General features: G+C 39.2%; 4 protein-coding genes across 12 annotated transcripts in view; 3 read left to right on the forward strand and 1 right to left on the reverse strand.

Annotated features, from left to right (window-relative positions):
* MPZL1 (myelin protein zero like 1) overlaps positions 1-7,076 on the forward strand; it is a 33,177-nt gene extending 26,101 nt beyond the window's left edge. Inside the window, exons 7-8 of the mRNA XM_042867340.1 lie at positions 1,247-1,352; positions 5,974-7,076. Coding sequence (XP_042723274.1) covers positions 1,247-1,352; positions 5,974-6,075 — 208 coding nt within the window. The 3' untranslated portion in view covers positions 6,076-7,076. The remainder of the gene's footprint in view (positions 1-1,246; positions 1,353-5,973) is intronic.
* A 5,071-nt stretch (positions 7,077-12,147) lies between these two features.
* MPC2 (mitochondrial pyruvate carrier 2) lies at positions 12,148-19,281 on the reverse strand. The gene is made up of 5 exons (XM_042867219.1): positions 19,081-19,281; positions 15,867-15,907; positions 14,167-14,251; positions 13,031-13,142; positions 12,148-12,390 (listed from the first exon to the last, which is right to left on the reverse strand). The coding sequence occupies exons 1-5, from the start codon at positions 19,184-19,186 to the stop codon at positions 12,333-12,335; spliced, it is 402 nt and encodes a 133-aa protein (XP_042723153.1). The 5' UTR covers positions 19,187-19,281; the 3' UTR covers positions 12,148-12,332.
* Positions 19,282-19,935: 654 nt separating this feature from the next.
* On the forward strand, positions 19,936-101,746 carry DCAF6 (DDB1 and CUL4 associated factor 6). Of its 7 annotated transcripts, none has more exons than XM_042868398.1 (22): positions 19,936-20,044; positions 35,717-35,778; positions 40,979-41,071; positions 47,103-47,288; positions 52,190-52,303; positions 53,349-53,484; positions 55,249-55,463; positions 58,737-58,830; positions 60,901-61,020; positions 61,248-61,493; positions 65,928-66,092; positions 71,737-71,796; positions 76,220-76,325; positions 76,863-77,005; positions 77,847-77,930; positions 78,085-78,409; positions 83,139-83,180; positions 89,788-89,926; positions 95,261-95,417; positions 96,394-96,482; positions 98,331-98,436; positions 101,304-101,746. In XM_042868398.1, the coding sequence occupies exons 1-22, from the start codon at positions 19,951-19,953 to the stop codon at positions 101,366-101,368; spliced, it is 2,841 nt and encodes a 946-aa protein (XP_042724332.1). In that variant the 5' UTR covers positions 19,936-19,950; the 3' UTR covers positions 101,369-101,746. The 7 variants fall into 7 exon arrangements, with proteins under 7 accessions (XP_042724332.1, XP_042724333.1, XP_042724334.1 ...); XM_042868399.1 differs by having other exon boundaries at positions 76,863-76,978; XM_042868400.1 differs by lacking the exon at positions 83,139-83,180.
* A 7,696-nt stretch (positions 101,747-109,442) lies between these two features.
* Positions 109,443-121,113, forward strand: part of GABRR3 (gamma-aminobutyric acid type A receptor subunit rho3) — a 51,434-nt gene continuing 39,763 nt past the window's right edge. Inside the window, exons 1-2 of one of the 3 annotated variants that reach the window (XM_042866529.1) lie at positions 109,443-109,542; positions 109,691-110,228. The gene's annotated coding sequence lies outside the window, so the exon portion shown is untranslated. The remainder of the gene's footprint in view (positions 109,543-109,690; positions 110,229-121,113) is intronic. The other 2 variants (XM_042866527.1, XM_042866530.1) reach the window with 2 other exon arrangements.

Here is a 121,113-nt window from a genome sequence, read left to right on the forward strand (position 1 = left end):
CTCCTTCTCCTTCTCCTTCTCCTTCTCCTTCTCCTTCTCCTTCTCCTTCTCCTTCTCCTTCTCCTTCTCCTTCCCCTTCCTTTCTTTTTTTTTTTTAACTGCTGCATGTTTGCAGAGCTAAATCTTCTATAATTAGACTTACCAAAGGATAAAGCACAATTGCCCTGTGAAGAGGTGGTCTGCTTAATGTCACAGTCCTCATTTGTTTGTTTCTATACTTGCTTTGTACACTGTCTTCCTACAAAGATTGTGAGGAAAGGATGCCAAGAGGGTTGTGGTAGCAAAGGGAGCTTATGTGTTTGCAATCAAGGAGGCAGACAGTTTTCTTTCTTGGGTGGATGGGTAACAGAAGGTAGACATAGCATTAGAAAAACAGTACTGCACTACCCAGAAGCTACTGAGCTTAACTTTGAAGGCTCATATACTTATTTCTGTGGTATTTGTTTCTCTGTCTATTGTTGGCTTGATTTCTTTTCAATCCTGCTGTAAGTGAGTGAGAAGAAGCAAGCATCAAGTGAAAACTAGCAACCTTGTTTTAGAGGTGTTAGTTCTTACCAAAAGACAGTTTTCTGAGTTTTTAAACAAGATTTGCCAATTTAGATATTCAAGTAGCTGTATCTGGGCACATAGGATACATTAGACTTGTAACTCTTAAAGTAATCACTCCAGGGATTACTGTCTTTTATGAGTGGGCAGAATTATTTTGGAACCATTGCCCAAAGAAAAGCAAGGGAACTAATGTGGTGTTCAGTAGCAAGTACCTTGGGTGGTATGGAGAGCTGGTGGCTCTTGCAAGTTTTTGCTTTTACTGTGGCAATGGTATCATGCTTGCTTCAGTAACTGGGGCTACTTAGCTAGTAGTTAGAAGATAGCTGTTGTTTATCACTGCTGAGTCTGAAACCTATGTGAAGAAAACATATAGGTATGTGGGCTGTAAAGCTTTAGACTGGCTGGCTTGAATGAGAATATCTAGGAAGCAAGAGTTTTGGAGGAGCTGTTGTTCAGTGTTAGCAGTTGTCGCTTCATGTCGCTCAGCAGTCAGACTAGGAGAAGGGACAGAGAAATGACTAGGGAGAGATGGAGAATTGTATGTGTTTATTACAGAATTCATTACGTTCACTTTTACTTTGGCGTAGTCTGCCATTTTCATCTTGCCATCACTCGTTTTTTTGTTTTTTGTTCTTTCTTTTGTTTGTTTGTGCCTCTTGAACATTGTCGTGCAAACACTGCTCTGCCACCTCGTCAGCTGTGGTACATCTGAAAGCTTGATGTCACCAGTTAAGCAGGCTCCGCAGAAGTCGCCCTCCGACACAGAGGGTCTGGTAAACAGCGTACCCGCCAGATCACACCAGGTAAACTGCTTCCTGCTGCTTTCTGAAGCAGGATCCTCCTGGAGTGTGGGGGAGATGGTATGGAAAAGCTGGAGGCAGGGTGGGACGTGTGACTTAGGCGCTGTCTGTTAAGGTGAGGAGGGAGGGGGGTATCTGAGCTGGGTGAGAGATGGGCAGTACGCTGGGACCAGTGAACTCTTCTCTTGAAGATGTGCATTTGAAAGGGTAACGTTCTGATATTAGTTGAGGTAGTTTTTTTGCCCTTTGTGTACTAATGTATGAAAAAGATGGCTCTTATCTTCTGTGTTAGCATACACAGCCAGTAATGAAGAGCAACTATGAGATCCTGAAGAAGATAGGAGTTGATAACAGGTAGCTGTTTAGTGTAGAGATAACCTTGTCTACTAGGTATGTAATATTCATCAGAACTGCCTAATCTGCTCTAGGATTGTGCTGGGAAGGAGTTTTACTTAATCTCTCATTGCTCTGAAATGCTCTAAATGGCATGTACTTCCTTTACATGAAAATGAACCAAACGCTTACCAGAAATGATCAGTCTGAAGTTGACTCTTGCTGCTGAGATTTCTTTTCTGCAGAACCACCTGGCTTTTGTGGGCTTGAAATTATGAAATTTGTCTTGTTCTTGCTGGTGCTGGTAAAGGCTGATTTTTCTGTGTTCCCACTGATTTTGAAGGAAAGGAGGTGGCTCTTACTCAGGCTAAACATCCTGTCAGAAAGCAGTCAGAAGGGGGAGGGCACGCATCAAACAGGGCTTCAATGCAATATATGATTATCTCTTTACAGGATTTTCCTATTTGCAAGCCATTTCTTACCTCTTGTGTATGTTCAGCAATTTTCCCATGCGATACAGATCCTGCATGATTTTAAGTCAAAAAGGGGCTTTTTCTTAATGTCATCTTGCAGCACGTGTCTACAGGGTAGTGTGTGGACTTTGAGAAATTTTAAAATCAGTGGTGACACCAAATTTCTTGACAAAGTAACAGAGATGTGTGTTAATACTACAGGGGGAAAAATACAGTGCTAAGTGAGCTGGATAAGGGGAAGATCTCCACTCTGTTGGCCTTACAGTCTGTTTGTGAAGTGCATTTTGTATTCTTGACAGGTGCAGTACTTCCAGAACACAGAGTTTTTTTATGCAAACATAATGACTTTAGAGAACAGTGAATCTCTGAACCTGAAGGCAATATAATCAAGTAATCAAGGTTTAAAAATGGTTCAGATTTTGACTGGAATGGACTGGAGTGGTTAATAAGAGCCTGCCTTTAAAATCTAGATAAAACTTGTCTTGTTTTGTTAATGTTCATTTGATTGACTCAATTCCACTTGTTTTCACCGTTTCTTCCTTCTCAGTAGGTATGTTCTGTCCTGTCAAATTTGTGTACAGTGTTTCTTTGCCATGCCATCTTCTGCAGTGACTCATACTCTATCATGACTGTTATTTGGATGAAGTAGGAAAGCATTTCTGGTGAGGACAGGAACTAAATGAATTTTTTGGATGGATGTCCTTGTTGAGCTAGTAATCTGGGTTGCAGCAAGTAAACTGAAAAGCAGATGTGTATGGTGTGAAAATATGCTAACTCCGACGTGGTTCCCATAGATTTTCCTGCATACTTAGTGTCCTTTAAAAGTTTGCTAGTGATCATCAGCCCTTGCATTTTCCTACCAAGGACTGCCCATATTTTGTGACTGATCTTTTTTTTTCTCTTCTCTCTCCTTATGTTAGGGAGGCATTTTCTGGTGCAATGAAAGGTGAAAGCACCATGTTAGCTTTTCCCTGATGGAGCTCCAGAAGCTTGTTGCAATAGTTTCTGAAGTATGCTAGTGAAACTGGTTACTTTTCAGCTGCTACTTTTCAGTGAGGCGGTACTGAGCAGACACGCGAGAGACATGTGGAGCACATTGAATTAGACTAGAAAATCAGCTGGCAACAAATCAAATAGGTGGAGCATTGTAATAAATCCTTGCTCCTTCTTTTCTGTTTTAGTTAATATTCCATTTATTTAGGTGATGGTGAATATATCTAGACAACAGTTTGATTTGGATCAGGTGACCACACCAGTCAGCTTCATCATCATCATCATCTGACATTCTGGTTGGAGCAGGGTAATTATATTTAACCTGGCATAAAATAATAGTGGTGGTAAGATAACTGATCCAAAGTGAACTCCTGCGGTAGAAAACTGACCCATCAGGATTTTTTGAGCAAACTTGAGATGTCACACTGAGTACTTTATGCAGTTGTAGTTTTTTTTTAACTCATACAAGGTGCCATAGAGTGTAATTTACCATTTCCTTAAACTATGACTTCAGGCAGGTGAGAATTCCTAAATTGCTTACAAATACACCTTAGGCTCACTTTTCCTTAACATTTTTATAGGCAACAAGCTTTAATTGGAGTTAATAACATAATCCAAATATAGTTTCAGAGACCAGAACAATGTGAGAGCCAATAGTGCTGAAAAAAAACCCCATGTTGTTCTAACCAAACTCTAAAATTCATCTTTCTTAAGACATCCATATCTTTTTTATATCATTTATTTAATCTTTTATTTATATTCAGCATTTTATATCTACTTACAAATATTCTTCCTTCTTTCTCCCCCTTTCTCTAATATTTTCTTTGTAACTTGGGAATTGCTTTACCTAGAAGGAAGACATTTTGTTTGTATTCTTCTGAAAGAGAACAAGGCATTTAGCAGGTGCATGCTTTGTCATTGTGTTGGAAGGAAAACAGCTGTGCAGAAGTGATCCTTCAAGGATTTTGTTTTCTGAATAGAAGGTATCTTCTCATCTTTGGCCCCTACTTACTTTGGAAGATAAATGGAATTGGAGAGTGGCGACTGGGAGAAATATCTGTGAAAGCTTATTCTCTCTTGAAACTAAGGAAAACAGAAATGGAGTTAAATGAATGAAATCATTTTGAGGCAAAAATAGCTAGAAGACCCTGAATCAAACAGAAAGATCCATCCTTGTAATTTTTGCCCTCTTCCGTCTGCCCAACAAAACAGTCCTTTTCTGTCCTGTGCGGGTAATGTTTGTATGTGGTCTCTCCTCTTAGATCACCTGGCAGGCAGTCACAGCCTTCTGCTCTGTGTTTATTTCAGTTGTGGTATGCAGAATGGGAGCTGCAGGTCAGAGCTTTCATAGAGCTCCCATCTTTACCTTGTCAGGCATTCCAGGTCACGGTCCTGTCCTTGGCTCATCTGGAATAGCTACAGCTTGCTTTCCTGTGGCTGTGTTTTGGATGATGCCCTTTAGGAAAGGGCTGTGTGTTTGCATGCTCTCCTGAAAGACGATACTTTAATGTCCTCCACTCCAGCAAATAGAACAAAGGTGTGTGGCTGTGTTTCAGTCTTTTGTAGGGAAAGCCTGGCAATAACTGTCAGTGCTGGGTCATGCTGAGCAGACTGGCACAAGAAGGTACCAAGCATACCAGATGTGTGTAGGATCACTCAGTATCCCAAGCTGGAGAGGACCTACAAGGATCATCAACTCCAGCTCCGGGCTCCACACAGCACCACTCAAAATTCAAACCCTGTGTCCAAGAATGTTATCCAGATGCTTCTTGAACTCCAGCACTTTTGGCCGTGCCCACAGCCCAGGGCAGCCCGTTCAGTGCCCACCGCCCTCTGGTAGCAGCACCCATCCCTAACCCCAAGCTGCCCTCCCCTGGCACAGCTCCGTGCTGTTCCCTTGTGCCATGTCTCTGTCACACAGAGCAGAGCTCAGTGCCGCCCTTCTGCTGCCTATGAGGGGTTGCAGCCGCCATCAGGCCTCCCCTCAGCTTCTCTGCTCTGTGCTGAACCAACCAGGGGACTTCAGCTGTTCCTCACACACCTTGCCCTCCAGACCCTGCCCAATCTTCAGAGCCCTCCTTTGGATGCTTCCTATTATTTTATGCCCTTCTGGAATTATGGTCTTAAGTAGTTCTCTTGTTTGTGGGTCTGCACCACGCCTTGGGTTGGTTTGTAGCAAAGGGAACCTTGGTGGCCTAACTGACCAAGGATTCAATTCCTTTTTTAAAACTCTGAGCTAGGTTGGTTTGAAAGCGAGGTAAGAATTTTGCATTACTGAACCATTTTAGTATTTCCTGGCTCGCTGCTGTGTAAACCTTGATCCCATCGTTTGCTTGGCCAGTGACTGTGATGTCCTGAGGAGGCTGCAGGTTTGTTCTCTCCTTAGTTATCTGACTGGTACAGCTGTGCTGAGATTTACAGGACATGTCAGTGCATTTAGTACACTGGGTTATCTACTGGTAACTCTGTAGCATAGTTTCTCCTGTAAAATATTGCATTGGCGTACATCTGACTAAGCCAAGTATGTTTCTTCTCTCTACAACATCTAAAAATTGCTGCTTTTCAGAACAGATGATTCTAGATTTAGCTTTTCTTTGAGAAAGCAAGCAGCCTTAACAGTATTAAAGAGAGGAAATTTTTTACATACTCCTGGTATGATAAAGGTGGCAGACTAGAGGCTCATTTATAGATGAGGGCTCATTCCACTTGCTTCAAAGTGTCGCAAACAGTCATAAAAGCTGTGTGGTCTTGCTGTAGCCCCTGCTGAAGGGAGGGACAATATGACCTATTCTGAATACTGACTGTGTTTTTTATTCTCTTTGCAGGGCCCAGTCATTTACGCGCAGCTAGATCACTCCGGAGGACAGCACAGCAACAAGATTAACAAGTCAGAGTCTGTGGTCTATGCTGACATTCGGAAGAACTGAGATGTGATCCTAACCTGTCTATAGCAAAACACTCTTTCAGACTGGAATTGCTTAAACAAAATTTGACCCAGAGAACTCACATGTGGCCTTTGATGCCTAGGCTAGGACCAATGCATGTGCATACAGAGGGAAAGATATATATGTATTGTGTGTAAATAGTCTATTTAATCGTAGAGAAGTGAGACCAATGTTGCATGTTGAAATGCGCTAAGAATTCTGCTTATAAATTGCCAATATTCTTTTTGTATCTTGTATGATGAGAGAGAAAGTGCAAACTCACATCGCAATTTAATAATATTTTTTATTGTATCAATGGAGAAACTGGAAGATGCCTGAGGATTCTAGATTGACTTGGAGATTTTTTTTTTGTTTATAGGGCCTAATTTCTTTTGTTGTTGTTGAGGTGAATACAAAAAAGGTAACTTTCACAGGGTATTCATGTTTTCTCGGTCAGGTTGTCAGTACAAAAGCTGCCTTCTCCTATGAGGTAGACATTCTCATTTGGTCTTGTAAGCAGAATTGTGACTCCTAGCTATCAGAAATAGATGTCTTACCTCTGCAAGTGAAGAAAATGTTCAGATCTGCCTGACTTGTCTAACACACTTCACCGAATTGTTTACTTCTATATTAAGCCTGTATATGCAAGCTTAGTCCTTTAAGGTACAGGGATAGTATTGACCTAATGAATTCTGTGAAATTTTAGTTTATCTGTGAAAATTGAAGAGCTAGTGAGTTAAAGAGATAGGAAGCTGTAGCTCTAGGTGGCTGAAAAGTTCACTGAAAGTCTGAGGCAATGAAGTGTTTCTTTCTCAAAAATGACACTTCATATAAGCACAAAAAAAGGCTCCAAGGGATTTGGAAGTTCTGATATTCCCTTGCCTCTCCCTCATGGCTCCACTATACCTCTGCCATTTCTGAAGAGATGCTTTCTCTGTTCTCAAAAGCCTTTAATGAAGGCTGAATAACCTCTGGAAGAAATCTAGAGCTTCACTTTTTTTTTTTTTTTTTTTTTTCCCCCCTTTGGGTTTTTAATTACGGGGGGGTTTTTTTTTTTTTTTTTTTTTTTTTTTTTTTTTTTTTTTTTTTTTTTTTTTTTTAATTTTATAATCTTTATTTGCACAGACAGATGTGGAGGGCAGTTTATTTCCTTCTTTTCTACAAGTCTACTACTTGATTAATCTAATTTCCCAGCTTCTTGTTTGTAGATGATACTCCTCATAACTTGTTAGGGATCCCTGATTGTTCTTTTCTGCTGAAGAGGATCTTTCTTTAGCAGTCCCATCTGCACCCAGAAATCTGGTGTTCTGAACTAGAGGTGGCACTCCAGCTGAGGTCTTTTCACAGTAGCATATAGTAAGTAGGATTTCTGTTCTGTACATCCTTATGTGGTGTTAACTTTTCTCTAACAGCAGTTCATTTTCAGTTTGATCTACCATAACTTCTTAGATTCTTACCTATTTCCTAATTTGGTTTATTTCACAGAATCATTTACAGAATGGTTGAGGTTGGAGAGGATCTCCAGAAATTATCTGTTTAAACCCAGGTTGGGTTTAGCTAGAGTAGGTTGGCCAGGACTGTGTCCAATTGCATTTTTAGTATCTTCACAGATGGAAACTATCTCTTTGGGCAACTTATCCCACTGTTTGGACACTCAGAGTAAAAGAAATGTTTCCATGCGTTCAGGTAGAACTCCCTGATTTTTAACTTTTGACCATTGCCTCTTGTTCTGTCCATGAGTACTACTGAGAAGAGTCTGGCTTTTTCTTCATTCTTTTTTCTCAACAAAGTTGGGTTTGCAAACTTTATATTCTTTCATCAGGATCATGCTTGACTGGTTGCCTAACAACTCTTGCTTCTGTTAGAAGTGCTGCTAAAGTTGCAGTGAATCCTTCTGCTGCTTTCCCTATCTGGGCTGTTTCTTCCAAATATTTGTTTTACACTTAGCAAGAAACAGGAGCTCGATGGAAAACCTTTGTTTTAATCTGCCTATGCTCATCGCTGTGCATTACCACCTTTCTCCCTAGACATTTTAGAGTAAAAGGGAGAAATGTGATGAATTTAACTATCAAACACTTGGTGCTACAAGAAAATAGGACTGTCTGTCTTTTGCTCTGAAGTCACTGTTTTTGTGGGGCTTTTTGTTGTTGTTTGATTGTTTTTCTGCTGGGCTCTACTGAAGAATCTGAGTATAATCCTGCTACTTCTGGTGCTAACTATAGGAAATGTGTAATTTCATTGGTTTTCTTTAGGTACAGGTATGTACCTAAAGAGAGAATTCTCGTTGCAAGGCTGCTTGGGTTCAGACAGCCTTGTGTGTGAAGGCATATTAAAGTGTTTTTTTTGTTTGTTTGTTTTTTTGTTTTGTTTTGTTTTGTTTTGTTTTTAGGAAAGAAACAAGCTCTCTTCCCCATAGGAATAGTAGAAATCAGTCTCAAGTGTGATAGACAGTTCTCTGGGCTGCCTATTCCAGTGCTTTACCATCCTCAGAGTAAAGATTTTTCTCTTAATATCTAATCTATATCTCCCCTCTTTTAGTTTAAAACCATTCCTTCTTGTCCTATCACCATCAGACCATCAGCCTGTGTAAAAAGTCAGTCTATCTCCTGGTTATAAGCTCCTTCTGAGTACTGTAAGCTCCTTTTGAGTACTGTGAGTTCTGGAGACTTTCCATAATGGGGAAATTTAAGTTAGATGGTAGGAGAAAATTCTTCACTCAGAGGATAGTGAGGCAGAGGCACAGCTGCCCAGAGAAGCTGTGGATGCCCCATCCCTGGAGGTGCTCAAGGCTGGGTTGGATGGGCCCTGGGCAGTCTGAGGTGTGGTTGGCAGCCCTGCCCATGGCAGACAGGTGGAACTGGGTGGTTTTTAAACTGCCTTCTAACTCAAGCCATTCTATGACATTATGAACTTGAGGCAGCATGGAACAGAACTACTGTGAACTTTTGGGCACTCAGTGTGTTAGCTTATTTATTTGGATATAATAGTCTGTGCTGATGAAAGGGACTGATGTTAGTTGGTTTATTTAGTGACATCATCTCAAGTGACAGATGACTTCTAATTTCCTTGATGGCTAGCAAGCAGAGATTGAAGTCAGACAGAGTCATCAGATTGTGATGTTATGGTGACAGAAATTCAGTCAGGTGTCCTCTACTGCTCTTTTCTTAATTCTTTGATGCTCTTTTGCAGGTGGAAAAGAACAGCATGTGCTTTTAGGAAAATGAAGTGTATTGTCCTTAACCAGTGTCAGTACCACTGCTAGCTCTTTTTTTGGTCTTGCTGCAGCCCAGCTGAAGAACTGACAAGAATCTTGAGGCAGTAGCAAATGACTGTTAGGTGAGCTAGCACTCATGGGTGATGGAGCTGAGGAAGGTCTGCATGATGTAAAAGATTTACAATGAATTCTCTGCTGTGAGGAGGAAAAAAATAGGCTTTTACATGTAAAAGTGACCTTGTATGCATTATAGGAATACAGTTTGGGAGTGCCAGCTTGGGCTCTGGCTGCTGAGCCAGCTTGCACCCCCTAGAGACAAGAATATGAATGGTATCACACATCTTTGTCATCCCCTCTTCTGAACAGAGCTGCAAATTGAAGAGTTTTGTCTCTACTAACAGTGGATATATTCTTCTTTATTACTGATCAGTAGAAATAGATTTTGAAGGGTATTAGGCGTAACTATATTGACGTTAGTAAATCAGTAGCTATACTCAGTACAACAAATTTCCATTGCCTTTTTTGTCTTCAGCAGTTGTTCTGTGAGGGAGATCATCAGTGTGTTCATTAGATGGCACTAAATCACACATTACACGTGTTCATTAAAGAGCCACTATAGGTTGGCAAATATATCCTTATACTTAACTACATGATAATAACTGGACACCTGCATTGGTTTTTGTTTTTGGATTTTTTTATTTTTATTTTTATTTTTTTTTTTAAGCTTTGGCACTATTTCAGTTCGTGAGAAAATGAGCTGGAAATAAGTTTTCAGCTTTTTTAAACCTGTGAGAACTGCTCAGGTAACCATCTGGTAACTGAAGTAAATGTATACATGCAGCTTGTAAGCTGCGTTGCTGTAGAGTGGATTCTTTGAGGTAAAATGCAGGCCATTTGAATTATGACCAAAATACTTTCAGTCTGTTTTAAAATTTTGTCTTGGATTTTACATTAATAATATATCTACCTAGGACTTCAAATGCAAATTGTTCTGACACTACAAAAGTGATGAGATTATTTTCTTTTTAAAACTATCAAAGCCGAAAAGGTGGGTAAGACTTCTGGGCAGTGGCCATTGGCCTGTGGTGCTAATATTTAGGTAACAAACTACAAAATCATGTAAAGATGCTCAGGACTTGTACTCTTCTGAGGCTTCTCTTTCCCTGTTCTTCACTGCCCTAAGGCTACTAAACCCTTCATTTAAAGGTGTTTTTGCACTCTAAAATCAAGTTCAATGCCTCTTGAGATCAGTGTGCTGTGCAATCTTTTCTGTCTCCCTACAATGGCAGCTCTTTTTATGCGGTAAATATAATTGGGAATATAGACTGGATACTTTTCATAACCCTCCATTTGGAGGTATGTGGGAGAACAAACACCTGTAAGACAGGTGTATAATCTGTGTGAGGGAGCTAGATATGCATTGCATGGCCTGACTACGTGAAGATCCTGTGTATCAACGGTTAGTGCTTTTGCTTTTACAGACTCATCTGGAAAGTTATCCTGGATATTTTTTCTTGAATGGACTTTCACATTTTCTGTTGTAATCTTGTGAATATTTTAATACACTTATTTCCCCCCCCAATTCTGGTTTGTTGGATGAGTCTCGTCATGAACTGGGAAGGGAGGGGGACTGAAATATACCACCTCTCTTCCTGGCAATATTTTTCAGTCATCCCACTCTCTGTCAGCTCAGCAAACACACAGCTGGAGAGTTCACTGTTTGAGGTGATACCCTACATGGATTGAGCGAGAAGAACTAAGATATGCAAGAGAAAATGCTTGAGGTTACAGCAATTACAGCACACATCTCCAGCAGAATCCAGCTGGGAGAGAGACAGCTTTCAGAGGCAGGACAGCCTCTGGAGAAGGGTATCTGATGCAGTATCAGGCACGTGTCTTGTAAGGAGAGAAAATGCTGTCCTGCACTAATACTCTTTGCTAGATAGTTTACACACGGGGTGAGAAACACAAGGATTTCAGTGCCACAGCAAGGTGCTGCAGCTGTTGTTAAATACAGACAGTTTCCTCCTGTCTCCACCCTTGCCATATGGGAGTGGTACCTCAACTTGGATTGGGCAAAGTACGGCAGAGGAGAGAATAAGAAGCCATTGTCAACTTCATCATTCAAGGCATTCATATTACTGAGAGCTGAATGCAGAAGGAGCTGCTCTGACTTAGTTCTCTTTTTTTCCCCTGGCTACAGGCTCATAGCTTTGGAGGAAAAGGTCTGTGACAGCATGCCAGGGGAAGCTGATGGATGCCATGCTCTGAGCACAATTGCCTGATACAGATGGACTTCTGCAATGTAATGTACAGCTTTTGCTCTGAAGCTGTTTCACAGTGTTACTTTTTTCTCTTTACAGGAAATTAAGTAGGGAGAGAGGTTGGCTTTCAAAGGTTTCATTCATAACATGCCACAGACAGCAGCAGAGCACCTCCTCCAAAGCTTTGGAGAGTTCCCTGAGTGCACAGCTTCACAGAAAATCTGCACATACTTAAGGAGGGTGTGAAAAGTGAGTAACAGATGTTTTGGCTGTTCATTTTTCACATTCCCAAGAACCAGGTACCTAAATGTGCCCATCTTCAGCCTGAGTTGTAGAGGATGGCAGAAACTTGGAAAAAATAAAAAATAAAAAAAAAAAAAGGAACTATTTTAAAGTAGGGTACAAACCCCACACAGATGTCACCGTGATATGGAAATATACTCCTGTCCGGGACTCTGGCTAACAGTCCATTTCATGCCAGGCTCTGTTCAGCAGTCAGGTAAGGTAAGGCCCAACAAGTAATTCAAGGCACAATCCACAGTCAGTTTCTTTTAAAGAGACAATGTAAGTTCTCTGACATAAGACATACAATTTTACTTAAATTTAAAAGGTCACATTTTATTTAAACGTATGGAGATATTTTGTTATTTGCACTTAGAAAATGCATGTTCTCTAGACTTTCAGATTTCCTTTTCAGTTTCTGAGAGAACAAAAATATTAAAATTAGTGAAGCTAGGTCCCGTGGGGAAGGGTTTGTGCGTTGCTGGATTTGACCTATGGAGTTAGGCATCTTTTTGCAGTAGCTGCTCTTGTTGTTTTGCTTTCAGCTCCTGATTGTACCTATTGGAAAGAAAAGCAGAGACTAAGGTTAGAGCTCCAGTTACAGTGTATTTGTAACAACCTCTTCAGTAAAGGAGGTTTAAAATTACAAAGAACTTGAGAGTAGAAACTCAGGATAGGGTAGTTTAGTTAATGTAAAAAGCTCCCAATTAGTTGCTAAGTTTGCATTATTTCTGTCCAGTACTTAAAAAGGGAGAAATTGCCAAATGATCCCCTCAAGAAATAACCCAATTAAAAAAAACAAAAACAAAAATCACATTGCTATGCTTAAGGACCCTTTGATCCAGCTGGAACTGATGGGATTCAACAATGAAAGCTGACAGAAGCAAGAACCTTATGAAGCGGTGTAGGCTTTTTGTCAGACAGACCTACAGCTTTTAAAGAATGCCTTAAATTCAGAAACTACAGCTTACACAAATCATTCCTTAAAAAGTGCTCTAGCTGTAAGGAAAATATGTAGAAGCTTCCCTGCTATTCATCTGAAAAACTAAAAATATAGCAAAATGTTATGTTTAACTGTTGACTTCCCCTTGCCTGTTGTACTGACACTGAAAACTGGTGGAATTTATAATTTCATGATTAAGACTACATGGTATGAGTGCTTAATTACAGTGTGCACATAGTCCTTCTTAATACATACCTCCATATTCGGAAGAGTTGGGAGCCACCAGCACAGCCAACAAAGAAGTTCACCGCAAACAGGCTCCAGTTTTTAGGAATAATAACTAGAGAGTACCTTGACCAAATAAGGCCTGTTGAGTGAAAATAGAAGTTAGGAGACATTATGTCTTTGTCATTAAAATATTCAGACATCCCCTCAGTTTGGAGATGGAATCCTGGGCTAGTTTAAGTACACCAGTCTTACAACTTCATGCTGGACAACTGGTTTTCTTACAATCATCTGTTTCTCAGAAGCACAGCAAATGCCAGTAAGAGAGATACAGGTATGTGCTTCATTTTTCCACAATAACATAACCAGACAATAACATTAATCATAGTTCTATATCAAATAAAGATTCTCTGTGTTCTACAGCAGTCTAACCCTTAATACCCCGGCACAGTTGCAGAGCAATGGCATTTTGCTGCAGTATATCCAGTTTGCTGCACCCATTTGGAGATCATAGAGCACATCACACAAAGCACGTAGCACAAAGCCAGATATCAAAATTAAATCCATAGAAGGAACAAGATGGCAGCTGTAGTTTTGGTTCTCAGCTTTACCTGCCACAAGTTCTTCTACCAGATTTTGTCAAGGGTGATGCTTGAGTATGGAATATTGGTTTTGTCAATGTGAAAACCCATGGCAGACAGCAGTGCAGTGGTCTGTATACCACTGCTTCCAAGTTCTTGTAGCACATGGAAATTCTTTCCATCTAGCATTGTTTAATCCCTTCAAATCCATTCTAAAAAAGCCACAATATTCTGGACTGATTTCAAAATTTCTTGACGTGAACAAATCAGAAGAGTTTTATTTCCTGGAGCGAAGAGTATCATTTGTAATCAAAGGAACCAAATTTATATCCTAACTCAAAACAACTTGCTCCGGACAATTCCAAATTAAGACACTTGTATAAACCTATTACATAATCACAGACCTCTCATAGATTGAATAGCAAGTATAAACGTGTCCTAGAATTATCATGTAACAGTGACAGTGAGAGCTAGCATACCAAGCCTTTTTTATGTAAGTGACTTAGTGCTGACAGAATACAAAAAGGAGTAGGTACAGTTGTAGAGAGGGTGTTGCATACAAGCACAGAGTACAGCTGGCTTTACCTGTGGCCATTAACACTGCAGACTGTGCTGTGCTGAGCTTTTCTGCTGGTCTGGTCATATCAGCCATTCCAGCGCACACCAAACCCTGTAAAAAGAAATTAATTAAGGCAATCCTGTACCAAAACCTATTAAGTTGTTCAGAAGGGGAAGACGCTGTATAGCTTAGAGCTTATTCTGTGTGCACTATGCAGCAAATGGGATGTATGAGCTGAGTAATTAGTTGTGGAGACCCTGTACACTTGCAGTCCTTTGTGGATGAAATACGTCATGGGGGCTGTGATTAGCTTGCAATGAAATCCCAGGCACCTTTTTGTTATTTACAAGGTTAATTCAAGCAGATTTGCTCTTAAAAACAAATTGGTTTTTATGCCGCAAGTAGAATCTTGTCTAAATAGGAAGACCCTTCTTCCAAAAGCTCAGTTAGTAAAGATGTACATGTGCAGTCTTCTCTCACCTTCATTCTAGGAGGTAAAAGTGTTTTTTTTTTTTTTTTTTTTTTGTAAATATAATTTCAGTAAAAGCGAAAAATTCCCCACTGCAGTGACAAATAGCTTGACTGACTTCTTGAGAATGTTACTAGCAAATATGGTGCTTGATTTTTTTGTTGTGTTATTGCCCTCTACTGGAAACAATTAGTTGTTCTACTACAGAAGTTAACCAAAATACGTGAACAAAAAAAGCCTTAATGCTTTTAACTCGATGACTGCCACTAAGGGCTACTTTGGGCTCCACTCAAGAGATCAGTTTTTAAGGGTAGAGACTTCTTCATGCTGCCTCATTTATGGGACCAGTTTTGCTGCAGTGGTGTCACAGAGGTACAGATTTTCAGTCCATTTGGGTACCTGCAAGTCAACATGCTCTTGCTTTGTAGTAGAAAGCCGTTTTAATTTATCAGTGAAGAACTTCACTGGGAGCACAAGTAGGCCTTCCTGCACCTTCACAAAACAAATAAACAAACAACTATCTGTGTATTAGCTCTTATGATAGAGCAGCAGACAGCAACCTGCTCAGAAGAGCACATTGCCTGGGAGACTCAGAAAATGGCAGGGGTGAACCACAGATAGTGCAGCACCCACCTAGACTGACAGAGAAAAAAACCTACTGTGTGCAGCATCATGTATTCCCTGTGGCCTGTAAGATCCGCTGTTCACAACAACAGATTTATGACCCACCTGGCCATAGGAAGAAGAGATTGTATTGATGCTTGCTATCAAACAGGTATATCAAGCTATTTTATTATTTACTTAATTTGTACAGATTATGACAAGGATGAGGCATACACTTCATGTGCACAGACACAGGCCAAACTTTCTGAGAAGCAGAACTGTACAAGGAACGCAGCTACTGACGTAAAAATACATGCCTTCAGAGTTCTGAATTATGACAGTTCATGCCAACCTCAAGCAACAGTGAGTGTTCAATAAAAGAAAGCTTTTATGAATCTTTCTAAGTGAAGCATACAGCTTTTCCAGAAAGCACTGCTTTTTTTTTTTTTTTTTTTTTAACCCCCCTGTATCCCTGGAGTGTTGCACTACCCATTTTTTCACCCCAATATTTTTCCTCCCCATCTACTAAAAATCAGAGCTTTGGCATCAAACCTTTCTGAAGGCTCATTTACCTGCTGGGAATTATTCCTTGCCCAATGAGTTCCTGCAGATTACCCTCTAATGAACGGACATGAGTTGGCATTTTATACTTACCCATTTCATAATAGGTGCCCAGAAGAAGACTGTCTTGGGACCTGAGGAAAGAATGGGAAGAAAAGTTAAATTACTCAGTGAGATGTAGTTGCTTTAATGCTCATAGTAAGTTTTGAGTTATTGATGATTTTGTTGTTGTTGTTGTTTGTAGTGTTTTTGTCGGGGTTTTTTTTGTGTGTGTAGATTGTTAGGGTTCTTCTTAGTATAGTGAATTGCACAGTGATATTGTGTAACTGTGCATATATATTGTGCTTTATCACCTAATGCTCATATTTCTTTAACTCTGTGCATCAACTTTTAGTTGCATAATCAGCCCACCCATTTTTGCAACAGATGAGGAAGAAAGATTGGTATTCCTACTTTCAGGCAACCAAGGGTACTGCAAAACATATTTATAATGAAAATATTGAGATCAGGCCAGGAAAAATGAAAATAGTTTTTATATGAAGATTAAAACTTAGACTATCACCAAACAAACAGAATTAGAGTTTGAAATCTTTGTAAACTGAATCTAAAACTGAAAACTATTTCCTTCCAGTACTTGAAGGGAGCTTATAATCAGGAGGGGGAATGGCTATTCACGAGGGTGGATAGTGACAGGACAAGGGGGAATGGTTATAAACTGAGACAGAGGAGGTTTAGCTTAGATGTTAGGAGGAAGTTTTTCACACAGAGGGTGGTGACACACTGGAACGGGTTGCCCAAGGAGGTTGTGGATGCCCCATCCCTGGAGGCATTCAAGGCCAGGCTGGATGTGGCTCTGGGCAGCCTGGTGACTCTGCACATAGCAGGGGGTTGAAAGTAGGTGATCATTGTGGTACTTTTCAACCCAGGCCATTCCATGATTCTGTGAATCTTGTAAACTGTAACCATGAAATATTTTTTATTAGTGCTGCAATAAATCAGACCCTGCTCCCTTTCCAAATCACAGCCCATTTCTTCATACTACAAAAGACATCCTACACAGCAGCATTATTAGACGGTTAGAGTACAAATTGAAAACAGGTAGCAGCATGTTCTCATGGACCTCTAATGCACATCTCTGAGTAGGTAGGTCTTTGACCTCCCATCTCAATATTTTGCCAATAGTCAAACAAGGATTATAAGGATACAGAAAGGAGAAAAATCAATGGAGCAGGATCTGGAAAAACATTTCTCTCATAACTACATATATCCTACAGTGGTGCAGAAATAGCAGTTGGTTGGTTAAAACAAAGTATTGTAACACTACACCAGCAGTATGCAGACTGTCAGCTGTGCCAGACATCGTTAATCTAGGCAGACTGCTCCAAGTCTTTAAAGAAAGACCAGGATCCAAAATGTCCACCCACCACCCTGGGGTACAGTCAGGGCACTGGGCCCGACTTTGTCAAAATACATGAAGTTTGAGGCATTGCTAGGCAGATAACATGTGAGATGAAACCAACTTCCCACTATAATATGTTACATATTATGAGTCAAAGTTTTAAAATATAAACAATAAATACTAGGACATGGGCTGTTTGCTTTTTATGTGAGCTAATATTTAACTAACAATGCAGCCTTACAGTAACTATTTATGCAGCTTGTTTTAAGCACCCTTGTGTTTAAAACCATGACTTTGAAAAATTAGCCACAAGGTTTCTGCAGCAAGTACGTGTGAAGCAACTTACAACATAGGGGATAAGACTTACTGTTACAAATATCAGTTGTTCAGTCACCTTAAAGCCAGCTAAACCCTATAAAAGGCATGACTGCAACACAGAATGCAGCAAAAACTAGCTTGGCAGCTTTGCATAAAGTAAGACTTTAAGACAGTAAGACCCATGCTGCTTGTGACAGTGATCAAGTTTCAGTCAGCAGCTAGTAACTTCTAGCAGATTACTTTTCACCTTAAGAACAGAACATTTCTCACTGTAACAATATGTTTTTTTCCTCCATTATGTAAATTTGGTAGTAATTTGATAACTTAAAACTACTGACTAAGAAAGTAAGAAACAGCTGAGGACAGCTGAGCCAAGCTGGTCCTAAGAGAGGGCAGTTAAATCCTGCTAGCAGAACACCCTCCCCAAGAGATGTTCCAGCAACAAGGACTCCCCAGACAGGGCAGGCTCTTCCTGGATCCTGACACCCATTTTTCAAGGACAAATTAGACAGCAGCCGCTCAGAACCAGGACATGCTAGTTTGAACACTGTATGTGCAAATAGAAGTTTACTTTATATTAAATGTAAGAAGCGTTTGTCCTGGGGAGCTGTTTAGTCAGGCCAAATGAACCCAGGAGGGCAAAGGAGCCGGAGTACAAGCCCAGTCCAGGCCTGCGTGGCTAAGAGCTGCACTCCCTGCACAACAGCAGTTGACATGCCATGTCCCAAGCCCTTTGCTGTCCTCCAGCAGCTGAGCTGTGTGGTGCCAGCCAAACAAACCTCTTCAGAGCTGGCATTTTCCTGGAAGCTTTCTTTGTGCCAGGAAAGAAACAAACACAGTTTGTTCTTCCCTTGCTGCAAGCGATGTATAACTTCACAATAACGGCACTTGATGTCATTCCCACATTAGATCAGCAACTCGGTTATCTCCAGGAGATACGACGTCAGCCTTTCATTTGTAACCTACTTGTTTGCAGTCAGTGACATCTTTCGCTCAGGTTTCTGAGCCCCCTCTGCTCAGGCATTCAGGGCTGAAGCTGAACATCAGAGGCTTGGGTTTGATACCTGGTTGTTTGGCGGTTTTTCTCACCACTGGGGTGCTGGTTATTTATGGGTTATGACTATGATGTATACATACGCTCGTGGTCCACCAACACGAATATGTTTATGTGGCCCTAACGAATCTGGTACACAGATTTGAACGGCGGCAGCTTTCCCTCTGTGGTCACAAGCCACAGTACGAATTCCAGGAGGGCACCGCTACGGGATGGAGCAACCACCCGAGCACCAAAGTCCGTTCTCACCGCACACATCCCAGCTAGGTGAAGAGTCAAGGATGCGGCACGCGGGAACCAAGCACCGGCCTATGGGATGCTGCGGCTTTATCGCGAGTTCCGCGGCTGTCCCGCGCAGCCTGTTTGCATGGCAAACAGCACTGCCGGAGGTCTCTCCCCGGTGACACGCTTCCCCCGAGCGAAACTCTGAGCCAGCTGAGGGCCCGCCGGGCAGCACGGACTCCTCGCCGAGTGGAACCCGCCCCAAGCAGCTTCTCCCCGCGCTCAGCCCCCCACCTCCCGCCCCCCGCCGTTACCGGCCGGGTGGTTGTAGAAAGGCCGGAACCGCGGCGGCAGCATCAGCTCGATGCGGTCGAGCAGGCGGTGGTAGGAGGCGCGCAGCCCCGTGACTGCGGCCGCCATGTCAGCACAACGAGAAGACCCTCGACGACTGGCGTGTCAGCGTGCCGCTCGGTTACCCCGCCGGCGTCTCCGTCCCCCCACGACCCGCCGTCCTTCCGCTATGCCCCGCCCTCACCACCCTCGAGCCGGATGGAGGAGTGTAGGAATCCCGCGCGCTCATTGGCGGATCGGCTAGGGGGCGGGGCAGGGCGGAAAGGTCCGGCAGCCGCGATTGGCTGGGGACGCCTCGCGAGGCGAGCGGAGCCGGCGCTTTGGGCAGAGCGCTGCCGGCCTTCTTTGGGAAGGGCACGAGAGTCGTCCCTGTGCCCAGCTCAAAGATGGCTACGGTACCGGCTTCACACTCCCTATCAAGATGGACGGCGCCGGAAACTCAGACCCGCGGCCGCGCGCCCAGACCTAAGATGGCCTCCTCGAGGCTTCACCGCTCAGCTCATCTGCGTCACCCGTCACATCCACGGCGCCCCAGCGCCGCAGAGAGGAGGCGGTGCTCCCAGCTCGCGTGAGAGGCGGGGCGTATCGGAGCGCCGCCCCTGCCCCGCCACCCTCCCTCCGCTCCCGGAGGCGGGGCTTCACGGGGGCGGGGCGCCCTGGGGGCGGGGCGCGGAGCCTTTGCCGGTCCGGCGCTCTCGCTGTTGCTCGCTCCCTCGCTTGTTCGCTCTCTCGGTTGCTGCCCGTCGGTGCCGCGGCGCGAGGCGGGCGCCGGTTTCCATGGTGATCGCGCGGCGCGGCCGGAGGCAGCGGAGCGCCCGGCCCGGCGCGGGGCCATGTCCCGGGGCCGCTGCCCCCACCTGCTGTGGGACGTGAGGAAGCGGAGCCTGGGGCTGGAGGAGCCCGGCCTGCTGCGGCGGCACTACCTGGGTAAGGGCGCGGCGGCGAGCGGGCCGGGAAGCGGTCACCCTCCCTCCCCCCTCCGCGGCGGCCGAACCCGGCCGCCAAGTTTCCCCGCCCGCTTGTGCCGCCCCTCCCGCCGCTGCCGGGGCCCCGCGAGGGGGGAGGGGGCAGAACTGTTGCTCGAGGCCGCCCCGAGCGTCCCTTACGGCCGTTGTTGGCCGGCGGGGCGGCCGCGTTCGCCGCCCACGTGAGGAAACGGAGCTGGTGGTGTTCTTTGGTAATGGCGGAGGGTGCGTGCGTGCCTCGAACCCCCCTGCCCGCAGCGCCGGGCGCAGGCTGGCCGTTGCACGTCGCCGTCGCGGAGCTCTCGCCTTCGGTGGGTTCGCTGGCAGCGAATCCTCGGCTTTGTGCCCCGGGGGTGGAGTGACGCCCGCTCTCGAGGCGAACCGTGGGGTGCTCCCTGCGCTGGCGGTGTCTTCCTGGCTGCTGCTGGAGCTCCCTCGATTCCCGGCGGAACGGGGTGATGTTCGGGGATCCCAAGCGCTCGGCAGGGTGGGAAGGGTAAAGGAGAAAGCAGAGCCCCTCCTGGCGCTTCCACCCTCTGCGTGCACGTAAACGCTGTGTGAAAAACTGTGAGGTTGAAAACTGTTGATCCTGCCGACTTTGGCTTGGTAGCTTCTATCTGAATGGCAGTGTGTGGCAGCCTTGGCTGCAGCTTGTCCCAGTTTAGAATCATAGAACAGCCCGGGTTGGACGGGACCCACAGGGATCGCCGAGTCCAACTCCTGGCCCCACACGTGACCACCTAAAATCCAAGCCCTGTGTCTGACAGCGATGTTCATACACGCCCTGAACTCCGGCTCTCAGGGCCGTGCCCACTGCCCTGGGCATCCCGTTCCATGCCTACTGCCCTCTGATGCAAAACCTGTCCCTAACCCCCAGCTGCCCCTTCCCTGACACCGTTTTATGCTGTTCCGTCTGGCCTTGTCGCTGTCACACAGAGCAGAGCTCAGCGCTGCCCATCCACTCCCTGTGAGGGGCTGCAGCTACCACCAGGCCTCCCCTGGAAATGCAAGCGTTCCTCTGCCTGGACACATGAGGAATGTTCCTTGTGTTTGCTCCTGTTAGAGCAGAAAAGCCTCTTGTTAAAGTTGGGGCTGTGGAGCATAGATTTTGAAGGGACACTATGAGAATTTTTGCTTGGACGTTACACTGGCTCTCGTAATTGACGTGTGAAATTTCATCAGTAGAAATCAGTCCTAATTTTATGATGACCTATGTGGAATAATGCTCCTGTGTAATATACATAACCAATTAAAAACATCACTCTGGTGACTGGAGTAAGATCTTATTGTTAGGGGTGTTCATTGAACCTGAATGTGTTCCATAGCATTATAGCATTTGAGGACATTTTCCCTAGGACAGATGGGACATTCAGCTGGACTCATGCTGAGATAGTTACTAGTGGTGGCAAGTATTATTCACTCCTTGAACTTTATGCCTTAAGCTGCAGCTAGGAGTTGGAATCACATTCTGGGCTTGGCATGTAGTGTGCTTCTCTTGTAGAACTATAACACTTGTAATCAAAATAGCATTTACTGCCCTAATACACCCACCAATGGGATTGCTTGTGTCTGGACTTAAGCCATGGGAGGCCTGTTGTGCTTTTCATGTGCTGTTCTGACATGTGTTATGGGTCGTCTTTTCACACAGCAGCAGCCCTGCATGGGACTGTTGCTATTTGGATGGAGGCTGTGTTGAAGTCAGGTGGGTGGTGCTGGTTGTTGGTCCTCCTGGAGCTCATCTGAACTGGTAGTGAAACTTGTACCTGTTGGGCTTCGTCAGCAGCCTGAGGGCCAGAACAAAGGCAGGACAGGTGTCTTGGGTTGACTTAGCAGGAGTGTTATGAAACAAATCCATCATCTGTGCTTTTTATTATTTTTTTCCTCACTTTTTTTGGTAAATTTGTCAAAACAGTTATACAGAATAAAATAGATTGTTTGTCTTTTTGCTTCTGGCCACCCTTTTCAGCCAGCAAAGCAGAAGGGAGGTCTCACAGCAGGAACCTGACAATGCAGTTAATAATGCATTGGAAGACACGTTGTGTTCACCAATGATAACTGTACAGAGAACCGTTGACTTGGATAGTATCATTATGCTACCGAATAAAATACAGGCAGTACTTAGGTGCCTGTATATCGGAGGGACACATCTAAGAAGGAACTGCTGTTTCTTATTTACTCTGCGTTTTGGTTTCATGTGAACTGGCAATCAAGTGGCACTCTATTTATAGCCCCTTTCAGCTTTCAAAAACAGCTGCTCCAAGAGGGATCTGCACATCATATTGTGCCTCCCCATGCAGATGGCTCGCTCTGGGAATTTATATCCTTGCAAAACTCTGCTTGATTTTGCAAGATCTTCTGATAACTGCCCTGAAATGTGGTCAGTTTAGGACAGAGTTGCAAAGGAAAGTCTAGTGGAGGTGAGCCAATGTGTACGTGCCTGGTATGTGCCCTCTGGATATCATCATCCATTAAGAATTCTCTCTGTGTGCTAGAGGGAAAATGGGGGTCTTATGTCTATCTGCGGTACATTTTCTTCAGCATTTGTAGGCTAATTAGTCTCCATTTCAAACAGTGCTTGCATCTGAAGTCTCCAGAGAAAGCCAAGCTGCTCTAGGAGGCTGGCAGAAGCACTGTGTGCTCTGGTGCACTTTGGCCGTCGTCTTAATCTGATGCTGGTAGGTAGAATCCTGCTGCTGGGTTGTGGTAGAAATTGAGATTTGCACTCCTTTCAGTTGTTTGAAGTGTCACAGGGCTTGTACATTGGGGGAAAAAAAAATTCAGTAAGCCGTAGTATCCTACCTAAGTTCTGCTTTGAAACTGTCAAATGAATTTAGGAGGACAAATTTAGAGACGTGCTACTTCCTTAAGAAGTCCTGAGTCAGTTCTGATAGCAGTTGAAGTGTTGGGTGTTGTCAACATGAGAGCTTGCGTGTAGGTGAACTATAGCATGCAATTATCTCTCTAGAGCAATAACAGCCTGGGATTCTTGTAAGAAGGAAGTGGATCCATAATTCCTCTGAAGTATTTAACGTGACAGCTTTATTTGCTTTCTGTGAGGGCCGTGCTGCTGAGGATGGCTCCAAGTGGCCATGAAGAGGGCTGAAGACTGTTTTTAATATGTATATTTTTTATTAACTGGCAGAGTGGGCAATCTGCAGAAACTTTATTAGTCTAAAATAATTTGCAGAGATGAATCGTTTGCGTGGTTTTGCTCACAGTGATTGTCAGGAGCTGTGCTTGAGACAGAGTGAATTTCAGAATAAGTACGTTCTCCTTGGCCTTTGATACTCTTGTTGGCATCTGGCTTTCTACCATCTTCCTTTGTAATAGGAATTTTTGGAGCTTTCAACGTTTGTTAGTGAGAGTGCTGTGGTGCTGTCTGTGGAGCTTCCCTCCACCTTTTCAAAGAAGGCTTTCATATGCTAGGGCATATGTTTGTCTAGGTGTGCAGTTTATAATACTGTTGTTTTCTGGTACTGTTTTGTAATGATTAGGAAAGGTCTGAGATCTACAAATTAACCGTAAGCAAACCAGTAGTGAGGTTAATTGTGGTCAAATTTTGTGAAGCTTCATCAGCCTTTGCTACAGGGAGAACTGGAAACATATCATTATGCAGATAGTTTAGCACATTCTCCCATTTCCTAATCAGACTTCGTTCGTTCCCCCTCTTCACCAGGGTGAACCACGGTAAAACCAAAACTACTGACAGATTGGAAGCACATCTGTTCATAGATAGGGCTGAAGAACAAGGCGGGTAAGGCCAGCAGTTTCAATATTGGCTGTGTCACACTTGGTGACGTTACTGGTTTATACAACCAGCAGTGGTTTACTGAAGGTGGGTAGGATTGGGTGTTACTTTAAAGTCAGACAGCTTTCAAGGTAAGAGCTTTGTAGCTGGTGCTGCTGCAGACTTGGAGATAGTCTCAGGGCATTTAATCAGCCTTTCTTTAATTCTGTGCATAACACTTTTGATGTTTCGGTATTTTTAGGTGCACTGCTGCATTTCACATCCTAAACCACTCACATTAATTTTCTTCTCCAGCATAAATTGAAGACACTGCATCTGTCACAGCTAAAAAAGCCATAATTGGGAGAGGTGTTTTATGCTGTTCTTCGTTTTATAAGTCTGGTGTATTAACTGCTGCTTGAAAAAAAGGAACTCTATAATTTCACCTGTTTGTTTGATTGCTACTTTAATATATATGGCTTAACTTTCTGGTGTACTGTATCTTCTGCTGTGCTTTGTTCTGTGCCCAGAAAACCAGCTCTGTAGTAGTTGGTGTGTGTTAGTGCACACCAAATGCTTTGTGAAATGAGATTGGCTGATGGACACAACTGAGCTCCCTAGATCTGCTTTGTTAGTGATGTTTTCTGAGTAATAGAAACTGTTGCAGCCAGAATTGAAATTTTCAGTGTCATGAATGAATGGGAGGAAAATACATCTTTGAAACAAACCCAAATACCTTCATTACTCTCCATCTATTAGACGTCTGGCAGGAAATTTGGTATGGTGTTGGATTATTCAGTGGTTGTACACAGGAAGACATACCAGAACATTGCAGGAAAGGAATACTACTTTTTTAATTATTAAAATGTTGCAGAGTGATTGGGTAGTGCCTTAAACATGCTGCCATGTTTTGTTACTTATTTTTTGTCTGTAAACACACCGTCCTTAGTGAGCCTCAAAAAAATACAGATAGGCAATTGAAAAAAGCAGTGTGTTACTGAGACGTGTTGATAACAAATTGGCTTTGGAGAATTTTAACGAAGGGAATATGTCTGAAGCAAATTCCCTGATATGATCTCCGTGAAGCTGTTAGCAGATAGCAGAAAGGCACAGTGCATGTGCATATCAAGTCGCTCTTTAAAAATGTTGGGAGTGATCCTAATACATAAAGATGTATTTTTTTTTCAAGTTCCAAATAAATCAACTGACGTATTCAAGACTGCCATTTAAAAGCTTTTAATGAGTGATTTGTAGAAAGTAGCACGCTGTCTATAAAGCAAAATGAAAATGCAGTGTAGCAGAATCATCTGGACAAGGTAATAAATGAAGAAAAGCTGGTTAGCTATAATTTAGTACATAAGAGGAGCTCACTACAGAAATAGCTATAAACCAGTGTAACCTAAATAAAGAGGGTTTCACATGATTGCTTTCTGCGCTGGTGAAGTTATTCTACATTATTCCACCTGTAGCTTAACTGAACTATGCAAGTGGAGACACAGAAGCCAGTTGCACTTGAAAACCAGAAAGCAGTCTACAACACAGTGCCACACAGCTGTATATTTGCTAGCTTTTTTTTCTGCTGTCTCAGTGATCTTTGCTCATAGTTGATGGTACCATTGGCTTGACCTTGGTTACCTTTTCCTTGTATATTCCTGTGGTTTAATTGTTTTGTGTTACTGTTTCTGTCTCCTTATTTTTGTCCCATCTGGCTCCTCAAAGCAGAAATTGCAGTGTTGGCAGTCACTTCAGTTTGTTTTCCATTAAACAGAAAATTGATACACACAATATAGGATTACTTGGTGCTTTGGTCGCTCTGTTCTGAAATAGGAGAGCGAGATTGATAGGAATGCAGCTTCTGTTCATGTGTATTAATTTGTGAAAAAACTGATCTTCAGTCCTTTGGAAATGAGAGAGTCCTTTTAAGTTATCTTCAGTTTTGTCACCCCTGCTCAACATGGGCTAACCTATGTCAGTGAACTTTCTTCATTTTGTTTTTTAAGGGGTTACCCTTTTCTGTAATATCTGTGCACTGAATGTTAATCATCCATGTTCTTGGCAACCGTGAACATACAATAATATATATATATTGTGCAATACATAAATGCATGTGATAGTGCGCTGTAGTCCCAAAGCTTTGCATATTTGATTAGACTATTCAAATTACAGTCAGTCTTAGGATGCAAATATCGTTTGCTTCATGTACTTTGGAGTCTTAATCTTTCCATGCAGACAGCTGGAGTCTATAGATCTGCACGTGCTTTATGTACCTTTCCATTTTTTCATTGCAGTACTTTCATTAAATTTATGCAGTATGCTTTTAAAGACGCTCAGTACAAAAGAAACACTTTTGCTTTGTAAACGACTGCCAATTTCTTGATGCAGACTATTTCAGACAGCTTCATCATTCTGTTGCACCTTGATCTTGTAATTAATGAGTCTGGGATACTGGGATGAAAGCTGTCTCTTTCTGCAAAAACAAATTTTGTAATGCATTTGTACATAGGTTGCTCTGAAAGTAGTGCCTCCTGCTGTTTTCCATGGAAACTATAGTAGATAAAAAGAGCACAATAATACTTTTTGATAGAGCATGTGCTTAGGTACGATATGCTATTTTTCAGTAGTCACCACCATTAGCCAATTTGCACAGATGAGCTGATCAAGACGCTCTTCCTTTTGTGGTGTAACAGCTGTGCACAGCTGTCCGGAACATGGTTTGTCTTTCACGTGGTAAAACACACTACCCACTGCCTCAGTGTGCTCACATCCACTGATTGGTCACCATCAGCATTCAGTAAGTGTCAGAGAATGTCAATGGATGATATCTTTCCTGCATGGAGGAATTCACTGACACTTCTCCACTCTGTACACCCTTCCATGTCAGATGCCATTCTGTCAGACTGCCCCTCTGCTGCTGTCTGTCACACGTCAGCAACAACATGTAACAGAATAATGGTGGGAAGGTTCAACCACTACTGCCATACCACCAGCATCCACCTCTGATGCCATGGCCAACATTATAACATAGGAGGCAATACTTTCAGAGCAGTCCTCACATGTTTCAGGATGGCGCAGTGATGTGACAGATCTCTTTAGTTATCCTTTTTTTTTTTTTTTTTTTCTTCCCTTTTTTTCCCTTCTCTGTAGTCTTCCTCCAGTTGGTTGTTTCTGTTATTTGCATGAGGGCAGACCTTTGAGCATGTATGTGTAGTCACTGTTAAAATGTTGCACTGCAATATGATGAGTTGTTATGACTTTGCTTGTGATTCCTGATCTTCTTTGATTTAAACGTCCCCGAAATAGCCCAGTGGGATGTAGCTGATCATGTATCAAGAGCTTGTTGATACTTGAAACTAGCCCTATCCTGGCAATGAGGAAGAAGATCAGTCTGTTATTAAGTATGCCAGCCTTCAAAGTAAGCTGGAACTTTCACTGATGTAGTGCAGGTCTCAGCTTTTTCTTGTCCATCTTTGAGATTCAGTGACTTACTGATTCAGATATGTCACAAATACTTTAGTGTAGTTTGATTCAATAAATACTGAATATAAACACAACAAAATGGAATCAGATGAACATCAGTGAATTTTAATGTATTTCTTGAATGGAATGTAGGCTTTCCTTGGGAAACTGAACACATGGATGCTGCTGCTCTCTATTTGACAGGTATCATGGGGAAAATGAGGTCCGTCTTTCCTTGCCCTGTGAGCTGAATGTGATACGAGGCAGTGATATTTGTCCAGTTGTGTTCAATTGCTGAAACTTCACCAACATACAAAGCTATCAGGCAAAACCTTCTGAAAGCTATCACACAAAACCTTCTTTGTTTTGGTTATATTTGTTTGTAGCTATTTCTGTAGCGAGTTCCCATTATTTACTCTTCCTAAGAAAGGAAGGAAAATGAGATTCTATTAGTTTTTATTCTGTGTGCCCTGAAAATTCTGTTGGCTGAAAAAGGATGAACACGTGCAATCTAATTCACCAAACAATTTTCAAAAGTAAGACTTATTTGATTCCCTCTGTTTTTAATGCCCACTTATAATTCAATTTGTGTCACCGGTGTTGCTCGATAGTCATCTCCTAGCAAGACTCAGATTTCTGCTTCAGCTTTTGACATCACCTATTTTTAAACTCTAATCCTGGGCAATTTCTGAGTGTTTACACATGTAATCTCACAGGGACACTTATCTGTATCTGTTACGCTGTGTGTCTCTACTTCGCTTCTTGCTCTAAAACAGATGGCTTGTAATTCCCATACTGTTTAGGATTAAACAGTATTGTAAATTAGGTGAGTGTGCAGAATGGTAAAAGCTTCGTTTCAGTTCTACTCTGTCCAAATTCCCAGTTTTACCAAGATGCCTTTGCAAGAAAAGCAGAAGGCTTTCTTTTTTTTTATGCCTGAAGGCGTGTCTCCTTAGATATGCTGGTAAGCTTCTGTCTAATCACTTCCTAATCTATTTAAAAATGTGGATTGAATTAGCTTAGGCAACTTTAAATAGTAGACTTTTTTTTTTCTTTTTTTCTTTTTTTACCCCAGTACCTTTATCCAAAAGTAGCCAGGAGATAATTGCACGGTGAGTTGCCCCAGCTGGTGGGGAGAAGCAGCAGCTGCTGCTTGGCACTGAGAGGCAAATGGTGGCCTCTTAAGCAGAATGCTTAAGAGCTGATCCCAATAGCTTTTTCTGTGCATTCATTTTCCATGCTATGGTAGATGTCTGTCCGAATGCGTGGAGGTGACAGGATATCATAGTTGTGCTGCCGGTAGTCATCACTTTTGCGCTGGGGCAGTTATATCACTGTTTCTGCTTCATAGACATCCTCTGCTCTTGCTGAAGCATGGAGCCTCTATTTAACCTCAGACATCATAAGAAGTGCTTTAAAGAACCAAATGAATAACCGACCTGCCGAAAACGGTGTGTTTTCCTTTCTCCTGTCACAAAACCACAGGGATTTATCTTCTGCTCAGCCGTAATGTGTGGCAACAACTACACAGAAGGCTTTTCTGTGGGCAGCCAGAGTGGGGACAGGGTATCTGTCAGAATGCGGTGTACTTGTCAATGAAATCCACTTAGTGCTTGCCACTGTGGCATGGTCGGTCTCTCACAAGTTGTTATTTAGAATATGCAGATAAAATGTTGTCTCTGGGATTTACACCCTGCTTATGCTATGTGAGCACTTTAAAAATTCATATTAATATAGCTGATTTTCATTTATTAAGTAGATTTCAAGCATAAAATGTGGTAGATGCTAAACAATTGAACAAGTTATATACGATTATTCACTTTAAAGCACCAATGCTTGTGGTCTTGTCAGTGATGGGGCCCTATGCAAGGCCCTGTGGGGCCTTATATTCAGGGGTGGGTGCATTTAGAATCTGAAATATATTTGAAAGTTAATTGCAGACGCTTCTGCTAGTGCAAACACATCTGTGTTATTACCTGCAGTAATTTACTCTTGCAGCTTTGGTAGAAGAAAACAGAAATTGAAGTCTTTTCAGGATGGTTACTAATTATCCTAATATGTATAACATCACAGGGCCAACTTTTTATTCTATTCTATTTTAATTTCAGCATATCTTGTTTTGTTTTTTCTTGTAAGACTGTACTGTCTATCAGTGTACTCATTGGGAGACTCCATCAGGAGACCTGCTGGGTTGGAGTTCTGGGCATAGTGTTGTACCTTCTGTAGTTTCAGTCTTAATATGTGAAAGTTCTGTGCTTCTAAATAGATGAAGCTTATTCTGAAGTGTCTTAGGATTTAAGTGCAAGCTTGATTAACACTCAGTCATCTGGTGCTGAGTGTTTAGTAACAAAGCTCTTGGAGATTAAAATGGCAAGTAGTTCTCTTCACAGAAATTAAAGTATTTTCTGTTTCGGTGCAGTGTTTAGACCTTTAATCTAGATGAATTATCACTTAAAGTAGGGAAGAATTTGGGTTATCTCCTCTGAACTTAAATCATAAGCAGTTGTCCACAGCAACTTGAAAGGTAGTCTTTTAAACACTGTTAAAAGCAAGTGTTACAGTTCTGGGGGGCATTTATACAGAACTATTAGGAAATCTAACAGAGGACGTTGAACAAAGGACTGGAGGGTCACACTAATGGATTTGGTTTGCAGCACTACTGCTGATTCACTCTCTCATTTGATAAATTGCTTTGGTTTTCTGTGTCACAAAATCAGTGTCTATAAAATGGGGCCGCTCTGAGTCTGTCTGCTAATACGTGTTCTTCAAGACTTCAGTTTGTGTTCAAGGGTTTTAGTATTTCTTGACAAAATGTAACGCGTTGCTTATTTTTTGTAGTCCTGCTAACTGTGTGATGCATGGAGACTTCTGTTTGCTGTACAGTACATTCAATTTAATTTGATAAGTAAAAACAGTGACATGGAACAGAAGATGGGAGGGCTGCTCCAAAAGTAATGCCTCTAGTGTTATTATGTTGGCTTGTGATAGCAGAGGCAGATTTTGGTGGTATGGCAGTAGAGACTGAACCTTTCTGCTGATATTTCATTGCATTTTGTTACTGTGTGACAGATGGCAGTAGAGGGACAGTCTGACAGAATGGTGTCTGACGTGGGAGTGCATGTGGATCAAAGTGGTGTCATTGAACTCCTCTGTGTGGAAGAAATGGCACCCAGTGACATTCAGCAAGCACTACTGAACTGGACACCAGTCAGTGGATGTGAGCACAATGAGGTGGTGGATGGTACATGGTGACAGTGACACTGGGTCGCTTCCCCTGGTACAGATTTTTTTGAGTGCAGCATGCAGGCTCCTGTTTATTGCTGGCGAAATGCACAGCCGATGGTGATGGCTGTGTTGAGAAACTGTGTTTTGTAGATGAGAATGTGCTCTGTCAAACAGTGTTATTGTGCTCTTTGTAGTAATTTCCGTGGAAATGAATAGGAGACATTACTTTTGGAGCTACCTATATCTATTTAGTCATTGTGCAGAGTTTGACACAGTCCAGCCAAATAAACCATTTACAGATTAACTGGACTGTCATCTTCTTATGAAACAGCTTCTCAAATGTATAAACTCAGTGCTGGAGGTCCAAGAGAAATTTTGAAATGCTCTTAGAGCAGGATACTGTGTGCTCTGCAGTGGGAGCAGGCTCTGGCTCTGTTTCAGTTTTAAACTGGGGCATTTCAAATGTCACAGCAAGCAAGCACCGAGGGACTTGGCCTCAGGAAGAGCCAGCTTGACTTAAATGAGCATTTGTTTGACAAACAGGATCTATTCGTGTTTTTCAGAATAAAGGTTACCTTTCAGTTTCACATACTGTGATGGTGCAGCTTTGCATCAAAATTTGGTTATATTTCTGTATAGCACAAACACACTTTCTGGTCTAGACCTTCATGAAATGCTATCTCTATTTTCAGTGAAAAGATCTGGAGTGAATATAAAGGTCTTACATACTTGAAGCATTGAGCTTTTCTGCTGTCATGTGTTCTGAAGTACCATTGTTAGGTGGTTCTCTGGAGAGGTGTGTTGGCAAGGCATCGTTGGTTTGACATTACGTGCAGGTAGCATATTGAAGAGATAACGTACAAGTAAGCATCTGTGCTTTCTTTTTTTGCCTGCTTTCCCATGTTTCAGCTTGTGTGATGAGTGCATGGGTAGAGTGCTGGCTTGATAGCTCTCCAGATTTCAAATACATAAATACTTAAAGGAGGTCAGCACAACCGTCTGAAATTTCACAGTGCTTGTTTTGTTTTTTGTTTTTTTTTTTTTTTGTAGATAGCTTGACCTCAAGAGTTTCAAAACGGACCTCACATATGTCTCCAGTGAGCTAATGTGTGTCATGACAGCTTGGTCACTTGACCATCTCATAAACAGACCTTACTTGAAGAGAAGTAATTATGTATTAAGGCCATCCTCTCATTAATTCTCTGATGGCATGTATTTAAATAAATTTTTTGCTTAAGCAAAAACAAACAAACAAACAAAAAAAAAAACCAACAGTTTTTGGCTTTTACACAGCCTGACACTGTTAGCAGAAAAAAAATCAGCAGAGGTCTTGAGTCCAGAAAGAATTATTCTGAGAGGTTGCATCTCCCCTACTGTCTTAGGTAAAGAGAGGATCCATGACGGCCACCTTTGCTGGAGGACAGAGGGAACAGGTAGCCACTGCAATAGGTGAATGAGAATTAAGGATTTGTCAGGATGCTTGTCACCCAGAAGAGCGGAGTCCTTGAAGAGGAGAATTTGACTTTTAGGAAGTCTAGTGATAAGAGTTGTGACAAGGAATCTTAAGAATGGAGTGGGAGGGTAGCCTACTAGTTAGCAAGATAAGGCATTGAAAACAATACCGTTTAATGTGATAAAAAATATGAACGTTGCAAAAAATATTCAGGTGGCTGAAATAACAGAAAACTATAATATTTATTTACTGCTGAGCTTAAAGTCATTGCTGCAATACGAGGAACAAAGATTTTGTGGACTGTTAAGTCAGCTTTTAAAAAACAGTGAATGCAGAATCAGTATTTTCTTTAGATCAGATTATTCAGGTAGTTCCATTTTTATTTTAGGAGGAAAAAACACATTCAGGATCTGCTGACTCAAGTTTTGCATTATAAAATAAGAAGAAAACTGAATGAATTGCTTCTAGCTTATCTTACTACTTTATCTATAAAGTGGATGTGGTGGGACAGTCCAGCCAAGATGAGTAATGAAGTTCACAGTCCACAGTCTCTCATGGAGCCTGCTGTTATGTTGCAAGAGAAAGGCTGTCCTGGCCTGACTTAGTTAGCATCATGATGTAGAGGTCAGAGTGGATGGTTTGTCTGGGTTCCAGGAAATCCAGAGGGATCACCCCTTTCCTATCCCAAACAACAGTGCACATCACTACCCACTGAAGGCTGCATCTTGAACTTTGGTGGGGAATTTGCATGTTGCCACTCCATGGGCTGCTGTTTTGACTCCAGCTCACAGTAGTGACAGCATGTATCAGTAAGGACGTGTTCTGGGAAACTGTCACCTTCAGCCTCTTATCTGTTCTGTAGGTCCTGACAAAATTTACATATGGTGTTCTTTCTATCCCTGTGTGAGCATTCATGAGGAGCACCTAGTGTAAACTTAGCAATATTTCAACATTGCCATTTTTTTTCAAAGTGTTGAAGCTGATATTCAGCTCTGCAGAGTTCCCTGGTCATGCTCTGACGATTCATGCAGATGTGCTGTTTGAGACACTTCTCATTTTGTGGTGTGACAGCTCTGCATGGCTGTCCAGAACGTGGCTTGTCATTGATGTCTCTGTTGCCACTGCTGAAATGCACCACCCACTGCATCACTGTGCCCACATCCACTGTTTGGGCTCCAGAAATGTTCAGCAAGTGTCAGAATCATAGAATGGCCTGGGTTGAAAAGGACCACAGTGATCATCTAGTTTCAACCCCCCTGCTATGTGCAGGGTCGCCAACCACCAGACCAGGCTGCCCAGAGCCACATCCAGCCTGGCCTTGAATGCCTCCAGGGATGGGGCATCCACAGCCTCCTTGGGCAACCCGTTCCAGTGTGTCACCAGCCTCTGGTGGAGGTTTTTCCACCAGTGGAAAAACTTCCTCACAATATCTAACCTAAATCTCCCCGTGTCAGTTTAAAACCATTGTCCTGTCACTATCCACCCATGTAAACAGCCGTTCCCCCTTCTGTTTATAAGCTCCCTTCAAATACTGGAAGGCCACAATGAGGTTTCCCTGGAGCCTTCTCTTCTCCAAGGTAAACAAGCTCTGTTCCCTCAACCTTTCTTCACTGGAGAAGATGGCTATAAATGTAGTGGATGCCATTTCTTCAGCATGGAGAAATTTGTCATGTTTGCTTCATATGCACTTCCATGTCAGACTCCATTCTGTCAGACTGCCCCTCTGCTGCCCTCTATCACACGGGCAACATGTATTGGGATATTGATGGGCAGGTTTAACCTCTACTGCCGTACAACCAACATCTGCCTCTGATACTGTGGGCTGACATAATAAAATTGAGGCTTGCTTTCGGAGCAGCCAGTGAAGAAAGAAAGGTTTTTGGAGGCAAAACATTTTTACATTTCTACAGTGTCTCTTTAGTGACTCATCTTTAGTCCCTGTGCTATCTCTAAATTTTCTGAAATCAGACTGATTTCGGGTAGAAAACAGCCCACCAGCAGTGTAGAGAGGGTATCGAAAAGAAGTTTAACTCTACACTGCAATTCTAAATGCTTTTGTTAGAATTCTTGCTCTGTCTACAGCTACGGCAGTCAAACAAGACTAGAAAGACTAATGCTGAATACTGCACCACTTAATTAGTAAGGTAGTATGTTTTTAATTTGTTTTTTAAGCTGCCTTAGATGTGCTTAGAAACAGTTGCTGTATAATCATCTCACCCCGTCATACATCCTCTTAAAACAAACAAAAAAATCCTCTGTAAAAGAACATTCTTCAGTCTGCTGTGGTACTTGAGCTGTATTAGTGGAAGTCTGGCTGCCAAAGCATGCCTTTGCATGGAGGGAAGGCTGGATGCACATTTACTGAGGTGCAGTTGTAGCTGCTGGAGCTTGTAATGCTCAAAGAGTCCCTGTGTCTTTGGGGGTGTGTAGCACTGATGTCCTGTGCCTGCTTCTCAGTCAAGTGTCTGGCCTGTGGCAGCCTGGTATGCGAGGGGTCAGCTGAGGATATCAGGTGGTCTCTTTTTTGTTCAGGGAACAGTAGAGAGGAGAAATTGTGGTTTCAGGTTTGTACTGGAATGCCAGAATCAGCAAGGCTGGATGCCTAAATAGGGCTTCCCATTTCATCTGAACCAAAACAAGCCATGAAGTGTAGAGCTTTCTGATATAGGGAGGGTTTTCTTCTGTTCTAGTTTTTCTCTCTGAGGCTACTTAGTTTCCTTAAAGGAAAGTTAATTTGGAGTGGATGCAGTAGTGTGGTATTCAGAAACAGTACAGCCTAGTACCTTACCTAGAGTATTGTTCTGAGAGTTCTAGAAATAGAGGATAGAAAAAATAATATTCTTGGAGTCTACAGGGTTTTAGAATTGAAGTGGAAAGATCAAGCTTGCCAATATTTGCCTTTTTTGAAAATACTTTCTAGGGATTATTACATTCATTTTAACCTGTTCTCCTGACACAAAGGCCCTCTAACCAAATACCTCCAACTTTCGTTTAGGAACTTCAGGAAGTAGTGATGTTGTTTTCAATATGCTTTTTTTTGCTTTTCAGTTGTGTTGTGTAGTAGTGTTATAAAGTGCAGTTGGATGGCAGTTAGCATGCAGATAAGAGCATAACATTCATGGAACCTTACTGTAGTCAATATACATTTATGAATTTCTTTTTTCTCCTTCATCTCTACATTTTGTATCACCTTTCCAAAACTTTCCTTTTATTTTTTTATCTTTCATGTACAAATCAAATGCAGCGGTACAGGACTTCACTTCTGCTTTTCAAAATGCAGCATTAATAACAGAATTGAAGTTGTGTTTTCTCTAGCTTAAGAGCAAATGTGGAATTGTAGATAATACTTTAAGGATCTTCCAATTTTTTGTTGAAATTGAGATCATATTTTAGTTGAGACCTAAACTTGTTGTTCTTTGTATACTTATATAAAATGTCTTAGTTATGAAGCTATATTGTACTTGCTATCTTCAGCAAAGTTGAACAAAAAAACCACAGGATATTACAGCGATTTGTTTCAGGGCAGCCTTCAACTTGTGAACTGTGCATGTTGCCATTTGTACCTTGTTGAAAGTGGTGGAAGAACTAGCAAATGTGATGCTTATCTTAGCATTTGTGAAATGAAAACCATATGAATTACTTTGAGACTGACAGTTATATTCTGATTCTTCATTGTTTACGTTTATACTTGCTAGTGTCCATTAGTAGGATCTAAATTAGTTCTTCATGTTACCATTTTAAAAGGGTATTGTAATTAGTATTTTTCTTCACAGGGAGAAGAGAGTTTATCCAAAGATTAAAACTTGAAGCAACCTTGAATGTGCACGATGGATGTGTAAGTGACTTGTTGCTTTTTTTTCTTTGTTAAATGTTGTTAAGTAGTGATTATGTTGCCACAGTAATAGTTCATTGGACTTAAAAATGCAAATACCATGTCTTTAATCTGAGTTGGAAACCTCTGCTTGTTGAGACCTACATCTGAATTCTCTAGGTATTTGTTTCCTCTTAAGCATTTAATGTTTTATCTTTGAAGGATACTTCACTTCTCTCCTTCAGTACCGTGTCCTGCACTTGAATGAGTTAAGCTCATGTGCCAGGAAAACACACGCTTGTCTTTTCAGTTAGAACCAATCTTTAAGTGGAATCATTTTGTGCCGTGCTGATATACTTTTTTGACTTAAAACAGTATTGATATTTTAAGTGATTTATTTTTCACATTTAAAAAACAAATGATTGAGTGCTGTATTCTTATTTAAAGTGACAGTAAAGACAAAAAAAAAAAGCTTTAAATATTGCTTATTTAAATGATTAATTTTTGAAAGTGCTCCAAATGTTACAAGGCATATTCTTTTAAATACTTAAACTAAGGATGGAACAAAAAAAATTGTTTTAACATTGTATGGCTTCATTGAATGGCTTTAACATAATAGTGATTCACCAGTGTCAGAAAACAAGTTAAAATACCAGTTGGGCTTACTTGCCTATGCACAGAATTATTGGAGTAGTGAATAAATACTCAGAATGAAATTACATCTGTTGGAATAAGATTTTTTTGCTGCATTGCTTTTGTAGATGGAGAAGTCAAGTGAGGATTGCGATGTCCTTCCTCTTTAAAATGCTTATGCCCTCTATAATAAATTATATTAGTCTCTAACCTGCCATCCCCTCCTACTGTAACTGCTCAGTCAGCATACATTTCAAATATAAGGAATGAATGTCATAGAAATCTTACTAAGAGTTTTTCTGGTTCTGTTATTTTGTTACAGGCATTTATATTCTTCTGGAGAGTTACTTTTGACTTGTATATTCTGTGTAAAGCAGACTATTGCTAAAAAAAAAAAGATGAACAACATACTTAAAGCACAAATTTGCTTTTCTAATGGAGGATAAAAGTCTAAATTCCTACTCACCATTTGATTTATGTATTACACAAGAGCAAGGTCTTGTCAGAAAATAGGCCTGTATGTGTAATCATACTCACACCCAACATTCTTGAGGCAGGATGATAGTTCTGTGAGATACTTGCAGTATTTATATTTTTGTAGCATTAATATTACCATAGCACCTGCATGTTTGGGATTTCTGTCTCCGAACTGAGCCCAGAAGTTGCTGTTTCCCATGTTGGCTCTCAAGGGAGCTTAAGAGGGTGAGAAGCTCAGTAGTAGACGTATAAAATTAGGTGAGGTGTTTTCCTTTGAAATTGGCTGCATTGGACTGGTAGCAACTAAGCATGAGGTAAGTAGAAGAAAGCAAATCTAAAACACATTGATTGAATTCTGTGAAAACTGATAAAGTAGAATTACAGAATATGTAGGTAGATGGATCATTTGCTATATGGAAAGAATACATTCTGAATCTGAGGGGAGAGGAGCACCTGAAGGAATAACTTCTTGTTTCTATGCATAGATATTCACTTCAGTATCAAGTGTTTGGTGTGACATACATCTCATTCAGCAGAGCATTTGTGAGCAAGTCTCTTTTTAGAAATAGTCCTCGAAGTTATGTTTGAATTAGTATAAGTAGTATGTTTAGCATGCTGTTAGAACATGTAGTTCTTACTTCTTCCTCCATATGTGACAAGTAGTGCTTTTTCACTCCCTTCTGTGTTTGGGAGATCTTTCTGATATGTTTCTGAAGACATTTTTATTTCATTTCTTCTGTTTTTTAAACACTGTTAACGTATCTTGTTTACAAAACAGCTCATTTCACTGGTATGTTACAAAGGAGTGAGTGAAAATTCAGAATTTTCAGCCTCAAGGCTTGGCTGCTTCCTGTATTCTCTTTGAGGGAATCACAGAGGTGATGTACGGACATGACACTGAGGAATGCAGCTTAGTGAAGGAACTCAGTAGGCCAGATTGGTGGTTGGACTTGATGATCTTTGAGGTCTTTTTCAACCTAGGTGATTCCATGTTTCTATGATTCTAATAGATGTTAATTTTTTTTTTTCCTATTTGAGTGACAAATTAAAAGAGCTCACTGCTTTACTTGAGGGAAGATTTAGGTTGGATGTGAGGGGAAAATTCTTTACAGAGAGAGTGGTGAGGTGCTGGCACAGGCTGCCCAGGGAGGTTGTGGATGCCCCATCCCTGGAGGTGTTCAAGGCCCTTGGATGGGGTCCTGGGCAGCCTGGTCTAGCATTAAACGGGGAGGTTGGTGGCCCTGCATGAGGCAGGAGGTTGGAGATTCACGATCCTTGAGGTCCCTTCAAATCCGGGCCATTCTGTGATTCTTCCTTAAAAGGCTAGTTGAGGAACAAACAAAATTTTATGCAGATGATAAAGTGTGGAATGCCTAATAGAAAAAAGCTAATTACATACTCCGTGTCTTTTTCATTCTAAATTTCTGTCACTTCAGTATGACATCTTTCTTATTTTGACCCTGAAATGAAGACTTTCAAACCCTTTGTGTAGTGACTGTTACACTGTGCTTTCAGCTAGGCAGTGAGTGGCTGTGAAGGTAATAGATGTATAGCTTTTCTAAACAGTTGTGCAATATCAAAGAGTTTTCTAGGTAGTCCTCAGTTGAGAATGTATTTTAAGAGTGTGTGTTCTACATTGGAACAGGGCAAGGATTTTTCTTAATCTGCTGACATTGGCCATCTGTTTTCAGTTGTGCATATGTGTATTTATTGGGGTAATTCAGTGTTGGTCAGCGGAGTCTACTGAGCACTGAGAAGTGTAATGTATTAATTGATCACTTGCGTAAAATAATTGCTTTCTGGGGAAATAAAAATAAAAGTCAATCACTGAAAGGATTTATTTATTTATTTATTTATTTTGTCAGTAATGTTGGGAAGGTGATCCAGTATAGAATTAAAAGCCTGTTTACTTGTAGACTTCCAGCATGGGCTGTCTTCTTGCTTCACAGTTTTTCTGAACCAAATTTGGCTTGGGTATGCTGAAGTTGCTCAAACATGAATGAAATCAGAATTTAAAAAGAAGATGTTTGATGTCTTGTGTAGGCTTGTGACACTGCAATTCATATAATTGTCTCTCTCCTTTGTTTCTTCCTATACATTTCTCCCTGTGCTATGTTTCCTTTTGTTTCAGGCTTTTTGGACATCCTTTCTACTGCTATCAGTTAAATTTTTGTGCAAGCTCTTTCTCACATCACTTTCCCAGCCTCTCCCCCCTGCTCTACTTTTTACAGCTTCTTGTGGTTTTCACTTTTTGTTCCTGTAACTTTGTGTTAGCATTTTGATTTCTTTAAGGGCAGTCACGGTATTTAGCTGCCTGAAAGGAAATGTAGATGAAAATTAACATTCTGGTGTTGGTACTAACTGTAATACTGCACTGTGCTTGACTATGTGTTTTGAGTACTGTAGTTATCAGAACAGTTTACTTCCGTGTTGAATGGATCCAGGGGCTAGTTAAATGTGTAGTTATTGGTGACTGACAGCCAGGGCTGTTGGAGTAGCCAAGCTGCATCACTCAGTCAAGCCTGCTGACTTGGCTGTGATGGTGGCCAGAACTGATTTTTGAAGAAAGCAGAGACATGGCCAGTGTATAGAAGGGAGAACACATCGGACTTTAATGGACAAATAGAAGTGAAGTTTGCATCTTTGTTTTTGGTCATTTTTCTTTGGCAAACATTCTTTTCCACTTTTGGTGTTTAGGGCATTCCGTGACAATGAACTACAGTTTTAATAAAATGCCATAGGAGAATCACCCTTTATTTTGGATGTGTTGCGAGATGCTTTCACTGAAGGTCCTCCATTTCCTGTATTATAAAGAACTATGGAAAATTATTTCTTACTTTTGCCATGCTGTGAATGATTTCATGAACTTTTGTCATATTCTCTTTCTCTCTCCCCTGTATTAGCACAAATTTGCAATAAAAAGCTTTAAGTACTCCCAGTCATCCTAGCCATTCTTTTTCGTAACTTTGCATTTCAAATGGGTATTAATAGAAATTGAGAATATGGGGGTGGAATATGAACCAAAGCTGCAGTATGGAAGGTGCAGATCTGCCATACGTGGATACACTGGCAGAATGACATTTGCATTTCTGTTCATTTTCTAGTGCCTGAAGTTAGTTTAAAGACTGTCAACAAATATATCACATTCTGGTAATTAATCCACTTGCCCATGTGATCCATCCATGCAAACAGCTAATACTCATTTTGCAACTTTGCCTGAACAAGGACTCCAACTGAGTTATGCTTTAAAATGAATATTCTTATTTTAAACAAAAAGATTTTTGCCTTTTAGGCCCACACAAATGAGACATTTGAATCAAAAGAAAGCATAAGAAAAGAATGTTAGAAAATAGAGTTTTGACTAATGACATAGTTCACTCATATCAAATCACAGCAGTTATCCTGCCCGCAGAAAATAGCCATTGAAAAATGTTGACAGCTGTAGTTTAACAGCTAAAGCTATTTTAGAGACAATTTGAAATAATAATGGTCATGCATACAGTCTTTGGAGCTTGTGCATAAGCTACCGCTGGAAGAAAAACCTTGCTTGCTTTAAGGATGCTTTCTGAGTTTCCTGGTTTTTGAATTTGCAGCTTTATATCATTAGCACAGTACTGAACACAATATTGTGGAAAGGAAAATTGGTAAAGAAACGTATTGTAAAATTCTCCCAATGTGACTTTGCACCTCTCTGTAGGACTTAGCTTTTCCAGCATGCATACATTCCTCAGAGGGGGATCTGGGATGGATTTTCACAGGATCCTCAGGAAGATGTCATGTCTGAGAAGCCTGTAAAGCAGTGTGCATTGGACATGTATAAAATGGAGGGATTTGAGATGGTTGTGGGAAGGCTTAATTTACCTAATGGACTCTTCAGGAGCAAAGGAAATAGCTGAGTTGCAAATAGAGAGGCCATAGGTGAAGCAGGTCATCCCCTTATCAGTTTATTTTGAAAGTAATTTTTTGTGTGTGTGTGCTAGCTGATGAAAAGTGGCATTATTTCAGTTTCATTTGTTAACTCCTTTTTTTGTACTGTTGGATAAATATAGTATGTTAATGATTTTAATAGTCTGAAAATTCTAATGCAAGTCTAATTGTTAATTAATTCGTGCAGGTGAATACAATTTGCTGGAATGATACGGGAGAATATATTTTATCTGGTTCTGATGACACCAATCTGGTTATTACCAATCCTTACAGCAGAAAGGTAGGTTTGTTTCTGAATACTTCATATTTTTCAAATGAGATTTAAGTTGTTATTTTTTAGGAGAAACTAATTATTATCTGACAAAGATAATATCAGGCACTTTGTAGTGTTCTGTAAATGAGAATAAAATTTCACAGTGCTTTAAAACCTTAGCATTCTAATCCCTTGTAACAGAGGCATTATCCCATTTTATGGTAAATGGTCTGGCACAAAAGGGACATAGTCTCACAACAGATTGGAGTCAGAATTAGCAAAAGCATTCAGTAATTGTGAAATTTCACAGTCAGATACATTGACTTCATTTTAGCTTTAAAATATTGTACTAGCTTCTGCTGTGTACAATAAACTGAGTTGTCTGTGTAACCTAATGTTGTTGAAATGAAGTGTCAATGAGTATTAAAAAAATCTGATTGCCATTTAAAGTGATGTTGTCTTGTGTGTGTGTGGGTGGAGAAAAATTTGTACTGAGATGGAGGAAGCAGGTTGTGAAGGTAAGTGTTGTAAAAAGCTTGGCTTTTCCACTTCTGCACTTATGCAGGTGAAGATCCAGTCAAGTGACTTCCAGTAATATCAGTTAGTGTTCATCGTGTTGTAGCACTGTTCCATAATTTACTTTTTGAGCATCTGTTGTCAGTTTTTCTATACAGATGCTCTGATCTGTGCCCTTCAGTGCTGGGGATCCTTTCCAGCAATGTTCAAAGTCTGCTCTTCCATACTTCCTCTAAGGTTGACGCCTAAAACTAGAAGAGGTACTGAAAAATTAAATGTAGAAGGAGAAACAAAATGTGTGGTCGGTATGGTGGAAAGGAGTTTAAATAGGAGGTTATTGAGGCAGAATGTATGTAACTCCAGTTTGGGTTGTGTGTCCTCAAATGGAAATATTGTTTCCTTCTGTGCCTCAGAAGGAAAAATTTTTGGAAAATGTTTGTTGAGTTTGATTAGTTTGAATGTTTGTGTTAGCGTATCTGAGGAGAAGTGTACTACTGTGATTTCTAATAGGAACTGTAAGCCTAAAATAAAGAATAGGCACTTGGTTATAGTTTGAGATGGCTGAGAATAATTCCTTTTGTGGATTATTCCTCTCTTATTCTGTCTCACTCAACCCATTGTTGACTAATAATCTCCATCAAAATAAATGCTTCAGGCATCTCAGTAACAAAACAAATTATTTAACTCTCTGGAGCTAAAACACTTTCTGGCTACAAGTACATCTGGTTGAGCACTCATTTTTTCAGAACCTTTAAATGTAACTCAGGATTTCTGTCAGCTAAAACCTGTGTGAGCACAGAGTTCTTGCCCGTAGTTATGCTTAAGATTTTTGAATCTGTAGCTTGGTTTGCCTTCAGAGAGGAAAAGGGTTCCACTTGTGAGAAAGTTTTGGAGAGGCTTTGGAGTGTGTTTAGTGCAGCTGAGAGATTACATCTTTTCCAGAGTTGAGATTACTATTTTTAACATTAGGAAGAGGTTCCATTAGGCTTGCTTCCTTTTTACTTCTAAAGGGGCTTTGGCTGCTTCAAAGAAACACTGTTCATCTGGCTGGATTGCAAATGATTCTGTGCTAGATATCTTAAATGGGATCTCTAACCATATCCTGAAAGGCTTAGTAACCCTCTGATGTTTGGCTTGCATTTGTTTAAACAGTCCTCTTTACAAAAAATAAGTGGAAAATAAATGAAACTGCTTCTTTGTTGGTTTTTTTTTTTTTTTTTTAACTTTTTAATGTGGCTTAAAAACTACTGTTTTATTCCTTATCTTAAATAATAATAATAATAATAATAATAATAATAAAATCACCATAAAACACTTCAAGTTTTGAGATGACAACCTAGTAGCTGCTGTAGGATCTAAAATAAAATGGACAGTTTCACAACATACAGCTTTTGTAAGCAGGATGTCAAACAGAGATGTGGCAAAAAAAAATATTAAAAAATCTGCAAATAATAATAGTTTTATACCTCTTTGTTTTCCTTTTCCACAGTGTGTGTGCTTATTTTGTGTACTGTTTCCTGGAGGAAAATATGTATCGTTCGAGATGGAGATAAATTCTTCAGGATTGCTGTGTGAATAAGTAATCCTGTTCCAAAGATATAATCTGAGCACTTAAGAACTGCAATTTGAAATCTTTAATTTTTTGCCTCTTTAATTGATTTTCTGTGTGATGTGTTACTTAAGGAAGTGCAGAAGTTGTGAAAATATCTGAGTCGTTATATCTAATCAACTATATCAACTTTTCCAACTATATCTAGTTGGAAAAATGTTTGAAATTGTCTCTTCCCTCTGTTTTTATTCAGTTACTGTCAGTATAGCCTATTGCATGACAGTAATAAAATGTTGAGTAGAGTAAGTGGAGTAAGGTGGTAGTGTTGTTTTACTCTGTGTAGCTAATGATAGGCTTTGAGAGATTGTCCATATGTGTTAAATTTCTGTTTCGGTTATGATGTGAGAAAGGATGTACAGAGCAAGTCTAGAAGGGCATAGAAAATCTTCTGCAGATAATAAATGCTGTAATACTTTAATGCTCTTTATTGCTACATTGTGTAATAAGGCCAGGGAACTGAGGGATGGAGGAGGGCACAAAATGAGCCATTTTATTCTCATCTGGTGCACCAGGGTGCAGCACTCTATTGAAACAAACATGGTGACCATCCACCACAATGGTTGGGCTGAGGCAGAAACTCTGATGGGGGGCTACAACATTTCTGGGCTAACATGTGCACCCAGACAGACTACCCAGTGAGTGTCAGAGCTGCCTAGATCTACAGCTGAAGGAAACTCCAGCATCTGGAAGTCCACTAAGGGCCTGAGGGAAGTGAAGTGGAGGGGAGGCAGGAGGAAGAGAGGGAGGTGTCATGGGCGCAATTGTACCCAGATTGATGAATGTTTTGGGTAGGTGACTAGGTTGTGAGAGAAAATCACCAGTCTGAGAAGTATCCGGCAATCAGTGGTATCATGCAATGACATGGGCAAACTGACAGTCCTGTCCTAAGTCCCTACAAGAGGAAGAAGCTAAGCAAGCTCCCAACCCTAAGGAGACAGACTGCAAAAATACGCAAGATGAGGGGGGCTGGATCCTCATCTCTAATCAGAGAAGAAGGAGGAACCTCCCTGTTCCTTCTGAAATCCCCCTAATCAATGGGAAGCTCTGGAGATGGAAAGAAGAGGATGTGGTTAATGGTTCAGAACTAGAAAAGATCAACCACATTGAGATGGTCCAGTCAGGTTCTCAAGTCGTAAGTAGTGCTGCTCAAAAAAGGCGAACAGTCTTAATATTTGGGGACTCCATACTGAGAGGCACAGTGGTACCCATTTGCTTTCCAAATAATCTCTCTGGAGAAATTTGCTGCCTGCTGGGGGCTGGCAGGCAGGAGCTGGAGGAGCAAAATCTCTCATTGTAATAGAGGAGCAAGTCAGAGACTGCCTCATGAGGCTGAATGTATACTAATCTGTGGGACCAGATGGCTTTGCATCCCGCGGTCCTCAGTGAACTGGCTGATGTGATTGCCAAGCCACTCTCCATCATATTTGAGAAGTTGTGGCTGTCAGGCAAAGTCCTCAGTGACTGGAAAAATGGAAGCATTACTCCCATTTACAAGAAAGGGAGACCCAAAGAACTACAGGCCATTGAGCCTCACATTTGTGCCTGAAAGCTTGTGGAGCGAATCCTCTTGGAAGAGATATTAAAAGCACTTGCAAGATGAGGAGGTGATCCAAGACTAGCCAGCACAGCTTCATCAAGGGTAGGTTGTGCCTGACACATTTGGTAGCCTTCTAGGATGGAGTGATGGCTTGGTGGACAAAGGAAGAGAAACTGATGTTTCTCTGCCTGGGCTTGTGCAAGGCTTTTGACATGATTCTGTACCATATCCTTGTGTCTAAATCGAAGAGAGATGGATTTGAAGAGTGGACTATTTGGTGGATAAAGAATTGCTTCAGTAGGGGATTAGGACTAAATGATCTCCAGAAGTCCCTTCCAACCACCATGATTCTGTGATTCATTGGATGATCACAACCAGAGGGTTGTGGTCAATGATTCTGTGGCCAGGTGGAGGCTGGTGATGGGTGGTGTTCCCCAGGGGTTTGTCTTGGTCCTGTCTTCAACACTGACATCAGCAGTATAGACGGTGGAATCAGCTTTGAGAGCAGCTCTCAGGAAAAGGACTTGAGAACCTTGATGGAAAAAAAGCTGGACATGAGCCAGCAGTGTGCTCTTGCAGCCCAGGCCAACAGTATCACAGGCTGCAGCAAAAGAGGAGTGGCCAGCAGAGCAAGGGAGGTAATTGTCGTCTGCTCTGCCCTTGTAAGGCTCCACCTAACCCACGCTAACCCTACTGCATCCAGACCTGGGGCCTCCAGCAAGAAAGACATGGAGCTGTTGGATCAAGTCCAGAGGAGGGCCACAAAGATGATCAGAGAGCTGTACCATTTCTTATGAAGAGTGCCTGAGGGAGTTGGGCTTGTTTAGCTTGGAGAAGAGAAGGCAGTGAGACCTCATTGTAGCCCTCCACTAATTGAAGGAAGCTTATAAGCAGGAAGGGGACCAACTTTTACAGTCTGATCATGATAGGACAATGGAGAATTTGTTTAAACTAGAAGGAGGGAGATTTAGATTAGTTGTTGGAAGGATACTTTTTACTCAGAGGGCGGTGAGGCACTGGCATAGGCTGCTCAGAGGAGCTGTGGGTGCCCCTGCTCTGGAGGTGTGCAAGTTTGGGTTGGATGGAACCCTGGGCAACCTGGGCTGGTGGGTGGCAGCGGAGAATTGAAGCTAGATGATCTTCCATTCCAAGCCGTTCAGTGACTTAATTCATAGTAACAACAGCTAAAATCGAAGATGTATTGTTAGATGATACATTTTTAACTATTAGCTGAACTAGAGTACCCTGTGGACTTCTTGTTCTGAGTTATTCCTTTGAAATGAGTTTTTCATTTAATTGAATATCTGGGTTTTGAAGATTTGAAAATGTGAACAAGTCTAAATTAATAGACAGATTTATTGAAATAAAGTGAATGTGTTCCCCTCTGGTTAATTGTTATTATTTTTCTTCCAGTATGAGGCTTTGAATACCCTTTAAATTTTTTTTGTAAACTGTTTGAAAGTGGAATGTTGTAAAATACTATGCATCGGTTACTACTGGCAGAGCAGCTCAATTTGCAAAATGTTTTATTTGATCAAGTTAATGGAGTAGAAATTTTGAAGGCATTTTAATACTGCAAACAGCTTTGTAGATCTCATTTTCCCGTAGGTGGTGGTGAAAATGAGTTTAATGTACAGGCAGGAAAATGGACTGAAGTGTAGAATTTTCACCAGTGCACAGGAAGGTATATTGAGGATTTTTATTTCAGTTTTAATAGACTAATCAAAAGTATGTTAGTAAATAAAAAAGAGTCATCACAAAGTGTTTAAAACCAGTTGTGAGGGCAAAATAAAGTATATGCTTCTCTACTGTATTGTAAGCGGAAGGCATTTGTTGAGACTGAATTCAACTCCTAAACTATTTTTCTGCCCAGTGGTTGTGTTCTTAAACTTTTATTTGACTGGCTTCAAAATATCCTTTTTTACAAACTTCAGTTCTTTTAAAGTGTGTTTATTGTACATGTAGCATCATTTTTCTTTAAGTGTATAAAGCTGACTTGGATTAGAATGCTGCTCTACCCACACTCTTCCATATCTTTTAAATCAGTCACTGGCATGCAGGCTGGCTGTATTATCCCAGACAAATGGTTTCCTTCGAGAAACCTGATATGATTATGTTTACCTAGCATTTTAAAAACAAAAGGTGTCAGTTGCATTTCATAACTTTCATTTTGCTAACTACTTTAGGTAAGTACAAAGGTCAGCGTGGAACCAATTAGTTCTTAGAAGAAATGTGGTGCAAAGGCAGCTTCTCTTTTTCTGTTGGGATTAAACTATGCATCGCCAGCAGCCTGTACTTGAGTGATCTTCTATAGTACCTAAATGTATTTTTTTCTTTGAAATGTATTATTTGCTTTGAAATTATTAACCTGATGCAGGTTTCTTTTTCTCTTGTAGGTTTTAACAACCATTCGCTCAGGACACCGGGCTAATATTTTTAGTGCAAAATTCCTACCATGCACCAATGACAAACAGATTGTATCTTGTTCCGGTGATGGGGTCATCTTTTATACTAATGTTGAACAGGATGCGGAGACCAACAGACAATGCCAGTACACGTGCCACTATGGAACCACCTATGAGGTAACACACAAAAGCATATGATGATTTTAAGATAGAGTACATATTTTCATGTGTTGTTGTGCAAGATATTAACTAGATGATGAAAGTGAGAATTAAAGAATCTTCCTTCTGCAATTTCTGATTATTTTTCTTACAGAGTAGGCTTTAGAAGAAAAATGGATTGCTTGAAAAATTTCCCAAAAGTGAATGTAGTTAAGACTGCTTTCTTTGAAAATAAAATAGCTAAATAAACGTTCATGAAAACTATAATCTGCAGCAAAAATGGTTTAAACTGTGCTGTGAATTTCCTTCTGAATTGACAGAGGAGGAGTTGGTGGCTCTGCTGTACCTCTTGATTTTATCTGGGGGGGAGATGGGTGGAGCAATAACAATATTTCCAGTGCTTTTTCACAATTTAAATCCTAAGAAATTCTTACTTAAGCATTTGTGAATAATTTTATCTGAAAAATGTACTTAAAGTTTTAGGTAATTTCTATGTTTTGTATTGTGGTTAACTGATGATATGTAAATTTAGACCCAGTGTTTCAATCCTCTCGTGAAAGTCTGTCTTGTTTATATAAGTAGGCAAGCGGAGAAGGGAAGTGCTGCTTAGTTTAGGAAGATGATCTGAATTTGCATATTTACTTTAGACTACAAAGTCTGTTACTTGTAAAGCTTAATTGTTTTAAAATGGGACAATTTATACCATTTTCTTCTTAGGTTAAAAGTATGACATACGAAAGAAAAAAACCTCAAATCCATCGCTTTTGTAATTATTTGGCTGAGATTTTGTAACAAATTTTCTTTGCATTTAAAATGAATGAACTATTTAAAAGTCTTAACATTTTAAAATCTGATTCACATCTGTTAAGACTGACTGAATTTGAGGTGTGTGGAAAGATTGTGTGAGAATTCATTTTCAATCACATAGTAGAAGTATCCTTACAGTTATGATATATTCAGTTAAAGGGTTTGACAAAAACATTTTGTCTGCTGGTAGCCTTGTAGGTCAGATGGTCGAGCAAACCTGGCATTATTGACTCTGTAGACATTTGTGGGATTGTGGTTTGTTTATCTGTTGTATTTTGTCATATGGTTGTTTTGCCTGCATTTAGCTCAAGGCTGTAGTCTAATTTTCAGTTTTGGGAAACGTTCTTCAGGCTCCCAGACCTGCATTTCCTCTTTTAGTTTTGAGTTTGCTTTTGCTGAGAAACTACTGTTCCCTTTGAAAAGCAGCAGTCCTGTGGCCTTCAGCCAGAAGCTTAAACTGCCTCAGTTGCCACCGGAGCTTACTATATATAGTAGTCTGTGTGTTAGTGTGAGGATTCTGCAACTTGATTGGATGTTCTCTGTACCTCAGATAAACCCTGCCTTTTGGTAAAGAACATCTGGAGGCAGTGATGCTGTTTCTTAGAGCTGAAATGTCCTTGCTTGAGGATGGGGTCTGTCAAGGTCAGCATTCTGACCTCTTGGCGAAGTAAGGAGCTGCTTGATGGCTGGCCGTGGATGTAAGGAGCAGCCAGTCTGTGGCTTGGATGGTTTCTGTTTCCTGGGTAGCTAGCTGTGAGGTGTTTTTTTTTTTTTAAATACAAAAAAGTTTGGAGTATGAGAATAGGGGAATGATTATGGACTCTGGGCTGAGGAGACCTGTCCGTCATTAGAGCAGTGAGTCTGTATGCCTGAAGTTTAGGTAGGGTCTTGGGGTCAGCTGCTATGAGTGTAGTAAATGAAAGTTTTGATGACAGTACAATTACTAGAAGTCACAGTTTTGACTTGCTTGAACTTGGGTAGGCCAACAATTTGGCTGATTACACTGAAATGACTGTCAACAGGTGTTGCTGCTAAAAAATGGCCAAACTGATAAAGTTCAGTGAAAGCAGTTGCCAGTTGACCTTGTGGGTCAGAAGGGTCAACAGAGGCTACAACATAGCACTTATAATTTTTACTGTAAGATGCTGATCAATTCTTGGAAGATGTTGTTTGTCAGCAGTAGCAATGGTGTGTGTTTTTTCCAACTATTAGACCTGATAGCAAAGGCAAATATTAATTTAATAAGAAAAAAAAAAATAAACTCCACAAAACAGACAAAAAAGAAAGATTTAAAAACAGTTTAGAAGAAATAAGGACTGCCCAACAGACCAGCAAATCAAAATGAAAGATTTGCTATTTACCACATAGTCGTCTTATGTTTAACTAATGTCTGTTTGTATGGAATACAGCTCAACTTTGTTAGTTGAAGAGAGTATGGCCATTTGACTGCTGTATTGCACACACAAAATGGTAGCATTGGAGATTAGTTTTATTCAGCAAATAATGTTTAAAAGAGGGTGTTGCTGTTGTTTTGAATGATGGCATCCAATAATATTTTTGTTATTTTAAAATATCATTAATGGAAGCTATTTCCCAGTCCCCATTACAACATTGACTGTTTTAAAAATGTCTTTTCTTAGTGTGTTTTGCACTGAGGTTTTACGTATCAAAAAGTTGATAATTATCTTCAAAAAGTCTTCGAAGCGTAGGTTTATAAAATATTTTTTTCAGGCTTTAAATTCTGTTACTTTCTTAAATCTGTTTGATATTTGAGCATTAAAAGCCTGTTTGGGCATAGCAGACCTTTTTTGTTTGGGCCTTGCTGTATAGAAGTATAATGCAGTCAATACCAGTTCTTTTGAAGCAAATGACTCAGAGGTAGCCTCAGCTTCTGGTGTAATACAACTTAATCACTGAGAGTTTTCTGGAGTGGGAAAGTCATGTAAAATTTTGTGATATTACTACCCAGCTGTATATTACCACATCATTGTATTAAATATAGAACTTTGACTCATCAGATTCTCTAGATAACAAAAGCTAACGTAATTTGGCCTGGAGGTACTAATTATAAATTTGAATGCGTTTTGGATTTATACTGCACTTAAAAGTTGAAAATTGTGACTGTTTCAGGCAGTACAAAAACAATGAAAAAGAATAATGTAGAAATTTGTTTAGATCATCATGAACTGCGAGATAATTGTCTACAACTGTTAAGTCTGGGAGAACTTAAAGAGTAAGAGTAAGAGAGTAAGTAGGAAAATTTGTTTATAAAATGCTATTGCAAGTTCATTTTTATTCAGCCAAATGCTTTATTACTGATCATGTTAATTGCATCATAGGAGAAGAATGTACAGCTCTTCCATAGAATTGCAGAATGATTCACAGAATGGCTCTAGTTGGAAGGGATTTTAAAGATCAAGTTCCAACTTTTCTTTTCTTACCTTGACATTCTCAAAATAGTAAAATTATCATATCACTATGTATTTTTTTTTGAATACACGGGATTGACAGGACAAAATGCTTTTATATAGTGTTTGAACTCAAATATGTTGTTTGAGCTTAAATCTATTATCAACAACTCTTTATTATTGGGGTATGTACCTCTGTGTTTCTTTATTTTAGTGTTTATGAATTTGCTATATGTTCATAAGCACCACACATAAAAATGGGCATATCCAAGTGTTGGTATGTACCTTGCTTTTACATTTGTACTGTGAAATGGTATAATCAGGAACAAACATAAAACATGACTAGAAGTCTGAATTTGATTTGCTGTACTATATTCAGTGTAATACTTGAGACAAAGTAGATGTTTTCATTGCAAGTTTTCCACCACAACGCAGGTAAATGCTGAAAAGATGTAGTGGGCTTAAATAACTACACTAATAAAGTTATTAATTTGAGTAAATGTGTAGTGAAAAAATGCTCTTTTCAACGCAGTACACTAACATATGCAAGAATCATAGTCATGGCTCAGAATTTTGTTATTCCATTGGTATTTAAACCTTGACTTTGTTCTCCTTGTTTAATTTCTTATTTGTTGTCAGTGAAAATTGGCAGAGCATACATATTTTTTTAGGTAATATACTGAGTGTTACGTGAAAAATTGGTGAATCCTGCAGAGATTACCTTTGTAATCTCACTTTAGGTAGTGAGATTTACAGATATCTACTGTCATTAAGAGTTTGACAAAAAACCATTGTATAAAAAGTGTTGAAGAATCAATCTTTTGCTTATGTTCAATTAGCGTATTACACAGTTACTGATTTTGTAGCTTTCTAAATTTCTGTTAAGTTACTGATAGCTGTATTGCACATAAATAAAGACGCCACCAATTTCTAAAATATCCTCTGTTTTGTGTTTAGGGGATGGCATATAGAATCATGTCACTTCTTGTGTGTTCATCCACCTGTGGAATTCAGCTTTAACGTGATGTTTTTATTTTGTCTTAAGGAGGGCTTCCTGAATGAAACCACACATAAGATGCCATCTGAGTCTTTCCTAGTTTGAGAGATCAATATGATGGTGCTTACAGTGCTCTCTTAGAAAGTAGTAAAGTTTAGTTTACACTTTAAAGTTTACACTTTAAAGTTTAGTTTAAACTTTAGTAAAGTTTAGTAGTTTAGAAATAAAGTGAGAGTAGGTTAGTAACAGCCTTTTACTCATAGTTTCTTCAGGGGACTGTTTAAAGTACAAATAAACAATGCAGTGGGAGTAAAAGCTATTAGCAGATTCATGTTATTCAGACTTGGAGGATTTTGGTTTTTATTGCCTTCTTATACTTCATAGAAAATAAACTGGGCTTCCATTGAGTTATTGTAGCAAATTGATATATGTTGCTTATTACAAAACAATAGGTCAGATCTTATAATTATTTCTACAGGTGTTTTCTGTTTGTCCCATACCACACAATTTGTTTCAATTTCTGTAGCTCAGACTTTTGATGTTTCTTCATTTTCAGTAAATATTAATGCAGTTTTCTTCATTGTCTTGGTAGAAGGCTTAATGTGAGTCATTACTGGATCAGGCTTTACTGTTGCTCAAAATGTCGATGCTGCTTTTATTTTCAAATTGTTAATACTTTTTTTATTTTTTTTTCCTCCACTGGGCAGATTATGACAGTACCAAATGATCCCTATACTTTCCTCTCTTGTGGTGAAGATGGCACTGTACGATGGTTTGATACTCGAATCAAAACAAGTTGCACAAAGGAAGATTGTAAAGATGTAAGAGTGAAATCTTTTAATAAAGATGACCTAAATGTAGAGCTGTACATCATACAAACATAGGATTTGAATTCTGGTAAGGCTTTTAGAAATAATAGATTTCAGGGTCGTTGGTGGAGATGACAACATTTTTCCCAAGAAACATTAAAAAAAAAGTTCAAGCATTCCTTTTTTTTTCCTTTTTTTTTTTTTCTTCTTTTTTTTTCCCCTTTTTTCTAAATTGTAATATCACTAGGAGCTTCCATGGTGTGATGATTCAGATGCTGTAGAAAAGGTTCTGCCTTGAAACTGAATCTATTTGCTTGGTTTACATTAGTTACTGTGGAGTGTGCAGTTGAAGGCAAATATTATTGATGAAAATCAGCTGCACTTTTGTGTTTTTGGCCATCTTTTGTCCCACCATAAGAAAAGATTTCATAATGACTTTATACTAGATCAAATTAGTCAATGGTACTACTCCCCAGAAGGTAAGATACTAGTTGTTTCCACTGTTTGGAATTCAGAAACATTATTGAATTGAAGAAAAAACTGACACCAGATTACAGCTCTTGATTAATTCTGTTGCACGTCTGAGTTTTAGGAATTTCATTGGTCCCTTGTCCTATTAAAATCTATCCAATTATCTGCCTGTAGATGAAATCCACTCTAATTATGTTTTGACGTATTTGGTACTTTTCCAACTAAATGCAGTTACCTATGTTTGCATAGGAAAGTACAATGTGCAAGCTAGTTTATAAATCTGTATTTGTTATGCTTATCTTTTCTCAAATGTTTGTTGCTGTGTTTTGTCCTGTGTTAGTTTGCTTTGTTTTGTTTGTTTTTCTCTTTCATTTAATCTCACGATGTATCTGTTTCTGTGATAGCTTTCCTTCTCTGCAGTGGGTTTTCTGTTTGGCGTATTTTCAGCCTGTCTTCACAGGGCCAGACCTGACTTTCTGAATTACTCTTTGATGAATGGGCCTGCATCCTAAAGTAAAAAATAAAATTATACTTCAGATGCTCAGAGCTCTTGTTTGAATGGGGGGTTTGTTTTCTTTTGTTCCAGGATATTTTAATAAACTGTCGTCGTGCTGCCACTTCTGTTGCTATCTGTCCACCAATCCCATACTATCTTGCTGTGGGTTGTTCTGATAGCTCAGTAAGAATATATGATCGACGAATGCTTGGTACAAGAGCAACAGGTGAGAACAGTGCTTTATAGTAAGCTTCTCTATGAGCAATTTTAATTTCAGGTTCTTTTTGTTTTTATTTTTTTCGCCAAAAATAAATGGTGAATGGCTGAAATGTAATATTGAATGAAGTGGAGCTTTCTTCTCTGAGAACTATGCTTTTCAGTAATGGAGTCATTTCACTTTAATATTTGCTAATTATAGAAATCTTAATAAGGAAGCTCCTTACTGGAAGGGATCTTATATAGCCTGTAATGTCACACAATCTTTTTAGCTTTGCAGAAGTCGTTGCTATATCTAACATAATTTTTCTGAAAAGCTACAAATTGTACAGTTAGGAGTTGGCAGTCTTTAGATGCTAACTAAGGATTTTATTAAAAAAAAAAATGAAGTGATAAGTTACAGTGAGTATGTAGTACTAACGTATCTCTTACTTGTAATGCATGATGACTGTACATTTAAGCTTATGTAGAAATTAATATACATACCTGTGTATACACATTCATAAAAGTAATCAGTGTCATAGTGTCATTTTTGCAGCATTTCCTGTTGATTGTTGTAATGGAGGAGAAAAAAACAGTAAAGATCACTTAATGAACGTTAATAATCTTTTCATCAGGCTAATGTTTTCATAAGATTTCTCCCTCGTATTATATCTCAATGTTCTTGAGAACTGCCTGAGGAACAGATTCTGGGGAGGCTGATTGAAATGTAGAATGTAAATGTTAGGTTCTGCTTTTCCCCTGAAGTTTTGTTTAAAAACAAAAAGATACCCAACAAAAACAATACAAAAACACCACTGCTTTTTCGTTTTTACACCTACCCCTATTACAGTACAACAGGAAGATGAATTCAGGTATGCAAGCCTATTTGAAGACTGTAGATTTTCTGGACTTATTGATATAGCATTTTGCTATTGTATTTTCTTAATTTGTTTTAAGAGTGAGGTATTTCATGATAGCTGCTAGTGAGCAAACTAGTTTTTTTCATTCTAAACTTTCAGTTTTATTCCTTATGCAGTGAGATGGCAAACTCTGAATTTGCACATGCTTTTCCATGTGCTAATCCAAAGCAGATGTGCCTTGCAGTTATGTGGCATATGATAGGTTTTTGGAACAATCTGTTTTTCTCTGTTAAGCTGTCCTATAGGTAATTTTCGTCTGCTCACAAGTTTGTAATACTGGAATTGAAGATTGTTTTAGCACGTAGAATGGAGGTTGGTTATCATGTAAACCCAATGTATTGTGTAGTTCTGCAGTCTCAAAGTGACAGTATCATGTCTCAAAGAAGGAAAAACTGGTATTTCTTTTAGATCATTTAGAAAGCAAAGAGAAGATGTCCTTAAATTTTCCAAGTTCTATAGGATGACTTCCTTGCAAATTTGTGTGGTGGTACATAATTGCATTATTATTGTTACATATATATATTGTTATAATGCATATAATTGCGTTATTATTATTATTATCATCTTCGGTTCCTAAATTTCTGTCTATACTAAACATTACAGATGGTATCCACATACCATCATGTGATTGATACGTGACATATGTTTGTCTGTATGCTTTCATCTTTTTCTATAATGTTCAAATCAGTTTGGGGTTTTTTTTTTTGCACACCAGAAGATCTGATTTGTCACTACTCAGAACCAATTTAATACAAAAACTGCAGGTTGCTTAGCTATTCTCTGATCATCTTTGGATGTTAACTAAGGAGGATATTGAAACTGCTTGTAGAAAATTTACAATGGTGAATGTATTCTTTCTCATTCTCACACAGGGAATTATGCTGGTAGGGGCACTATTGGGATGGTGGCACGTTTTGTTCCTCCTCATCTCAATAACAAATCTTGCCGAGTAACGTCTCTATGTTATAGTGAAGATGGTCAAGAGATCCTTGTTAGCTACTCTTCAGACTACATATACTTGTTTGATCCCAAGGATGATACAGCACGAGAGCTTAAAGTTCCTTCCTCTGAGGAGAGACGAGAAGAGGCAAGTGATTAAGATGACCTGTTTTCATGTCTTCTCTTCCCCATCCCCAGGTCAATCCTACCAGTTGTACGTGCCTTGAAATGAATTTTGAGCCATCATTTGATTCTCAAACACTGCTTTTAAAATAGTTTTAGAGTATCTACAGTATTGGTGTTGGGGGTATGGGATTTTGTGGTTTTAGTTTTTTGGGGTCTTCTATATTTTGGTAAGGAAACTTTGAGGAATAAGCAGGTCTTGGTTTTGCCCAAGAAAGGCAAATATTCTGCTTCCCTTATATGGGAAGTTCAGCATAGGCTGATATTAATGGAACTTGATACCCTGGCCATTCATAAAATAAGCTGTTTCTAGAAGGACACACGTAAAATCACCATCTTTCTGTTTTTCCCAGTTTGACATTAGAAATAAGCCAGTGCCACAGAGATTCATAGTTAGCTATAATTTTTCTGTAACTAAATCCAGACATACAAGATAGGAGATACGTTCAGAGAAATCCATCTTGTGGATTCCAATTATCTGGCAATGCTTTTTTGTACCTAAAACTTTGGAGTGTTTTGCTTTCATAAAAAAAAAAAATTGTTGCCTCTTCTCAGGGCTGATGAGAATTTGGAGTACCTGTGTTGAAATGAGAATCACAGATCATTTCTTATTTATTTTGATGATAATTTAGCATTTTGACCATGATCACTGTGTACCTGTGGGTACCAGTAATGTAGCAAATTGGAGAAATTTTGATGGAAACTTTGCTGTTCCTAGCTCATAGAGAAACTTAAGCTCTGACAAATACTGGAAGAGGAGTTATATTATAGGGCTTTTGACACAGGGCTCTTTAACTTAATACTCGTGGACAAGGATCTTGATCTTAGTTATTGTTGTACCCATATCATTCAGTCATATTAAACAGCAGAATTTTATAGAACTATATAAAATTCAAGATACATTCTGAGATTTGAAAAATTTAGCCAAAATGCTTTTTGAAATATCAATGAAATTACAAAGTGCAATTGTTTGAACAGATTTTTATGAAACCAGTTCAAGTATTTTTACAATAGGATGTAGAGTTGAGGACTAAAGTAGAGAGTAACTAATAGTTGAAAGCAGAATGTACCATTTGCCACGTGTGTGAAATGGAAATGAAACTTTTTCCTTCTGTTTTCTGTAGTAGACTGAAGTTGAAGATAGATGTTGCTCCTCGATTGAGATGTGACTGTCAAATTGTGTGACAAAATTTGCATACTCTGTAGACAGAGGCACAAATTTAGCCTTTTATTTCTCTCATCTGTCTTACTAAGCTGACTGTGTACTACGTGTTGACTTTTATTTTGAGAATGGTATTCTTAATATATTTTATCACTCTGATTTTCATTCTTTTTTTCCTCTTTTAACGATGAGAAGGCATCAGGATATAAAACTAGCAATGTTGGCAAGTAATTGAGGTGTATTCTCTGTTATTTTCCTCACCACCAAAAGCAAATTCCTTGACGTCAAGTATAAACACTTGGATAGAAGCTATCATTTAAGGACAGAAATAAGGGGATACAGAGCATGTAGACCAGAGAGATGATCCACCACAACAACAGAGCAAAACTAATAGACTCTGCAGCATAACCAAAACACAACTGTTTATTATCTGTTCAGTTACAGTGATGCTGACCCTCCTAGTGTAACTTTTCTGATCAATTTAAAACAAATCTCTTTAACTACCATTAATTATATTTCTCTCACCCTCCTCCTGCACCCAACCACAACCATCCACTCCATTTTTCTGGCTTTACATTCCCTCTTTCATAAAATCCTTGGGGTCCAGAAGTCTTTATCTTAAGCCTGAGACAGGGCTCTTAAGGGAATTTGCAATGAGTTCTCAGCCCCCTGATGTCTTCACTGACCGGAGAACTATTGGTCTGCCAATATGGCATGCCATTTGCTTCCATATGCTTGTTCTTAGTCCTTCTATTTACCCTTGTAGTTAAGGCCCAACCTTTGCAGGGCAGTGAAGTACCACTGGTGAGCTGCTGAGAAGGTGTTGTCCTCCCGTGTCCGTACCTACAACATCTCTGCCCTCACGCCATGCCTGTGCTTCTGAATTCTCCATCTAAGCCCATTCCCTCTGGATGATTGGTTCTTTTTTGCAAATATTGTTGTGGATAGAGAGTTGTAGGATTGAGGAAGAACGTCCAGCTGAGTTAAACTGTTACCTGATTGAGACAGAGGAATGCAAAGAGAAACTCAGAAAAATGATGCCGCGAATAAATGGTTTCTCATCTTTCTTTTTCCTGTGTAATTGCAATCTAATGTAAGGTGGAGAATTGATTGCCTGCTTTTCTACAGAGAGAGAAGATTGTGACTGCTTATTAATAGCAGATCCTAAATATTCTTCTGTATGCTCAGAATATGTTCAGCAATTTCATTTTGTTAGATAATTTAATTTAAATGGTATTTTTCTTTCAGTCTTGCATTAAGTTCTGCAGAGCAGAAAGAATATGAAGCTTTCTTCCCAAATCTGCTGGCTCCTGAACGTTAATGCTTTAATTTACTTTCAGAGGTTTTGCATTTAATCTCGAATTGACAGCACAACTGGTCACTATTGTTGTTACTTATTGTTTGGTTTTGTTTTTACAAACCATAAATAGCCAACCAACATGCTTAATTCCCAAGTCTGAACTGCCTTTTTGAATGTACAAATCTCTCTGGCTGTTTCTTTCCATGCTTGCAGAAGTAGCTCTAACTGCATAGTACTCTTCTTGTACTATTTGTCACAATTTATTTTTTTTTTAATTAAAAAGATTAAAAATAACAGGATAGCTTGAAGTTTGTTCATAACATTTCTTTGACAGTGACTGAATGATTTCTTTTTTTCCCCCTTGCTTGAATACAAATCTACATTGCATCAGGATAAGACTGCATGTAATTGTTAGCTGAAGGGCTGAATATTTCTGTGGAATTCAGGCTGAGTTTATTGTTCAGTATGGAATGCCTCAATTAATACAGTAAAGTTAATATCAAGTAAAATAGAAGCTGTAATAGTTCCAAGAGCCATTGATTTAAGCTGATAAAATTCTGTACAGCTAAAACTATTGCTGCCTTTTGATACAGTGTTGTGCTTATTCATAGCTGGACTGAGCATATGGCTGATACAAATTTATTTTGTGTGACAAGTTTTTTTGTATCTTAAGAAAATGGGAATACAGCATTTATTTTTAAACTTGAAATTTGGTACAGCTCAATATAAATGACTACATGATAGCTTTCTTCTTCTTCTTCTTTTTTTTTTTCTAGTTACGGCAACCTCCTGTTAAACGTTTGCGGCTAAGAGGGGATTGGTCAGACACTGGCCCAAGAGCAAGGCCTGAGAGTGAACGGGAGAGAGATGGTAATCTGTTTGCTCTTGTGGGGTAGGGATTGTCAGGATGGGAAAGGATTGTTGGTTTCTTTTGTTTTTCTCAGTTTTTCTTAAGCATTCCTGAAATGTGGAAATGCTCCAAATAACGTTTTTTGGTGTGCTTTAAGAAACAGTCAGGTCTTAAGTGTGTTTATTTTTAAATGAACAGGTAATGCTGTTCTATACTGGTTTCAGAAACTGTCTACGTTGTGAATACTCTCACCAGAAAAGTTTCTTCAGTCAGGCTGATGTTAATCGAGGGCAGCATTCTGCTCACTGAGTGCTTTCATAATTCTACAGACTTGTTTGTATATCTCCTCATATTAGGTGTTTCCAGTCAAAATTAGTTACTGCTTTGCTTTTGCTCAGAGATCTTTTCTGAGTTTTTTTTTTTTTTCATCAGTTAATGTTCTGCACTGTTCTTCTTGTTGTCATTTCCCTGTTGTATCAAGTAAATCTTCCAGGGAGAAAGAAAAACTTGAAAAAAACAGGACTCCTCCAGTATAGATACTGTTAGATTTTGCTTTTGTCACAGCAAACCTTCTGTATCTTTACTGTGTGCTATTTGATAGAGTAGTGACTGATGTGCTCAAGAGAGTAGTTGAATTGAATTGGTCAGGCGTCTAGTCACCTGTGACTTATTTTTCTGTTAACTGTTATTCCCCTCTTCACCTCACTATCCACCTCCTGAATGTTTTTATCAGCTGTTGCGTTCCATTCTGTGTTTCAAACATTTGAGGCCAGAACTGTTCTGCTAGAGGTGCAGAAAGGGAGCAGGGGAATCCCAGGGAAAGGTCAGAGACCCACAGTGTAGAGATGAGGATAGATGTGGACATTGGGGTAAGATTGAGGTGCATTGCTTTTTACATATAGGATGATTTTTTCCCATTCTCTATTCCCAACACTATCTCTTAAACTCAACTGTGAAGCAAATAATACAAAATGTCTAATGATGTTTTCAAGGTATATCTGAGCAGTGAAAATTATGTGCAACCCTCACAGCTCCAAATATCATTGCTCCAGATATTTGGTCAGTCTTTCAGCTTCCATAACATCTGTGCGGGTAGCAGAACTGATCTTTGAAAGAGGCATATTCTCAACATACATGTTTTTGCTGAATATATTCCAGGATCTTTCAATGTCAGCTTTTGTCTGCAGGCCATTGAAATATTTTTTGTGTATGCACCTTGATAAGTAATGGCATTTCTCAGTGATATCACTTCCTATGATCATTGATTACAAAACTTTTGCATATTGCCATAGAGGCTAAGGAGCAAACACGTAGCTTGGAACGGTCCATCCAGTGAAATGGTTTTTTGTTAGGAGATGTCAGTATATTCAAGAAAATAAATAGGTTAAAAACACTTAACAGAATGCAGTACACATAGATTCAAGCGTTCCATTTCAGCCGATCTTCTCCCTCGAAACAAATTTTGTTTCCTATGTAATAAAACAAGAAGTTAAATGAGAAGTTAAATGCTTTGGATTATGTTAAAGAGAACATGTGCAAAGATTTTGTTGCTTTAGTGTCTTTGCAATCCTGAAACTTGATCCAAAATGTAAAAATAAAAACCTTAAAAGAACTCTACTGTTTTACTTAACTGTCCTCATGAGGTAGATCTAAATCATGAAGGAACCTTCTGGGAATGTTTAAAAACGTGTCTTTTTTTTTTTTGTTATGTAATTGCTTATTTTATAATTAGCTGGTAAAACATAAAAATCTGGGCTTTCTTTTCTAACCAACATCTGAAACTGAATGACATATAGTTCACAATATCGTGTTTACAAAAGATAATTGTAAAGCAGAGAATAGTGGAGAGTTATGAGAGGAAAGAATTCGTGTATATATATATATATATATATATATATATATATATATATATAAATATTTTAATGCCACGTTCAGCTGGCAGTTTGTGCTGTGCTGTGGTGCTGAAAGTGGCATTGGTTCAGGGAATCACCAGTTACGTAATTTGCTGTGTTTTTTTTTTTTTTAAGTGAAGAAGTAATGGGGAGATAATGAATGCTTTTGTAAAATGTTAAGCATCGCTGTTTTTACAGGAGAACAGAGTCCTAATGTCTCTCTAATGCAGAGGATGTCAGACATGCTGTCAAGATGGTTTGAAGAAGCTAGTGAAGTTGCACAAAGTAATCGAGGACGAGGAAGATCGCGGTCCAGAGGTTATTTCCATTTTTCCAAGAGTAGTAATTACACTAGAGATTATGCTTATAATGGATATAAAGGCCTTGATTATCAGTCTTTCTGAGGTATAAGCTACAAATTTTTAGTGCACGTTGAAGAGCTAAGCATATGGATGCTATATGAGTAATAATGAAAAAGATTCTGTAAAAACAGAGTAAGTCTACCCTTGAGACTTTGTTTCTCTTGCCTTTTTTTTCCATCAAAGGTGGGACTAATCGGACAGATGCTTCTGCTAGTAATAATGTGCCAACTAGTACAGAATCAGAAACTGCGATGGAAGTAGATGGTTCTGAACAACTTCCATCATCTTCATCTTCTACGATGTCAGCCCAAGCTCCTTCAACATCATCTTCAGCAGGAAGTCCCCCTTCAACTTCATTATTGTCCTCTCCTGATAATGAACAAAGGCCTTCTCTGGGGGCCTCATCTCAACCTGTGCTCCATCAGTCTGGTGAGAAGAAATCCATCTTGTCACAATTCGATAAGCCATTTTATTTTAGGATATTTTGGGTAATTGATTTCTATTGATACTTAATAAGACTAACTATTTTATAGTTACCAAGTGACTGGTAAGCTTTCGGTTTAAATAAAGAGTGAAAACATCAACTGTATACATTTGCCTGAAGAGGGAAATGTAAAAAAGGGATAAACATTAGTGTCATTTAAAATGAAAAAAAGAAAATACTGCTTTTATTCTGCCCTCCCTCCTCCAAATTCACTGTTCTCTTCATGGAATGTGAGTAATGTCATGCCTCCTTCAACTGTGATTTGGCTGTAGCAGTGTCAGTGCAGTGAACAGCAGAACCTATGCCTGTTTTTATTTGGGAGAGGTAGACATGTCAGTCAGCAATGTTATTTTTTGCTTCTTAAGAGTATCTACATAGGGCTTATTTTCCATGGGATTCCATTATTGTTTAATAAATTGTGCTACATGTTGCTTTTTAAGATTGTGTATCTTGGAACTTGTGTGTTTTAAATAGTCTTATATCTTTATTGTGCTGAGGGAAGAAAATGTATTTCACAGTTGGCGTCAGAAGTTTCTTTGGGCAGAAGAGCACCTTTTGCTTTCACCTGCCTTTTTGCATGCAGGAAAAGGTGCCACAGCCCTTGGAGTTGCACAAGAATTTGATTATTATTTTTTTTTTTTAAAGTGGAATAAAGAAATGGGAATTTCCCAGAAAAAAAATTATCATTCAGTGTACTGTGGCTGCTGCTCCCAAAGTCTCTGGCACAGCTGAGAACTGATGAAGTATTTGCTATCTGAAAGATAGAGAAACTAAAGATATACATTGAAATTCATTAAATACATTATTCTGAGCAGTTGAACCTTGCAATTATTCTAATACATTACTTAAAAAAAATAAGCTGTGAGGAGAGGAACATACAGTATGTGTAATTTGGATACTATATCAATGAGTAAATGCTGGAAAATTTGATCAGTAGTGGAGGCTTTTAGTCCCCAGTGATAAATTTGTGGTTTGCATAATAAAATTCAGTAAAGAACATTTCTGGAATTACATGTTTTCTATCTTACCATTTTAAAGAAGGCACCTTTAACAAGTGTCTTCCTCTTTGTCTTTGAACCAGAGACATCTCTGAACCTCTGAATTTCTAAGTAAAAGTTTATGATGCTAGCATGAAGCTGAAATTGTTATTCAGTGCAGCTCTTTAAGAACATTTCCTCTTTCCCATTGTTAATTTGGACTCTGTATTCAGATTTGAAAGGGATAATGGTGGTAGTTGTAGTGGCTTTGTTTTGTTGACTGACAATGGATACTTTCTGGCTTACTCTGTAATGTTTTATAGGTGCTTTGACTACACCTAAACAGTGCCAGTGGGCTGCTGCTGCTGCTTCAAGAAAGTCCCACTTATCTGGTATTCTTTTCACCCTATGCGGATTTTAGTTAGGGCCAAGTGTCATCTTCAAATAGTTTGCAGGATTAGTTTTAACTAAGCACATCTAGTAAGTATCCTGGCTAATCTGTAACCATTTCTGAAAACAGTTAAGTTGTAAAAGAAGTTTTTGGATGGACAGATTCAGTACTCTGACTGGGCAGAGGTCATAGCAGAGCAGTAGCAGTGGAGTTCAGAATGGGTGGGCTTGAATATAAATTTTCTTTTTGCAACGTTGATCTTCTTACAATAACCCATGATGGTGCTCCATCACGGTGGTTTATTTACTCGCTGCCTCTAGTTTATGAATATGAAAGCACTGCACACTGTATCAAGAACAGAATTCCCTGGGTGTGGGCAGCTGCGTTTAGACATACCTGCTGCTTTTTTGGGGTGACAGAATAGGTTGAAGTGATGTTAGACAAAGTAGTTTAAATATAGTGAGAGGTGAGTTGGGAGGTCAGGTAGAGACATCTTGTAAAACTTGGATGACTGAGGAAGAAGTTTGAAAAATGCAAGAGCAAAAATGAGAGGCTTTCAGGCGTCGCTTTGCTTAAAATTGTGGCAGATTGGAAGCTTGAATGTTAATGCAAAAGTGTTAGCAGGGTAGTGACTTATTTAGAAAAAGAGGATACCATGAAAACAGGCTACTAAGCAGCTTTTCATAACTCATTTCTACAGATTTCTATCCTGAGTGCACATTATAGTAGTAAACTGACTCATGAAATTGCACCTTTATATATATATTTTTATATAAGTATGTATACGTGCATACACTGTAATTCAAATATGTTGTTGGTATGGTGTACCAGAAAATATACCATGTGTTGAGCATTTCAGCTTTGAGGTGTGCTCTTCTTCATCTCTTAATGTTTGGAGAGGAAAAAAATGTACTGATTTAAAAATGAGTTGATGCAAAAGTAGTTCAGTGCTGGGTTTTGTTGGGATAACTCTCTATGAGAGAATGCATATTCTAGAGGAATGCTACTGATATGTTTGAATAAGGTGTAAATAATGAGCAAGATCTGTGAGAAATGTCTCAGTAACCTGCTCTTTCAATTCATCTGAAAAATATTTTACTGTAACACGATAGGCTAATTGCTGGAAACTTTCACGCTTGTCATTAAGGAGAAAGAGATAACAGACTGATGATATAAGGTGACCTTGTCTTTAAATTTTGAATGTGAAAGGGACATTAACTTACCGTGGTTTTTTTTCTGTTCAGCTTTTCTTTCCTTACTCCGTTTGCTGGCAATATAAACATTTGCTTAGAGATTCTGAAATGTCTTAAAAGATGTTGTATATATTCCACATAGTAGTTATCTGCTTAACATGGTAGTTATCTCTTTACATTTTGAGTTTGAATTCACGTTATGTCTTAAATTGGAGCTATCTCTGAAGTGCATGGCAGTAAATCACAGCAAGTACTGAAAACTGCAATTGTAGACTCTCTTGATATTTGCTATTTCCTCAAAAACATTTTCTAGTATTTATGGATTTTTAATTTTCACAAATGTTCATTGCATATGAAAGCTATGCCTAGAAAATCTCCTTAATACCATATTCCTCTGAAGAACTGTATCTTGTTTCTTCTTGTTATACCTTATCAACCTAAACTGGCAAGATGCACTTTCAGAAGTGGTGCTAGGACATTCTACTGTAAGACCTGTGGTTATTAACTACTGCCTACCACTAATTGCTGAATGATTAGATTATAACTTTGGGTTTATTTCTTACTATGAAACAGAAGTTAAAATTTGCTTGCTTCATTGAGTGAATAGAGTTGCAAAATATTTTGTAGAGCTTTTGCTTTGTTGAAAGGTGAGGTACCAATGTAATTTTCATAATATTTTAAGATTTCATGGCGTTTGTTTTTTTTTCGTTGCAGATTTCCTCATGTCTTCAGAGTACTGCAGGGTGTCCTTGATAAAAATGCTTTCAGAATAGATCTAGGATAACAGTTTGTAGCAGAACTAGCCATAGATTTTGTTGTGATTATATGAGTCTCAATTAGCTTCTAGTCCTGTATTTACAGGTGAGAGCAGTAAGCAGATCAGTGTTGTGCTTTCAGCTATTGCTAGTGAAGACACAATCCGTATAGTATGAAAAGAAGTGCTTGTTATGCAGCACTTGTTTAAGTTGGAGGAAATCTGCAAAGAGTGTTTACAGAATGAAAAAGTACTCAGTACACTTGATTTTATAGTAGTTTTCAAAAAAAATACTATTAAGCAAGCCAGTGACCTGGTACACACCAAAATGCTATAGCTTACGAATGTGTGAAGACAAAATGATCAAAACAATAAAGTCTCTAAAGAGAGATCTGCAAGGGTAGATTGTTAAGAGAATGATGCTAAGAAACATTTATGATCCAATAAATTGTTTTCTCTGTAGGACCAATTAACAATGTTTACAAACTTTGAATCCTCACCAATTGGGAATGTGACATAAATATGGAGTTCATGATAAAATCTATTTTTTCATTAGATGCTGTTCTGTCAACTCTCTCAATGATCCACACTTTACTTTTTTTACAGGTTTGTTTTGCCTCAAACAGTATTAAAATGTGTTGTGTATTTCTGACACCAGAGAGCCATGACATTGATTTTGAAATTTTAGACCATAAATGTTCTGATTTGTTGAATGCTTCTGTAATTTCCCTTGTTTTGAATCAGTCAGGATCTGTTTGTTTTCTTCTTTAGTAATTCTTTGAGAAATGTTTTAAGATGGGGAGGGAAAATGTATGACACAAGCTCTGAACTTCTGAGTCCAATGATTTGAGCATTTAAGATGACAAAAGCAATTTAAATATATTATTTAGTAATTTCTGGATGTCGGTAGATTGATTTGTGAAGTTTTTATCCCTTTAATTGCACATAATATCCATTGCTTCTCTCTTCAGTCAGTTCTCTACTCCACCCTTATTTCTGTATACTGTATGTTTGATGCTTCTTTTTTACATACCTTTTTTTTTTTTTCTCCTTCCATTTGTCAGAGTTAATGGGACCTGAGTTAGCTATAATCCGTAGGGGTCTACAGCGCCTGAGGCTTAAGAAGGCAGAACAACAGAGACAGCGAGAGCTAGCTGAGGGTTCTGCACCACAGTCCTCCTCTGATCAGTCATCCTCTAAGGGCTCCTCACAGGACCCTCAGACATCAGGTTGTCATTTGTCAAGGTTTCTTAAGCAGCTAACGTAGTTATAGTTTGTGCTACTGTTGTTTGCTGAGACTGCTTCACTTCCAGAACAAGAGAGTTCCTGCATTTGCTGCTTTTCTTACCTTGCACGTGGTGGTGTTTATCATCACATGGTTAGGGAAAGAGTAATAATGACAGATTTCATTTGTCTAACGTGTTTGGATTCTATAGTGCAACACCACTATACGGAGAAAGTTTCCTAGGTGCAAAGTTTCCTAGTGTATAGCTTATTAGAGAAATTGCTTTGTCCTGAGTTAAGCGATCTGCTTCCACCCTTGTTATTGAACAGCACAACTTGCTGTTGGTTGTATCAGGTAGTAAGATGGCTTTGGTTTAGCATATGTTCTAAATCAAGGTAACTATATAGTAGAGCAGAAACAGCACTCCTAAATGCTGTGTTTTTACAGTAAACATAGTGCAAATACTTTTAGCAAGCCCAAGTCCCCAGATATGCACTTTTAAAAATAGAATGACACTTCCTTTCACCATCTTTTCCATCTTACTGAGATTAAAAGTAAATATAAGAAACCTCTGCTTATATTTATAATAAAAAGAGACATTTCCAAGAAAGTTGTAAGTTAGGGTAGAATCATGCATACAAATGTATGAATACAGAGTTAAACCCTACAGCATATACATTTGAAGCAGACTTTGTCATGGCATCGTGTAGAAATGAATGAGCTGCATGCTGCGTGAACAATGAGCTTACTTTGTGTTGAAGTAAATATGAAGGTGACGTCCAGCAGTGTTTCTTTTGTAGCAGTGTGCAATCTCTTACCTTTTTCTGCAAAGTTGCGCTCAATGCTGTGTTCTGTGGCACGTGTTCAGTCTTCAGGCGCGTACTAGTTTGTAAGCTTAAAAAAAAAAAAATTAAATCCCAAAATTTGTCTGCTACTGTTTGAAATGAAGTGATAGGCTTTGTTTGGCCCAGAGCTGCAAGTTCACAGTCCCTACATGGGTGCAATTTAAACATGCAGTTTTCTTCTGAAGTCAGTGTAATGCTAACATTTTCTTCTGCCCCACATCTCATCCTCAGTTCTTGTCTTTGCAATTACAGAAACTCAGTTACAACTGTAGAAACAGAGGAAGAAAAACAATTGAGTCACATAAAATTTCCAGTAGAAAATGTCATGAGCTGAAAGCTCTTACTGGTTTAATAGAAAATCTTGTCATGCTATTGGACTGAGTGGTAATTATCCTACCCTACGGTTTTGTAGTAGTTACATGAAGATTTGTAAGCTTTATCTGTAGCAATTAGCCCTTATATTTAGGGAAGTGTGGCCAGAAGTTTAGGATGCTGTTGGATGCAAAAGTGAGTTAACTAAGTCATGATTCACAGAGGCCCATCTAACCTTGGGTAGGTGCACCATCCTCAGATGGCAAAGAAACTTTGTTTAAGTGGATGCCTGGCATGAAGTATTGTGTAAACTTGGCAGAGCTGCAGAAGCAGAATGTGCTATGTGTATCAGGCATGTTTTGTCTTCCAAGTCCAAGTCTTTTCCAAGTCTTTTACATTGAACAGAAAAAGGTTTTTTTAGATAGCTGCTCTAAGAGGGAACTGTGATATACTCTTACATGCTTTATCCAGTTACTTAAATTTACCAGTTACTTAAAATTACTAGCCTTGGCTTACGTTATTGAGGTATTTCTTCACATTTAGGTCCTCCACAGTACTCAAACAAGTGTAACTAGGCTATGTGCAAACTACAAAGAAATTAAACCTCTATAACCTGTTTTGAGTGCCGCCCTGTCCAGTCCAGATATGCTGTGTAGACATCACCATAAATGGGTTATAAACTGTAGCAAGGCTTTGAAGAGATCTTTATTTCTCTTTTCTAGAACTTGTAAGCTAATAAAATGCAGTATGAGAAGTTAAAGAAATAAGAATCATCTGACTGTGAAAGAGGGAAAAAAAAAAGGTGCGATAGGTCAGTGTGCGTTAGAGATTCCTGTAGCTGTTAGTATGCACGTATCTTAGGTAGCTGAGTGATAAAAACTGCATTTTTATTATTTGATGATTTTTTTTAAATGTGCAGATATAGAAATGTCTGTTCGAAGTCCAAAATATTTAACAGAGAGCTTAATCATTGCACAGAGCAGTTATTCATAATCATTAATACAAGTGTTTATCTTCTTGAATTAATGTCCATTTTATCTACTATGTTTGGGACTCCAGAGACAGGTCTCACTGCTTCAGGTCTGGCTTTCTTACTGGTGCTGGTGTTCGTGGTATAAAGAGGAATTCTTTTATTTTTTTTTTTTTACCAAAGCAACAGAGGCAACATGCTGATATTTTGAAGAAGTCAGGTGCTGACTGTCCAAACTATAGGAAGATCCTTCAGCATGTAATTGACTTAAAAATTATCTTCTATTTTCTGTTTGAGGTTTCCCATATTTATGACTCTTCAGTTCCCTCTTTAAGTGGTGTTCCAGTTTAGAATGTACTGGTGACATTACAACCAGTGGTGAACTGCACTGGGATGTAGAGCCAGCCTGTGAAGGCTCAGGTAAGAGTTTGGATTTTTGTTTGTTTTTTTAACTATATGGCACAGTTTTTGTAATGCTTTCTTTTTTTTTTCAAAAGCTTTATGAGAAATGATGGAAGTACGTTTTCAGAATTTTTACAAAACCAAGCCATATATTAAAAAAAGAGGCATTTACCTGAACTTCTCCAGGCTGGTCGTGTTGATTTCCCTGCCTGAGCTGTAAGGTTCTAGGCTGCAGTGCCACTTCAAGGGGGGCTGGTGATCTGTGGCTTTGAGAGATTTGAGGGAGGAAGGAAAAAAGTGAATTAGGGAGTTAGGAATTGCTATGTATTGAGCTCTTAACCATATTAATTGGATTATTTAGGATGCTTCCTCTATTTCGCTTACATTTCTCAGTGGTCATATTCCAAGGAAAATGCATTCAGAGAGCTGTAAGAAGTTATCAAAATAGTAGTGAAATGTGGGAGATTTAAGTCTATATTAGCAGAGAGTATTGTCTAGAATTTTTTTTTTGTTTCTACTTACTGTGATTGAATGATATGTGTGGTAAAACGTGCTACTGTTTACTTACTTTTTAATAACTGGGGGTCTTATTAAAATTCAGAAGTGCTGGAAGGGGTAGCAAAGTGCTCTACAAACACTGCCTCCTATTTTATTGTGTTGACACACAGCATCAAAGACAGTTGTTGGTGCTGTGGCAGTAGAGATTGAACCTTCCTGATAGTATTCTGTTATGTGTTGTTGCCATGTGACAGATGGCAGGAAGGAGACAGTCTGACACCATGGTATCTGATGTGGAGGTGTGTATGAAGCAAAGGTGTGTCATTGGATTGCTCCGTGTAGTAAAAATGGAGCCCATTGACATTCATTGACAGTTGCTGAACAGTGATGGAGACCAGAGCACAGTGAGGCAGCAGGTGGTGTGTTTCAGCAGTGGTGACAGCAACGGTGGACCTCTTGTGGTGCAGGTTTTTACAGGTGCAGCATGCAGGCTCTTCATCACTGGTAAAAATACATACCTAATGGTGGTGACTGTTGAAAAATGGTGTTTGTAGCTGAAATTTTGTCCAGCGAACAGTGTTATTGTGCTCCTTGTATCTGTTCTAGTTTTCATGGAAATAAACAGGAGACGTTACTTCCTGAGCAACCTGTGTTATTTCTTACGCTAATAATTAAAGTATGTTTGTTTAGTGGCATTTCTTCTGTTCATCTAGGCCTGAATTAAAGAGCTGATGAGATTGGCTTTTTTAGCAAAGTATAATGTTTGGCAACATTAAGAAGATCATAGGACGTATAAGCATGTAGAAACAATCAGACTGCAAGGGCAGAGCTTGTCTGACGATCGCTGTCTTCTGTGATTTAGTCGTCTTGGCTTGCAAGACAAGAGATCCCTTGCCTTTAGCACTTTGGTAGAAGTTAATCCCAGCCATGGGCTCATAGCTATGAATATGCTCAAAGCCAGCCTGCCCTTGAGAGATGCATACCATTTCATGTGGTGAGTCAGCTGGTCACCTTATGACATGGTGTACCTTTACACCAGCTTTTTTCCTCACATTTGCATTTTAAAAATTGGGTTGTGATTCTGCTGGAAATACTCTGCTGTAAACACTTATCTTCTAAATTAGAAATTATATTTAAAGTACACATCAGTTTTGGAAAGTGAAATACCATTAATGATACGGGCCTTACACCTAAGAGCTAAGCCTACAAGACAAATTCTGTGATCTGGCTTTGGTGTTTTCAGTGCAAGGTATGAGCATGGTTGAACAAAGGTGAAAGAGTGAAGGCAAATTTAGAATTATATTCCATTCTCCAGTGAATGTGTCCAAGCCTGGTTACTGACACAAGCCAGCTTCCAAAGCACACTGAGATTGCATTAAATTTCCCCTGGTTGTCTTCATTCCTTCTCCCCTTCCACACAGTGCTAGATGTCAGTGTAACGAAGGAACTGGTGATTCTTGCACGGTAGTTGAGAATTAGGGATCATTTTGAGGATGGATCTTTAAATCAGCTCTGTCAGTTTAGCAGGTCTTATAGCTGTTCTACAAAGCTGGTCATGTGCGAATCTGGCACAAACCTCAGAGTGAGTCACCTGTAAGAGGAGATCTCCTATTTGTTTGCTTTCCCATATAGGGTTTAAATTCATGCTGAAGTTCTTTTAGCATGCTGTGAAGTTTGTGGACTAATTCAATTTGTAATACAGGATATTAAATCCATTTTGCTTAGCATGAATTTGTTTATAACGGAAGATTAACAAGTGGAACCAACATACGGTAGCCTAGCCACCAATATTATGTTTGAAATACTGCACTGATTTGTGTACATCCATGCATCTTGCAGTAATATGGAAGCAAGATCTGGTTTTCAGAGATTATAAGGGAAATGGTCTTCAAAGATGTGGAACTTAATGTCTACTGCTATTGTTTTTTTTTCTTTCTGTGATTAGATAAGAGTTTTTGTAAGACTGATTGGTGTGGTGCTGTGTCATAAACTCATGAAGATATTTTCAGTCATCAGATGTCTCAGATGTTTATAGCATCTAGGAATGCAAGACTATTGAACTATTTTCTGAGTGGCATCTGTTTGGGCGCCTTGATGTTATGCAAACAATCTGTATGCTGCTGTATTCATAAATCCTCTTATCTTTTACAATTTATGTCCATAGATACAAGTATTGAAGATACTGGTATGCCACGAGTATTCATGTTGATGTATAAATACTCTGAAATCTACGTGTACCACATGGTTTGAAGTACTAATGTCATTTGATAGTTTCAGCGAAGGCTTTAGAAGTCCATAACTCTTCAGTGTTCTTTGAAACATTTTAGAAATGAAGAACAAGGCAAAGTCCTTGGTTTTGGACAAGCGTTTTTAATATCAGTGTCAGGAAGCTTCAGGCTTTTTAGTGACTACCTAAAGAAACATGTAATGATTTGAAACAAGTGGCTTTGCTTCTTTCATGCCTAGAAAATGCAATATGGCTGGCTGCTCATAAAACAACCCCAAAGCTTCCTTGTGTTGCCGCTTTTCATTCTTTTATTTTAAACTAACGTATGATCGTGACATTGCTGTGCAGTTCTCTGCTGCTTATGTTTTAAGTTGAAATCTCATTTTTGTTTCAGATTCTCCTTCCTCTGTGGTTAACAAACAGCTTGGATCCATGTCACTTGATGAGCAACAGGGTGCGTGACAGGAAATGCGCTATACCCAGCCATAGCTGATTGCAATGCTTCCTTTTTAAAATTGCCTTTCGTGGTGATAAACAGTCTAAAATGCTGTTCATCTGCATAATGTAGAATTCTGTAAGCAGATCTGCTGGAAACTTGTTAATTATTTGATTCTCAATACCAGGATCAGAGTAAGGTTAATTGTTTTTGAAAGCCATCCTATGCTCAGTTCATAATGCATTGAATGTAGGTACAGTAAATGTCTTATGTACTCTACAGAAATTCAGTATGTTTTTTTTTAAATATGAAATTAATTCTTTAAATAGTTTTTCTGTTTTTCTGGATGGTTGTTCTTGAATCAGAACGCAGCTGTCAACTTGAAATAACTTGCAATCATGTAATGCTAAAGACTTTATTTTATGCAAAAGATACATGCAGCTTTGTTGTACTTGCACAGTTTGAGTAACTCGAGCACCTATTGCATTTAAGTGCATCTTACCTCTGTAATCTTTTGTCCTCTACTCCTTCTACTAAGCAAGTACTAGTGTTTCTTTGTAGATGCCTCAAGTTCTAGCGATAGAAAGAATGCTTCTGAGCTTTCTCTACACCCATTGTTCATCAGAGCCTTTGAATAGTGAGCAGTGAATTTGGGTGGAGGTGACCCTATTCTAGCTGAACCAATGTCATCTGCTGTGAATTTTTATGCCTGAATAATTAACGAATGATGGAGGGTAATTTAAAAATAGATTTCCATACGCTCTGCATTAAGCTTACTTCCATATCAAGGCCTCAATAGAGCTTAAGTAGCTCAAATGCCAAAAAAGAGCTGGCTGTTTCATGTTTCGCATTGAAAGCTAGAATGCTATTTTGATATTCCCTTTCTGAAAGACAGTATTTGGCAACCATTGAGACTTGATTTATGTTAGGATCCAAGAATGCTGGGGGAAAAAAATCAAGCTGTGTTTGATTTATTGATATAATAAATTCACGCTGCAGAACTACATTTTGTGATGAAATAGCCTTAAATCTTACTATGTATATTTACTAATTATTCATGGTTTAATGATCTACATCACTCTTCAGGTTGGGCTGGAAGACTTGCTTATTATTAGTGACTAAATTGTGCTCTCTTCTATGGACTCAAAATAAAGCATTATTTAATGGTAGTAGAGTAAGCTAGAATTAACAAGTCTGTATGCTTATTGAAATTCATACAGCAGAAAATTTTTGGGAAGTTGATAAAATGGTTTATTAAATAAAGCTGGTAAATTAAACCCACGTAACAAGAAAAACGAAAGCGGAAGTTTTCATCCTAGAAATCAGTTCCCAAATTTCTTGTCAATCAGGAGAGCTAGTTTGTATTACTGTTGTTAACTGCATAACTGTAGTAATCTGGAAAGTTTTAAGGTAACATTTTTCTTTTGTGGTGATAAGGATCACCAGGAAAGACACTGTTTGTTACCTTAAGTTTCATAACCTAAGAATTTGGAAAAGGAATCAATTTTTGTTAGGAAACCTACTTTATCCAAATGAAAACCAGAAGAAACAATTTGCTGAGATTCAGAGGAGAATTTTGGAGTTAAACTCTGTTAGTTTTACTTGATACTTGAATAGAAACCTCAGAAATGTATAAGTAGCTAATGGAAGAAGTTGTATCAGTAACAAATACTGATATTTGAAATACTTGGTTGTTCTTACTCTTTTTTTTTTTTTTTTCTCCTCCTTAATTTAGTACTGAATTAGCTGGTTTACTTTTGGACCAGTCTGTGTTATTGTCATTTATGTTTTTAGACATTTTCTGGGTTTAAAGATCTTTTGATACTTATGCCTATAGAAACACATATTTAAATGCCTTCTTTTTTTACATTCCAGCAGAACATGCACATCCATCCGTTCTTTACAAATTAGCTTCCAAATAGATGATAATAATTAATACAGAATGTTTTGTTTGACTGTGATTTTAATAATAAAGGATATCTGTAATATTTCTTCTAGTATGTAGGCAATATTTTGTCTTTAAGGTTCTGTTTGAATTGGTATGATGAGAGAACCTGAAGCCGGAGCACTAGCTTGGTAACTTTGGGGTGTAAATGGATGCATGCATCCCATGCCATCTTACTGCTGCTTCCTTCAAGTTGAATACTGATATTTCTAGATATTTGCAAGTTAGTGCGTGCACTTATGGAACATCACTGCTGTGGTGATGTCCATGCCTGACTGTTCAGTGCCACACTATAGATATGTGAGCTGGCTCGGAGCAAGTTGGTTTGTCAAACTGTGTCAGAGTTCTCAGTTAGTGCCCTCTTTGGATGTGCTTATGGCAGTTCTTCCTATCTTTTAGTATGAGTAAATACAAGCATTGCCTCCTCAGTAAGTGCAATCAGAAGGCTTTAGTTTCTTGATGCTGACGTTTTAGGACACTAAAGCACTCTTCATGATGATGATAGATCTGAGCTTTATAACACAATCCAAACATTCAATTACATTCATTATAGTTTCATGATGTTCAGTTACTTTGGTCAGAAATGTTAACTTGTTTTGTGCAGAAGTGAATATTGCATAGTAGCATCAGGTTATAGTATTGCAATAGTTTGATAGCTGCCTAGGACTATTCAAGGCACTAAACTGTCTTTCCGTCTCACTTCCTCTTTCAAAGATAGGTCTCATCTGTATCTGTGAGAAAGAAGATGAATTCTCTGTCATCTTTTACTCTTCCCCAGTGGCCAACTCATGATAACTTGATAACTATGCAGTATGCTGAAATGATCAGTATTTGTACATGCATAAGAAGGAATTCCCAAACATTGAACAGATTTTTACACCAGGAGATACTTGCTGACAGATTGCAAGAAAAAGATACAACAACAAATTTGATAATTAAAGATGCATCATTTTTTGTTCAGTTTCAGTCAGAATATTTATACATGCCACTTATAAGATACAGCTTGATCTTTGCTTCACTCTAATGAGAATGTGACTAGAAGCTTTTATTTTGATGCTCCTCATATATGATTAATTCGTGTTTATAATTTTTTACTCTATTTTCTCAGTTTGTCATCAGGAAATATAGAAGTCCATATTTCAAGTTCTTCAGAGCACTGATTTCTGCTCTGATACTGTAGTGGGTTTCTGTCTTGGCAACTGTTTACAGACAAGTACTGATGACTGCGTTAAATTCTTATGTTTTATAGTTCCTACAACTTAATTGCTTTTTTTTCCCATAAATATCCTGTGGCAATATTGTAGCCATTTTTATTCTGGCATGGGAAATTTGTATGTTTGTATTGAATGTTAGATTTTAATTGATGCTTGACCAAAGATTATCTGAAGTTTTTACTTCATTCTAGGTACTGGTCCGTTGCCAATACATCAAATATTCTTTTGATCAAATTTCTGTACTATATAAACCAAAGAAAATTTGTCATGCTTTTGTCCAAACAGCATTTGAGCAAAACAAGATATGTAGGCTACTTTACTGGTCATTTGAGCAGTGCCTAGTACTAAGCAAACTCTGCCATCTGAATTTTGAATGATTGCCACTTGTGTAGTGAGGTTTAGTTTGATGCTACTTTGCTTTAACTTTTTAGTATTGCCTGTAGCCAACTTAAGCATTAATGGCAGTTGGGCCATGCGTGTAGATAGAGAGTCACCATGAATTTCTCTCAAGGAGGTTGTGTGGGTGGATGGATGTTATTGAGCAGTTCCATTTTGAAGGTGACCACTGGACCGCCTTAAAACTACAAATTCAACAGGAGTTTGCCAGGATTACAGCAGTTTTCAATTTGACATCTGTTGCTTTTGGAAGACACAAATACTTTGTTTTGCGATGACTCCCCTTCTGCTTAAGGTTATTATAGTATGAAAGATTTTTTTTCAAGCCTGAAGCTATCAGAACGTGAACTTAGAGTGATTTCATGACAATTACTTGACTATTTATGACAGGTCAAAGGATATTGGTAGTTGAGTGGATTCTAGGTAGACGAAAAAGTAAAGGAGAAGGTGGATTTCTAGACAGCTGACTGTGGTCTCATCAGCTTTCTTCACATGTTTACTGAGACTAACAGGACTGAACACAACATCTAAACTACTTTGTTCTTATTACTAAGATAATTGATAGGAGAAAGATCTGCTCTTGAAGGATCATATTGCGTATACACGTACCTAGCTGACAGTTTTATTTATCTGCATGATGAAGGGCGGCATCTTTGTTTGTTCTTTGTAAATACAAATTATTTTAAGCCATTTTTAAAGCATTGCGAAGTGTGAATTTGGTGTGTTTCCTCTGGAAGTTCTTAACTGTTTGCTTGGGCTGTAACAAATCTTAAATGTTATGTCTTAACAATGTGACCTTTTTAAAGATAAATGAATCTTCAGAAATACAGCATCCTTATGTATATTGCTGATGCTCATCCAAACTTTATCAATTTCATATTTACAGAGAGTGATAAGCCACGAACAGGAACGAGTGAACCAGTTTTAAGTTTGCACTACAGTACAGAAGGAACAACTACTAGCACAATAAAATTGGACTTCACTGATGAGTGGTAAGAATTTAGTTTTGCTTCTGACTTCTTGTTGACACATTTCACTAGCACTGACCTGGCATAGATGCAAATATTTTTACATATGATAGATTTTCCAATTAGTATATATGCAATATGAAAATGGCTAGAGTTGCTAGCACGTTCAAAATGAAAGGCAGTCGTACTTCAACATGGAATTTATGTAACAGTGTGTGATATTTTACTGTAAATTTTTTTACTGCTAGTGTAGTTGGAAACCCAGCTATTGTCATCAAAACCAAGCATCATATTTGCACTCACTGCTTTTACTAAAGCAGTGTACACTGATGGAAAGGTAATCTGGGAGTTAGCACTCAAGTTTTAATTCTTGGTTCTACCAAACTTTTCTTACATTATTTAGCAAGTTAGTCTTTCGGTGGGCACAGTTCCTAAGTTGTAGAACAATGAATTCAGTATTTCTATGCCCGACTGCATTGCAGTGATTTTCTTATCAGTTTATATAGTTTCTAAGTTCTGTGGATTTTTTGCTCGTTTGCTTTTTACATGTTACGCTGCCAGGAGCAGCACAAATTCAAGCTCTAGAGGGAGTGGAAGTCATTGCAAAACTGAAGGCCAAGAAGATTCCTTAAAAACAAAAACGTCAGAAGAGTCAGGACCTGAAGATGAAGAAACAAGTAAGATTCAGCATTACTTCTGTAATGGTAAGGTAAAATTTCTGCTCTCATATGTCTATGACTACCATCGAATACAACGGGAGTCTCATACACACGCATATGAAGGCAGAATATAGCCATAATAGAACACGGTGCTTTTGTTCTGTGTTGCAGTTTGGTGGTTTGGTTTTTTTGTTTGTTTTTTGAAGGAGAAATCAAGTCTGACCTGAAAGAGATACAAATAAGTGCAAATAAAATGAGCTTTTCCTGGTTTTAGTTCTGATACCCTTGCTATTTTTTCTTAGGAATATGTTTTTGCCCTAATTTGTATTGAAAAGTAGTAGAGCTGCTGTTTATAGTTGTAATGAATACTAGGTATTTTGCAGCATTCCTTTCAACTTTCAGGTGTATTTTGTTATGTAAGGTTCTACTTATTTTTTCTTGAATGTGAGGTAGTCTCACACATTTCATTGCCAAAAGGGCAGTCAAGTCAAATAAAAAGTTTCCAGAAAAATCTGCTTTCAGTAGAGGGATTTTCTTTCTTCAGAAATAATATTTTTTAGTAAGCAGTCATCTGTTTGAAGAATAATATTGCTAGTTTTGCAGCTAAATTCTGATTGCGTGGGATACAAGCGTATTAAGGCACAATAAATACTTTCTTCTTTGTTTATGTATTGACCTGAGCAAGTAGATAAAGAGATCTTTTATTTTTTTTTTAATATACCGACTTCATGCAAGTACTATCTAAGATTGCAGTAAAGTGAGATACAGAACTTGCAGAGCATTGCTTTGATTGGCTTGATCTAGGACGGCTGGTACCATCTATAAGGACTGGTAGATGTGCATCTAAGTGAAATCATGCAATTTAATATAAAGTTGTTTAACTCAGGAGTTCCTGATGAATCTCACAAGGAAGACACCAGTGCTGAAGAACTGAAAACTACAGATGAAACTGTAGAGACAACAGAAGCAAGTACGTATACGTACTAATACTGTTATGTGAGGACATAGAAAATGGAAAAAAATAAATTTCCAATATAAATTCAATATGCATAATTTAATTTTTATGACCATTTATAATGACTTCTAAAATAGGCTGTAATCATTTCACCAATATTTTCCATTAGCTGTATCCAATAAACCTGCCACCGAGCATCCTGGAATCCAACCAGAAGAAAACGATCCCAGTGTTGAGACTGTCTGCAGAACTGCGGAGGAAGAAGCTTCAAGTGAAAAAAGTGCAAATCAAGAAATTTCAAGTCAGCAAAGTGCTGAATCCACTGCCAACTTGCTTAGTGCAAACGATGAACCTCAGCCACACCCAGAATCCTCAGGGCTTGCAACTCCAGAAGATTGTTCTACCAGAACCTCAGCTCTCCAAGAAACTGATGACAGTGATGATGATCCTGTTCTGATCCCAGGAGCAAGGTATCGAGGAGGACCAGGACACAGGTTAGAGGAATACTTGTTTCTGTTGCTGCTTGGCAAAATGCATTTTCCTTCTAATGGAAGTATTAGAAGCCAATGCTTCATAGCCTTAATTTTAAAAGTTGGTTTTGCCGGCTTGATCAGCCTTATGGCTGAGCCTAATTTGCCTATATGTAAGATTTGTATAGCTACATTTTTCCCCCTAGCCAGGCAAGCTTCCACACACCTAATATCTGCCTGTGCCTTGTTTTGTGCCTGCTGAATACCCCCGAGACTAAATGTTTGCTGTTCACTTTTGATAATTATGGCTCCAGTGAGAATAATCAGAAATTCATATAATTGCATTGAGGGCATAGGGGCCTAAACTTGCTTTTTCAGCTGTACTTTGGATGTTTTTTCTTTGACAAAACAGAAGCTATGTTGTCGTTCATTAATGTTATGTTTTACTGCAGTACATACATTAAGAGAGAGAAGCTCAATCATTCTTTTTATTCTCTGAAGGAGAAACTGTAATCCTTTTTCTCTTTTCAGTTATTGAACATCTATGTATAGGATTAAAAAAAATGGTTTACTGAAGGTTGCCGTTGCCAAGAAAAGGTGCATTTAATACGCTTTGTGTATTTATTTTATTTTAAAATAATTTATTGTTTGACCACTTGGTAAACTTAGTCCCTAATTTAGTATTGCTTTTTTAATACCTTTGTTAATGAATTTCAATTGTTGGACTTTTTAAAAGTTACATGAATTACTTAAGCTATATCCTTGGAGATAGTAAGAAAATCTTTCATTCATTTTAGATGTATAACTAGGTTAGATGCCTTAGCTTTACTCTTGTCCTCTTCAAAGTCAGTATTATCTTGCTATTAATTTCTTGTGCTCATAGTACAAATTCTTTACTTTAAACATCACAATGTATATTCATTAAATAATCTGAAGACATTTAATAATTGAGTACAGAAGAGGTTTTGAATAATTTGCAGTTTACAAGACAGTCCTAAGCTGCTTACATGGTCAGTGGTGACATGAAGGACAGTGGTTCCTTATTACATAGCACAGATAGTTCAATAAATTATATCTATTAAAAAGTCATCATGTACAGACTCTCTTAATCTGTTGATTTTTCACACAATACTAAGTGAACTTGAATTGCAGATGAATGTCTTGTGGGGCTGGAAGAGTTCCTACTGCAATGCCAAGGTTCATTATAATGTAGTCGATGAAGAGCAAGCTATCAAATGCTCTGCAATTTTAATCTCATTTCTGTTTTCATTAGGATTCTTAGCTTCTCTTCATGCACCTTATACTTTCTCTATTAGGTAACAGTTCTTATAGTAATGTAATTAGCACACTATGAAGCATCATTCTACAGCTGTTACAGTTTCCCACTAGCGTGAACATCTTAATTGAAGTTGCTCTCCATCTGACACTGGTTTTTCTCCTCTTGTCTGTGCACTGAAATTTCTTCTGTAGCAGTTGAGATCTGTCATATATGAAAAATCATTCAACTAAATGAATGATGCAGTTAAAATCCCTTATGCAGCCCCTTGCTCCCTTTTACTTTTCCCATATAAAACCTGACAAAAGCTACTGTTTAGTCAATACCGGTTTAGAATTGCCTCCAGGCTTTCATTACTCAGGCTTAAACCGACCACCTCATTTTATTTTACTTCTGTATACATATAAACAGAGAACTTTTCAAGTTTAATTTCTAACAATACATATTTACTTTGTTCCCCTCCTATTTTTCTGGTTTCAGGAGTTTCTAAATGCCCTCTGAGATACTGAAGAAAAGTGAGACAAGCTATGAGTAATGGAAAAGAATTTGGATATCCAGGGAGAGAGATTAGGCACCAGTGGTCTTAAAGTCCAGCTATAAGCCCTTAGTATTTATATCTCTCATGAAAAGGAGTGAAAGGGATTGAAAGTCCTCTCGACTATGCAACAGATGTTGTAGCATATTATCCCTTTCGTAAACTTACATATCCCTTACGTAAAATCCCCGTGATGCTTTAACAAGTGGGAAGTTGCTTCAAAGCATTCCTAATACAACGGGTATAAGTAGACCATAATCAGTCTTTTTGTTTTGTGCTAACATAGTGCTTCAAAATTATTATTTCAAAATAACAAAATAACTGTTTTTCCATGCTCAGTGCATGGATGAACAGGATGAACATCATTTAAATGATGCTCATCCTGCCTGTTGTTGGCTTTTGTTTTGCTAGACTAAAGAGCACTAAGATTTTCTGTATTCTTAGCAGTAAAGTCTTCTAGTAATCTTCCAGCATTGTACTGGTTCCCATCTGTAATCTTTCTTGAATCTGGTAGGCCAGAATTATGCACACTGTGCTGTGTGGACGTTGCTAAGAGTAATGGTATGAGTATTACTCATTTTCTAGGGAAGATTCTTTAGTGGTACCAATGGGATAATGGCATCTTTCCTCTCTCTTGCCTATGGCTGCCTCATAGTGGTGGCTTTTTGTCTTCAGGCTATTGAACTCTTTCCTTCATCATGTTCTCATGGATAATGTTCTCAGGATAATGTTCTCATCTTTTACCAGAAGCAAGCTTGGAAGTATATGACTGTTCTCAAGGTCCTACGGTCCTATAGTCTTAAAATTACCCAATTTCGCATTCTCAACGCATAGCATGAGTACATTCCTACATTTTGCTCAAAGGTCATTAGCAATACATTGAACAAATTGCCTTCAAGGCCAGTAAGTCCACCAGTATGCTTCCTATTGTCTTATATTCTCTCTTTTCTCACTTAGAAAATTGTGTTACCTAACAATTCCTTTACTAAAGCTCATCTTCTCAGATTTACTTAATTATTGAGTTTCCCATGTGTCATCCCTGTGACATAATTAATGTCATTAATACAGAAGTAGTATACTAGATTTTGTCTCTCTATAATATCTAGGAGGTACTGGGTTTTTGTTTTCTTTGTTTGCTTTTTCTTTCCAGAGAAGTTATAAGGTTGTCCTGCAATAATGTAACTTTTCTGAATCTAATTTATGCACACAGTGGCAAAAAAATAATTTAATGTTTTTTTCTGGGACAAAAGAATTTTGAAACAGTGCTAAAAAAAAAAAAAAGAAAAAAAAGAAAAAACAAAACAGTTCAACTATTAAGCCTTCTGCAGTATATAACATCAGTAGTTTTTGTCTGGAGGAAATTTTAGGATTTTTTACTTTTTTTTCTCCCATACCTGATTGTTTATGTATAGGAGCGTTAGAAGAAACTGTCTCAGCTTTCCACTGTGAAGTAAAGCTTCCTCCACTGAGAAAGGGAGAGGAGGCTTCTGAACCTGTACTCTGAAGTCATGAACTTAAACTTCCTCTTAAGGAAAAGAAGTGGCTGAAGTGGCCTCTTGATACCTCTTTTGACATTGTGACTTGAAGTTAAATAAATAGAGAACTTCCTGCTGCTTCAACTTTGCAGGATTCGGACAATTTTTAGTAGGATGGATGTGGATTTCAGATTTCTGAACAGGTTTTTTTTTAAACCAATTTTTCAAATCTAATTTTTCAGAACATTCATTATTTGATTCCAACTTTTAATGTGTTCAGACAAGGAACAGGGTCTTTTTTATCTCACTTATACAATGTAAGAATTGATGGAAGGAACATGAACTCTTGCTGTAGTTCCTTAAATGTCTCAAAACACAATGAGGGTAGTTTGTCTGCAGCTAACCTGCCTGGAAAGACTGTGTGACAGATAGAGAAACACAACCCCTGCACCTACATGAGTGTTTTGAAAAGGGCCTGAAATACTAGCAGCAAAATATGTAGAAATAGAACAGTCTTTTGTGGGTTGATAAATTGGTTAAGTCAACTGAATGTTGATTGGGAATCAGGTTGAAATAGTTTTGATGTTGAAGGATATTCATTGAAAGAATTGAGAATGTGACATCTCTTTTCCTGTAGCATTTCTGCAACCTCTGAACATCATTATAAGAGTGGTGAAGATCAGTGGCTAAAAGAAGCTTCTATTTTGGATTGACTACAGGCTAGTCAATACACATTCTTTTTAATGTATAAGGAATTGCCTACAATATTTTTCACTTTAAAAAAAAAAAAAAAAAAGCCACATGAAATGATTCTTTGTTTTACAAATATGAGAAGATAAACAGGTTTTGAAGTCTTAAATTAGGCCCATGGCTTATCTTCATTAAAACTTACTAAGTTCAGTAGTTGGAACAGAGAGAGATAATATGGCTTACCTGGACAGTGTACTTTGTAATCTGTGTGAGGAGGAGGGAGGAATCTAAGAAAGATATATAAACCTTATGAGCAGAGAATGCCATTTTTAACTGAATGAGCTTGATTTTCACAAAGTACAAAAAAATCCAACTCTTTCAGGGCTGTTTTCCTTCTTAAATGACTCCATTACTTTTCTGTAGACTTGGACAGAAGCTGATCTTTGAGCAGAGGTGAAGTTTGGAAGGTTTTAAACTAGTGAATCAAAATTTGAAACAAATGCAAACATAAAATTGAAATAATAATGCAGCTGCTTCCATTTCTGCTATAATCTATGAAAATTACTGCATTTTATAGGATCTACTTTGTGTACTAATATGTAATCTGAATATTATTTTTGCTGCAATTGAGATAGTCTCATATACTAACACGTTGAGCATAAATCTCCTCAACTGGAAGAAGTAGAACACATTTTGTAATGGATGCTAACCTTTTAAAAACCTTATCCATGATATCCAGCATTTTTGAATGACTTCAGTTGTTGTTCCCTTTGCTAGATATAATATCAGAGGAACAGCGATAGGTGATAGAATAATGAGGTAATTCATTCTTTTTTCTCCCCCCCGCCCCCCTTATTATTTCTGTATAATGGATTTATCAGGTTCTTGTTTTTTGTATCTAACTGGCATTTTAAGAATTGCTATACTTAAAGTGCTATGAATTATATTTAGCTGCATGTATTTGCATGGAAATGGAAAAAAAAAAATGGCAGCGTATACATTTAACAACATTAACATTTTTATTGTGTGCTGTAGAAATTAATGGAATTTGTAAAGTGTTAAGTTTGTGAAAAACAAATATCTTTTTTATTAGGCTGCTGATGAACGTTTAACTTTGCATCTGCTTTGTCTGGCACTAGAGAACACCCAGTTCTGAAAAAAATATAAGATTTTACATCTTTTTTTTTTTTCCTGTACAAGATGTAATTATCAAAGGTATTCTTGATAATGCATATTTATCAAAAAAGTGCTAACTATTTCTAAAAAAAAAAGTGCTAAATATAATCAGGTTAAATGGAAAAGTCACTTGATCTCAAGTTCTTCACTGAAATACTTCAGTGAATTAGTTATAAGAACATGGAAGGTTTGAGAAACGGTTTGGCCATGTGCCATAAGAGGGAGGAATGTTCTAGTGTGATTTAATGCTAAAGCCTCAGGAAATAGAGAAAATGCCAGGGAAAATAGTGCTAAAGATGAAAAATAACCCACTGTCCTTGTATGGCTACAAAGGAAAAGACATAGGATGTTGTTTCATACGAAACCTAACCTGAGTCCTGTATCTTAAATGCTCAGAGGAAAATACCATAGACACATATTCCATTGTCTTATATTTCAAACTCAGCTGTAATTGAAATACATAAATTTAACACAGTGATATCCGTAAGGGTTCAGGAGCCTGTGTTCTTTTTGCTATATTGTACCTAACTTTCACAATAGGTTTCCTTTCTGTATTAAACATTTACCATGGAGTTCTTTAGCTCTTCAGTAATGTCCAGAAGATAGATTTTGTTTGCTATAAATGTCAAATAAAAATGAGTGATTTATTCAGCATAGAATTTTTTTTTTCACTGTACTTTTCTCTGATTTTAGTTGAATTTAGAAAGGTTTGCATCTAAGGAGAATTGAAATACTGGTTGTGTGACTTATGGAAGGCGTTTGGGTAAACATTTTGTCTTATGTAATCAGCAGTAAAATAAATTTTTGCTCTTAGGATGTCAGTGGGCTGTTAGTATGACAGTTGTGCTGCTATTTATGAACCTCCTTAATGCTTGATATTTGACAGCGGTAGTAAACCTCTTTCTGAGTGTCAGAGGCTTCCATAGGACCATGGGCATTTGGTAATTAAAATCAGAAACTCAATCAAATATTGACATTCAAGAACAGGATCTGTTTTAATATAGTTTAAAAATTGGCCACCTTCCTGAGCTGGATTTGACTTTCCTGATGACAACTTATTTCTAAAGAGACATGGTGGGAATTCTTGGACAAGAACCTGGTAGCGGGCAGGTGGATTTGTCTACATGGTCAATGAAGAAGTGACCAAAAGAAACTGCTTCTAATGTAAAGGGAATAAGCCTTAGGTTCCCTGCATTGATTTGGATAGGAAAAAATAGTTCAGATGAGAAGATGGCAATAACAACAAAAACAGGCTTCAAACAGCAGCAGAGAAGGAAGCGGTGTTCCTGGTACTAAAAGCAGACAGTGTTTGCCTGCGTTTTAGTGAATTTGGAAACCCTAAAAGGCGAAGATCCTTAGCACTGGAGGACTCTATGCTGTTTCAGTTGAGTGATCAGAGCTGAGACAAGAAGAATGCAGGAAAGGAAGTGCGCCTGAGCTCCATAACCAGTTGCTGCAGCTGAACTTGGGAGATGATCACCTTGCAATAATGGTGTTGGAAAGAAGAAGGGTTATCTAGGATACCTGATAAATTTTGTGACAGCTGCACCTGGGCCTCTAAATAGAAAAATGTTTGTGGCTGAATTCCTGTAGATTGTTTGCAGATTCAGCTGATGGTTGATTGTGATGTTAGGTTTTCTTTCTTCTGAGAAACATAGAAGAGTGACTTTCAAAATAATTGTAACAAATAAGCACAGTTGTTTTAAAACATGCTGCAGACTTAGTAACGTAGGCTGGGAACTAGGGTCCCCTGTTCTCAAAAAATGTATTTTCAAGAGGAATGATGTTTTAATTTTAAGAGAAATAATGTGCTTTAATAATAGGCTACTTATTAGATTGCACATATATATTTCTGAACTCCTTATTAGATGGCAGAATTCCTAAACATAAAGAGAATGTCCTATGTGACAAAGACTTTTCTTTTGAAAACTTTCTAGCTTACGAGTTTGCATCTTTTCTGTTTTTCTGGCTATATAATTGAAAGAATAATGGTTACACTTGTGAATGCCTATTCAGTTAATATAGGTCCTAACTTAAATACGCTTTTGATCATTAATATATATAACAATCAACTTTGGAGACTTGAATCGGGCTGATTGTAAGGGGCTCATCTTTCAACATCAATTTTATAAGATATTACACAAACACAGCAAAAAATAAAGCTAAAGCTTTTTTAACCATATACCTTCAGATAAGATGGGAGTACTGAATTATTCTGAAATCAGAGCTTAAGGACATAACTATAAGGACTGCTCTGAAAGTAATGCCCCCTATTTTAGTATATTGGCACACATTGTCAGAGGCAGATATTATAACAGAAGAGACTGAACCTTTCCAATAGCATTCCAGTACATATGGTTGCTGTGTGACAGATGGCAGCAAAGGGCAATCTGACAAAATGGCATCTGGCATGGAGGTGTGTATGAAGCAAAGGTGTGTCATTGAATTCCTCCATGCATCAACTTTCATTGACACTTGCTGAACATTTCAGGAGACCATACAGTGGGTATGAGCACGGTGAGGTTCATTTCAGCAGTGGAAGATGGAGACATCAAAAACAAGTCACATTCTGGACAGCCATGCAGTCATTGTCAATGGCAGTGCTGGAATATCACAAAGTTTGTGCCAGATGTGTCACACGAATGCTCACACAGGAACAGAAGGAACTGTGTGGAAGTTTGTCAGGACCTATTGAACCAATCTGATGCTGAAGGTGACAGTTTCATGGATTGCGTCATAACCAGTAATGAGATGTGTTGTCATCACTACAAACCAGAGTTGAAACAACAGTCCATGGAGTGATGATATATGAAGAAAAAGCTCAGGACTTAGCCTTCAGGCGGTAAAGTGGTACACATTTTTGGGATAAGAAAGGGATGATCCTTCTGGATTTCCTGGAGCCTGGGTAAACCATCCACTCTGACCACTATGTTGTGCTGCTACCTAAGCTGAAAGCTTGTACTTCTGGAATCAGGCCAGAGAAAAGGACGACCTTTTTCTTGCAATACGATGATTCCAGGCCTCATATCAGTTTGGGGACTGTGGAGCACACTGTCAGTCTCAGCTGGACTGTCCTGCCGTAGCTGCTGCATAATCCAGATTAGGCATCTTCTGTCTTCCATCTGTTTGGGCAATGAAAGATGGACCATGTGGGCAAGATTTTCCTAACAACAGTATCTTCATAGCAGCTGTGAAACACTGGATCACCTCTGCAATGCAGATTTTTATGGGTATGGCATGCAGGCTCTTGTTCATTGCTGGTGAAAATGTACAGTTAATGGTGATGACTGTGTTGAGAAGTAGTATTTTGTAGCTGAGAATTGACTCTATCAAGTAGTGTTACTGTGCTCTTCATAGTTGTTGTAGTTACCATGGAAATAAATAGGAGGCATTACTTTCAGGGTGACTAACAGAAAACAATCAGCTTCATCAGCATTACAAGACATAACATTTTCTGTTCCATAAAAATAATAACAATAATTGTTTTTGTATCCAGCATTTTCAGCAAGTCTTTATTATTTGGTGAATATGGGAAAATAGCTTGGTTTTATCAATCGATGAAGCTGCCTGAAGAATACTGACACAATGTGTACAAATTTCAACATCTGTCAGTTTATGCTTGGAAGAGTTTGCAGTTTGAAAGAGAAGCAGCAGCTCACAGTCAGACTTAGGCAAACCCCAGAAGAGAGAAGAATTGCACAGCACCCTTCGCTACCTCCTGATGGTTCATATCATTAGGCTGCTGCCTAACTTTATGTTGCAATGGACAGGGATTGCTTATCACAAATAGAAATTAAAAACCCTAGACAGATATGTTTTGGTTTTCTTAGTGGTATTTGCTAGTGAGCCATAGAGAATCTAAGATTAGATTGTGCTCATATTTATCTTTTATGGAGAAGACTTGCCTCTGCCAAGCTCCTGCTTGTAGCAGCATGTTACTGGAGTGCATGATAACTGTCTCACAGTTACAGCCACGTGTGCCTGGCTGCAGTCTCCATGCTGAAGGTAGTCATTGAGTTTATAAGATAACTGAAGTGTGAGTCCGTTTTTGTCTTTTAAAATAAGGCCTTAAACTCAGAACTGAACTTAAAGGAAAGGCACTGTTTTTATTAAAAATGGCTTTTTGTTTCTGCTTTTATTTTAAAAATGCATGATTCTGAAGAGCCTTGTCATTTTTTTAACGGGCTGCGTTGGGGAATTTAGATGGGGACGTGAATTTTCATAGGAATGCTAAGACAAAAGAAAACATATCAAAGAGCTACTTTGGAACACCGGTTAGTTATTTAGCACTATCTTCTGATCTCAAAACTTCTTAGATGCAATCTAGCAAGCATCTCTTTTGAAAGAGATGGATAAATTTCCCGCTGTGTCAAACCTAACGATGTTTAACTTTTCAACCTCTCTGCTGCTCTCTGCTGTTAACTGATTAATAGGGATGAATGCACCACATCCAAAAATCCAAATGAGTATCACAGTGAGCAATAGCCATAAGGCTAGCAGGCATGTTCTTGAAATCAAAAAGGGTCTTACTGTGATGAGTAGCTGCGCTGTTTCTGAAGCCTTGTGGTCATTGATGTGGTTGATAACAATTGTTATTTCCTTTAATTTCTCTCAGAAACAACTTCATTTTAAACAGGTACAAAGCTAAATGTCTAAATAATTGTTTAAGATTTCTGCAAGTAATTTATCTAGTTTATCAGGTGCCGCTCATTTCCATCACATAGAATAATTAACAATCACAGCATACTTACTTAGTATTTCTGTATGAAGGTGGAACTAGAGGACTGCACAGATATGAAATTGGGGGAGGTAGAGAACTCTCACAAAGGAAACAGAAGTAGTCCGTTTTATGGAATTTGTCCAGACAATTTTCCAGTAGATGTGTTAGCTCACTGTTGAGTGGATCTGTTGACTAATACTTACAAACCTCCTCTAATTTCTATTAAAAAATATATATATATCCTGTGAAGGTTTTGCCACATTAGAAGACTTGTCTTAGTTTGACAGTTTTCTATAAATGCATGTATATTCTGTATTGATCATTTGGATTAATTTTCATCTTTGTCTAGCTGTAGGATAACAATTCATCTTAATTTTATTGTCCAACTTCCTCCTATGACAAAAATGAAACAAAAGCATGCAGACCATTGTTAGAGAGAATTATGAGATAGAGTTTTCTGGAGTTTTTTTTCTGGGAAAGACTCCAGTTGCAGGAATCCAGAATCAGCAGTTAAAACACCACCACATCACTTACAGCCTAATGCAGGCTACTAGCCTTTGCACAGCAGTGTACCAAGGTTTCACATCTGTTCAATTCTGGATCAGTTTAGTTTTCAGGATCCTATGTATTTCTATAGTTTGATTCCTTGCTTTCTGCTAAAATCTGTACCTACTTGTCCCAGAGGAATGATGTTCTCATTAGAATATGTTCAGGACCTCAAAGCTAATAGCAACCCTGATAAAGAATGAAAGAAGAGCTAGGTGCAGGTGGTTAGTTTGGTTATAACTGGAATTATAGGGATCTACAAACTTAGGGTTAAAGTGGAGAAACATTACACCAGGGTCTTTTCAGATCTTTATCAAGAAGTAGTTTCCTGGAACTAAATAGTTACAAAACAGAATATATCATTTGGCTTATTTGTCTTTGTTATTCCAGGAAGACTGCTAACATAGGGGTAGTTTCTACTGTAAATTATTTCAAATCATTTCCATCCTTAGTAGGACCATTTGTAAAAGATGTTTAAGCCCTGAACCGTATCATAAGGAAATAACAAAGAAAAGTATATTGTATGAAATTTGGGAGGAAAAAAACCACCATGAAAACCCACAAACAAATCACACTGGAAGGCACATTAGGTCCTTCATAGCTTTCTGTGTTTTTAAATGTCTGTATTAGCATAGACCTTTCACTTCAGAGTTTTGCTACCTCATTGTATTTGGAAGTTATCTCTAGCACTTCATAAAAAAAGCACGTGAATTTTGCCAGCACCTGATGTTTGTACTTCAGAGAGGCAATGAAATGTTGCATCACTTGACAGTCCACCGTCTTGCATGCTGTTCTTGCTCTAAGTCAGGATGGATATCTCTAAAAGTCTGCAGTTTTACATTCGAAATAGCGTTGGTGCTTGTACCAAACTTATGGAGAGTGTGTTTGAGTGCCTAATTATTATCTTATAGCCCTGTTTTGATAGCCCATTTCAGTGTTTGGAACTGGTCTTTCAGTACTGTTTTCTTTGTGTGCTATTTGTAGACGATCTGCTGTTGCCCGCATTCAGGAGCTCTTCAGAAGGAGGAAAGAAAGGAAAGAAATGGAAGAGTTGGAGACTTTGAACATTAGACGTCCTTTAATAAAGATGGTTTATAAAGGTCATCGGAATTCCCGAACAATGGTACAAATGCTTTGTTTGCTTCTGGAGCCATAGGTTTCTGTGTGGAGTGAAATAGTGTGGGTGCGGCATTGACTAGCTTTCCAAAAAGGATGTTGTAAACACTTGCACTTGTATATTCAGTCGGAAGTCATATGTATAATTTGCTCTAAATGAAAATGAAGATCAGCACGGCTTGTGTGGCACCATGTTAGACAATCCAGTTTTCAGCAGTTTGATTTTTCTCCTTGTATTTCGTTGAAATTTCGGTGTTTATCTGTCAACTTAAGTGATATAAAATGTGACTGCTTTCAAAATTATTGTTGGATTCTCACTCTCCCTTCCAAGCTCTTTAAAGGGAAATTAATGATTAAATTTTGAAGAGCTTGGAAGGGAGAGTGAGAATTCAATAATTTTGAAGAGCTTGGAAAGGAAAAGCAAGGATTCAATAATAATTTTAAAGAGATTTGACATATTTGAATTTAAAAAAGGAAATAACTGCTAGTTATTAATCTTACTATCAATACTAAATGCTCTGCCTTTTTCATACGAAGTGCGTCGTTTGAGGAAAAGTACAGCTAATGTTTTTAAAACAGTGGTGCATGAAAAACAAATGCTGTCTTCCTTACTGCTCCTTTTTTTTTTTTTTTTGGTCTTTTTACAGTACTTGGAAGGTATTAAGTTCTCAATGCTAGGTGATGCTTTGTAGAAATACTAAGTGTCTTGTTTTGAAGATGATCTGAGGAGTAGTCCCTCTTCCTCCAAGAGCAGTTTTCTACAGTTTAAATGAAAGGCCTTGATTACACTGTGGGGAAGTTGCTTCAATAAGTGCATATTTCAGTAAGCATAAAACAATAAAGCCTAGAATAAATTTGATTAATGGCAAGATCTTGCACTGTGTTTCACAAAATAAATTTAATTACTCAAAAATGCATTAGTTTAAAAGTCATATTATCGAGCACTTAGTTCAGAGACACTAAGACTAAGCTTTTCTAAGTGGTCTTAATTTAGTCTCCTTCTGTGTATGTGTTGTTGCACAGATTATTCCATGCACGTCGTTACTTAGCTTCTGAAGAATTTGGTTTGGTGTTTTAGCTTCAGTTTTACATGAGCACTTCTGACAAGGCATGCATACAGTAGAAGACTGGAATGTTTGTTTCTATGTTGGCAAACACCATTTTAAGTTTTCTTTTTTCTGATGGACTCCATCGTGCAGGAAGAAAGCTGGTTTCCATTTCAAATTTGTGATGGAGACAGTTTAAAGGACACGCTCTCTATACACTTTCTGTTTCCTATACACTTGAGCTACCCAGGGATAAAATTGTCAATGACATACATGTGTTATTTTGATCATGCCGATCGGTTAATTTGGGTGCTTTCTGACTTTTGAGAGTTTAATTTGGCAATCTCACAAAAAAATAGTAATGATCGTATTTTGTGTAATTCCTGTATTGTTAGAAAGCAAGATATTTGAAAAGAGCAATAGCAGCAGTGTGTGTGATGGTAGGGGGGCAGGGGGTGGGATTTCTTATTTCTTTCTGCCTGTTTGGGGAAAGAATGATCTTGTGAGCCCAGACTTCTTTCTCTTCAGAATTTGTCTTTTGCCATGTACCTCAATTTCTCTGTTTCTCTGCTCTCTTTCTTACTAATTTTCTCTCCTGTCCTAATCATTTCTTTTTGTACATTTGCCATTCTTCCTTTCATTATACTCACCCCAAGTCCCAGATTCCCATTTTAAAAAGTCAACTTGAAAGAAATTCTGTTCTTCAGTAGAGCATATTTATGTAATCAAGAAGCAGATGATAGATGAGGTATGCATGCACCAAAAGTTTGAAAACATAAAATATTTTAATTGTGAATTTGAAATCTGTTGCTTTACGTGATGCTAAAATTAAGTCATTTGAAAATTAGAAATATAAAATAAGCAGATGCTGAAGAGAATACAAAGAAAGCAGAAATGACTGAGAATAAAATAAGGTTATCTATGATTATGGATGGTTTGGATGCACTTCTATGTAACAAAACAATAAAAAGATGAGACCTATAAGACAAAAACTGTAGAAAGATGAAAATATTGGAAATGTGTCCTAGACTATAGATTCCAGAAATGCCATTTTCTTGGCTTATTTTTAGCTATGACTGTATCATAGGAACATACTCTTGTAGACAAAGACCTAGCAAGATCCCAAGGCTGAAATTTGATAGTAGATGTATTTAATGCTGGAAATACAGTGCATATTTTTAACAGTGGTAATGGTTCAGCTTACTTAGTATGGTTCTTTATCGTGGCTTTTTTTAAATCTACATAGCTGGGGCAAGGCACAGAACAAGGCTGTGTGTGTGTCCTTTCCTCCAGTGCATTTTTTGGAAAAAGCTGTGCAAAAGGAAGGGATGAAGGCGCTGCCTGCTGGAGAGCTTTTTTGTGATGTGTTACGCACAGCACAATTCCATAATAGGATTCTTTTTATATGGTCTTCTGCCCTCTTTCGTACTTTAGGTTTCTGTCTCTTTTGTGTGAGATTTCTTAATTATTACTATTTAAGAATGTGATTTTGTGCTGTACTTCAAGCATTGGACATCATCTGTGTGGACTCTAAAAGCTGCTCTATGGGAAATTTCTGTTCATGTATCTCCTCCCAGGGTATGTCAATTCAAAAAAATTAATGCACTCCAAGCTTCAGAACTATTTAAAGTGTAATCTTTTGTGTAGGTTTACATTTGAAAATTGCAGCCCGAAGATCAGATTGGTGTGAAGCTTTCAGCTCTTGCATTGTGACTGAGTTTGACTGCTCTTGAAGAAGCATCCCTCCTCCCTCTGCCATCCCATCTAACCTCTTATTCTGTGGATGACTTGGAAGATGGCAAGTGAGAAAGCTAATGCCATCTAACCTGTCCTTCAGATGGTTCAGATGGTTACTATGACATCCTAGTTAGTGTAAAATCAGAAGATTACAGATTGATTTCTGAAGATTACAACCATTAGTGAAGGAAGTGACCCATTCTTGTTTGCTCAGAGTAATTGACGTCATTTGGATTACAGATGTTCAGACAGTGAAGGCAAGAGAGAAAGGCCTTGGCACAGAAAGATTATTCTGCATTTAACAAGCATAGTTGTTTCTTGGAAATTATTCTAAGTTTCTATTTTGGGGGTTCAGATGTTAAATTAGCCATGTTCTTTTAGGCAATAGTCACAAGATTATTGTGAATGTTAGAGGTGTGTAGTAATAACAGCATTGCTTTTCAAGGAGATGCACATCTGATGCATCTAAGGAGGCCATTTGTTCCTGGCCTGCAATTTCTCTGTTGTTTACACAACTGTTTTCACTGCAACATCACTGTTTCATAGGGCTGCTTCAGCTACATTAGTTCCAGAACTCATAATTAATAAGTAATTTAATAATTACCATACAGGTAATTATTTACAAACAGTATTTTAAAAATAAAAATATTACTCTAATATAAATAGTCACGTGAATCAATATAAAATAAATATAACTGGTATGTATAAACAACTATTAGATGATACATTATTTTGTAATCTGATAACCATGCTCTGTTTTCAGGGAAGGGATGGGGACAAAGAAGAGAATAATAGAATCGTAGAATGGCCTGGGTTGCAAAGGACCACAATGATCATCTAGTTTCAACCCCCCTGCTATGTGCAGGGTCACCAACCACCAGACCAGGCTGCCCAGAGCCACATCCAGCCTGGCCTTGAAGGTGGTTCAGATTTATCTTCTCACTTGTCTCCCAGGGAATTTTGCAAGTCAAATATGAGCTAAGTTAGTTATCTTGTCACTGACTGTATTTGCTTTTAATTCTCAGAACCAAGGAGAGGAGAGCCTAGCCATTTCAAAGGGAAGGATGGTGACCTCAGTAGAAAAGTGTCACGGCATTGTTAGCAAATCATATCCAGAAGAACAACGTTGATGAGACTAAAAATACTTATGGAATTTGACATACAAATACCTCCTGAATTATAGCACTTCACATCAAGAAAAAAAGAAATGGAAGATATAGTACATCACTGCATAGTATTCTAGGTATAGCATACGTAGGCATGTTTAGCTGATTGTGAAGCTCTGCAACAAACTATATATAGTTACAGTGAGAAGTGTCTGGCTTCCTGGAAGTCTTCTCAGGGCCTTGACTCTTTCTACAGTATGCTTCAGGGAGTGGCACATTCAGCCCAATTGTGTTTATTTACAACACACTTTAAGTGTGCACACTTTAAGTCACAGTGCAGTATTTTTTAATTTCTTCCTAGTTTTTTTCTGATTTTTCAGGAATTCCTGAGTAAGTTTTGCATCTTTCAAGTAAAGTTATCAGTCTTATTGTCAGAGGTGTAGAATTTCCTCCTTCAAATGTATCGTTATCCAACAGGCACATAAAAAATCCTTCCTGACTGTTTTGACTACAGGCAATAATTACTGAGGCTTGAACTGACTTGTTATCAATAAAGCTGTAGAGGAGTTTTCTGCAGGTTGAAAACAAAAATGATCCAATTATTATTTTTTACAACTGAGTGACTTAAAAATGAATAAAGTTTGTGTGATATTAATCCAGCCACTGCAAAGTAAAATGCTCTAAAGTGGTCCAAAATGCTAGAATGACCTTCATTATAAACTGCAGGCCTTCACTGAATATGCCACCTATAAATTAGATATGTGTTACATATGAGCAAGATATTTGTTGGTTTTTTTTTTTAAATGAAATAAATTTGGATATTGTTACAAGCACTTTTCACTGATAGCGTGCAAGTACTCCTGTTATCTGACAAATGTTAGTCATACAACTTCAGGCATTTCACAAGGACATCTGCATACCCTAACAAAACAACTGTAGGTACAACCATATGGAACAGAATGCCTCATCCCCATGTTTAAAAAAAAATAGTAAAAAAATGAGACTATGATATTACAGGTTCCACTTGAAGGGAGAGCTGCTTCTACTTTCATCTGCTTAAGTAGACTGACTTCCCAAAAAGTGATTCGTGCACCCATCTCATCCCTCTGCAAAGTAACAAATCTGCTGTCGCACTCTGTAGACCTTCAGCTATAATGTAATATCTCTTATTTATTTCCAATCTGCTGAGTCTCGTTTCTTAGTTAGCAGCCCATTTGCTCTGGAGATCTGTAACCTTCTAAGTTTTCTTTTTTTGACTGTTTTTCTTTAAATGCTTCCTTTAAATTTCCATAGGTGCTCTTTCTCTATTAGCAGAGCTCTAAATTCAGATGCAGCGGTACTGTAGAAATGGGATTATGCTCTTTGATGTGTTTCTAAAGCTGGTAAAGTAATTGTAAAGTAAATTGTAAGTAAAAGTAAAGTAAACTAATTGTGCTTGCTTTTTTATTACAGATAAAAGAAGCCAATTTTTGGGGATCTAACTTTGTCATGAGTGGTTCAGACTGTGGCCATATTTTTATATGGGATCGCCATACTGCTGAACATCTCATGCTGCTGGAAGCTGATAATCATGTGGTAAATTGTCTTCAGCCTCATCCATTTGACCCAAGTAAGATAGTCACTTTCCACAGACTATATATTCAAGTTATCTGTATTGTTTCTCAAAACTCAGTCTTTAGTTATCTTTATAATAGACTTTCATTAAATTCTTGTTCATTTTTCCCAATGTAAGTTAGATAATGCTGCTTTTAATTTGTTTCTTGGGCTAATGACTTTGGCCTCATTCAGTAACTTACTGGAATGAAAACATTACTGACAGAGTATATATATATAGAAAGCTGAGGTGGAGTAAAAAGAATCTTCATCTCTTGTTCCCCCTCCTAATGCATTGTTTTCCATGATGCTATTGAGTGAAATATGGGGGTCACTGAAATGTTGCCAACACTCTAGGACATGATACTTGAGTCTGGTCTCTACTTTCTCTGTTTGATAATTGAGTGAAACGCATTTGAACTCTGTGGCATTGTGAGACTAGAACAAACAAAATTCATAGGAATCCTATCAGTTTGTATTTAGGGGGAAATATTTATAGAAAAGATGAACCAAAGTAGCAGAAGGAATCAGATGTCATCTGACACATGGATGAATAATCTGAGCCATTCTGCAACTTCTGACACAGCCAAAGAAAGCATTTGTGTTATTTTTCTTCATAGCCTACGTGGCTGTAGAAAAATAGTCACCTATAAATACATAAAGTTAAAATACTAGCAGAAGAGCTTGGATTTTTTTCTGATGAATCCCACTGGATCGTAGGATTGTTAATCTTATACAGATTTCCAGTTACTGAGATCTTTCTGTGGAAGTTTTATTCTCGTAGAGTTTTTGTACAATGATCTGGAAGATGTACTACCATGCTGTTTTGCATATTATAGAAATGTTCCTAAGAGCATCCATTGCTCTCGTATATTTGAATACCAAAGACATTTACATGAAGGACGCTGAAACTTTCAAATGTACTTTCATATTTGGTATTATCTTGCTTCTGTCTAATGACATATTTCATTGATGATTGTTATTACTTATAGTTCTGGCCTCTTCGGGAATTGACTATGATATAAAAATTTGGTCACCATTGGAAGAATCCAGGATTTTTAACAGGAAACTTGCAGATGAAGTAAGAACCTTCCCTCCATTTCTCATTTATGTTGTGTCTTCTCATTCTATAGAAGTCCTTGCTACAAATTACAGACACTGAATTAGCAGAATTATCTAATGTTAAAAAAAAAGTACAAATAAAAAATTGTTCTTTATGGCAGCTAACTTTTGTATCAGCACACAGATTCACTTTGTATTTCATTAACACTCCTAGAAATTATATGATAGAATATGAAAATATAATAAGTCATGTACAAGAAAAGCTGGAAAAAGCATGAAGAGTCAAATAGAGAAGGAAAACACAGAAATTAGAAATGAAGGCACTGATTGTATATAAACAAACTAACTGAAGGAAACAGTGATATACAGAAGAGCAAGGAACGGAAAAATCAATCCTATTTAATATTCTGTGACATTAAAAGGAGTTAAATTAAGAGTGCAAATCAGGAACTTTATGGAATAACATGACTTATTAAAACGTTGGGGTTTTTTTAGCACAATCTCTTGGACAGAAGGGTTATACTAGCCCGTATTTGTTTTTATTTCGCTCTATTAGTGCCACATCTATTTAAAAACAAAACAGTAAGAAACAACTGCACAGCAGCACAACAGTCCTTAGCTACGACCCCTTTAAAAACAGGCAACCATCCCTGTGTGAGTTTTGAACACTTTGCCATTATTTTAGAAAAGTAGCACGGGGTGATGAGATGCCTAAGTGTTGATTGTGTGATAGCTTAACTGATGAAATATTTGGGAGTCTGCAAAGTTCATAAGTATCTGTTGCTAAACATCAGTGTGTGCTAAAAGTAGTTACTGTATTGATACTTGTGAAAGAAGGAAAAAAAAATGGCAATGCTGTCTTCTGAGTTTGGTTTTTTGGGGAGTGGTCAGCTGTACAGAATTGCCTGGTAAGCAGATGGTGGCAGCAGAGAAGGGGGTCTCTGACTCCTCTGGGAGGACATCACTGCCAACAACTGCAAGAATATTTTCCTTAGAAGAGGGGCAGGCTTAAGAAGGAGTCTCGGGGGGGGAAAAAAAAAAAGGAGAGAGAAATGCGTTATTTACCTGCCTTACAGCAGCTGTTCTGCAAGGAAGGACTGAATAATGGTCTGAAGTTCTCCCCATAGAGAAATCTGCATGCTTTGTAATACCGGAAAATGTGATCTGAGAGATGGGTGAATTAGAATTTAGTGGCAAAGCAGTAGGGAACTACCTTGAGCAAGAGAGGAGGCAGAAGAAGCAAAGGTGCTTGTTAGTGGAGTTTTTTTTTCCTTGAAACCAAGAGGGTAGGGAATGGCTGTTTCAAGTTACTAGAAAGCTGTAGATCTGTTCAAAAAAAATCATGGAGCTGAAGAATGTTCCTGAACGGGAATAGAATAATTGCTTGCGTTCCTTGGATTTTTGCTAGAAATTTCAAGCAGCATGAAGGTAGGAGTTCGGGGTAACCTCATCTCTTTTCCTTCCCACATTCTTGGCTAGTGCTGGTGCTGGAACTTTGTTTTCTGCAATAGCTGCCATCTGTAACACTCTTTCTTCAGTCCTTCCTACTTCATGCAAGGTCTCATTTCTGAAAGTTTTTCTTAGCTGCCTGTCTGAATATCTGCTATGGGCGTCAGCAACAGAGTGATGATCTCACTCAAATACTCTTTAGGTAGACTAATAGATATCTGTAGGCGGAGTCCACTGTCTTACTTTTCTTACCACCATAGAATTGGTATAACAATATTTGTTAGTAATTATTAAAGTAATTCTCACTTAATGCAATTTTGGATGTGTAAATGTGTAGAAACTTTATATCATCAAACAAATATTGATACAATTTTGTTTATATTTATTTTTATGCTTTTTTCCCCTTCACTGCTTCTAGGTTATAACACGTAATGAGTTAATGCTGGAAGAAACCAGAAACACTATCACTGTTCCAGCATCTTTTATGTTACGAATGTTGGCATCTTTGAATCACATAAGAGCAGGTGAGAGACTTCTTTAGGACTTGACCACCACATTGATCTATGAAAAAGCAGATGGGTTGGGGAACCATAAAGATCTTCAGTTTTATCTGCCTACATCTGAGGTCCATGAAAAAGTTAAAGGATCTTCATTGTCTTAATAGAAGTGCTATGGAATTGCTTCTGTGGTGTGAGACTTGCAACATTTCGCAGCTGTTTTTTTTCCTTTTGTCTGTTTGTTTGTTTCTTTAACCTCAAAGAACAAGAAAATGGCACAATATATTTTAAATGTGACCATACTGCCCACCCTGGAATAGTGGGAAACAGCCATGGAGGGTAAGGAAAAAGCTGAGGTTCTTAATGCCTTCTTTACATCCATATTCAATAGTCAGACCAGTTATCCTCAGATTACTCAGCTTCCTGACTTGGAAGTCTGGGATGGGGAGCAGTTAGGGACCTTGTACTCCACCTGGACTGTCACAGGTCTGTGAAGTTGGATGGGATCCACCTGAGGGTGCTGAGGAAGCTGGCAGACGTGATTGTCAAGCAGCTTTCCACCATCTGTCAGCATTCCTGCTCAACTGGAGAGATCCCGGAGGGCTGGGGTCTTCCTAATGTGATGCACAGCTATAAGAAGGATCGTAAGGGGTATCCAGGGAACTACAGGCCTGTCAGCCTGACCTGGGTTATGGAACACATCATCCTGAGCATGATGACATTGCATGGGCATGTGTAGGACAACTGGGGAATCAGACCCAGCCAGCATGGGTTTATGAAAGGCAGGTCCTGTTTGACCAACCTCATCTCCTTCTGTAACAAGATGACCAGCCTGGTAGATGAGGGAAAAGCTGTTAATGTAGTCTACCTAGACTTCAGCAAAGCTTTTGACACTGCCTCTCACAGTATTTTTCCGGAGAAGCTGGGCAGCTGTCTCCTAGACATGCCTTGACTCATTGCTGAGTGAAGAGCTGGCTGGAGGGCTGAGCTCAGAGAGTGGTGGTGAATGGAGTTAAATCCAGATGGCGTACAGTCACCAGGGGTGTTCCCCAGGGTTTGGTACTGGGGCCGGTCCTGTTTGATATCTGTATTGATGAATTGAATGAGGAAATTGAGTGCACCTTCATTAGGGTTGCAGATGACACCAAGTTGTGGGGAAGTGATGATCTCTCTGCTAGAAGGCCCTTCAGAGAGATCTGGACAGGCTGGATTACTGGGCTGAGGCCAATGGGATGAAGTTCAAAAAGACCAAGTGCTGGGTGCTGCACTTTGGTCACAACTCCATGCAATGCTGCAGGCTTGGGGCGGAGTGGCTGTAAAGCTGCACAGAGGAAAAGGGTCTGAGGGTGTTGGTCAACGCTTAACTGAACATGAGGCAGCAGTGTGCCCTGGTGGCCAAGAATGCCAGTGGCATCCTGGCTTGTATCAGAAACAGTGTTGCCAGCAGGAGCAGGGAGATGATTATCCCTTTACTTGGCACCCTTGAGACCACACCTTGACAGCTTTGAGCTGCTCACTGCAAGACATGGAAGCTCTGGAGCATGTCCAGAGAAGGACAACAAAGCCGTGAAGGGTCTGGAGCACGGGTCTTATGAGGAGTGGTTGAAGGAGCTGGGATTGTTCAGTCTGGAGAAGAGGGGGCTCAGGGAAGACCTTATTACTCTGCAGCTGCCTGAAAATAAGTTGTGGTGAGGTGGGGGTTGGCTTCTTCTCTCAGGTAGCAGCAATAGGATGAGAGGAAATGCTCTCAATTTGCTCCAGGGAGGTTCAAGTTGGATGTTAGGAAGAATTTATTCTCAGGAGAGGTAAGTATTGAAGCAGACTGCCCAGGGAGGTGGTGAAGTCACCATCCCTGGAGGCATTTAAGGAAAGGGTAGATGTAATACGTAGGGACATGATTCAGTGGGCCATATTGGTGGTAGGTGAATAGTTAGACTAGATTGTCTTAAAGGTCTTTTCTAATGGTAGTGATTCTATGGTACCGAGAAGGAAGCAGAGACAGGAGGTTTTGGGAGGCTGGTATGACACGTGGGGTAGAAAACTAGCGGAACTGTAGATGAGTGTGGCAGATGCATTAGATATTGAAAATGAGGAGGAGGTCCAGCACTGGCTGAGCAGAGTAGTGGCCTTGTGTTGATGAAGCAGGAGGGAAGCTCTGCCTGGAAGCAGTTGCTGCTCCTCTTTCACCTCCTACTTATCTATGTGGAGAAGACAGCCAGGAAAAGAAGAGAAAAGCCACTGTATCCAGGCCAGTGGTGTGCTTTACCTCTGCTGTAAGTGTTTTTGCTTTTTGGGTTTTTGTTTTGTTTTGTTGTTGGTTTTTGTTTTTGTTGTCTATTTATTTATTACAATTTCATTTATTTTATTTGTGTTATTGTTGAGTGAGGTTTTTCTTAACCTGGCAGCGCACGTTCTTTGAGTGATTCATACTGAGCCAATATTGTTCCTTCACACATTTCTGTGTCTGCCAGTCATTAAACATCAAAAAGTAAGGTTTTTTTACACATACAGTGACAGATAGCAATTGTGCAGTTTCCTGGAGTATACAAATTTCTAATTGTAGCTTCTCAGAACAATATCCTCAATCCCTTGGACTCACTGTCTCTTTTTTAATATAATGCTTTCATTCATCCTTTCTGTGCTGACAGCCAGTCAGCACCTACTAGGTTTCTCATTTTGTACACAAAATTCACTTTTTGCTGTCACTGTTGTTTCTCATTACAGTGTTGTCTGTCCAATCCCTGCTGTCAGTCCATTTTCAGCTTCTTTCATGGTTCTATTACTGTGTAACGCACAGCCCCTCTGCATTGTATAATAGCCCAGAGAGATACTACATTGCCAATACCCCCCAAATTTGGAAGTTCTCTTCACTGAATCTTCTCTGTGCCTTACAGACCGATTGGAAGGCGACAGATCAGAAGGATCTGGTCAGGAGAATGAAAATGAAGATGAAGAATAACCGGCAGTTGTGTGCAAGCACCTAGATGTTAATGGAATTTGTACAAGACATTAATTATATTTTTCCTTACAGAGCTTTAGTGCAATTCTAAGATACTGCTTTTGGATAACCTAACCTTTTGTTTTTGAATGACTGTGTGCATGACTTTGAGAGAGTGTGCAAGTAAAATAAGCAAAAATGTTTTTAAAATGTTTTGCCATGTATGAGGGGTGCTAGGAGATGCAAAGTGCAATATTTTCCTTAACCTGCAAATGTGGGAGCTTGGATCAATGTTTTAAAGTAACTTTCATTATAGTAAAAACGTTGGTTCAAATAAATTTCTATACCTGCTGTTTGCATGTTCGTTGCTTTCTAATTAAAAAGATTTGGTTGTTTTAAGTAGTTTCTTGTTTTCTCTTTGTGCAGCCATTGATTTATCGCCTTGTCCCTCTATCTCTATTTCTGCTTTCATTTGCATTCTTTCCTACAATGTTTGTGAAGTGACAAATGCAGTTATCTCTTGTAATGAACAAAGCAGGTGACTTTGAGACACCGTGCTTTTTGGTTCTTGGATTTCCATGGATGTAACCCACACGTACTTACACAGCATTGTCTGTCAGTCATACTATAGTGCCACTTTCTATGCTTCACACTTGAATCTGCAGTGCTGGTGAAGTAGTTCTGTTTCACCAGCAGATCTGTGATGCCAGCTCTTCGCAGCAGCAGCAGATATAGCTTAGTTTCCATTAGATTTAGAACAGAGAAAATATACTGTAGGTGTACTAAGGGAGTGTGAATTAGAAAATTCGTGTGCATTGCTTCCTGGGAGTAGTTACTTAGGAAGAAAGGCTGTTCAGTCCGAGGGTAACAGGCTGTACCCGTTCTCCTTATGCTGTTGGATGGCAGTGGAAAAGAGGAAGTGAAGGAAGACAAAAGAACATGGAACAGAGCAGCTTTGCTCAGTGGCTGTTGTTGCCAAGGATGCAGATGCCAAAAAGCTCCATTGCGAACGAGAAAATGTCAGGAACTGTAAATCAGATGGATGAGGGTACCTGAGTGGGAGGCTCCACACCCCAAGCCTTGCAGGGACCTGATTCCAGTTTCAACACAGGCAAAAGGCTTGGAGAAGGGATATGAATCACAGAAATACAGGGAGATGAGAAACCTAAGACTTTGAGGAGATGGAAGCAGCAATTATATGGAACCCAAGTGCCAGTAAAAGGGCAAAGGAAGAATGGAGTGGAAGAAAAGAGTGAGGAGATGGATAGGGATTTTTATTTCAATTTTTTTTAAGGTTAGAAGAATGGTTGAGAAGAAAAACTGGGCAGGAGAACACAGGGGATTAGTAAGCAAGAGCTAAGTGCGAAGGCTTCAAAAGCAATCTAGCAAAATGAATTTAGGAAAGAGGAAATAATTGTGGAGGAGAAAAGGCTTTGGAGACAGAGGGTGCTGAGAGCATTGGATGTTTTGGGACACCGCACAGCTATGGAAAATGGGAAACTTCCTACCCAAAGGATGGAAGCCTGGTAAGATTTTGAGAATGTATCTGCCACAAGCAAGGCATGGTGTGAGAAATCAAGCTAAGTTCTTTAAGCTATGGGGTGAAAGTAACTCTAATATGGGTATTTCCCTTGAATTCTTAATACTCCTTCCATTAAGTTTGGAGAACTGTGTAGTTCTAATAACTACATATATTTATATGTGGTAGACCTGAGGTGCCTGTTATTAGAGTTTGCTGCTCTGGGTCTGGAGCATTTCTGTATTGGAAACACAAAGTAGCACACTATTTGATGTATCTGTTAGGTCTGGAGTAAATGAACCTCTGAAGAGGATATTTGAAACATATCTGCTAATCTGCCAATTATTTAACTAGTTCATTGTGTCTACAGCAGAAAACTATCTCTTGTGTTTGCATATTACCTATAATTCCATTGTTTGTTCACTCATTCTCAAGCATATGGACATGGTAGCCATTCACTAGGGAGGTCCATAAATCAATTTTAAATTCCATATGTTTAGATGTGGCTTTGCCAAATAAAGGGGTTGTTGAGTTTCAACATGGGCAAAAGACTGATATGTGAAAGACTTTTGTCAAACTTCAGTGATGCTCTTCAAGTTGCACTTCTAAAACTACCCTACCTATCGGGTTTGTCTTTGGTTGGAAGAGCTTTTGGTAATTGGTTCTGTCTCAACTCCCAGAACCGTGCAGTAATAGGAACTGTTGGCAGAACTGGTGGTAAATCTCTGGAGTTTATAGCAACAAAGGAAAAATAAATGAAAACCTTATTCAAAGATGCTCAGAATCAAAGAAAGCAAGCAAGCAGAAAACCAACTCCTGACCCACAATCCAAACCCTTACAGCTTTGGGCCGGGGTTCCCCCTAGCGGGGAAACCATGGGTAATACTGTTGGAACACGTCGAACGAGCAGTTGATCTGACTGCATGCTGAAAGGTAAATCTCCAAGATGTTTTGTTTCTCACTGCCTTGCCAGCAGCCCAAATGTGACAAACAGGAGAGCCAGTGAGACTCCGGGAATGTTTTATTCTCTTGCTGTGTGAACTGAAGACTGTTGGTGTGCTCAAGCTGCTATTCTCCCACTCTGCTGTCCTTCTGTCCTGCAGCAGCTTGCTGTCAGTGTTCACATCCTAGAAATTAATCCTTGCAATTAAAATGAAGAGTAACTATCTGATGCCAGGGTTCAGATGTCATCAAGCTCATGTAGAATTCCATAGATACTGGAATACCTTTCAGAAAGATATTAAGACTGTTGCAAAGATGAAAAAGCAATTTCTTTGGTGTATTGCTGTGATTCCTGGCAACTAATTGGGTGCTGGAGCTCAGGCAGATGGGTACTGTAGGCGCATTCTCTGGTTTAAATGTCAGAGGTGCTGGCTGAGCCTGTTTGCACAGCGATCTGCTGAAGCTCAGTGTCTTTGTGCCATTTTCTCCCACTGGAGGCAGGGTGGGGTTCACTGAAGACATCATCCTGTGTTACCCTTGCCATAAAATCTTCTTTTAAGCGGTAGATAAATGTAACTTCAAAAAAGCTTTAAGGTAGAATGATCTCTGTGTCTTATGCACTTTGAGAAAATTCTGGAGGTTGATTTTGAAGGAAAAACATCCAGAAATAAGTGCTTAAAATGGATGTTAGTGGAGGTACGTGTGCAAATGTGTAAGAGATGGTAGGGTACGCTCAGAGATGCAGGCCTGGAAAGCTGAGCAGTGATGTCTGCAGTCATTTTTCTGTGGAAAGATACCATCGAGCCAGGTTCCATCTGCGGGACTGAGGCCTGATGCAAATTATATGGATGGTCCTTGGGAACCCTGTGTCTGTGCATCATTGTTGTGGGGGACAGACCCGATGGCTCCAGCAGAAACTAAGCTGTCAGCACGGCTCAGATCATAGCCCTTATTCCTCCTGGTCTGGAGCCACGTCACTCCAAGAGACCTCTGCTGAAATAGAGGAAGTAGCACAGAGGGCAGCTGGGCGGTAACCCGGCTCACCTCAGTAAACATCAATTTTTGAAACCTGGGGCTAAATCAGTTTTTAACTATTTTTGTGGTTTATAGGCTGTCCCAATGCTTTCATCTGTGAAAGCATTTGGTTTCTCAGTGATGTCATCTGCTGTTAAATCTGAGCTCTTTTTTGAGGGTGGTGGAAGTTCATTCACCTTTGTTTTAAATGTTCCTTTTATTATTTATAATTGCTCTTTTCTTTTGTTGGAAAGGTGTAATTTCCCCTCTCTGGCTCTAAAGAACTTTCTATCAGTGCTCCCCATTTGATTCATTTCCATTTGCTGATAGAGCAAATTGAAGTCCAAAGAACTACTAATGAGATGTATCAGTTCAAACCACAAGCATGTATCACTCCTGAAGAAAGCTCTTCCAACTGTTGGTCAACACGTTAGCATGTTCCCTTCTTTTTGCAGAAGAGTGGTACAGAAGACCATGGAACTGGCAGATTAAATGCCCAAGTCAGAGCTGATGGCTCCTCCTCGAGGCACTTCTTAGTTCAGTGAAAATCTTCTAACTAGAGCTCATTAATGGGCTTGTTACTAATAGGAAAACAAAACCGAAGGACCTTCAGCTGCTGTCAAACAGTACTGCAGGTCAGTGGTCAGACTGTGTTTCAGTATCTCCTCCTGCCCAGCCTGCTCTTAACCTGTGCAGTCTGGCATATCGCTGCTATTTTTTTCCTGCTGGTGAGTGGTGAAAGAGGAGAGCAAGGAGGGAGGAAGGAGCAGGCTGTGGGAGAGCTGTAAGAGTTGCAGCTGTATGTTTTCAGCAGCACCACACAGCATTGTGCTCCACTCCTTTCCAGGACTCGGCTATTGTGCCAACAAATACAAGCCAGCCTCCCATGTAGGTTTCAGGTGTACTTATCTCCCTTCTGCATTGCTTTCCTCTCATGCAATACCTGGCATCCCCTCTGAGCCCAGTGTGAGTGCACTGTTCTCTCTGTGCATCAATGTTTTACTGACCTGGGGCAGATGGGTGATACCACAGCCGTGGCTGTGAGCTCCAGCCCCACTCTGCTTTCACAAACAGCCATTGTGAATCCATGTATTCTAGTAAGTACCTGTCTGTTTGCATCTAATTGAACAGAGCTGCTTCATCTCCTACAATTACTGTATTAAATTTTAATGGGCCTTTTTGTTCTTCAGTTCTCATTCGTTTATGGAGATGCATGCATCTCTGAGGAAGATTCACCAGTACTGAGAGTCTGTTCTCCACATCTCTCCTATATAAATGCTTCTTGCACATCTGTTCCCTGCTTTGGCACTGGAGCTCAATCTAGAGAAATCTGATTTAAAACAAGGGGCACTGAAAATCGAGTTATAATTTTGAAATCATCCAAAGGAACAGTAGGTGTTACTGTGACATAGGGTGTTATTTATGATGACATTGCTTCTTTTCATAGAAACACAGAACCATTTGTGTTGGAAGGGACCTCAAAGTCCACCCAGCCCCAACTCCATTCCATGGGCAGGGCTGCCCCCCACCAGCTCATGCTGCCCAGGGCCACATTCAAGCCAGCCTTGAGCACCTTTAGGGATGAGGAGTTGCTGGACTAGATATCTATTCATCAGAGTGCAGTGGTCATTCAGCAGGATGTGCAAGATGGATTCGTGCTCTCATTTAAATTACTGCTGAATGATTTAGTGTCTGCAATTGTCAGCCATTAGCTCTGAGGGCAGGGGGTGCTGCTTCAGCACTTTACAGAGAAAAAAAAAAGGTATCTGAGACTGTTATCCATCTCCATGAAATGCATTAAATCAGCATCTCAAACAGAAATACGGTGCTTTAAAGTAATCTGCTGTTATTTTACCTGGGATTATAAAAAGCAAGGAAGGTTTCTCTAAGTCTTTAAGTGGATATGACCTTTTAGATCAACCTCTATATGTTTGGCACTGTGACAAAACCACTTAATTGGCTTGAATGGTCAACATACAACACGCACCAAAATTTTCTCCAATCTTTCTCAAGTGAATTGTCCTGCTATTGAAAAATGAATGGTGTTGTGCACTTGCAGTCACTGCATGTAAGGGTCGAGCAAAGAGTGCACTGGAGAGCACAGACCCCCAGGGCTGCTCCTGCTTTATCCCCAATGCGGAGAGCACCCAGAGCCGCAGTCAGGCCTCCGTCAGCCATCAGGAGCCCCTGACCTCTCCCAGCCTCTGGCTGTTGTTGCATGACTGTCACCAGCAGCGACTGCTGTGCCCTTGCTCTCACCGTGCTGAAATTCCATCCACTTGCTCCAAAGCCCAACTTCTTCATTCATGTCATGAGAATTTCACACCGCTGCGTTGAATGAGTTCGATTGCTGCCTGCACGCTCTCAATTCGGCTGTGGTGGATCCTCTGAGGAGAGCTGAGCGAAAGACGCAGAAATGAATGAGTGTGATCATTTCATTTGAGAAATGATTTCTCTCTGCCCTCCTTTCACAGTCTCTTCCCCTCTAGTGCAGTTTGCTGTAGGCAACCCTGAGCCTAAAAAGTGGTGGAAGGCTGGAGCCTCTCCTTTGCGCTTTCTTTGGCCATGTTCTCTTTGGGTGCAGAACAGGTGGTTGCTGTGTGAGCAGCACCAGGCCTGTGCCCTTGGACCTGGGCAATCTATGTGGTAACAGAACCGAGTTCTCTCAGGCCTCTGTCTCAATCCAGATGGTGAAACAGGGTTTGATTGCTTGGGGCTGATGAGGGCGTAACAGTTGTAGGAATAGTGGGCTGGTGGATTGAATGGGGCTCTTTGTTCACCTCTGATCCCAAAGGCTGTGAGAGGCCTCTTTTACATGGACCATTCAGCCATCACCAGGTAGCAGAGTTGCACTGGGATCAGCATTTGACAGTCTGTGGGGGGTTGCCATGGCAACTGGTGAGATGTAGTGTGCTGAAGGAAAATGCAGCTTCTGGGCTAATTCCTGGGAAGCAAGCAGCGGGTGCCTCCAAAATGTGTCGCTCCAGCTCCAGGTGCTCCCAGAGATACATGGGGGTGTAGATCCAGAAACCTCCTGGGTAACTAAGCTAGCGTGAAGATTTGGTCAGAAGCAGAATTTAGTCTAAAGCATTAATTTGTTCCCAAATACGCTCACTGAAGCTGATCAGAAGCCCCAATCTCTGGCAGCCTGGGGCCCATCTTGAGCCACGGGCCTGGGGTATCAGGCAGCTGCTGTCAAAACCCATGTTGTCGGTGTCATTGATATGCTCCAGAGCACAGGCAATGCATTTCATTACGGAAGTGTTTCCAAAATGAAATTTCATTAGAATATACTGTTTGCAAAGCAAATTAGGATTAAATAGAAAAAGGAAAGATGAAACATCTTGTTCCAGCACAGCCCAAGACCACATTTTAATGGGAACGTTTCTCTTGAAGGAGACAGCCAGCACACTTTGTCAGCACTGCACACCGGTACATGAGCAGTCGCTGTATTAGAGGCAGTTACTGCTTTTTATGTGTTGTTTTCTGTTTGTTTCCTTTTGAATCACGTTTTTTGTTGCTTCGTTCAACAGAATGCATTGTGAAGCACATTGCACTGAACGTGTCGTTATATTAAACTCATTTGCCAAGATTGTTTTTAGAAATATTATATGCTTCAATATCCACAATCACCGTAAATTTCTAAGTGTTTTGTTTTCCTGCACAGCTCAGCTACAGCTGCTTTGCGCTTGCAGAATTTTTTAATTAGTTCTATCTTACTGGTAGGTCAGGTTACTCAGTTTGTGTTGGAGCACTGTCTCTCATCATCAAAAGGTAAAAAAGTAAATTAAAAAATTACATTTATTTACCAGATGCAAATACTCTTCCTATATAGACTACCTCGTTTTTGAATAATGCATTCTAGGCTTTCCTACTATAAGTGGTGCTGGGGCACTTCTGCTCCATCTCATCTCATTTGGACTGTCAGGTAAGCACAGTAACTCTCCCTATCACCTCTCTTTGTTGTTCTTTTATATTCTGCTGCAAATAGCTGTCAGTTCTCGTATTTGCCCATGCAGCACCAGAAGGCTCTGAGCAGCAGGGACGTGAGAGCCTTGGTTGAGCTGGGGAGAAGTTTAGCTTCTCTCTTGCAAAAAAAAAAAAAGAAAAAAGAAAAAAAGAAGAATGTGATGGGCTAAATTTGGGCACCCTTTTCTTGCTGCATCTGAACCTGTACACCTTTCATCCTTTTGGCTGAATTCAGCTGTACCAAGAGAATTCCTAAGGATTTTTGGTCCTGACTGTACGAGTCATCCTAGCTTCAGAGGTTCAACACAAGCCCTGAGGGAATTAAAAATGCATTTCCTCTCTAATAATTGTGATGTTTTCCTGGAGACGGGTTGTGCCAACAAAATCTGTGCTGTTTCTTTCCCTTCCTGATTTCAGATGAGCTACATCGCCCAGATCTGCTATATACAAGTGTAGCTCGACCATACCAATGTGCTATTAAGATTGCAAATCTATGAATAATGCTTGGTGGGGGTGCCAGCTGCCAAAATGACAGTGTGTGCTTATGGAGATAAGCCCCAAGTCTCTGATAAGGCCCACTTTTGAGCTATTTTTGTGTCCCTGTTTATTTCTGATCCTTCTGTTCTCAATGCCATCTATTTACAACTTCATATCACTGCGCTTGACGGTCCTCAAAACAGAATCACTTTTGGTGGAGTCACCATCCCTGGAGGTGTTCAGGAATCGTGTGGCTGTGGCACTGAGGGACGCGGTTAGTGGGCATGGTGGGGATGGGTGGGCGGTTGGACTGAGTGATGTCAGTGGTCTTTTCCAGCCTTAACGATTCTAGGATTCTAAAAATTCATGATCAAGACTTGCAAGGCTGAGTAAGGTTTCCTATTTGTTTAATTCTTTTTTAGGCTTTCTTTTGGATGAACAGATTATTGTTATAAATACTCTACAAACAGCTCACTTTGGCTTTCCGCCTCACCCTTCACCCTACTTCAATTTGGAAACTCTGCGATGTTCAAATCTGACACATTGCCTCTCCATTTTGTCTCTGAAACTGTTACCAGTTGATGGATGCACTGGTTTAAACACTGATTTAAAGACTGATTTAACACTGAATCCTGCAACCAAGATATGTAACATGGGTCAGCTCTTTAAAAGCCAGCAATTGCAGTAAGGAACCAGGATATCCCAGTCACGTTACAGTTTGGTACATTAGGAAAAGCAAGAATGCACCTGATTTCTTATTATAGAACATGGAAAGAAAAACGCTTGCTGTTTGAATGAGATAAGGATTTTTGCTCAGTTCCACTTGAAAAAACATCAGCAGTATTTTTCTAGCCAGAGGGAAATTGCACAGCTTGACATTTTGCTAAACTCCCAGCTTTTAAAGGCACAGAATCTAGAGCTGACACTTAGAATTATTTTGGAGCAGAACCTACAATTATGGTGGGTTTTTGTTGTTGTCGTTGTTGTTTTCTGTAATTTATGTAAGGCTGTTATTCATCTCTCAGGACTGCTAGAAGACACACTATTCTCCTGCGTTAAGAAGTCACTTTGTCCTTAAAAATAAAACACAACCAAGTATTTATTTTAACTACAATTAACGCTTTATCAGTTCCATAACCTAAGGTCAAGCTCAAGTTATCTCTGGTTCTCTCTCGCTATTTTTGTACTATTCACTCTTTGACAAGAGCTGAGAGACCACTGTGGTTCTGTAGCACTTCACTACAGCTCTGGGATTTGAGCCGGTTTATTTCCTAAATTCCTAGATACCACTTTCCTACACACATGTACATTTATGGAACTCCTTCTTATTGTAGCAGCAAACAGAGTTAAATTTAAATCAGTTTATTATTTAATTGGAAAAGATTAATAATGAGGAATTTTGTCTGTTTGTACATATGCGACAACTAAATTCTGGGTTGTTTGCTCTATTGTTCATAAAATGAGCATCATTGGTTCCTTCTGTTAAAAAATAGCTGAATGTATGGCATGCCTGTGTATTTTTACTGGTCTATTAACATTATTTCACTGTTCAATGTCTATGCTGCTAATCTGTGTCACAGACATCCATGTGACGATACTTCTCACCACAGTTGTATCAATTATAAAGTCTCAGCTGTTGAACTTCCTGTTGTACCAAAGTGGGTCCAAAGTTGTACTTTGGATGATATACATCTGATCCATTCTTGATAATATCCTGTTGTTTTCCTAACCTATGTATCTGCTAAATAGGCTTTAGGGCTTGAAGGTAGCAGGGCGATCAACTTGTCGGACTCTTTTGCCTCAATCCCTGGAATTTTTGATCAGTTTTTAGCCATTGGGTCTTGCGTGTGTTTTTCTATCAGAAACAAAAGCACAAAGAATAAGAAACCATCTCTTTGCTGGAATACTCTCACTGCAGTTTTTCGATGCATTTCTATTCTTCAAGATTTTATGAGATGTAAAAGTCAGTACTCTGATGCCGGATTTAATATTCTAGCGATGATCTCTATGAAATGGCACACCAATGCAATTACCTCCTATTTCCAAGGACTAAAGGATCAACTCTGTATTTTTATAGACAAATAGCTTTTAGAATTACTGTTTCATTACTAGGATTGTATAATGCATATTTTCTTGGGACAGCTATAATAAGATTTCAGAGGAAAATGGAATGAGACAATGCAGTTATCACCCGTGATTACTCCTTTTGTTCTTGTCTGAGTCAATTCTGGGGGAAGGGAGAACTTCTTGTTTAGTGTTTCATAAATAATCTCCTGGCTTTAAAGGTAAATTTAATTTTATGACTCCAAGTGGCAGAGAAGCCAGCAGAAAATGATAATTGTGTTCTTAAAATGATGTATCAAACACAGAGGGTTTCAGCTGATATGAATTGCAATGCGCGAGCAAAAAGCTGGTTAAACTGACAGAAGAAGTAATGTACACATTAAAAATAAGTTAATAACCACACTGAATTGTGCAAATGAACACCAGCTTCACAGCAGAGGAAAAGAGGGAGGATGTGTGCATGTCTGGTTTATGCAGAAACATGATGGATGCATATCTATATTACACAGGATGCTCTCATGAGACTCTTAAGTACCTGCAGCAACTTGACTCTAGGTGTCAGAAAACGTGCTCACATGTTAACAGTTTTACAAATATTGCAAATAAGGTGTGAAATGGAAACAGCCTGTGCTAAGGGCTGGTGAAGAAAAGGTTCCAGATTACACCAGGCCAGAATGCTAATGCCAAAATCAGCAACATAAGATTTTCTAATCCCGTTCAATGACTCTGAGACAGCTGGTCACCTCATCTTCACTTTCATCAAAATGAGCCCCCAGACATCGACCTCTCCAAGTACTGCTAATGTTTTTTTCCAGGAAAACTTTCCCATTCCTAAAAAATGCCACTGGACTTTATTTATAATTCTCAGAGACACTTGAGTGTAATACTTGTGTAAGTGCTGGTCCAAAATACTGAACTTCCAATGATATCACTCATCTGGATTGTTGTAATTACTAATAAGTACTGTTTACTGGAGTCTTACGCGCCTCATTGTTCTCCAGATGAGTGAAGTTAGGAGGAACTCATAAACCACGAAAAAGTAGGTTTGGGCTTAGGGCTCACAGCCCTTTGAATCTTAGTTTTGACATAAGGCTTTCCTAGCCTGCTACTTTTGGAGAAAATGGAGCCTTCCATCCTGCTGTCAGAGGATAAAAAGAGAAACTGAACTAAGCACTACTGCCTCCACTGCTGTTAGAGCTCCTGCTGCTGGTGCTCTGCCGTGGTTGCTCAGAACCCACCCAACTTTTTGGAGAACAAACTACCAATGAACACTAGACAACCAGAAAAAAAGGCATTTGAGTGACAGACTAAATGCCAGCATGCGCTATGAATGCTGGTGAGCTGGATAAAGTGTTATCCTACTAGGGAAGGTTATGGGGGGTTGAGACGAGGTGTCCCCTGCAGCAGGTTTGAGAAAATGAGCTGCAGTTTGGCACTCTGGGTTTTTTGGCACTTGATGTTATACTGTTTGGGAAATCAGTGTGTTTTGTGAGTGTAATCCATGGTATACTCTTGGTTTTGCATGAAACTTGGAATCATCATCTCTGAACACTTGTGTAGTACACAAGGATGATGTCTCTTCCATCAGTTTTCACAGCTGAGTCCTTAGAGTCCCGCACCAATCAGTCTCATCTTCTCTTTCCCAGCTTCAGCCAGGATTCAAAGTCACACCTCTTCTGAGCAGTGGAAGATACAGGATTATGGCAGGATGGGGAAAAAAATGGACTGATATTAACTATTACCCTTCTGTAAATTGCCAAATAGTTTGTTTTCATTCTCATCTGCAGCACAGAGTAAATGGAGGTCAACAATTCTCAATTTCTCCTACAATGTATTTGCTGCATACTTGTCTTGTTGCACAGCCTTAGGAGGATAAGACAGTCATAAGATGGAGAACGGTGCACCAAACATTGCAGTGTTTTGGCTGCTGTGGGCATAATCAGTATTTGTCTGTAGGTAAGTGGATACCTTGGGATAAGGTGGAATTTTTCATGTAGAATTCTGTTGATACTAGAGTGTTCTTGTGTTGTGATGTCTTGTTTCTGAGGCATGGAAAGAAGGACCCTATTTACACATGATTTGAGGACAACAGTGCACATTTGTAAGGGACTGTTGGGTGTAGCCAACTGGGTAATGCTGAGGTTGTCTGTACAATGCTGTGATGGCTGTAGAAAGTAAATGTGTGGTGGGCTTTCCAAAGTGACCCACAGGCTCCAGATCTGGAGCCTCCAGACCTAGGTGGGCAATACTTTATAGAAATACTCCCTCAATTTTTGTGGACTGTAGCAAAATTGAACTTCAGTAAATTCTAGGGAAAGTGTAAGAACTACAAAAGCTAAGAAAAATATTGCCTTAAGTTGTAACATCTATTAAACAGGTAGCAAATTGTATTTAATACTGAGCCACTAAGATAGTGAAACTGAAAACTCTCCATCCAGATTAAATTGGATAAAAGTGACACTGTGTGATAAATTTCAGAAAAAAAAAACAAGAATTACTTCATTAATATGTGATTCCTTATAAAGTTCTTTAATATTTAATGCAATTAAATGTTGCTCAGAAAGAATCTGGTGCTTGTCTTAGATAAATAAGAAGAAATGCAAAACAATTTTTGACTTTAGTGCAAATGGAATAAAACTCTTTTTTGTGATCTTAGAATATTTCAATGTAACATCCTGCCTAATGATACACTTTGTATAAGACAGCCTTCAAGCACATAAATCTTTCCTGTCTTTGCCTAAGCAAGAAGAAATCAAATGAGAGTTAGAATGGTTTTGTTTGTTTTAAAATGTTTATCACTCACAGCTGGGAGAAAGATGGGGCTTGAAATTGGGAGCTAGAAAAAGCTGGGAAACATTTTGGGTCCAGGACACAAGGCTGTGTCTCATTTAGGAGAACTGGTGACTAGGAGCTTAGACAAAGGAGAAACGAGTGCATAAGGGTTGCGACTCGGAGATGGAAGCTGTGTGGTTAAGAATAAGTGAGAAGGAATGCCAGTGTATTTTTAGTTGAAACTAGAGCCACCTTTTAAAGTCTAGGGCCGTATTATCCAGTCTCCTCTTACACATCACAAAAACTATGCTGCGGACTTAGCCTTACAATGACAAATGTGTTCATATATGGACTGCTGCAACCTGAGTCTCAATAAAAACTAGAGAAATCATGATGACTTTTAGCAAAATCTGTCCTTAAACTCTAACATCTCTTAAGCAGATAGCAGTGGTGCGTTGCTGAATTGGACTGTTGCATATGCAGTCAGATTTTTTCTCCTATTGTTATCAGCTTCAGAAGAAGCTCCAGAAGATCCTGTTTGTGGCAAGATGGTTATTGCTGGAGAAATAAAGGGTATAACATTGTTATTTCTAATTTCCTAGGCTGAGGAGTTGCGCAGAAATGTTACTATATCTGTGGGTTTGGAATGCCAGGGTAGCTATTCAAATGTGATGCAGAGGAGCTATTTAGGGTAGTAAGAAGCTGATAGCTGCAGTTAACAGCAAGGAATTTTCAGGGTCCCTATGGGTGAAAATTAGTGTGTGCAGAGCAAGCAGAATATTACTAAGCTGTTAACAAACAGAAATTATTAGCAAGTTGTGACTCAGTCAGAACAAAGCATGTGCTGGTACCTGATCCACATTAGCATATCAGCACAGACCTGCTCGTGGTTTCTTCTCCACTAGGCAGAGATGTCTCTGGTTTCCTTGAGCCTGTCTGCACAGGCTTTTTCCTCTTACTCAACAGGTGTCTGTCACTGTTAGCAAAGGACACTTAGAACTCAAATATCCTCTTCAGGAGCTGAGTATAAATGAGATTACAGTTCTCTCCCTGGAAAGGGGATTGACAGCTGTATAGTGTTAGTGCATCTGTCCTGAGTCATAGAGATGCCCCACCAAAGATAAAAGCCCAGCCTGTTGCCTGTAAAAATCACTAGCAAAGTGATTCACTAATTTGCAATTTTTCAGTGTATTATTTTTTTAACTTCTGCATGATTAGAGGATCTATTTCTTGACAAGGAGTGGGGGGACAGAACCTTGTTAGTTACAGCACCTTTTCTAGCTGGCTTTTCAAACTTCCTAAGCCAAAAAACTTTTCCAGCCTTTGCTTTGAGAACTTACACCTACTTCCTCTGGGCTAAGAAAATCTGATTGATCTTCAGACTACATTTGGACAGTGCAGATATTGTTCTCCACCAAAGCATAGCTCATTTTTGTCTGAGCTAGTGACTACGCTCTGATATTGAATTCCTGCTGTCAAGTACCTCATTCTGAAAGGTCAATGGGAAAACATATCTCTGTGGTTCAAAAAGCGTTCAGCAGCTAATGGTATCTTACAGCCCTCTCACGCCAAATGGCTTCAGACTATAGTTCACTCATGGTCTGATAATGGACAAAGGTAAATCTAATTAGAAGACATACTGGCAGTCTGATTGCCTTCATTTTTTCTACCTCATAATAGATAAGAGTATCTAGATGATGATGATAATAATAATAATAATAATAATAACAAATAATTAAAGCCTTCTCAGAACACTTGTCTGGCTGAAGGGCTGAATGTTATAAATGGCTACTCTTCTATCTTTACTGCAGGTTTGCAGCCAGACATGCTCTTCCTTTGTGTAGTAGTTAATGGTTTTAAATGGCATTGGAAAATTTGAAAAACAATTTTCTTGACAGGCTTACTTAGAAAAAAAAAATCTAAACAGCCATAAGCCTAAGACATCCAGTTACACGATCTAAGTTGAGCACCTTCAACTGAAGGAAAGCAGTGTAAAATCTGAATTACCTTTTTCATTATAGCCATCACACAGGGAGAATGGAGTTTGCTTTGCTTGGAAAATCAGTGCCTTTAAGTTCCCAGTGGGGCAAGGCAGGATGTAAGCAGGGAAATAAAGGGCTAGGAAATTTGAGGTTATGAGACACTGTGGGCAGTGGAGTTGTCTGCATTGAATAGGCAACAGGGAGGATGCAAACACTGAATCTTTCAATCCAGTTTTGTAGAAATATGAGATGACAAGTTGTTTAACAAATGGCTGGAGATGCAAAGCAATGCAGGGCTATGGAGATGGGTTAGAGAGAGATGAATTTGGCAGCTAGCAGCATAGAGGTGAAACTACATGGTGAGAGGGCTCCACTGAAAAAACATAACAAGTATGACAGGTAAAACACTGTTGTTGCCTGCAGAAAGAAATAAAAATGTTAAAAAAACAAATATCCACCAAGTTGAAATCTGTAAAGCAGGCAGAATAAAAAGAGAGCAATCATTGACAGACAGGGAAGGAAATGTGGCAGAACAACCAGGTAAAGCAGCTATAGAAATGTCTTCTTTAACTCAGCAAGGAGAGAGACACAGGTGAAATGTACTTGAGGAAAACCAGGAAGAGAGATGTCAGAGAAGACAGGGTCCCATGAGACCTATGGAGACAGCCTGAGGAGATGATCAGCGCTCTTGTCATGGAGGCACCAGCTAATTTACTGACAGTCAGAAAGGTAGAGTGGGAGGAAGGGCAATTTTTCCAAGAAGACAAAGCAATTGAAAGTAATGGAGAGAACACTAGGACCCGAAAAGCAAAGGAAATGAAGGGACAGACTAAAGAGAATGCAAAATGGGCTGCTTTATCTTGAGGTGATGCAAAGATCAAGCTCTTAGCGGAACTGACATTGTTTGCAGAAAATGAAATGTCCTGAAAGCTGGGAGAAACATCTAGCAAATAAAAAATTGCTAGGAAAAAACTGTTCTACTGGGTTTCAAGTGTAACTAGCAATGCTGTAATGTATGGATGCCAGCATGGCCAGACTGTCAGAGGGATATGTCTTCTCTACCATCCCTTACTCCAGTGAGATACTCAAGCCTCCATCTGCTCTTCACATCAAAAAGCAGAAATTTGTGACCTTCCAGGGGGACAGGAGGGAGATGTTTGTAGAAATTTTGCATTTAAAATAAAAGTTTTCTCTTTTTTTTTTTTTTTTTTTTTTTCCTGGTGATGCTGGTATGTAGATCATCCTCTGGTTAGTGGCTACCAGCATTAGTTTCAGGAATTAAGCATCCCTCACCACAGAAAGCATTATTACTATCAGAGCAGGTACCAAGGATACAAACATGTTGCAAAAGGAAATATATCATTCTGTGGTATCCTTCAAATCCTTATATTACAACTTTCATCTAGCTTCTAGCTGAGTTTTGCTTTTTTTCACCTTCTGCTTGTGGCACAGGATTTCTTATAAGGTTCTGTGGGCACCCAAATTTGTCAGAAAGTAACATGGATGTTACCAGCAAAGGCTTTTACTCTTTCAAGAAGAAAGAAAGATAGAAAATGGAATCATTACCTCTCAGTTTTATTTGCCTCACTGTGGCTAAGGACAAGGGTACTAAGAGGATTCAATGTGTTAATTGCAGATTTGTAAAAAAAAAAAAAAAATGCAAAGGGGGCCAGTAGTAGAGATGCCAGACTTCTAATTTCACTGTCTTTCTTCTCCTTGTTAGCTTTTCCTTCTCAGAAAGAATACCTTCCTCTCCAGTGTGACCAGTGCTTCTGTAATTACTGAAGGGTCTTTTTACTGCCAAAGCATCCCCCTTTGCAGTTTAAGGGTGCTGTTTCACAGCTTACACCTGCCTGATCTTTCCGTCTTGCTCCTTCTCCTTCTCTTGACTGCAGCACAGGCTGACTGCAGAAGTGAGGTAGGAGTGTGGAACAGCAATATCTCCCATAGCTTTTCAAAAGCTCAGAACGATTTGTCACTCGTGCACGTAAACATCTGACAGAAACATATGGCAGGAATGAGCAATAGCCCCCTACGCTTGCTCACAGTGGAGCTGACAGGGCTGCTTGATCCGTGGTACAGAAGAAAAGGGAAAAGGAAATACATTTCTTTGAAGCTGGGGGATTAACATTTTCTCAAAGGTGATCTTTGCAAAGCAGCTGCCAATTCCATGTACTTGCTTATGGGGTTCGTCTTTCTCTTAAGATCTTTGCCTCTTCTAGCCACACAGTATAACTATGGCAGGAATCAAAGCAGTGATGTACAATTTCTCCATTGTGTTGTATGTTGTGTTTGAGCTGGTGACCCTACCTTGCTGCTGTGCTGTCTAGTCACTTCTGACTGCCTGCTGTTCAGATGTAGTCTGTATGCCTGTCACCCTTCTTATGTGACTTAGCAAATGTCCAGATTTTTCTGAGCCTTGCTGGATTGGTTATGGTCTCTTTTTTTTTTCTTTTTCCCCCCTACAGTTAATAATGTTCTTCAGTGGTGCTAGGAGAGAGAACCGTGCTGAGATTCAAGCAATATGGGGCATGGCACCTTTACTCTGGCAAGTCTTAACACAGGATTGCCCCAGAGAGTCTTTTTGGGCAGCCCCAACTGGTGGGGAAAGACAAGAGGACCCAGGCAACATCCAGCACCAAAATACCATTCTGCTTCGATTTAGGGCTCCTCTTCTTCCTTCTGGTTATATTTCACATGATAACAGGTTAGTTTATTTTGAGGCTAGTTTTCTTAAAAATACAGAAAGTGTTCAGGGCCATCTAAGCTGGGAGCTACAGGACACAGAGAAAATACCATCTAGGAGTCCAGGGGAAAAAGACATCCAGGAGCTTGAGGGCTGGAATGATCATCTTTTGTGACTGCTACTCTGAGTGATCCTTTGGAGTAGTGGATGGGCTGACTGTTTATATCATTGCATCTTTTCACCTCCATGAACCAACGCATTCTATAGAGCAAATTAAGATCTGATACTCCGTGCATGTGAAATGTAAAAGTATCAGATCCCTTTTCAACAGGTTATTTAGGATGAGCATCTTCTTCATCCTGTTGTGAATAATGCTGAATGAAGAGTTATTCAAGTAAAGATGTCACTCAAAAATAAACTAGTATTTCAGGGGGGTTGTGCTCTATCAACTCCTGGGTCGATCATGTCAGAAGAGACTGCCTTCAGATGACTTTCTTCTCATGTCCACTTGAGTCTGCTGATTCTTCAGCACTGCACATACCTGATATCAACTTGATCATCTTGATTAGAGAAACCATCATGTCAACATAAGAAAATAATAAATACGCTAAAAATTAAGCAGATTAAACAATCATGCAGTCAAAAATAAGTCAAGAACACCATTATAGCTATTTAAGATGTTTTATTCAATCTTTCTGATTCAGACCCTGACCTCCTTCAAGATCCACAGAGTTGCACATCCTGCATCTGTTTTCTATAGTCTGTTCTCAGTGGATACTCTGTGTTGGCTCTTTCTTCATAAGAAAGTTTATATACCTATTGCATCTCACGTTTTCTCATGTTTTCAAGTTTATAAGGTCAAATTTCTCTCTGGTTTCTTGGCAGAAGCCAAGACCGTGTTCTCTGTTCCCTTCATCTGTTGAGATGGCAACAATGTCAATATTTTTTCCTCCCAAATACAAGTTTTTCATGCCTTCCTCATCTCAAAACAGTTGCATAATGCAAATGTTTCATTTCTGGCAAGAGACCACAGTATTATGGAGCTTCTGTACTGTGCAACGCTCCTCTCTGGAAACATTAAAAAAATTCTACTTTTTCAATTCTAAATAGCATGTGAAGTGATGAGTTTCAACATCGACAAGATAAGAACTCACATCTGCAAGAACACCAGGTAAGATCAGCTGGGCTTACCAGAAAATGTAATATTTATGTATGAAAAGCTACAGCCGCACAAACAGAAGGAAATAAAAGTTATGGAGATCATTCTGTGAGTGATAATGGAATGTGAAGAACAAAGCAATTATCTGGCAAAGTCAACAGGGGTTGACTTGATGAAGGGAAAGTCCTGCTTATTAATTTGATGTCCTTCTATAACACGATGACCCACTTTCTGGCCAATCTTGTTTCATATTTTTATTGATGATCTGGATGAAGGAGCAGAGTACATCCTTAGGAAGTTTGCTGATGGGAGGCACTGTTGATTCTCTGAAGGTATGAGAGGGACCCGGATAGACAGACTGGAGTTTGGGACGATCGGAGATGGTGTGAAGTTCAGTGAAGGAAAATGCCAGGTTCTGCACCTGGGATGGAAAATAACAGATGCAGGCACAGACTGGGAGATGAGTGGTGGGACAGCTACTCAATGGAAAGGGATCTGGGGGTGCTGATTGACATAATGAGCCAGCAGTATGCCCTGGAAGTCAAGCTACAAACTGCATTTCAGGATGCATTAAACAATGTATAACCAGCCAGTCAAAAGATGAGATTCTACTGCTATACTTAGTGTTGGTGCACACTGACTTGAGTACTGTGTACTGTTCTGGGCTCTAAAACATGAAAAAGATATTAAGGTTCTTGAAAGTGTGCAGAGGAGGGTTACAGAGCTGGTAAAAGGGCGGGCAGGCATGTCCTGTGAAGAGAGGCTGAGGACACTTGGGCTTGTTTAGACTGGAGAAAGGTGGCTCAGAGGTGACATCATTGCTCTCTACAGCTTCCTGAGGAGTGAAAGCGAAGAGGAAGCTTCTGGTATCTTTTCCCTGGTACCAATTACGAACAAAGCTACCCTAGTGAGGTTCAGGCTGGACATTATAAAAGATTTCTTTGTTGTACAGGTGGTCAAATACAGGAACAGGCTTCCTAGTGAGATGCTCGATGCCTCGTGCTTGTCAGCATTCATGAGGAATTTCAACAATATCCTTAATAGCACACTTTAACTTTTGGTTAGCCCTGAAGTGGTCAAGAAGTTGAACTTATCTTTGTAGGTCCCTTCCACCTGACCTCAATCTCTTCCATTCCATTCCATTCCATTCCATTCCATTCCATTCCATTCCATTCCATTCCA

This window comes from Lagopus leucura, unplaced genomic scaffold, assembly GCF_019238085.1.
Source record: "Lagopus leucura isolate 7727_CA_CO unplaced genomic scaffold, USGS_WTPT01 Super-Scaffold_100001, whole genome shotgun sequence".
In the NCBI taxonomy this organism is placed as follows: Eukaryota; Metazoa; Chordata; class Aves; order Galliformes; family Phasianidae; genus Lagopus; species Lagopus leucura.

Excerpts from the sequence above, each read along its gene's own strand:
- MPC2 (XM_042867219.1), bottom strand. The coding sequence starts at position 19,186 with ATGGCGGCCGCAGTCACGGGGCTGCGCGCCTCCTACCACCGCCTGCTC. Across the intron at positions 15,908-19,080 it reads TTTCTACAACCACCCGGCCG|GTCCCAAGACAGTCTTCTTC; the intron begins GTAACGGCGGGG and ends TTCTTTCCTCAG. Across the intron at positions 12,391-13,030 it reads CAACTCTTCCGAATATGGAG|GTACAATCAGGAGCTGAAAG; the intron begins GTATGTATTAAG and ends TCTTTCCAATAG.
- DCAF6 (XM_042868398.1), top strand. The coding sequence starts at position 19,951 with ATGTCCCGGGGCCGCTGCCCCCACCTGCTGTGGGACGTGAGGAAGCGG. Across the intron at positions 47,289-52,189 it reads ACTATGGAACCACCTATGAG|ATTATGACAGTACCAAATGA; the intron begins GTAACACACAAA and ends TCCACTGGGCAG. Across the intron at positions 58,831-60,900 it reads GAGTGAACGGGAGAGAGATG|GAGAACAGAGTCCTAATGTC; the intron begins GTAATCTGTTTG and ends CTGTTTTTACAG.